The following is a 144,179-nucleotide window of genomic DNA, read 5'->3' on the forward strand; positions in this document are numbered from 1 at the left end:
GTGTTGCAGTTTTATATATATGTTAAAGGCATCTTTCATTTATTAATATTTACATTCACATTAATGAGTTTTCAATTGTTTCCTTCTGTTGGACAATTCTCACATGATTCCAATTTTTAATTGCTAAAAGATAGATAATCAAATTATTAGTTTAGTCTTAAAAAGAAAAGCTTGTACAATTTTTTTTTTTGCAGTGGGGCAGCACTCCTGAACTGAGGAGAGAAAATCCAAGTAATTGAATTTTCAGTGAAACAAAAACAGTTCACTTTTGTTCTGACAAACCAAAAACATTCACTTAACATTGCCTGGTGAAAGTGTCTATAGAAATATGTGTAAGCAGTCTTCTGTATGGGATCATGGCAAGACCATGTAGCAGTAAGTTCCAGATACAGATGGGGGTGTTGCCAGGATGAGAGGGCATATGAGCAATTAATATACCTAGCTTGTATGTATTTGGAAGGTATAAAATGTAAACAGTGGCAGTGCAATTTGACAGTATTAAACTGGCAACAGCCTACAGACATATTTTTATGGAAACCATATGGAGAAATGACGTAGCTGAATTTTACCCCAGCCCATTACAGCCTTGTGTGGTAGAAAACAGTAGTTATGCTGAATGGATTTCACAATGAGCATTTCACTTCATTGTGGTAGTGCAGAGGAAATGCTAAACTAGGGCACTGGTTTGATCTTTTAAACATATTGCCTTATCCATCCTATGCAGTTGCCTGGTTTAGGCATAAATGCCTCAGTAGACCTGTTTTACACCAGTTTACAGTTCAATATTTAAAGTGGTGGCTTACTGTATATATCATAATGTTTTTGATTGGTCCCTACGTGAATAATAATAGCAATCTGTCTTTTCTGTATTCATCTGTTGGGAATGGTAATATTATTGTGATAATTAACAATGCAATAGGAAATTCTGTTGGCATGGATTATAACTAGTCCTATAGGAAAGTGTTATGTCGAGGAAGAACTAAGTATTGTTAATTTACTTACCCCTGCCCTCTTCCTGGGCCTGTTATTGGTGGTTCAATAATGAGAAAACAGCTAGTATGCACCTAATTGATTTTTGTATAATCAATTATCTCTAATAACAATATAAATTTATGTTTGCTATTTAAATAACATATATTAAGTCAATTCTGTACATTTACATAAATAAACTGATAAACAGTTGAACATAGTCTTGCTTGCATTTTGGCATGGATTCACAGTCTTGCTTGCATTTTGACATGGATTCAATGTCCGGCAATAATTGTCTGTAGAAGCAGATTCAATTTTTCATTCCTTGTTCATTTGGATTACAGCAGGGAAATACCCTTGAGAAATTATTGTCCACTCTCTTGAAATATAAACTTTACAAAAGAAAATAAATTATGACTTCTTGCAATGGTCTATTTCCCCTTTTTGTCATTAGATTTTATACTTTGACAAACAGAATTTGGTCCCCTTATCTAGAAAGATCTTAGTCCTTTTTTCTAATGGAAACAGTAAATTGGAACATTAGATATGAACACACCCCCACTAGGCTTCCTTTCTTCCTAGACAATCTGTTGTTTTTTTATTTTGTCTAGTTGAATTTTCCTTATTGTAGGATGGGAAAAACAGCCATCCATATTCCCTTTTACAAAATAGCTTTCCAAAGCTTTGGGACATCCAGCTAGGCTGATAGTTGGAATTTACTCTTCTTCTTCTTCTGTTTTTTGAGCATCTGCGGTTCTCACATACCCATAAATATATGTTTGGTAACTACTGTCATTTATTTTTGCTACAGTTTAATCCTAAACATTTTCCAAAATGTTAGAATATGTTTAACATCCTTGGTAGGATGTTGTCTACCTTTCCTGCCATCAGTATGCAGTCATCAGCAAATAAGCTAAACAAGTTCTGCTGTTCCTTCTTAAAAGCTTATATCTTTCCTGGCTTTTAAATCAAGGCCTTTAACTGCTAGCATAACAAATGCAGGTGACCATACCAATAATTATACTTTCATTCACATTGTTATTGATTGACTGATTAATTAATTAATTAATTAATTAATTAATTAATTAATTAAATTAACTGGTCCTTGTACATTGCTTTTAACCAGCCAAGAAAACCATCTCAAGCTTTACATCTTTGAGAACTTCAAACATGTTCAAACAGGAATTCTTAATTGACTGTCAGATCCTTTTCTGATATGAAGCAAAATAATGCCTGTGTGACTATTATCAATTAACCATTTCCCATTGCCAAAAAAAGCTAGAGACCACCATTTGTCTGAACCTTGTCTATACTCTCAAATAGCCAGATGTAAATCACGATATTCCTTCTTGAATCAGTTTGGATAAGATTGCATCTGCTTACTAGCGAACAGTTTTTCAGGAATTGCGGTATCTGTATTTAATTATAAAATCAGCACAATGTTTGCTTCAGTGTTGTTTTTATCTTCTGGAACATAACTTAGTCTAGCCATTTTCGCTGTATCTGCAACTAATTTGATGGCCTGTAATCATATTAAACAGATTGGTTATTAAGTCATATAGATGTTAGTCTCTTCCTTTATAGAATTAAGTAGAAAGCCATCTGAGCCCTCTTGTTTTATTAATTTGTATTCATTTAACTGCTATTTTTACTTCTACTGGAGTAATGTCAGACTGTAAACATCTAATGGCTTCTTGGATAAACTTATCTAAACAATTCCAGTACCATTTTAAACATCTAGAACCTCTGCACTAGTACAAAGTTTGCCAGAATGTGAAATCTTGTTTAAGTTATTGTTCTAAGAACAAATTCACGTACTCCTAGACCTAAAAATGGTATTGGCGTACTGTTCTTCTTTTCTTTGCAGCTACATGATAAATAATTTGCATCATTTATCCCTATGTTCACCAATAATCACTTTCAGTTAAGCAACTGCTTCTTTTTCTGTTAGCATTAGTTTATATATTTGAGGCTTGGTTATTTGTTATTTTTGTAATAGATCATAATTTAAGTGAATAGTATCAGCTAATGTTCCTTATATATTTTGCAGTTCAGGCTGTAGTTTTTTAAATGTTTAATTCTTCTTCTTCTTTTACCTTCCTCAACTATTATTTTTATTCTCATCATTGGCTTTATTACAGCCCAGTAACTCAGAGCTGAATATTCAAAGACTTTAATGTTTCTTTGATAAGTTGCTTGAAAAAAATCTCCAAACAATTTTGTTCTCCTCATCATCTATTTGTAACCAACCTACATTCAATGGTTATTATTTTTTATTTGATGAGTTGCAGTTCAACCTTAACTGAACAGTAGGATGATTTGAATTGGATCTTTCCTTTATTTAACATTTAACATGTTTAACTGGACTATTTTGAACATGATTTTTTTAATCATATGGCTTTTTAATCACATGGCTTTTTCTAAACCTGTAACTGTTCGATCATGTGACTTTGAAATAGTATATAAAGTGGGTTATGAAATTCATCTTTTATTTGACTGATGAAGCCCACTGGGTGAAAGTATATTTCACACTTGCATTTGTATTTTAAGTTCTGTTGCATTTGGACCTTGAATTTTGTTCTTTGCGTGTATTTTTGATTGAACTGCATCTGAACTCTGAGCTTCTAGGATCTGTATATACTTTTACTGAACTGTTTTTAGCGTTCAGATATAATTTTGCAAAGCACCTCTAGTGAAAAGATTTTAGCAACTTGGTGGATAACAAATTAAACATACTTTTTAATTGTTCATGGTTGCTGGTACATTTTTCCTACTATTTTGAATTAAAAAAAAGACAAGAAGAAAAAACTGTTGCAAAACACAAAAATGTCAAGCAGGAACTGGAGGAAGAACCACTCCACAGTAAATAAATATACCTATTCAGGCCAAATTTAATAAGAACAATACTGAAGTTTATTGAAGAGAATAAAACAAATGATAAAGAGCTTTCATCCTGACCACTTCAGAACTTCATCAGATAATTAATATAATCACACAATCACTTTATATAGTACAGAAAAACTGGGTAAAAAAAATCATTAAACAATTAATACATTATTTAAACTGACACACCTCCTTGATCTCTCTCTCTCTTAAAACCCTGCAACCGCGTGGTTTTGGCATCTTTCCAGGCTTGATAGTTGTTGCTGAAGCACCTGCCAAGAGGAGAAAATGCTGAGAGAAGAAAGGAGCCACTTTTGAGATTTTAAGTATTTTCTTCTGATTTATTTCTTAGAAAAACTGCATTGCCGCCTACTTTTTGGCTTTTTCTTGCTTGCAAAAGTTGATATCTGTGTTAGAAATAGTATTCAGAACATACTTAGAGCCTGTTTATTGCATTTTCTGTGTTGCACTTAATTTAAAATCCTTTTTCTTAAAATTACATTTTACCTGCCTCTGACCTAGCACACATGTTGGGGTCATTCATTGCACTGTTTTGACTAGTTTGCTACTTATGTGTCTCTGCTATCTTTAAACAAAAACAAAAAAACAAAAAACATTTTGCTATTTTCCCACTTTCTATAATTTAAAAAAAGTTCAGTTACAGAGTTGCTGTTCTGAACTGTTTGTAAGTTTTTTGGAAGCCAGTGCTTACTTGGGCTAAAGGGAAGCCTCTGTGTTCACCAGTGGCAGTGGTTAACACTGAGCAGCCTGCCTGTCCCTGTAGGAGTGGTTACTGCCTAGAAACTGTAGTTTTATTGGCCATTTTGGGTCAATTCCAAACTCCTTGATCTCTCTCTCTTAAAACCCTGCAACCACGTGGTTTTGGCATCTTTCCAGGTTTTATAGTTGTTGCTGAAGCACCTACCAAGAGTAGAAAATGCTGAGAGAAGAAAGGAGCCACTTTTGAGATTTTAAGTATTTTCTTCTGATTTATTTCTTAGAAAAACTGCATTGCCGCCTACCTTTCGGCGTTTTCTTGCTTGCAAAAGTTGATATCTGTGTTAGAAACAGTATTTAGAACATACCTAGAGCCTGTTTATTGCATTTTCTGTGTTGCACTTAATTTAAAATAGTTTTTTCTTAAAATTGTATTTTACCTGCCTCTGACCTAGCACACACGTGTTGGGGTCATTTATTGCACTGTTCTGACTAGTTTGCTACTTGTGTGTCTCTGCTATCCTTAAACAAAAACAAAAAAACAAAAAAATCTTGCTATTTTCTCACTTTCTATAATTTAAAAAAAGTTCAGCTACAGAGTTGCTGTTCTGAACTGTTTGTAAGTTTCTTGGAGGCCAGTGCTTACTTGGGCTATAGGGAAGTCTCTGTGTTCACCAGTGGCAGTGGTTAACACTGAGCAGCCTGCCTGTCCCTGTAGGAGTGGTTACTGCCTAGAAACTGTAGTTTTATTGGCCATTTTGGGTCAATTCCAAACTCCTTGATCTCTCTCTCTTAAAACTCTGCAACTCTCTTTTTGCACAGTCATGCGCACAGAGCAGCGTCAGGCAGCACCGGTTAGCTGGGGTATACTATTCCTGGCTCCACAAAGTCTGTGCTGCAAATTTTCCCTTAGAACTAGGCAAGCCTCAACTCAAGTGCTTCAGATCAACTGCTCTTATTGCAGCACTTGCATAATCCAAATCAGCACTTGTCCAAATCTCCTAGACAGCACTATCATTTTCCAAATCTCCTAGACAGCACTATTATAATACAGCATAAGACCCTCGACTGTCCGCAAGACAAGTGAAACTCACTTTTCCAAGCATGTCCAGAAGTCAGCTTCAAGTGTACTCTCCAGTTCATCTGGTGGAATTGGGAATCCTGAGGCAATGCCACAACTGCCTCATGTATACAGACAACCCTCTCTTCTTACCTTTAGACACAAACACTTGTGAGAGATGCAAATACACAGCCAGACTGGAGGCTAAGCACTCTCAACCCATGACTATAACAGACAGTCAAGAGGAGAAGAGACACACTAGCATCACACCACCAGTCACACATGGATCTACAAAACAAGCACCGGCAAAACATACACATAAATACACAAAAACATATTCGGAGGCACTAGGTACCAATCTGAAAAAGAAACAGTGCCCTCCAAAGCAGACAAGCAAGCAACCTGCACCTCCAAACACAAGCCAGAAAACACATAATTCAGCAGTGTGCCTCACGACAGCCCCTAAGGCAAAACACCATACCCAACACACTAGTAATAGGAGACTCTATAGTAAGGCACACAGATGTTCCACTCACCAGGCTGAACAAGGAGAAGGTAACTGTCAGGTGCTAGGATCCGCCACATAACACAGGCACTTAGGTCACTCCAGAACAAGTACAAGTATGACGCTGTCATTGTACATGTTGGTGTGAATGATCTAAGATGTACCTCCCTGATCATGTAGCCCAAGCTGGTATGACCCTGACCTTGAGTAGCATACTACCTTCACCTAGAATGATACCACAATACAAAGACAAAATGATCAATTTCAACAATTGGCTAAGCTTCTGGTGTCATTCTAAGGGGATCCAGTGTCTGTCTGCCTAGGATGACATGATAGACAAGCCTCACTGTTTCACCAGAGATGGTTTGCACCTGTCACCCCTAGGCTTTTGAATACTGGCCAAGGCTCTTGCCATCCCCATAGTGCCTTTTTTAGGCAAGGCTCAAAGGACAAACCAACCACCGTAACCAGCACAGGTAACCAAAAACTAAGGGTAATGCTACTCAACACCAGAAGTCTCAACCTCAAAATGCATGCACTTGAGGCATTCCTCAGTATGGAGAAAATTGATGTTTGTGCAGTGGTGGAAACCTGGTTCAAGGCTCCAGAGAGCACCCCAGCACTACCAGGTTACAATTCATATCATACCTTCCGGCCTCAGTTACCGGATTGCAGTACAAAGGGCGGAGGTGTATCCATATTCATCAAGGATACCCACATCTCCAGGTTAGTGGTGCAGCATGATGCCCCAGAGATCATCCATGCGCAACTATCAGCAGGCAAAACCACATTTCAAGCCGTAGCCTGTCATAGATTGCCCACCATGTCCCAAGATGCTCACTCAGCAGTCCTTGACGCATTGGAAAATATAAAGGTCCTGCCCAACACTATAATTTTGGGTGATTTCAACTACCCTGGTATAGACTGGGCGAACTACCAAAGTTCTAACTCCTATGCCCACCGGTTCATAGAATTTATAAAGTCAAATGCCCTTGAACAACTGGTATGTTCTCCCACTAGAGGGGACAACATATTGGATTTAGTCATCACAAATATGGACGCCTGTTGTACCACACCCATTATCACTCCCTCTCTGGTCAGATCAGTCCACAAACTGATAAACCCTGGACGTCCTCACCCCTCCACCTCCCCCATTTAAAGAAACCATCGTAAAAAAACCTTTCCAAAGCAAACTTCAAACTACTTGCGTCAGAAGTGGAAAGCTTCACTATTCCCTTGCAGAAGGATAATGATATCCAGGATGTAGAATCCTACACCAAGGCACTTTATATACATCCTCAGGATTGCATGGACCATGCTATCCCAAATAAAATCAATACTCCTTCCATAAGCAAGAAGAAACCAGTCTGGTGGACCCTGGCCATAAGCAAACTATACAATAAAAGGAGGAGACTTATACAAAAAAAGGCCAAATCTCAAGCAGAAAAATCATCCCTGATCAGCATTAGTAAGAAATTGAAGGCCCTCATCAAGTCAACTAAAGCCAATTTAGAAAAGAAGGTTGCCAAGGATGCCAAGGATAACCATAAGGCCTTCTATGGTTACGTCAAAAACCTAAATGGCAATGCTCAGGTCTGTTCTGAGCTAGTACAAAATGGAACAAAATACACTGACCCCACTGACATTGCCAACATCTTGGCTGATAGGTTCAGTGCAAATCCCCCCCCCCCCCCACCTACAGAGCCTATTACTATTCCAGTGGATTGTGTAACTCCAATTATTACTGATACATCGGTTAATAAGGCTCTATCTAAAGCTAAAAACACTGCCTTCATGGGACCAGATGGTGTCCCGGGCTGTGTCATACGCGAGCTCCAAAATGAATTAACCTTGCATCTGAATACCCTGTTCAGTCTCAGCCTCTCGACAGGATATGTGCCCATAGAATGGCACACAGCAACGGTGGTTCCACTGCACAAGGGTGGGCCCACAATCGACCCTGGTAACTACTGACCAATAAGCCTGACCATTCTGATCTGTAAGGCAATGGAGCGAATCATTATTGAACTCATAAATGGAGAGATTGGGAACCTCCAAACACTTGACCCCACACAGTTCAGCTTCGTCAAAGGCAGATCATGCCTCCTGAACCTGGTGAACTTCTTTGAGACAGTTACTCAGGCTATAGATAAGGGAAAGGAGGTACACATGGCTTACCTTGACCTTGCTAAAGCATTTGACACCATTCCCCATTCAGGTATTATTGATAAACTCACCAACCTGGGCATAAACCCTTACGTCACAAGATGGATCACAAACTGGCTCTCAGACAGATCCCACAAAGTAAGAGTAGCGGGATCTATGTCTGAATCCAGACCAGTAACGAGCGGTGTGCCTCAGGGCTCTGTCCTGGGGCCCCTCCTGTTTGGCATATACTTCTCAAAAGTACAGGCAAGCACTGAAGGGCTGTGGCTGACCAAGTTTGCGGACGACTGCAAACTGGGTGCTATAATAGAGTCTCTGGCCAACATGGATATCCTCCAGAAGGGCCTTAATGAGACTGATGCATGGTGTCAAAGCCATGGTCTCAAGCTAAATGCTAAAAAATGCGTAGTAATCTCCTTTGGAAAAAACAGAGTACCCGCGAACTACCACATAGGAAGTAACCCCCTGAAATCTGAAGAAGTAATAAGGGATCTAGGGACCCAAGTAGATAGTCAGCTTTCCTTTGATAACCATGTTGCCAAGGTGGTTAGAAAATCCTTCTATGTGACCCATCTGATCACGAAAGGGTTCACATCAAGATCTAAGGATGTAGTGGTGCCCCTCTACACTTCCCTCATCAGACCCATTATTGAGTACAATGCACCAATTGGAATGTACCTGGCTATGCATCTCCAGCAGCTGGAGAGACCACAGAGGTACTTCACTAAGAGGATTACTGGCCTCAAACAGTTGCCCTATGCAGCATGATTGAAAAAACTAAGGCTTTTCTCTGTTGCATACCACCTTCTCAGAGGTGATCTCTGTCTAACATACAGAGCTATGTCCAACCCAGAACTGTTGTACAAGTTCCATCTTAGCAAAACAAAATTTACTCGAGCTACACGCTCTAGGGATATAAACCTCAGCACAACAATGAATAGAACATGCTGGAGGGAAAGATTCCCTTCGCAAAGACTTCCCTTGCTGTGGAACAAGGTCCCAATCTACATAAGACAGAGCCCCTCACTATCACTCTTCAAGAGGAACCTTGATGAGTGGATGGGTAACAGAAAGTTCACACCAGGGATCATACCAACAGCTCTACTAGATAGGGGCCAAGGGTACTAGCTGCTAGATCAAGGGCCTAGGGAACTAACCAAAGGGGCGGTGAATACCGCACAACATGGCTGGGCTAATATATGCCTTCGGGCAGATAGCCCAGTACCTACCTATGAACCTATAAAGGAAAAGACATGTAAAAGACTGTATTATATATGTAACATATAAAATCTGTATAAGATGAAATAAATGGATGGTAAAAAACTCTCATTCTAGTATAAAAACATAGATAAAACGGTGTTTAAAAATACATAAATAATGAATAAAAAATTATTTAAAACAGTGTTATCTTTTTAAGGCTTTTAATTTTAAAACAGAGCTGATAAAAATGTGTTAATTTAAGCCTGGCCAACTAGATGCATTAAGACGCAGTTGCCAGTAAAGCCCCCTCTTTTCTAGTAAGAGAGACCAACCAAGCTCCACCTCGAGGTTCTGTTTTTAATATTATCAATGACCCTTAAATGAACACATTTCTTGTTTCATTGTATTAAATAATAGATATTAATACTCTATGTAATAATTCATGTTATTGAAGTGCATAGTTGGCATGAAGTTTTTACACTTACACACCAAAATTACATGTTCAATGCATTGCAAAAAATGTTTTTATTGATTGTATTTAGTGACTATGTTTTTAAAAGTGGGAGGGAAATGGCTCAATGATGCTCTTTTTCTACTGGTTATATGCACATTGCTGGCTATATTTAAACAACTATTCAAGCATTGCTATTTGTTCTGACAAAGCCTGACAGTGGTTAGGTGAAAGTGCTTAACCTTTACTGATTTTTTATACTGTGTTGGGTCGTATTGACCAGTCCTGTATTAAAGTTTCTGCTGCTGCTAGCTGTGGAGTCTTGGTGTTTCTAAGTTATTTTTTTGGAGTTTTTTTACTAGTGGAGATAGTACTACATTTAAAAATAATCTTTCTGCTATACTGGAATGCTGAAGTGCCATTGTGTACTATTGTTGACAGCACAATGCTACTCATGACAGTGCAATGCTGTTGATAATGGCACAATACTACTGATTACAGCAACGTGCTATTAATGACAGTACAATGCTACTCATGACAGTACAATACTATTAATAATGGCACAATACTACTGATTACAGCACAGTGCTATTAATGACAGCACAATGCTACTCATGACAGTACAATGCTGTTGATAACAGCACAATACTACTGATTACAGCACAGTTGTATTGTTGACAGCAAAATGCTACTCATGATAGCACAATACTATTAATAATGGCACAATACTACTGATTACAGCACAGTGCTATTAATGATAGCACAACGCTACTCATGACAGTACAATGCTATTAATAACAGTGCAATACTACTGATTACAGCATAGTACTATTAATGACAGCACAATAATACTCATGACAGTACAATGCTATTAATAATGACACAATACTACAGCACAGTGCTATTAATGACAACATAAGGCTACTCATGACAGTACAATGCTGTTGATAACAGCACAATACTACTGATTAAAGCACAGTGCTATTAATGACAGCACAATGCTACTCATGACAGCACAATGCTGTTGATAATGGCACAATACTACTGATTACAGCATAGTTGTATTGCTGACAGCTAGCACTCATGATAGCACAATGCTATTAATAATGGCACAATACTACTTATTACAGCACAGTGCTATTAATGAGAGCACAATGCTACTGATGACAACAGAGCACTATTAATGGCAGCACAATGTTACTGATGACAGCACAGGGCTACTGATGACAGTGCAATGTTGTTGATGACAGCACAGTGCTGCTGATGACAATACAGTGCTATTTATGTGAGTGCAATACTACTGATGACAGCACAGTGCTTATTGTACACTACTGATGATAACACAGTGTTATTGTACACTATGGCTGACAGAACAATGCTGTTGATTACAACACATCACTATTGTACACTATTGCTGACAACACAGTACTTCTGATGACAGCACAGTGCTGCTGATGACAACACAGTGGTATTTATGACAGCACATTGCTATTGTACACTATTTATGTACTTATTTATTTATTTTTTATTTTGTTTTATATTTTATTTTATATTTGTTTACCAGGGAAGTCTGAGTGGGTTAGTAGCCCTTTTTCAGTGAATGCCTGGGGAGAAAAGCTGCACATATATAAAAAACAATACACAAAAGAGAAAAAAAATTGAAAATACATATTTACATAGATATGACATAAATTTACATAATTTGGTATAGTTAGAGAATGAGATGGAATTACAAAAGGTGCAGCGTAATGCAAAGAGAAATCAGCTAGTTAACACGGTGCCAACCAAAACATTCTTAACACTGTATTCAATAATTTTTTTCTCAGAAGTCAGGATTGTTATACAAAGTTTGAAGGGGAGAAAATACAGATATACAATGAACAAGATGAAATTTGTTTAGTGTCCCTAGGACTGTACCATTCTAAAGAATGTTACAAGATTTTGTTTCAGACATTGAAAATGTTCCATGTGTTGTCACATAGAAATTTGGAGAACACTGTGGAAATTTGAGGAGGTATAACATCAGGAGAACATAAAGAGTTATGGTAGTGGGAAAGAGGTTGGATGGGTGAAGACAGAAAGAACAAGAAGTGCAGAAAGAAAGAAAGGTGTCAGAGGATGGAGGAGACAGATAATAGCAATGTTGCAGCAGCTCATACTGGGGTTGAGCAGGAGGATAGCCAGTTATTGTTTAAATGTTTGTAAAACGTAAAACCAAAGCCAATAAACCAATGAAAGAAACAGTAAGCAATGTCTTTTTAACTGATGGTATTCTTTGATTAATTTCATGTTTTTACTGGTTAATTGAATTGTTATAAGTAGGGAGAGGCATATTTAAGTCACTCTGTTGAGTAGTTTTATGGTTTATTCTGATGAAGTCTTGTTGAGACGAAAGTGTTGAATAAAACTTTTTTATATGCTAAGTATTTCACTTTTCAGTCTTTATTGACTATCAGTACCATTGCTTACTGTTTCTATTATTTAAATGTGTTTGAGCATATTTTTGAATGTGGCAGGGCAGCTAGTGTTGATAATGTGTTTAGGAATGGAATTCCATGATTTTGAGATTTGGTATGCATAAAGAGAGTCCCTGAAGCTGTTATTGGATTTAGAGACTTTTAGGTGGAATTTATCTGATGATCTTAGGAATCTGTTATTTGAGTGAGTTTGTATCAGGTTTAGTAAGGCTGGGCATTTTTCAGGTTGGTATACAACAGAGTGAGTTATTGTAAAGTGGTTGTATGATAAAAGATTGGATAGTTCTAGCCATTTTAGTTGGTGGAGAGCAATATAGGTTCTGTGAGGAAGGTTTGCAGCGAATTTGGCAATTTTGTGGTAACATACCTCTGGTTTGTTTAGGTCAGATGTTCTCAGGTTAGTTAATAAAGGGAAAGTGTACAGTAATGTAGGCAATAGATAGGTCCTGGCAATTGTTTGTCTGGAGGTGTTGGTGAGGTGGGTCTTTACAGCAGGAACACAATTTTATGTGTTTTTTTAACAGTAAGTGAGACATGTTTGTCAAATCTCAGATTACTGTCTATAGTGGCCCCTAGCAGGTTGGTATGTGAGACTGGTTCGGTCAATGTGTTTTTGGAGGAGGTGATCTTAAAGGAATGACTGTCATTATTGGATTTATTATAGTTACTGTGGAAGAGCATTCATTTGGTTTTATTGTGGTTTAGAATAAGTTGAAAGTTGAGAGGATAGGATTCAATGGCCATAAAGGATTCTTGGGCAACCTCTTGAAGTTGAGACAAGAAGGGTACAGCACAGATGAGAGTGTAGTTATCTGTGTACTGGATGACAGTAGCAAGGCTTGTAGAGGTATGGAGTTTGTTTGTGAATATAAAAAAGAGGAGTGGGCCTAGAATTGACCCTTGTGGGACACCAAGTGTAATGGGAAGCAGTGAGGAGATCTCATTTTGCCACTTCACAGCTTGTTGTTGGTCAGATCGATAGTTGTGGAACCAGGAGAGTGTTTGTACTGATGTGTTAAGGGATGCAAGCTCATTTAAGAGCTTCTGGTGGGATACTGTGTCAAATGCCTTTGACATATCTAGAAAAATAGAAGAGACAAGTTGCCTATCATTTCTGAGTTGGTTGACAGTGTTTGTGAAACTTAAGAGGGCAGTTGTGGAGCTGTGTTTGGGACAAGAACCTTGTTAGGTGTTGGATATGAGGTTATTTGTTACTAGATGGTGCAGTAGTTGTGAATGGCTACATTCTTTCCAAAATTTTTGACAGGGGTGATCGAATAAATATATATCTATAATTGGAAAGTTCTGTAGAAGAGCTCACCCTTGTGTAATGGGGGTCATGTAAGAAATTTTTCATTGCTTTGTTCAGAGATAGAGCTATTGATTAAGATTGATACAGGGTAACAGATGGCATCAGCTGCTAGCTTGAGGTATTCATTTTGTAGCTGATTGGTAGCTTTAGGTCTTTGTTTAATATTTTTTTTATTTTACTTGTTTGGACAGGTTGATATAACAGAGTCTTGGTGGTAGCATTGGATCCAGGTGGAATGGCTAGTGGGGCATTGCTGTTGGTTTTTAAGAGTGAAAGTATGGAATTGGTGAAGAAGGAGTTCTATTGTGTAGTGATACAGTAGAATTAGTGGTAGAGAGTTGGGGGTAGAGGACTGGCCTGGTTGTAGATGTTGTTTAATAGTACCCCAGAATTTTTGTGGATTATTTTGGTGATTATGTTGGATAGTGGTATAATAAGAGTTTTCTTAGCATTTTTTATTTCTTTTTTGGATGTATTTCTTATCTGCCTAAGTTATCAAAAGAGGCTTGGCATCTGTTGGCCTAGTATTGGGGCCATAGGTTGTCTGTTTGTTTAAGTACTTGTATGGTTTCTTTAGATAGCCAAGGACTATAGTTGGATCTAGTCCTGACCTTTTGGATGGGGGCAATGTTATTTAGGATATCCAGGAATTTATTGTTAAAATACTGAACTGCTGAGTCTAAATTGAGATATTTTAGTGAGGACCAGATACAATTATGGAGGAGCAAGTTAAAAGTATTTAGTGGGAAATTTTTTTTTTGTTGTGTACTTTTTTGTATATCACATTCTTAGAGGGACAGTCACAGTACCTAGATGGGTAGGTGGCCACTTAGGCTGTCTGCGAGACAGCCTGAGTGGTAAATAAGTGATGGTTTATTGGTAAGTGTCCAGTCAAGAATTGACTGTTTGTTATTATGTTTGTCTATCCTTGTAGTTGAGCGTATTATCTGGGTAAAATGGTGTAAGTGTATGTAATTGGAGGGATTTTCAGAGGAACAGGTATGTCAGTCTATACTGAAGTCCCCTGTTATTAAGATTTCTTGGCTAAATGTGGTAGACATCCAAGAGAGAAGGTTTTTAATTATGGATAAATTGTTGCTGGGGGTGTGTATACTGTTATTATGATACTGTGTTTATTGTGGTTGATTTTTTAGGCAGGAGGCTATTATTTTAGTGTTAATTAGGTCTGGTGGGTCTACTTGTAGCTGCTCTAGATAGAGTGCAACGTTATATATGATTGCTACTCCTGTACCCTACTTTTGTGTTCTATCCTTTCCTGTGGATGTTGTAGCCAGGGGACAACATTTCATTGTTTTCTATGTGGGGTTTGAGCCAGGTTTCAGTTAGGACTGCTATGTCAGGGGTGTACAGTGAGAGGGAGGTATGTAACGTGTGCATTTTGTTTAATAGATTCACGTTGATTAGCAGAATATCAGAGCCGTTTTGAGGTATGTTGGTGAAGGGGGGAGTTTGAGGTGTTTGTTGTTTGTGTTGTTTGTTGTGTGCTGAATGGAATTTGTTGTATAGATTTGGGGCCTGTGTTAGGTTGTATGTCACCATTTAATTGTAACTGTATTTGTTTGTGAAAAAATGGGTGTAAGAGTTTGGGAGAATGTGTAGTGTATTTATGGACTACACGTAGTGGCACTGTTGTGTGGATGTAATTATATGAGAATAGTTCTGTTGGAGAGCTGTTGAAGAGATGTGCTGCTTGACAGATGCTAGTATAAGAGTTTTGAGTTGGAGGGGGTGAAAGGATAGGTGGGAGAGGGCATGTAGATAATTGCAAGATTGTGAAGAGTGGTGAGGTGGAAGGCAGTTATGAGTAGGATGAAGGTGGATAAGTGATAGAGTTACATTGTTGTGGTTAGGGTATAGATCTAACTGAAGTACACAAAATCTCTTAGATTGAGAGAGTATATATGGTGTGGGGGTATGGTTATGGACTGGTTATGGTAGTGGTTAAATTAGTTAATTAGGGGAGTTGGCTAGTAATTGGGTAGATGGTGGATATGGCTGTGGTGAGGTTAAAATAAATGTAGGTGTAGTGGGGGTGGGCGGGAATTGGGGGTAGGGTAGGCTATTGCAATGCACCCAAGCATAGTGAGGGTGAACGGAGCAGGGCAAGACCCTAGCGTTGGAACTGCAGCAGAAAAAAAAAAAACAATCAGTCAGATGAGAATACCTCTTGCTGTTTACTGTTTACAAACTATGCTGTGTAATGGTAATTTATCTTTTAAAATAAAAACAGAGTTGCACTTTTAAGCTGTAACTCCTTAGTCTGGTTGGAAATTAAAAGCCTGTAATGCTGTAATGCTGATTGTAAATACTGGGAGGGGGAACTTTAAAGAAATTAAGTAGGGGGTAGCCAGCTGTCTCCTGTTGTGGAGTGCATACAGGTTAACAATTAAAAAAAAATAGGAAGTCCACATTATTGTTAAAATCTAAATGTTTAGTTCTACATGGTGTGCACATTTCTTCTGAAAAAAGAACACCTACTATAACAACTTTTCAGTCTCTGCTATTGATCGTTGTGTCAAAGAGAGTCAGTTTAACTTTTTATATGCTGCAGTGTTGTAGGAGGAGGGGCTAGTAGGAGCAGGGTGCAGTGAATAAGGCAGTTAACACCAGGAGAGGGGCAGCTGCTTTGAGGAACATTGTTTTGAGGAACATAGTTATTGCTAACAACACATTGCTATTCATAACATCATAGTGTGATTGTACATTGTTGCTGATAATGCTGATGACAGCACAGTGCTATAGTACACTGTTGATGATAGCATAGTGCTATTGAGCACTATTGCTGATGGCAGAATGCTGCTGATGACAGTACAGTGCTATTTATGACAGCACAATGTTGGTGATGACAGTATAACAGTACTGATGACAACATAATGTTACTGATGACAACATTATTTCTGAAAGCAATCATCTATGCAGAAAATTCCCTGCATTTCCCAGTACTATAACTAAAGTAATTTGACAGAACTTGGTCCTGTTTACACTGCATATAATAGTACTTAAAATAATCTCCATTATTGCAGTGTACCAAAGCTCCATCACTGACAGCAGAGCATTTGAAAATAATCTTTCAAAGTGCAAACTTGTGCCTTCTGTTCCTCCAATATAAAAAAATAATTATACAGGGAATAAATATTAAATTCTAATATCTCACTGCACTACATTATCAATATACATCATATCTGACTTTAATTTTGTTTGGTTTTCAGTATAACATATGAGATATTTCAGTCTATGTATGCTATCATTACCTTTGATTTCATGACAGGTATTTTATTTAAATGCTATAATATACCAAGTACTATATATTTAAAGTTAAATCTCACGCACCCATGGGAGATCTACCTCTTCTGATGCATTCTAAGTAAACCATACATTGTTTCCTCTGTAGGTTACTAGGCTTGTATTTGCTTCATGTTTGACTATATGGTGCCTCCAGGGAGATATGGAAGACCTCCTTCCAGCTGTTATGTTGCTTTTTGAGGAGTACTTTGTATGCAGCTCTGTGGCATTGGTGAAGACAAAATGTACCAGATAAGCTAACTTCCGCATGTAGCTGTTGGTGAAGGGGGGAGTTTGAGGCGTTTGTTGTTTGTGTTGTTTGTTGTGTGCTGAATGGAATTTGTTGTATAGATTTGGGGCCTGTGTTAGGTTGTATGTCACCATTTAATTGTAACTATATTTGTTTGTGAAAAAATGGGTGTAAGAGTTTGGGAGAATGTGTAGTGTATTTATGGACTACACGTAGTGGCACTGTTGTGTGGATGTATTTATATGAGAATAGTTCTGTTGGAGAGCTGTTGAAGAGATGTGCTGCTTGACAGATGCTAGTATAAGAGTTTTGAGTTGGAGGGGGTGAAAGGATAGGTGGGAGAGGGCATGTAGATAATTGCAAGATTGTGAAGAGTGGTGAGGTGGAAGGCAGTTATGAGTAGGATGAAGGTGGATAAGTGATAGAGTTACATTGTTGTGGTTAGGGTATAGATCTAACTGAAGTACACAAAATCTCTTAGATTGAGAGAGTATATATGGTGTGGGGGTATGGTTATGGACTGGTTATGGTAGTGGTTAAATTAGTTAATTAGGGGAGTTGGCTAGTAATTGGGTAGATGGTGGATATGGCTGTGGTGAGGTTAAAATAAATGTAGGTGTAGTGGGGGTGGGTGGGAATTGGGGGTAGGGTAGGGTATTGCAATGCACCCAAGCATAGTGAGGGTGAACGGAGCAGGGCAAGACCCTAGCCTTGGAACTGCAGCAGAAAAAAAAAAACAATCAGTCAGATGAGAATACCTCTTGCTGTTTACTGTTTACAAACTATGCGGTGTAATGGTAATTTATCTTTTAAAATAAAAACAGAGTTGCACTTTTAAGCTGTAACTCCTTAGTCTGGTTGGAAATTAAAAGCCTGTAATGCTGTAATGCTGATTGTAAATACTGGGAGGGGGAACTTTAAAGAAATGAAGTAGGGGGTAGCCAGCTGTTTCCTATTGTGGAGTGCATACAGGTTAACAATTAAAAAAAAATAGGAAGTCCACATTATTGTTAAAATCTAAATGTTTAGTTCTACATGGTGTGCACATTTCTTCTGAAAAAAGAACACCTACTATAACAACTTTTCAGTCTCTGCTATTGATCGTTGTGTCAAAGAGAGTCAGTTTAACGTTTTATATGCTGCAGTGTTGTAGGAGGAGGGGCTAGTAGGAGCAGGGTGCAGTGAATAAGGCAGTTAACACCAGGAGAGGGGCAACTGCTTTGAGGAACATTGTTTTGAGGAACATAGTTATTGCTAACAACACATTGCTATTCATAACATCATAGTGTGATTGTACATTGTTGCTGATAATGCAATGCTACTGATGACAGCACAGTGCTATAGTACACTGTTGATGATAGCATAGTGCTATTGAGCACTATTGCTGATGGCACAATGCTGCTGATGACAGTACAGTGCTATTTATGACAGCACAATGTTGGTGATGACAGTATAACAGTACTGATGACAACATAATGTTAATGATGACAACATTATTTCTGAAAGCAATCATCTATGCAGAAAATCCCCTGCATTTCCCAATACTATAACTAAAGTAATTTGACAGAACTTGGTCCTGTTTACACTGCATATAATAGTACTTAAAATAATCTCCATTATTGCAGTGTACCAAAGCTCCATCACTGACAGCAGAGCATTTGAAAATAATATTTCAAAGTGCAAACTTGTGCCTTCTGTTCCTCCAATATAAAAAAATAATTATACAGGGAATAAATATTAAATTCTAACATCTCACTGCACTACATTATCAATATATATCATATCTGACTTTAATTTTGTTTGGTTTTCAGTATAACATATGAGATATTTCAGTCTATGTATGCTATCATTACCTTTGATTTCATGACAGGTATTTTATTTAAATGCTATAATATACCAAGTACTATATATTTAAAGTTAAATCTCACGCATCCATGGGAGATCTACCTCTTCTGACGTCTGGATGCATTCTAAGTAAACCATACATTGTTTCCTCTGTAGGTTACTAGGCTTGTATTTGCTTCATGTTTGACTATATGGTGCCTCCAGGGAGATACGGAAGACCTCCTTCCAGCTGTTATGTTGCTTTTTGAGGAGTACTTTGTATGCAGCTCTGTGGCATTGGTGAAGACAAAATGTACCAGATAAGCTAACTTCCGCATGTAGCTACAATCGGTTTCTATCTCTGAAAACTTTATTAGTGCTCTCTAAAGACATGACAGATGTACTGCTTTGTATAATGTAGATATGGGACAACGCATCCATTCTGACCAAGAAGTGTTGATGAAATTCATTCTAGACTGGGACAAAATTTTGTGCAAGTTATTTATCTTCCTCAAAGTTTAAATAGAAAAAAAGGTGCAACTTTCATCCTTTATCCACTTAGAATGTGTTTAGAAATTAATAGTCTGAAATGCATATAGATATAAATACACATTGCAATTCTAACTTTCCCTTTGACATCTGTGAATGTTACAATTTTCTCATGTAATTTCAGTAGATGGCCATGCTCGGCTGTACTCAGCAGCATATTAAAGTGCAATTTTATTTTTAGGGCTTGGAATACTGCAAACCCAGTCCACCCTTTTAATTCTAAGAAGGTTATTGTATATTATGCCTGTGTTCAAACTACAAATTCCTAACCAATGTGGGTAGATTGTACTGAGAGATTTTACCTGAATTTTAAGAAATATTTGAGGTTCAACCCAAACCGTGATTTAGCCAGCCTTATAATAAAAAAAGGAAAAGATGCAATATTACATTTTTACTTACTTTTTAATAAGGTAAGTACACTGGTCCTTTTCATTTATGACCTGGGTCATAAAGGCAAAAGTAAAACAGAGACTAAAAGAGAAACAGACAAATGTAGGTTTTGTAAAACAGAATTGGAAACAGTTGCACACCTCGCTGGTGGCTACGACATACTAATGGCAGAAGGACTGTATACTAAAAGGCATAATAATGTGGCAAGACTGTTGCACTGGGGGTTGTGCAAACATTATTGTATTGAAGTGGCAGAAAAACACTGGAAACATGAGCCACAAAGCATCATAGAAAATGATGAAGTCTACATCACATGGGATCACCCATTACCAACAGTTCAAAAGATAGATGCTAGAAAACCAGATATAGTAGTCCATGAAAAGAAAACAAAAGTAGCATTGATCATTGAAATCACCACACCCAGTGACTACAGTGTCCTGTGTACAGAAAGACACAAAGTAATAAAATATCAGGATTTGCAAGCAGAAACGAGAGCAATGTGGAAGAAAGATACCCAGATAGTTCCAATAGCAGCAGGAGCAATGGGTCTTATAAAAAATAATCTACAATTGCATTTAGATATTGTTACCAATATATATAACTCCATATAAATTGCAGAAGGAGTAATTACTGGGCACACTGCTGGTGCTCCGTAGAGCACTTCTGGGTGACATCCAAGATTTGAAACAATACTAATTTCACGAACTTTAATCATACTTTGATTTAGGAATGGGGTCCATTCCCGTCATGATATTAGAAACCCAAAGGATTTGCAGAAATTAAAAGGCAAAAGTAAATTAATTTTATATGGACATTTTTAGATCAACCGTACAAGCATCATCATCTTTTTTTGGGGGGAACAAACTCTGAGTGCACAGAGCAGGGAAAATAGAAGCAACATGCAAACTACACACAGACAGTGATCTGTTGTCAGACCTGAATTTGAAACAGTGAAGTGGGAGGGTACATAAACTTTAATCACTGAGCTACCACACTGCTCGAATTAAAGAATTAAAAAAAAAAAAAACGTAAAGATGATTAAGAATATTTGACTGCAAACAAGGCACTATAACTGATGGAAAGCAGTAAGTCATGACTTGTATACATAGTGTGTGAGAGTTCATCTGGACTGCTGCTTACTGTGCTTCACATAAATGACAATTAAGAACAGCACTTCAGCTGTCCCCCTTCTTTTGGCTTCCTGAGAAAGAGATACCCACCAAAACACTGGAGTTGGTTCAGGCTGTATGGATCTTGTATATTTCCATGGCTAAGATTTCTATCTGTAATAAACTGATATGCAGCTTTAATGATGACATTTAGTATACTGTAGGGTAAAAAGTTAACGGACTTAGAAAGGAATATCATCAAGGTCTACAGACATAATTACTCCCTTGTATTCTAAATTGCTTCAGACAATTATTGAGTACAATGCCCATTTGGGACATATCTCACAAAACAGATAAAACAATTAGAAAGATCACAAAAGTTCCTAAACAAAAAAAATCATAAGCCTAAAGTTTCTAAACTACCATGAGAAGGTGGAAGGTCTAAATCTTTTTTTAGTGTCTTACAGACTTTAGCGGGGAGATCTCTGTCTCACTTACTGCACCATTTGAAACCCGATTGCCCTGGACCTCCTGTTTCCCCACAAGTCTAATATCTCCACCAATACTTGAACCAAGGTAGTAAATCTTCACGAAAACAGAGAAATAAAACACAGTGGAGTGACAGATTTATATTGCAGTGTCTCCAAAAAGTCTGGAATAAACTTTCCCTGCATGCTAAGCGGTGTAACTCACTTTCTTCCTTTAAACGTAAACTAGATGAATTGTTGGATATACAGAAATGTACTCTGGTATTGATTGGTATAGGCCTCCTGGACAAAGGAGGTGTAGCCGGTGGGGGAGGGGGGTACTGTCAAGGCATGAACAGTCATAAGATTCAGTGATCTTGGACTAGCTATGAATATATAAAAAGGACATTTGCATATTGAGGTAATATGATCATGTGCCCTTTCTGGGTACTACCTACATCTGCTGCTCTTATTTCCAGCAAGAATTTAGGGCCTGTTCTCCAGAATGACAATGCAGAGACAGTTCATAAACAATCAACAAAACACGTGCAGTGCATACATCAGATGACATGAGGAAAAAAAGAGACACAGATTAATAAAACCCACACTAAACCTACTGTTAAGAAAAGAAAAGGTACAGGCTTGTAGAAATGTTTAAGTACCTCACTGGAAAAACTTGAGTTCAAGATGGCACTATGTCTCAGAAAGAAATATGTACATACAATAAAATACATTTCAAACATAGGAATACATAGCTTTTTTGGAGTATAGCACTAGGAGATGTCCTAATAGTGCAGCTGAGGGGTCTTATAGCAACTTGTATGAGATTGGATATGCACAGTAATTTTACAATATTTGATCTCCATTAAATCCCGACGAGAAGAAATAATGTCACTACAACTGTTGTTTTGTTGAGCTTCCTGTCTTACTCTGTATTCTCTTAGTAACAAATTTGCATCCCTTTCACCACTGCATTTGTGGCTTTAGCTGCTGAAGTCTGATATTTGTAGATTTTGGCTTTAGTTTCTGAAGTCTGATATTTGTTATAGTTAGCGACACTAGATAAAACAAATTTAATTTATTGTAGGCAATTTCAAAGTTGGCTTGAGGGCCTAATATTCAGGGAAATGTACTTGGAAACGTACTTTCCTGTGCTGCAGTAATGACGTACCCTATGCAGTACTTTTATCCACGCATCGCTACACATAGGTTATTCCAGACACAGAATTTCATACTCTGCAACTCTGTAAAATTCAGTATAAAACAAATGTGTTATATACACAACTGCACTTTGGTGCATAGCCAAGGACATAAAACCTTAAATAGTTTTACTTTTTTTATTCTAACGTTGTGCTGCTACCTTTCTACCATTTAGTCCAGGATTGGCATTTAACTATCACAGTTAGATTATAGCACTTCATTACACCTTGAGATCCACAATGAATTTCATATTAAGAAGACGTGTATGAATTATTAACACACTCTAACCTGAATTTTGTAGCATGCTTCAGTTGTTGTGGCTTCAAATAATAATTGACACAGGCTAAAAGAACTCTGTTGCAGCAGACAAGCACACATCTTTATGTTGTTATAAGTAGTCTAAATTCAGTCTCAGACTTTGCATCAAATACGATATTCTTTACTAAAGCAAAATATATAGGCAGAGGCGTTTTTGGTTGGTCAGTTAAAATGTACTTAGTAAATTACTCATGAATCACAGATCTCATTTAAATTTTACAATTTCACAAAACCATGAAGCAGAGAGAAAACATACTGGAAGTGCACATTACCTGCAAGGGTGTTGTGGGCTTCTCCATTTCATAAATCACACTTTGAACCTGCAAGTTAAATGTTATGAACTAAGGAGAATGCATAAAAACTTCAGAAGATAAGCTTCAGAATTACAAGATATTTTGTTCATGCTGTCAATTTAGAAATTTCAGATGAATCCATTCAATGAGTAATTATGAATAAATATATCACAGACTTTACTGTCTTGATGGTATTTATCATTCAGAGGTAATTTGCTAGATTTCTGTATTAGGCAAATGAGCAAATCAACTTTTGCACCGTGTGTTTCTATTTTTATTTTATTTTTTACCTGTTTTGTTTAGATTCTTAGATTCATCTTTTAATATTCAGGTAAAATTGATGCAATGCGACCAATGAAAGTTCCAAGATGCTGTGCATACATTGTATTTGCAGCTAAAGTTTGTCTTTTGCAGGATGCATAGACAACATTTTCATATAACCTCATAGGCTTGAATTTCTCTGTCATTCATAGTTCTGAATGTGATCCAGAATGTCTGATTCAGCAAAAGCCGTGACTGGCAACAAGATGCTAAAATAAATGGCCTTGGTATACTTGAATGGCGTAATTTATTTTCCTAAATGAGTGGAATGATATAGCAGTTTCTGCATAATCCTTAATGACCAAAGATTTATTAATCAGTAAAATGGCATCTACCCCAAAGTATCACAGAGCCGAACAGAACCTTTGTTTTATCTACTGCCTTTTTTAGAATTACACTTTTGACTTTTGCTGACTTTATTGGCATATTTAGAAATGATGAAATGAAAACAAGTTCAGTGAGGAAGCAGCTGTTTCATTTTGATCCAGCAGTGCATATTCTTTCTGATGCTTTTGTTCATCGAGGAACCTTCCCTTGACAAAGCACTGCTTCTTTCAGTTGTTCTAAGCGCTGGTGTAAACAACTGCTCTCAGTTTGTAGCACAGATTATTGAAAAGAGATGCTAAAATCCTGCTGAAGTCTAAATATTTGGTTTACACATTAGCATGCAACATTCTCATTAGGTCATTAAAGTTTTTTTTTGACCCTGCCCATAAATTGACCATCAGCTGCTGTGAAGGGCCACTCTTCATCCATCGTGTCTACTGGGAGATAAGGGTTGGCATGATGGCTAAGGTGCTTACCTTGCAGACACAAGGTGCAGGGTTTGATTCTCAAATGGGATAATTGGATAGGCTTTAAGAAATGTCCCACAACGGCAGTTAGTCTAGTACTAAACTATGAACAAGCTTCTACTGGAATTTCTCTAACCCATGTACAGGGCTAGTGAGGAGACTGAGGCACCTCAGGGGACTGTCACACTCCTGCTGAGAAGAGGTTTTTGATGTGCCCTAGCTTACACCCCCTTGCACACACTTGTTCACATCTAGGAACTGATGTGTAAAGAGCATGCTGGCATATCATCCTGCGTCAGGACAACTCAGCCAATACCCTGTTTCACTGATGACAATGCCCCCTTGTACATCCTCAGAATTCACTGGAGATTGACTTCAAAGTGTGTCTGAGTGCACGCCCTTTCCTTCAGAATGACAATCCTGTCCTTCCCTGCCACAAAGCTGATAATGGAACCAAGGTGGGTTGCACCATAGTCAGAGCTTTGTGCCTCTCTGCCAGGGTACTGGCAGGTCATTAAACCTTTTGATGAGATTCATAGATATTTACTTGGCATATGGGCCAGAAAACCATTGCTGGTTAAATGGCTTACTCAGAGACACACACTAGGCAAATAGCCGCTGAGGCAATCAAACCCTGGAGTGTATGAAGTAGCTCATTAACAGCACATAGCCTCCTCAATCCTCTGTTCCTACTGCCAGAACCTGATGAATCATTGATATGCTAAATACAGTGTATTACAGTGGCACAAAAAGACTGAAAGACAAATTATGAGAAAACAAAGGTTAGTTTTATTCATATTTTAGAAGCTGTGTCTTTAAATCTTTAGTACTATAGGTCTTTCACTCTGACTTTGTAAATGACTCGGACTGTTCAGTGACATTCACACTTGGCAGCTTTTGTTTATCATTGTCCAGATGTTTGCTGTATGAAACGGAACATTTAATGTTTCCACACATCTGCTTTTTCTTTCTGAGTTTTTTTTTTCCATTAAAGGTCTCCAGAACCATTACAGCTGTCGACTGCAGTAGTTTCTGCCAACAGTTATAACAATTTAACACTGGCTCTGAGACATGGTCTTGAAATTTTCTTGCATCAGCTTTCAAGACTGCCTCCTGAGGTGACTTCATATATGAATATGTTAGTAGGACTGGTAGTAGGACTGGTGAGAAGGCCAGTAAGGCTATTCAAGGATATGATCATGTATCAAGACAAGAATGAAGGGTGCACAGCCCAGATTCCATGCAGGGATACACTGGTTAGGTTAAGTGGTTCTCCTGGAATTTAATACCTTCCTAGTATAAATAAATTTAGACACATACAAGCAAAGAGAGTGAAGCTTCATTATGAAGAAGCAGAAAAAAGAGAAGAAATGACATGCAAGTCCACTAACGGAAAACACTGGACCACTAGGGTAGTGGGATACCTGTGCATTGGCCATTATAGGTTGTTCAGCGGCCTATACTTGTCCAGTGAAAAGGTATCACCTTACCTCTACATTCCAGTCTTTCACAAATAGACACTCTTTCTTCTCTTTTTTCTGTGAAGTGATCTGAACTCAGTTTTTGTTTTCAGCTTGAAATCCAAATGATTCTGAAGATTCTAATTTCTACTATGTAATTGTTCTTTGTCAATAACCCGTCTGTTTTCTTACTGTTTGCAGCACAGCCTTCGAGTATTCTGTGTCTACTTCATCCAGCTTCAGTTTTTATTCCTGTCGCATGACCTTATAATATAGCAAGGAAGTAAGGGTGAAATGTATCGTCCTTGCTATATTATAAGGTTATGTTTGACAAGTTATTTATTTGACTCGATTTCATTTCCTTGCCTGCAATACTCTTATATAGTGTATTTAAATACATATTTCTAGAAAACATTTTAATATTAATTTTTTACATTCTTAACTCTTATAACCTTACTTAGTTCACATGACCTCATCTTCATGCTTGGTTCAGGAAAACCTGTGTGTTAAATTGCACAGTGATATTTGATACTATTTTACAATGATATTTTGATGCATTTTTCATTCTTGTATTTTCAAATTCCGTATTCATGTACGTGCAGTTTGCATTTTTGTATGTTTTTTTTTTTTTGTAATTTTCTGGAGCTCCCTAGGGCTCTTCAGAAGATTTTTTTTTGCCTAGTCATACTTTCTTGGTTAAAAATAATGCAAAAAATAAATAACTGTTGTAGTTAAGGAAAGACTGTAGTGAGTCACTAGGATACCATTCAACGCACGTCTCACAGTGGTTCACTAAGATTACATTCCAAAAGCATGGATCTACTAGAACTGTAATCCTTACTGCTTTTTCACTGAGGGATTCTGGGACATAGATAAAAACATGCCACCAGTTCTACATAGACACAGTTTATTAGTGGCAGGTCTCCATTCAAGTACACATACACCCTGGAAAATACAACACAGGAATGACAAACAGAAAAAAGTCTGAATTCTGTTTTAATAAATGCTGTACAATGAAGCACTTTTCATTTGCTTCCAAAGCAAACTTCTTCAGATTACAAATACACCTTGCAAAACACATTTAAATAAGGACAGGTGATACTTTTTACCTATCACAACAAACCTTTGCAACATATATTCCTTAAAGAAACACTCTGCCATTAAAAACTACTGCTCATTACTCCAAAATCAATGAGAAACAGTAGTAACAACTAGACAATATTAACTTACATAAATTCTAAAAATTAATCTAATATAAACTATTTAACTGAAAATCTTGCCATTTTAAATACCACATGAATCTACACCAAGTTATAAAATTACATTCTGCAACTGGATATAAAAAGTGCTCATTACTTGGAAACTATAGCACTCATAAATAAAACACTCCAAATTACATATATATAATAAAAGACATTTTCATCTTTGTATACTTTTCAGTTTCAAAATACAGCTGATAGAACAAGCTTAATTTATACCAGGATAGTTATAAGCATTCAATTTAATTTGCCACAACAATTCTAATTCTTCTAACCGTAGGGTGAAAGGTCCTCCTCTAATATCTAAAGATACCTGGTCTATAGCCATAAATCTAAATGTGTGGTCTTTGTACAACTGTATGTGTTTTGCTAGTGCATTATTAGTTTTCCTTTAGATATTGCATACTGATGTTCGTAGACTCTGTCTTGGAGTCTACGTTCTGTTTTTCCAATATAGAATGCAGAACAGTATTGGCATCTAGCTAAATACACCAAATTTCTGGAATTACAGTTGAACCTCTGTTTTAATTTGAATTGTGTGTTATTAATACTAAAATTATTGGTAACATCAATAAATTTACAAAAATTACAGGATTCACATTTGCCCATACCTGTTATTTTAGGAATAATTCTATGTTGTTGTTCCAAGTTCTTTATATTTTTGCCTCTTCTAAATACCACTTTGGGATAGTCTCCCAACTTTCTAAATAATGATGGGTTCATTCTAAAAAGTTCCCAGTTCTTCTGAATAATCCTCAAAATAACTTGGCTCTCCACCATAAACATAGTGGTAAAACTTAGGTGGAAATCTATTTTACTTATTGTCTCCTCACTGTTAATGCTACTTGTATCTACTAAATTACTTACATTTCCGCTAACAGTTTGAATATTAACTGACTGCTTAACACTAAGTATAGGATTGTATATCTTATCAGATCTCTTGAATTTTACTTCTTCTATTAATGAATCCAATAAAGTTTAAGGATAGTTACACCTCAGAAACATGTTTTTCAGAAAATAGCATTCATCTAGAAATTCATTGTCCTGGCTCACTATACGTGCAGCCCTCACAAGTTGGCCTTTAACCACCAACCGCTTCTGGTGGTGGTGGGAGGGCAACTTGAGAAGTGCAGGAAGGCGTTAGAATATGTGCTCTTCCTGTAGATCTTAGCCTCAAAACATTTTTGTGCCCTATTCTTTGAGAGCCATATATCTAGATATGGTATCTCCTCAGTGTTAAACGTTGATGTAAATTGTAAAAACTGGGTAGACTTATTGAAATAATCCAATAATTTATTACTAGCTTCAAGATCACCTTTAAATAAAATCAAGATGTCATCCAGGTATTGTGTGTAATAAACCATAGAATTGTTTACATTTTCCATCTTAAACACAAATTCTGTCTCCCAGTATGCCATAACTAAATTTGCTATGCTGGCTCCACATAGGGAGCCCATAGCTACTCCTGCTTTTTGCAGATACACCCTGCTTATGACAGGGCATGTAAGAAACTGATGGACAGAACTTCCTGTGTCTAGCAATCACTATGCTTATTAGCTTTCTATTTGGGTACAGTGGTTTTATATGAAGGTGTTAGTACAGATCCCAACAGGCCGCTTTCCTCAGAGACATTTTTTTTTCTGAGATTGTTTTCCCACAAATGACTGGCAAGAAGAGAAGAATGGCCTTGAACATACACTCATATTTATCTACTTTATACTATGCAACATGTGGTTAGTATGGAGTTCTTATGTTTCACACGCAGAAGTAACCAGTGACTCATTTTAGGAAACCACATAAATGTATGGGGTTAGGTAAAGCATGTCCCATGAATATTTTTGCCCCAAAATGGGTCTACATTTAAAACCCGAAAGCTCACTTATCCGACTTTCAAAAGACTGAGATGAAAAAACTGAAACTCCAGTAGACCAATCGCTTGGAACACCGACATTTTAATACAGGTAAGCAACCTGGTAAACAAACTAAATCAGAAGCAAAGAAAACCCACCCATGTGGGGGGCTCCCCACCCAACTAAATATACCGACCCAGAGATCACACTACCATGGAAGTAAGAAACAAAGGTCAACATTCTGGCCAAGCAGTTACTTACCTGTATTGAAATGTCATTGTTCTGAGTGGCTGGTCTTCTGGAGTTTTGTTTTTTTCATCTTGGTCTTTTGAAAGTCGGGTAAGTGAGCTTTCAGGTTTTAGGAGGGGACTCCCAAAAATACAGGACTGTGCTTTACAAATAAGCCTACCTTCCATTAAATGTTACTCCCCCCACCCACACAATGATCTATAACTGCTACTGAAACTATTTAGTATTTCTAACAGGAGAGCTGCTTTCTTTCATCAAGAGATTGGTATTACTATAGTAAAGTGCAATGTAGTGATATTACTATAGGATAATATAATATAATGTAATGTAATGACCTCTATGTTATGCTGTTTATGTAATACCGCAGTGCTCCATTTTCCCTTATGTTTGTTAAGGGGAATAGTGTACTCTGAACCAACACAAAACGCTTTTATTTCTTGGTACTACTGTACAAGGGAGTTCGGAATGTTAAGGAGGATACTAGCCCAATATTACAAAACATAATAAAAAAACAGAATGACGTCATCATATGGAAGACATTGTGGTGCAGTTGTGAATCATGTAGTATATTTAAAACACATTTACACATGTCTACCAAGCCATCATATTGACTAGACTTTACTTTTGCCAGGTGTTCTACTTACTGCAGATTGCTGAACAGTTAGCCCAGTGTGCAGAGCATTCTCAGAATTTGTACTTCAGTGGACCAAGCCCAAGCCCAGACTGCTTGGGGATTAACCAGATGTGGTGCAGCCTGTAAATGCCTGAAGTGTGTTGGGGTGACGTGCTACAGTCACATGATCATTTACCCCTTAGAAAAGATATTAGGTGTGGAGGAGTACAGTATATATTGGAGTGGTGTGTACATGGACTCATAGAAATGCTTGTGATATGTGAGTGAATTTGGATGCACTTTGGTGGATTCGCTACATGAGTGCGTCCTGTGTGGAGCCCCTCTAGCTGCACCTGTCAGCTGTATGATACCTTCCTGACCTCTAACCCTACCTGCCCCTGTCCATACATGGGATATGGGTGTTAGTAGTAATCTTGTGTGACACCCAACTGGGATGGTGAGCTTGAGTAGAAGGTGCCAGAAGTAAGGGTATGATTCAGGACTGAGACGGTGAGTAGAACTTTATTGTCTCAAGACCATTGTTAGCTAGAATGGGTGGGTGATTGGGTATTAAAATAGTTGAAAAGAATTTGTAACTTAGTATTTTTCACCCTCTGTGCAATCTGATTAACTATGTTGCAAATGCATATGGTCACTTATCCAGCCTTACTAACATGTAGAATCAGGAAATGTACATCTTACTTATTTACATGATTCATCACTGTGCACTGTAATTAAGAGAGTTTCCTTACCTGTAAGTATGACTGCTGACTTACTGAGTTCCTCTGCTCTTTGCTACCATCTGCATCAGAAGCATAGCAAGAGTAGGGTGAAGGGGGCAGCTACCCCAAGAGCAAGGTGTTAAGGGGTGTGGTTGGGAAGTGCAATTCCTGCATTCTTTTTGTGTACCAGCACTTTGAATGCCGGTACAGAAATGAAGTACAGCATTTTAGTGATTTGTGTGTGTTAAGCTATAACAAGCAAATTGGATTCCTTTTTTTTTTTTTTTATATATTCTTCAGTTGAAGAGCTGAGGGTGAAAGGTGATTGTAGCTGACTCAGAGACTGGCACTGGATGCTAGGTGAGCCAGCTTTGGCACTGATCTGCAGCAATGGCACTGAACAAAACATAATTCTCTAAGAGGCCAGGCACAGCTGGATTCACATCAGGATCACAAAATGCATTTTTTTTAATTTGACAGAGATCACTCAGGGGCAGAGATCTGCTGGAGATGAGGTATGATCACATTGCCTCATGTTCACTGAATGCTGGAAACAAAGTTGCCAACATCAAAACAGTTGAATGTCACCATGTGTTCAATGATTACTTAGTGGGGGGGTGGGGGATAGAGTAAGAGATTACACATACCACCTCATTTCTAGCTAATGGAGAAAGAGACAAAGGAGATCACTGGTACTAGGGACACTGATTTTATTCATACGTGGTGGGACCACATATAGAAATGCATGCCTTTTTCACTCTTGGTTGAAGTCTGTAAGGTAAGAGATGTAGTAGCATGAAGAACATTTATATCTAAGGTGTATGCTTCAATGAGGTAGTAGATCCCCCTCCCGCATTGACTTGTGCATTGTTCTGTTATTTGCACTTGATGCCTTAGGGCAGTGTACCCATTTGCATGAAATGTCTGTTGGGATTTGATACATTGTGCATTTCTTTCTAAACTGAATAAGGTGTAGTTGACCTAGAATGGCATAAGATGCACTTTACTTACCTTTTATACAAGTGGATTAATAATGTTATGGTTAACTGTTTTAAAATGGACCTGATGATCTGCATTTAATTTAGAGTTTTGAAGGTATTAAGGGATACAAATCCAGTAGTGTTATTATAGTTTCCAACTTAAAATTCTAATCACATTTTAAGCACTGTATGCTTAATATATTATCAACTCTGTCTGCCTGTAGAGATAAAGCCCTGACTATCACCTGGATAACCTAAATTTGATTAGCACTTCAGGCATCTGTTGGGGGCAGTGTGGGGGTCTGCTTGAGTCTCCTCAAGGTAGGAATGGGGAGCATCTGTCTAGGCATAAGCTCTGGTGTGGTATCTCCATTGCAGACAATGGAGGGAGGCAGCATCTAGGTTGTACTGTGTCAAGGTGGCAGGATTAATTGAATACATCACGTGGATGAATGGATATGCTTTGCAGAGGACAGTTGCACATAAATCCTTGGATACTATGGGCATGCATGGAGATCTTTGAAGCTAAAGTAAAAAAAAAAAAAATCCCAGCATGTAGATAATGGGAACACATTCCAGACTCACTTGACTCACCTCAGGGGAGCAAAGAGGTCAAAGGGCTCTCAAACCAGAGGACAAATGATTCTTTTTAGTAGTCAAGATTGTGGGCTTAATGGTCAGTAGAAGTGACCAGTGAAAGAAACAGAAAAAACATTGAGATTTGCAATTTTCCTATTCATGTGTTATACAGCTATAAATATGATATACCATCCTCTGTTCATTTTTAGTATGTGCTCTTTTGATCTCACTTAAAGACATTCACACACCTTAACATACACAGGCACAGAGAGACAGACAGACAGACTCACACACACATGAAACACATAGAGACACATATGTGCACATACACACGCACACACACACACACACACACACACACACACACACACACACACACACACACACACACACACACACACACATTAACATTTATTTAGTAGGGAATTAAATGAATTTATAACTTTTTCTACATTATTTAAAGCTACTTTATATTCGATTCCCAATCCCTACTCTGCCATTACAGTTTCATTCAGGTTGCCCTACTCCATATCCCAGAGGTGGAAGGTGATCCATTCTGCAAACACCAACATGGGGGAAAGTTTTTTTTTGAATTCCTTTTCTGCATAATTTCTGTCTTCTTTTAGTCACATTTTTTTCATCAACTCTCAGTAAGCTAACTAATTTTATTTATTTAGTCTTTCTAAAGTTTTAAGACTCAAACCAAATGCATAATGTGACACCCGTGCCCTGGCACATCTCCACCAGCTGGCTCCTTGTCAGCTTTCTATACTCCTCTGCTGACATGCTAACAAAAGAAATAAAACAATTGTGATCTGAACTCTGCGTGTTCACTGCATGGCTGATTTAGAGTACAAAACACCTTCAAAGCTCACTGTACCCAAGCTACAGGAATTCACTCTACCCACACCACTACAAGCCAATTAGTATTTACCAACCAATTAATATGTGGTGTGGATATCCCACCTCTGCCAAACAATTAATATGTGGTGTGGATATCCCACCACTGCCAACCAATTAATATGTGATGCCCGTGCCCTGGCCCAGCAATCAAGGAGCCTCAATCCTCACCACTAACACCAGAGAGGGCATCTCATATATGAAGGCAAGGATAACAAATACACACAGTAAAGTGCAATTTCCCTTAAGAGCACACAGAGATCACAGTCAGTCCGGGGCTGGTTGCTCCCTTGCTCTCCAGGTCCCCAATAAGACTCCCCACTGGCACAGCTATAGGGTCCAGATCTCAGCCTAGCTAGGCAAGCTAAAACCTCCAGCACCCTCTCTGTCCAACCAGTGCTTCGTGCCCCTGCCCAAGTAGCTGACACACACACACTTTGAGATAAAAGTTTATACAACCACACAGACACTCCTGGGAAAGGCTGGCACAGGTTCTCCAGCTGTGCCCCTATTACCCAGACAATACGGTAATACCGCCTGCCACCACTCAGCTAATATTTATCAGCTACTCAAAGGCCCTTAAAAGGGTGTCCAATTATTACTGTGCAATATTATTATCCAATTGGTAGTATAACTAAACATTCAAGGCTTATTAGAGTGACTTGGTATGGTAATCACTATAAATATGCAATGTACTCTAGAGCTTAAATTCTCTCTACACAAAACAGCACAGTTGAAAGGTTTAAAAATATTTAATAATAAATACTAAAATCACAAGACAATACTTCTTACTACACAATGGTAGTCAAGAGTTCAGAGATCAGCGAGAAATACTTAAAATAATTCAGTAGTACAGTTCTGACATCACAGAAAAACACTTAGTCTAATCTTTTTAGTTCCTAGCTATTTCTAAAAGAATACACAAGTCTAAGATAAACTTACTTATAGAGCAAGACAGTGCTGTGAGTTGGATGGTCAAGACAAAAATGCTTAATAATCTCTGGTTCTCTCTGTTTAAATTGAAATTGCAGTTCTGATTCACATTACATAATTCTTCACACTTTCCTGGGGTTCCCAGGCTTCACATTACATCATTCTTCACACTTCCCTGGGTTTCCAGGCAAACAGAAACTGCATTTATATTCTTAACATCTCCTTGTGTTATCTTGCAGCTGGTCAGGAAGCAGAGCAATAAAAATACATTTGCATGTTTAAATCTAGCAATTTAACTCTTGGTTAAAACAATAGAAAGAATGTCTTCATCTAGATGGGCTGGAGCTGAATTTAGATCAAAGGGTCACAAAGGGTCACAACATGCTTTTACTTGGTCAGTAGAGTGTACTGTTGTCACATTTTTTTCACTTCCACAGGTAACACTATTTCTTTACATTTAAGACAACAAGCCTGTAGTTTACATTCATATTTACAAATGACAGAATTATCTGCAAAATTCTATCTGGCTAGGCTGGCAGCCTTCACACATAACTAAACATTGTCTTTGATGATGTGAAAGATTCAGTTTGACTACATACTGTAGTAAAACGTATATGGTATGGAGGTGGTGGTTTTGAGAATGGAACCCAGAGATGCAGAACATAGCTTAGTAGGATTATGATATCAGCCACTGCATCACTCTGTCATTCCTTTGGAACAATTATTTCCTTCTCCAGCACTGCTGTTTTTTTTGATATTTGACATTTGTCAAAAACATGAAATGTTACACTCAGATACATAACTTAGTAAAGCAAATCTAATAATTTGCTACTGCCACATTCAAATGAAGCCGAGTTAGTAGTTCCTAGCTTATAGCAATCCCTTAGCCTTATTTAACTTCAGACCTCTTTAGGCATGTGAGCTGGGATGAGATTACATTTGTTTCTCAGAAATAAAAGCAAACATTCACCAGTTCACTAAAAGAATCTCTTACATTAACTGTTTTCTCACAATTACAATGGCAGGAGTTGATAAACTCCAGATATTATAACTACATATGCAGGAAACTCCATATCAGAGTTTCATAATTTATAAAAATGAACTAATTCTACCAGGGCTGGCGAGACTGTTTGTACTGGGGGCAGCAGTATAACTTCAATGGGCTGGATTGAATGTTCTCTAACAAACTATAATTAAAGACAATGCATTTATCTCCGATTAGTAGAACAATCCTACAAGCAATATGTACATTGCATTATGAACTAAGAAAACAGACAATATTTAACAAGACAAGAAAATAATCAATAGAATACAACAGACAAATGCATGTTGTTAGCATAATAATAATAATAATAATAATAATAATAACACATTATTTGCATATGTCTGTTACATGGCTATGTGATAAAAGCCAGCAGAAAAAAATTACATCAAATGTGGAGTGCCAGAAATACTGTTCATCACTTGAGGATGGCTTACTAATAGAAAGCACAATTCTGGTAACCAGACAACACTGATGTTTGCCTAATTTTTGGGAGTCAGTAGTGGGGCAGAATGGGATGGTATATCCCAACAAAAACAGTTCTGCTTCTAAATAATTACTTTTTATGAACTTTATTTGCTGTTGTGCCTGCTGACCATCAATGACCTGTAACTGACATTGGGTCCATTCATTCTCCCTTTGGACAAGAGATGACCAGAGCACCTGTCATCCAGGCAGCCATGAAAGGCCTTTGTTCACCAACACTAATGATGGGGAGGGAGTTTATTTTTAATGATTTCCCTAAATGCACTGTAAGTGAGAGCATTCAGTGCCCGGGGCAAGGGTGTTCAATACTGACTTTTGACTCTTGCACACATGCACATGCACCACCCTCTGACTACAGTGCTTGCACTGCTGGCTGTCTTAGATGCACATGTCTTGACTTGATTTTTTTGTGCACTTGATCTCTACTACTGCTAGAGGTCAGCATTGTAATAGAACAAACTGCCTCCCTTCCCATGAGATGGCCGAGCCAAAAATGTTCCAGTTTCCATCTTTAACTATAACAGCACTGAGACTGGTACATAGTCTTGTGTTGTCTGGGTAACAGTTAAGGCTTTTATCCAGCTATGCTACGGGGCTGACCTGTTCTCATATTACCTTAATAATAGCTAGATAGAAAAAGAGATGGATAAATAGATATATAGATAGACAGGCACACAGTTAGATAGACAGACTTTCAGTTGTCCTAAAAAGTTAATACAAAAATGAAATAATCACAGCCTTTAACTCTCCTGTCTCTAATTTTATCAGAAGGCAGCAGACTTACTGTATGATCCACAATCATTTTCATGATATACTGAATGAACCATTTCCTCAAGAAACAGACTATCAGTGAAAACAAGACGGGGAAAATACCTGATTATTCTAAGACACTCTGTACTAATAAACATATTTAAATGTGATATGTAGCTAAGAGCATAGACTGAGGCAAAAATGTAACTATTTCAGGAGCTGTATAACTTAAGTGAATGTTTACTTCTAGTCCAAGTAGAATAGATGAAATATAGGAAAAGAAGTTTTATAACAACAGGTACTTATCTTTTAGACTGTACTGATCATGCCAAGCAATGAGTTATGCTTTTTGCAGTATTTTTCTCCTCTCATTTTTGTTGGCTGGAGTCCACTGATTGTCCTTGGTAGGGAGGGTTACTTTCATTAATTTGTGGATGGGTAGTTGTGAATGTCTCTTTAAAAATACAAAGCTGATAAACTTATTATTTAAAATAAATTGTTTTAACTTGTCTTATGCATTGTCTTACAACCTAGACTTGTAATGCAGGGCACTCCAGCCTGAGTTTCGAAATCTGTATATCAAAGCTTGAGACATGAGTTTTGTAAACAGCTGCAGGGATACAGACTTCAAATGACTGGTAATTTAATACCACATTCCAATGTTATTGTACCCATGGCAGGTTCAAAGCTTCTGGTATACAGACACACACACACACACACACACACACATACACACACACACACACACACACACACACACACACACACACACACACACACACACACACACACACGCACGGACACGCTCACGCACACATGCATGGACGCGCTCACGCACACACACAAAAACACACACAGTTATACAAATAGATGAGATGCAAATAATCTTAACTAAAACATCTAACACAGCTTATAAATTCCTGGCCCACAATGTCCTATTTGGATGCAGGACAACATTATTCTTTTGGGAAAACTTGGCTAGGCTTAGAAAGGCCCCTTGGGACATTAGTCTAGTGACATTCTATGGATCTATGACTAAGACATAGATCTAAGCAAGCAAATGTATTATAACATAAAAAACTACTAATGTCATCAATAATTTTTGCAGTCATGATTATTACAGTAAGGTGAACTAATTGGATAACATTTTTGGGCAATCCTAATCTACAGCAGAAAGAAAAAAAAGCCCTTCTAGGTCTCACTGCACATAATGCTTCAGGTCCTCTTGTTGATGAATCTATATCACATACAATGCTCAAAGTACTTACAGAAATATGGTTTGTTTTTTCCAGTTTTGCCTACTTCTGGCCATCTAGTTACTGCTGTTCTTACACACATTACAATCCATTGCTTAAATTCAGTTTCAAAAGCCTTCCTGCCAGATACCCACTACATAATTTTCTTGTTCATAACTTTTCCTTAGAAAAGCATCTGCCTTTACTGCCCACCCACTGTCCACTCTCTCTCCTTCCTACATCATGGCCTGAGTACATGCTGAGGCTAAGAGTAAGTCTTTGTATTCTTAGACAGAGTTTCAAGTTCCAGATTGCAGTGAGCTTGTGTATGTGATTCCTGGTACCCATCCAACAGCTTGTGAACGAGACCCTTGTCCATCAAGGTTAGTTGTAGCATACCTAGATGTTATGGGTTAACTTATTCATCAGGCCATTAATTCTTTCTTGAGTTTTAAAGTATTTCCATCTCTTTCAAAAGCGTTATTCATCATTACAGTCATCAAGCAATCTTGCTTAGATCCCGGTAATCTGATAATGTCTGCCCCATCTCAGACTTGAAATGTGTAGGAAAAGTTGTTCAGAAGGCAGTTTATGCACATCACAGATCTCATTTAACAACTCTCAAGCTTGAGGACCTAAATTAGTCCAATTGTCATACATATAATAACACTGACATTCCATGTGCCGGTGACACATGTCTTCTAACTCCATTATGACCTCCCTAGCCTCACTTAGTGGTCAGCAATGTCCTTGTCATGGAGGTGATGGTATGTTAGGTGTTGACAGGCCCATTGGTGTTGTGCAGAGTGACAATGTACAACACTATGGGCACAGGGTTGCCAGACATCCCTATTTGAGTGGGACTGCCCCGAGATCAGCAGCCAGATCCCAAGTCCCACACTGCCAGATATAATCCCAATGAAACAGCCTCTGGTTTGCTTTTTTTGATTGACCCATATGCTGGTATATTAGCCAATCAATGCAGACTGCCTGATGTTCCACATTGAACAGAAGTAGTTCCATTTTGATTTTTTTGGTTGGTTCGTATACCGGCATACGGGCCAATCAAAAATCTCAAAAATCGCCAAACACGGAGCTACTTGTTTTTAATGCAGAACTAAAGGTGTTCTGCATTAAAGACTTTTTTTTTTTGGTCTTTACTGAAGGCCCCTACCTGCCTGATAAGAAATCTGTCATCCCTGGCACCACCAATGAAAGGCAGCCTTCTAACACCTGTTGTTCAGCATTAGCTGCTGCTATTGGTAACAGTGTATCTCTTGTCTAAGTCCTGTACACCAAAGGTTCTTTTCACACAGAACAGATGAACACTGCTACACATAGTACCACATTTTGATGGCTGTACTCTTATTATATCTCTGTTAATAAATATTTCAGTCCATACTTCTAGAAATTGCACTTATTATTATTTAAATAGTCACTTTTAATTTTCCTTGCTCCCCAACTCAGCAATACTATAATTCTAAAATGCATTAATTCCAACTATGTTGTATCATCCTCATTTTAACCATCTCCCTCTGTAACCTTACTTTGTCATTTGTAAGTATTTCTTCTTAAACTGGAAAACATCTCTCAGTATTCACTATTTATACATAATACTCCTATATTATTTGTGTAAGCTAATAAGCAGCCAAGACCTGCACTAGTAAAGATGCAAACATATCAGCAGAAAGTGTTGATCCTGACAAAACTGTGGCAGAAGGGTAAAGTGTTAGAAGTGTTAAAAGTTAGAGGCAGTAGACTGTTTGTGGAAAATGATTATTCATTGTACACCAGGCAGAGGTGAAGCAAGTTTATTCCAGCAATCAGGGAATGTAGAGTGGCAGATGTGAGACTCAAGATGCTGTATTCAGCTGTCTTCAGAATATTTTTTGTACAGTAAAAGACAGATCCTGTCTATATTAGGTACTTCTGCAAACACCTTTTTGACCACATGACTATTGTAACCTCTCAACAAAAATCTTTTATCCATGTGATCTGCCTGTAATTTAAATTTATCCCCACCACTACAAAGACATCTAAAACCATGGATTTTGGGCATTAGGAATGTTTTTTCAGGCTATGTTTAGGATAGCAACTTTATTCCAATAATAAGACAGTTTTTGTGAATGGTTTCATACACAGTGTGGTAGAAACTGATCTATCAATTCTTTTTTTACTGACATTTCCAAGAATTCAGTGGTGAATAAGTTATATTTTAAAAGAAGTGTTAACCCAAAGGCATTAGAATTCAGAAGTGTTGCAAAATAAATCAACAAATTGAGATTATAATCCCATATAAGACATTAGTCATTTAGGTATCTCTGCCGTATGATTGTATGGTGGAAACTGAATTCCTTTTCCACAAAACCCATGAAAATGTTTAAATATATGAGGACAAAAGTTCCACCCATAGCAGTACCTTTCATTTTTAAGTAGCATTTTCTAGTTTTGAGAATAATTTTGCCATAATACCAACCATGTTTCATGCCTTCTAAATAGCATAAAACATGACCTGTCAGGGCCTCTGGAATTACTATTTAACTGTAGCCTCCAAACGGGCTTTGTGCCTCATGAATGGGGAACAGCAACAGTCATCCCTCTGCACAAAGGTGGGCCGTCTACAGACCCATAAGTCTCACTAGTCTTATATGTAAAGCCATGGAAAGAATTATCATGGAAATGATCACTAGTGATATAATAAACTTCCAGACACTGGACCCAACTCAGTTTGGTTTCGTCAAGGGCAGATCATGCCTACTCAACCTGGCAGACTTCTTTGAGAAGGTCACCAAAGCAATGGATGAGGTCAAAATGGATCACCCTGCCTACCTTAACCTGGCCAAGGCATTTGACACAATACCCCACTCAGTGGATAGCCAACTGGCTCACAGACAGGACCCAGGAAGTTAGAATTGGGAAGTCCACCTCTACAAACAGGCCAGTCACAAGTGGAGTCCATCAGGGATCGGTCCTGGGACCGCTCCTTTTTGGCATTTACTTCTCTGAAGTCAAGGCCAATGTCAGTGGTCTCTGGCTGACTAAATCTGCAGATGACTGCAAATTAGGAGCTGATCATTTAATCCCACACTGACACAAATGTTCTCCAGAAGGGAGTGACACAGACAAACAACTGGTGTCAGAGCCATGGACTAAACTAAATGCCAAGAAATGCATAATAGTATCCTTCAGGAAGTCATCATCCATCCTGGGGAACTATCATATTGACAACACACCCCTTAGAGCTGACCCAGTAGTTAGGGACTTAGGGACACACATAGATAATTATCTAGCCTTTGACCATCATGTGTCTATAGTACTGATGAAATCATTCTATGTTGCAAAACTTATAAACAAAGGTATGGCATCTAAGTCCAAGGAATTCATTGTTCCACTGTATTCAGCATTCATCAGACTTATCATTGAGTAAAATGCCCCCTTTGGTAAGTTCCTAACCAGGCATATCCAACAATTGAAACATCCCCAGAGGGTCCTCACTAAAAGAATACAGGGCTTAAGTAAAATGTCCTATGCATACCGCCTCAAGGCTCTATCCCTATATTCTGCCTCCTACAGGCTTTTGAGGGGAGATCTATGCTTGACATACAAGGCATTGTCAGGCCCCACTCTGATGGACCTCTTGCATATCTGCAAAACAAACATCATCAGAATTACCCATTCTAAAGACTTAAACCTTGCCTGTGATATGAATAGGACCTGCTGGATAGACAGGTATGTATCCCAGAGATTGCCCCTTATCTGGAACAGGCTCCCCATCCATGTGAAGTAGAGTTCTTCCCTAACCCAGTTCAAATGCAAACTGGACAATTGGATGGGGAACAGGAATTCATCCCTGGTTTGGCACCTATGTCTCTAATGGACGCAGGCAACCTGTAAATGGTTCATCTCCTAGGCCCCAGCTTGTAAATGGTTCATCTCCTAATCCCCTGCTTATACTTATCAAAGGTATCAGAACTTGAAAAAAATTTGGGATGCATGGCTAGGCTTAAAAAGGCCCTTGTGGTCATTAGCCTAGTAAACACCCATGAACCTGTGAACCTATGAACCTATATTCAACAGCTGTAAAAGAAAATCTCAGTATTCCTTTGAATACAATTTAGATTCTATAAGTCAAAATTCCATCAGTTATAATCCAAATTTCTGAAGTATATTGGTATACAGTGATTGTACAGCTAATATCCATCGGTATGAATTGCTGCTTATATGTATGTTGTCCATTAGCTTAAGTAACTTAGTAGCATCTCTGATTTGAGAGCTTATGAGTGTCAATAATGGTTTTAGTTTTGCTTCTAGAAACAGAGGCAGTGATTATATAAGAGAGCTCTGAGCCAAAACAGTCAATCTTCCTGGTGGGTCTGATTCTGATTTGTAAATCTGTGGCAGCATATAGAATTTTTTGTGATTTAGATACTTCCACTGTTAGTTGTTTTAAAATAATATGTAATAAAATCCTTATTTTTAGCAGTTTGCAAAATATAATCTATATATTTTTAAAATGTAGCTTTAAATATCGTGTTTTATTTCATTGCCTTTTAATGTTTTCGCTATATTTTTTAAAACACAGTATTACCTCAGCTCTAGTCTTGTCTATAAGATTGACACTGTTGTTGTATTATTCCCGGCTAATTTGTCTAGTCTAGCCCAGTTATTGTACCTTGGGGAATAATGTGTAAATTCTGTCCAAATTCATAGATATCTTCAGAAATGTACCCTTTTTTGTTATATTGTCCCTTCTAGAAGCATTTACACTATTGAAAATCAAATTCCAGTCCCCACATCTAAATAATATTCCCTGCTGAAAGCCGATTATTTCTCCCAAAATTTTCTTAAGCTCCACAATAACATTTTTCAGAAGAATATAAATACACGCCATTGTAATCCACCTCCCTTGCCAATAGCCCTAACTCTACAAATATGCCATTTTTGTTTTCTTTTCCACTCATCTATCACTATTGGAGCCCCTTCTAGTAATTCATAGATTCATAGGTGTATATTATTCCAACGACCACTAGGGCCCTTAAAAGCCTAGCTGTCCAACTCAAATGTGAGCCACCACAAATTTGATTTATAGGGAGTGATTTACTGACTGTCTCTGTCCATCACTCATCCATAGGTCCAAGTTGCTCTTAAATTGGGATAAGGGGGAACTCTGCTTCACATGGATGGGGGAGTCTATCCCAGAGAATGGAAATTCTCTGAGAAACATATGTGTCTCTCTGCAACATGTCCTATTGCAAGCAAAATGTAGGTATTTTAATCTAGTAGTTCTGATGCTGTTTGTTTTGTGGATGTGCATAAGATTCATCAAAACAGGGTCCAAGGATTCCTTGTACGCCAGACAAAGATAACAGAAGTCTGTATGATACTGAGTAAAGAGATAGGGCTTAGAGGTGAACAACATAGAACATTGGGTTTACTCTCTGTATTCTTTTTGTAAGGAGAATTTGTGGATGTTCCATTTGTTGCATGTGTTTGGTCAGTCACATACCAAAAGGGGCATTATACTCTATGATGGGCCTGCTGAGGGCTGAGTAAAGTGGTATGATGACTTCTCTGGTCCTAGATGCCATGCCCTTGCTTATAAGTTGAGCAGCATAGGTACTATAATGCATTTTTTTGGTACTGAGCTTTAATCCATGGCTTTGGCACCTAGCATTTGTCTGTAATAGACTTTTCTGAAGGGTATTCTCATCTTTGTGGAGACTGTTTCCAGTTTGCAATCATCTGAAAACTTGTTTAGCCAGAGGCCTCTGACATTGAGTTTGACATCCTAGAAGTAGATGCCAAAGAGGAGTAAGCCTAACACAGAGCTCTGGAGGACTCTACTGGTGACTGACCTCTTTGTGGAAGTGGCCTCATCAATTCTATCCTCCTGGGTTCTGTCAGTGAGCTATCTAGATATCCAGTGTGTTATAAAGGATTTATACCTAGTTCTTTAAGTTTGTTGACAATGCCTGGGTGGATTATTGTATCAAATGCCTTAGCCAGATTTATGTAGTCAGTAAGCGCAATTTTCTCCTCGCCCATTGACTTAGTGACCTTTTTGAAGAAGTCCACCAGATTCAGTAACATGACCTTCCTTTGACAAAGCCAAACTGGGATAGGTCCAGTGTCTGGAGGTATTCTATATCCTTGTTGATAATTTCCATGATAATTCTTTCCATGGCTTTGCAAATAAGACTAGTCAGACTAATGGGTCTGTAGTTTCCATGATCTGTTGAAGGTCCTCCCTTATGAAGGGGGATGACCATTGCAGTTCTCCATTCATGTGGTGCAAAGCCTGTTTTAAGACTATAGTTAAAAATGACTCTAGGGGTCCAGATAAGTCATATTTTAGACTATTCAAGAGGCATCCTGGGATGTTATTAGGGCCCATTGAGGATGTGTTTTTGGCTTTAATGAGTGAAGCCAATACAAGCTCCCTACTTATAGTTGGAGGGTTATGTGTGAGGGTATTATTGGGTGTTGGTTGGGAGTGAGGGGGGGTAAAGCTGGAACTGAATTGTCCACTAACAGGTTCACTATATTGCCGGGCTTGTGCCGGGCTCACTGAATATGGCATCATTAACCACCAGTTCAGTACACTGTTGTGTGCTGCCCTTGGGGTTTCTGACACAGCTGTAAAAGGCTTTATGGTTATCTTTCAATGGGATTATATCTTAACCTCAAACTTGACCTTGCTTGACCTAATTAGCTATCTTAGCTGTTATTTACGTTGATGAAAGAATTTTTTTATCTTTAGGGGAATTACCCTTTCTGATTGTTGCAATTTTTTTCCTTTTGTTGTATATCTTGTTTAATTTGGGATACCACCATGGTGGTTTGTTTCTAGCTCTAGTTCTGGGTTTACTTCTGGTAGGTACATCAGCCTCTGTGCAGCCATTGACATGGTTGTACAGAGTTTCTGATAGCAATCTGGCATAGATTGGTGTTTTCTCAGGGTAAGGAGGGGCATTGAATTTAGGCAAACCATCACTTGATAACAGGTAACTTGCCTTGGAATAGTTCCTAACTGTTACTGGTTAATGGGATTATGGAGTTGATTTTGATTTCAAGGGAGACAGCTTTATGGATGGAACTTACCAAGAAGTATCATAAATTGGAGGGTTTGCAAGTATTCTTCCATATCTTTGAGCACAAGGTCTAGTATGTTGAAGCCTCTAGTGGGTGTCTACACTATATGGCCAAGGTTGTTTGTATTTACAAAGTCCAGGAATCTCTGTGTCTGTACATTTGAGGTTGTGTAGGATTCCAGATCTATAGACAGGTAATTAAAGTCTCCCATGAGCAAAATGTTAGGTTGGATGGTAAATGTCTTCATTATATCCAAGTATGTCTTGTGAGCTTTTTGGAAGATGGACGGTGATATATAGCTGGCTAGGATATGCTATAGGATTTTGTCAGTGGTGATCTGCATGTGGAAAACTCCAGCATGTCATCCTGTTTGACCACCATGGAGGTATGCTTATTATTGATATATATTCAGACACCTCTACCTTTAGCCCTTGTCTGTGCAGCTACTGGTCTAAAAGTGTGGAAGGTGCTGAAACCTTGCACTGCTGGGGTACTCTGCCTCTTTAAACCATGTCTCAGTAACTGCACAGATATCTATATTTTCAAGTGTGAGGTGGGCTTGTAGGGAGTGTAGTATTTTATTTCAGTTCCTGATATTGAGTAGTAACACCGCAAAGTTCCATTGAGTTGATTTTGCTATGTCGGTAGGTTTGTGAATTTGGCATTGCCTAAAAAAGGCACTTTGGGATTGGACAAAGCTTTAGGTACATTTCAAAAGCCTAGAGGGGGAAGGTGCAGACAGTCCTTAGCAAAGCAACATGGTATGCTGATCATGTCCTCCCAAGTTGACAATATTGGATCCTCTTAGAATGATAACAGAAAGAGCCAGTTGTAGAAATTAGTCATTTTTTGCTCATATTGTGTCATCATCCTTAGTGATAGTAATATGCTGCTCAGTGCCAAGCTCATACCAGCCTATGACACATAGTCTACAAGTTCCATAATGTTTCTTGTCATACAGTCCAGGGAGGTACATCGCAGGTCCTTTACACCTACATGGACTATGATGAAACCATACTGGTACCTGTGGAGTTATGATTTGAGCGTGTGTGATTTGGTGGATCCTGGCTCTAGATAAGCAACTAACATTTATGTTCTCCTTTTTCAGCCTAAATAGAAGGGCATCAGTATATCACACAATGCAGTCCCTTATGATGAAAGTCCTGGGAAGTGTGTTTGCTTGCCTTAGGGGCTTAGTGTTTGAGGCTCCACTGAGAGTGACAGTATGTGTGGTGTTAAGTGTTGTTTTTACTGAGTGCCTTTGGGCTTGCTGAAGCCTAGCTTTGACAGCTAGTGGTCTAAGTGATTTCTGTTGCTTAGAAAGATTGCTTTTAAGTGTCTCAGCATATGTTAGCCTATGTGTGTCTTTTGTACTACATGAGCTGGGTGTTGTGTGTGTGTAGTTTTGACAGCCTGATGTGGACTTGTATGCAATAGTTTAGCCTCCAGTGTCATTGTGTAATTATAGCTCTCACATACTGTGTCTGATTCTTTAAGGATAAAGTGGTTGACAGTAAACATGAGACAATTGCTACATTGTCTCAAGATGCCCATATCCAACAAGATAGCTACAGAGAAGTTAGAAATTTGGAAATCCGTAATGTCCAGTCTTTTGATTTGTGACCTAAAAGGAGTGGCGCATTGTGGTTAGAAAGGGTGCTTTGTTTGAGCAGACTAATAAGTGTGCTTTATGAAGCACATTAAGCAAAACAGTATGAAATTCTACTAACTTTAATGTTTACACAAAATTGAATTCTACCAAATCTGTAGGTATTGCCACTTGAGGCCCAAATAGCTGCTGTAAGCTTGATAGCACACAAGGCATTTGTGTTATTTTGCTGCTTTACAGGTTACAGTTTTATGAATCGTTCTACAGAAAAAAAATGCTTTCTAGGTGTTTGCTACTGTACAAGGGCACTACTAATCCATGCAAACATGCAAAAGTTATAGCAGCACAGAAAAAAACTAAAACTAAATAATGATCTCTTCGGCAATAAAATGACTACACTATGAGTCTTTTTGTGTATTTCCCAACTCAAATAGATCAGACAAACACCTCCCACAAAATGAATAAATCCAGTCCGCTTGATGTAAAAACACATGAGAGGAGACCCTCAAGTGTAATGGAAATGCTAACACAAGCCACTTAAATAACTAGTTGGAAATCCCTTGCAGTAACAGTGAGAGGAAAAACATTTTTTTACAAAACAAGCAAACAAACAAAAACAAAACAAAATCAGTAAAATGCATACATAAAAGCAGGAAACACAAGTGATCACTGAAAATAACAAGTGATATTTAGCAGTAAAAGTACTTTACTTTCCCCAGATATAACTGGATACAAGTAAAACACTTCTGGAATGTAGGCTAGGACTCTAAGCTTTGCTAAGCTCCAGGAAAATGAGCAGGAGACTGTATGTAGTACAGGAGGGTTACTCAAGAACAATACTGATTTGCTTGGTGTGCACTCTGTATTATGGATCTATGGAAAACAATGGAAGGAGGAGTACTTAAATAGCTTATATAACAGTCTTTAGCAATGAAAGAGGGTAGGGAGGGACTTTGGAAATCAGGTAATCATAAGAGATGGAGGGCAGAGATGCAGCCTTATGAAAGCAGTGGAAGAGATGGGAAATAGGAGCTAGCTAGAGAGCTATTCAATCAAATAAAGGCAATATTGGAGCCCTTTCTGAAACTTTAGTGTAACGTGTTATGGAGGGATGGGGCAGACACAGAAATCAAGCAGCTAAATGATAAGCAGAATATAAAAGCACTGAAGCACAAACTGTAGCTGAGGCAATTCTCTCACTATTTAACTTTTTACTGCAGTTTAACTCACCAGACAATGCAGAAGTTTACCAGTAACACTGTTTATGGAAAAAAATGCAGTAATAAATGATTAAAGCACAAATCTGATAGTAGGAGTACGTTTTTGGCCACAACTGTGAGTTAAACTACAAGACTTTGGCCCAACAGGGTTTAAAAATACAGGTAGCTTTTGCAAATAATTATACTTCTGGAAACAGAAGTGCAGAATAACTAAGGTCCCTGAACAAACTAAAAAATGCGATTGGATGGAACAGAGCAGAAAAGTGCAAAATAGTATCACCACACAGGTCACTATAAGTGCACTTAAATATTTTAGCAGAATTGAAATAATTTAAATAATTTAGTTCTCATTCCTTTTTTGAAAAGCTAGTCACACATATTTCCACACTTCTCCAAATCATATATAATTACCCCCTTTTCCTTTGTTCCAGATATTCTGCTGAATATCCATTCTGAAATCCTCTCTGTCAGATTCACATGCTCTTTTCTTTCCATTGCTATTTGTACCTGCATTTCCTAATATAATTCAGTGCTCTTTCCTTTTTAGCTATACATGTAAGGCCATTTATATTCCAGGATAAATGGATAGCATAGCCATCATGATAAAAAGCTATTGTTTCCACCTATTATACGACAGGTATTTTGAATTTGTATTTCCAGCTTTTATATTACATACATATGCCAATGTTTGGCAGGCTGATCTTTTGTACAGTTGTTTCTTCTCATTTCCATTTGAACATATGTCACATGTTTTAAGAGTTTTGTTTTAATGAAAACCCTCAAACAAAAAACTAAATACAAAACACCCCATTCCCCTATTAACTTAGAACAAACACACAGAACTATTTACATCTTCCAAACATGAAGTTTAACCCTCCAAAAGGGAATAATTGTCCCAACTTGATGGCTACACCTACAGGCATTACCTAACATAAAATTAAGGTTACCCATGCTAAAGCCCATGCTTCAGCCTGTGCTCCCACTTACACTGATTGCTGTCTGTTCTTTTCTTATATCACTTCCTCTCCCAGATAAGAAAACAGCCTGCATGCTTTCAGAAAACATTAACTTTTACCCCTAAAAAATACAGTGTCTACCATTAAATAAAACAAAATGGTATACTATTCTATTAACTGCAATGAAGTATTAGGACTGATAGGGAGGTTATCACCTCTTATTTACTTCCTATAATTTCAAACCTAATGTTTTCACTGAACTGCTTGCCATTGTACCTTTACATTTTGCATTTCCCTCAGCAAAAAGTACTCAGAAATTTCAAGATTAACTGTTTGTTCCCGCTGACAGCGTGTCTACATGGAAATGTACTCAGCAATGAGTATTTGTAAATTTCGCTCAGTGAAGAATACACAGCATCATTCAGCTGCAGACATTTCAACTCCACTAAACACTACCAGTGGAAAACAAACAAGCTAATATCTTTGCAGTTGTAAGCAGCTTTGTATTTTCATGGCTTTCATCATTTTGTCTGATTTTTAAAGCCTACATGCTTACAGATTCACTTGTTTACAGATGAAGCCAAAGGTACTAATCTAGACATTCACCCTTGTGAAATAAAAAGAGAAAATATCCCAGTTCTGCATATAATATAATTAGTGCACTTCTACACCACATTCCCATCCCAGCAACCAAGATCACAGCACATGAACATTAAACTTGCTTTTGTCTCACCTTTTTCTCTTTTTATATTGTAAAACCATTTATATTTCATACAGCCAAAAAGGTACTTGTTTACTTTAATATATTTTTTCACATACCACAGTCACTGAAAAGACTCCCCCACATTTAAAATAGCCCTGAGTACAAGCTACACAAAACTGTTTTACTGTATATAACATGCAGTTTATATCATGAAATGTTTTAAACAAATAATAAGAACAAAAATTGTTTTACTTACATTTAGTTTTCCTTCTTTTACTGTCCTTCTAAACATTATTGATATAAAGTGGGGTATTATGCTTTACAGTCTACCCACAAATTTTAAAAAGTCAACAAATGTCTAGTGTTTTTCAAACACTTTTTCTTGAAAGGTCACATTTCACAAATGTGATAAGATGCTTTATAGTCTTCCTTTTATTTAGTAATTTCAGAGTTGCTGGTCTGCTTACAGTTCATCTCTGTGTCCCAACATCAGATTCTGGTTCAAGTCCAAGGTACTGCTGATTCTTTTAGTCAACTCCTGCACTTCCTTCTGTCTCCCAAGCATTTGTCTTTGGAACATTGGGAAAGATGTCACTGGAAAAGTCTCTCTATGAACCTTACTTACAAAAGAATGAAAAGCATACTCCCCTTCTGCTTGCTGACTCACTTTTTGTTAGATAAACTTTTTTATTTCCTCCTTAGCCTGTTATGTGTCAAAAATGACTTTGATCCCCCAGGAAAAACACTTTGAAGACAACTGGATGCAGCTGTATGAATCTGTCACCTGCTTCTCAACATGCCATGACTGCGGGGATAAATTTGCTTCTCTGGTGTACAGTGAATAATCATTTTCTAAAAACTCTCTACTTCTCCAGTTTTTCATACTTCATCCTTCTACCCACAATTTTGTTAGGACCAACTCTTTCTGGTAGTATGATTGAAGCTTTGCTAATATGGGTCTTAAATGTTTTCTCATGGCCAGGTTTGGAGCATGCATTTGGTGTACCCTTTCAATTAACAAATTTTGCTGTGGAACACCAGTCCAGTTGCTTATTTGTGCTTTCATAAAATTAATACTGTCTATTCCATCCAGTTTCTCTGATACAACAAAAAATATAATATTTTCTCTGCACTCTCTGACATTTTTTAAACAAGTCTTCTTGAGAAACATCATATTCAGCTAGCATTTTCTTCATGTCAACTGCTGATGTTTGCAGTTTTTTCAGTTCATCTGAATAGATAGTTGGAGCTTTTTCTATATTTTCCCGCCTTTTGTTGTTTGAATTAATGTGTTCCTTCAGTGTTCCATTTATTGTAATCAACTCTGAGCTAATTTAATTTATTTTTTCCTCTAAATTACTGGAAGCCTTCTCTTGAACCAAAGGTGATGCTTGAACTGCTTTTTGCTGAACAGCTGCAGAATCCTTCCCAGACAGTCTTTTCTCTTCAACTTTTCTGGTTGATTTTCATAGGTTTGTACTAGGCTATTGGCCCTAGGGCCTATATAAGCCTAGCCATAACAATTCCCTGGCTATTTCTTCCCACCCTATTTACTTCCCTGGACTCCTGTCTAGCAGGGTGACTGACATAATCCCCGGGGTGAATTTCCTTTCTCCCATCCAATCATCAAGGTTCCTTTTGAGGACAGCCAAAGAAGCGCTCTACTTGACATGTATGGGCAGTCTATTCCAGAGTCTGGGAAGTCTCTGGGTCAGGAACCTATCCCTCCAGCATGTTTTGTTTATTGTGATAACAAGGTTTAGATCCCTAGAGCATGTGTCTCTGAGGGATTGGGATTTCTTTAAGTGTAGCATGTCCAACAGCTGTGAGTTTGACATGGCCTTGTATGTTAAGCAGAGAACACCTCTGAGTAGACGATATGCAACAGAGTATAGCTGGAGTTTTTTAAGGTGGTCAGCATAGGGCATCTGCTTTAGGCCTGTGATTCTTTTAGTGAGTTATTTTTGTGACCTTTCCAGTTGTTGCAGATGTCTTGAAAGGTACATACCAAATAGGGTGTTGTATTCTATAATGGGTCTAATGAGGGGTGAGTACAGTGGGACAATGACCTCCTTTTTTCTGGCTGAAAAGCCCCTAGTGATGGTGTGTGCCACATAGAAGGATTTCCTGACTGTTGTGGTGATGTGGTTATCGAAGGTGAGACCACTGTCTACCTGTGTCCCTACGTCTCTTATCACACTTTCGGTGTTTAGTGTACTGCCACCTATGTGGCAATTCATGGGTACATGTTTTTTCCCAAAGGGGATAACTACACATTTCTTGGCATTGAGCTTGAGCCCATGGCTCTGGCACCAAGCATCTGTTTCCTGTAAGGCCCTTTTATAGAGTGTCCACATCATTTGGGGATTCAATAATGGCTCCCAGTTTGCAGTCATCTGCAAACGTTGTTAGCCAGAGTCCCTTAGTGTTGGCCTGTACTTCAGAGAAGTAGATGCCAAACAAGAGCAGTCCCAGGACTGAACCCTGAGGTACACTACTTGTCACTTGTCTGGAGCTGGATTTGGAGTCGGCTACTTTTACAGTGTGGGTTCTGTAAGTAAGCAAGTTGGCAATCCATCGAGAGACATAGGGATTAATGCCCAGCTTAGTAAGTCTATCTATGATTCCAGAGTGGAGGATGGTGTCAAAGGCCTTGGTGAGGTCCAGATAGGCTGTGTGGACCACCTTACCTCGATCCATGGCTCTGGAAACTGATTCAAAGAAGTCCATCAGGTTCAGGAGACAAGATTGGCCCTTCACAAACTCAAACTGGGTGGGGTCCAGTGTTTGAAGGTTGCCAATGTCTTTGTTTATAAGTTCCATGATAATACGTTCCATGGCCTTGCAGATCAGGCTCATCAGACTGATGGGGCGGTAGTTCCCGGGATCCAAGGTGGATCCCCCCTCATGGAGTGGGATAACTGTAGCTCTGTGCCACTCAGTGGGCATGAAGCCTGAGGTGAGGCTATGATTAAAAATGACACTTAAGTAAGGTGCCAGTTCATTTTGTAGTTCATGTAATACACAGCCCGGGATGTCATCTGGTCCCATGGATGTTGTATTCTTAGCTTTGGAGAGTGCATTTTTTACCTGTGTGGCCATTATTACCAGAATTTTGCAATCTTCTGGTATTGAGATGGGCCATTTTGGGGGTGAGAGGGGGTGAAGTTGGCACTGAATTGATCTGCCAGGATATTGGCAATATCCTTGGGATCAGTATATTTAATGCCATTCTGTTGTAGCTCAGAGCAGATCTGAGCATTGCCATTTAGATTCTTGACATAGTTATAGAATGCCTTGTGGTTGTCTTTGGAATCTTTGGCAATTTTATTTTCATAACTAGCTTTGGAGGATTTTATGAGGGATCTCAGCTTCTTACTGAGGCTGGTAAGGGAGTTTTTTTCCATCCTGGGATTTTCCTCCTTTCTGCAACAGTTTCTTCTTTTTGTTGTAAAGTTTGTTTATGTAATGTTTGTTTATTTTTTTTCTTTCAGGTTTCCCAAATTTCTTTTTTGCTGGCATCCAGGCAGTACATTTCCTAGCCAGTAACTGTAGTTTACCCCAAAAATTTTCAATGGCACACCTTTTTCTCAGTTTCTGTTTTCACACTAGGAGGGCTGAAGTTATGAAGTTGCTTTAATATTCAGTTCAAGCAGTCATGTCCGGTCGTGGTAAAGGTGGTAAGGGTCTTGGAAAAGGTGGCACTAAAAGGCATTGTAAGGTTTTGCGTGATAATATTCAAGGTATTACCAAGCCCGGTATTCGCTGTTTGGCTCATCGAGGCAGCATGAAGTATATTTCAGGGCTTATTTATGAGGAAACCCGCTGTGTTTTGAAGGTGTTTTTAGAGAATGTGATCCGTGATGCTGTTACCTACACTGAGCATCAGTGTGCAGTCATCTCTGAAGTCACTGCTAATAAAAATTTGATCAGAATCTGGCAGGGGGATTGACCAGCTGCACTCACAGTCTAAAACATAGCCAGTTGTTCAGCTAGTATCAGAAAAAAGATTAAACCTGCAAGCTGCCAGCAAAGCTTCATTCTTAAGTAATTATTCTGATTCACTGCCACCTAGGTTTGGATTATGTTATATGCCTGTGTTTCACCACTTCACAATACAGGAGTTTTCTGGATCAGGTCCTATTGGGTTTAACTGTTCCTTTTGCACCAATAGCATTATTGTTAATATTTTTTTAATTGTCACCGAGCTGGTGTCCTCAGTCATTTACCTCTTCTTGTTGCACAAATATGTATGTCGCATACATTTTCCACCTAGATGTGGAGTCATGCAGACATATACTGAATTATTCTTACTGTATACATCAGGTAATGTCACAATTAAAAGTTTTTTTAGAACCTACACAGGATCTAAGAGCTTTCTAAGAGGAAAGTGTTCTGGTATCTGTTTTACAATATGAGTAGTAACATATATTAAATTCAAGAAAACATTTCTGCACATCATAGTTTGATGTCTATAAATGAATTTAGTACCTCATATATTTGCTTCAGTAAACTCAACAAATAGCTTTGCAGTGGCCATGCTGATGTTCATGAGGTGTTGCTCCTTAAACAACAAATATTGAGGGCATTCCAGAGGGAAAGACATTACTGAATTTCAGAACTTAGACCCTTCTCAGATCATTCACTGATATGTTTCTCTTCTCAGATCATTCACTGATATGTTTTAAAAGTACTGTGTAACATAATCCTTATTCTTAGTCTAATTAGAGACTGAATCCATACATTTTATGGATTGATGGTTGTGGAACAAGTAATATCAATAATTCACTAGTTATTTGGGTGACATCAAGATTACACAATTCTATTTGATATTAAATGGGCTAACTTAATATCAAAATTAAGAGGTTTTATAGCCAGCAAAGCATTATGTATTAAATGCTGCAGATTAAAGCAAATTATTATTTTGGAAGACTGTATTTTGGAATTATGCAAAGAATTTCAACTAAAATTTGATTCAGCTAAATATATAAGTGTTCAACATAAACATAAGTTAAACTTGTAGCTGGATGAATCTAAAATCCAAGTTAAGTATGCAGAATGGGCTTTAACTGCATTTAAGCTTTTGCTTAGTCTACTAAAATTAAATTATGATTCAAACAATTTCAAATTGGTGTTATTTAGTTTTTATTCATTATATACTTCTGAAAATATTCTTAAGGCATTCCATTGCACATAAAATAAAACAAGTGATTCCACTAATTCATATATACATCAAATCACATTGATATTTTTCTTGTTTTTTTCCTGAGTGCAGTTTCAGAATGTCACATTTCAAAATAATTTTAGATTTTTTTTCATTAAAGGAAAATTAAGCAACTATCTCATAACTTAAAACTGGTAAGATTCTAAGGTTTGATGTTTTCTATACTAGTGATTATAGAAAAGTCAAATGGCATGTAGCCTCAGTTCTGCTGAAATTTTATACTTGTATTAAATATGATATATGTGATATATGAATCAAAAACAATTGTATTTTTAAACTATATTCAAATTCGCTTTTGATGAAAATGAATACCCTATATTTCTTATTAACCTTAATGTGAAAATGTATTCAGTGATGCTTGTCAAAATTGTTTTTATACAAATCAGATTATTTCAAAATTTCAGTCAGAATTTGAAGAATCAAGGCAGCTCAAGATATGATATTATGTGTGAATTAATTCTATATCATAAAACTTGAACAAATAATCAACAAGGAATATTCAAACTAGATACAAAAAAATTGATTGAGTTTATGCATCTTTTTATTTCAAGTTCTAAAAATAATTTCCTGAAAATTATACTCAAGTAAGAAAAGTTATATGTGAATTTGACTTAGACTCTACTTGTTTTACAATTCAATGGTTAGAACTCAATACACACACACACACACACACACACACACACACACACACACACACACACACACACACACACACACACACACACACACACACACACACACACACACACACACACACACACACACACACACACACACACACACACACACACACACACACACATACATTTCTACAGGTGCCAGGCATGTATGCCCTATCTCATTCTGGGTTGTCATTCTGTTTTTCCAGACTTTATTTTCTAGTGTTTTAGAAAATCCTTTTGATAACAGGGAACAACTTTTTAATTCATATATCAATACAAAACCATGTACTGCAAAAATTCATTTATATTTTCAAAACCCATTTAAATTGATCCCCTAGTTATTATAGGTGTTAGAAAATTGCAGCAAACCTTCAAATTATTAGCTGAAAATTGACAGAACATCCTTTTCCCTTTAAGTATTACAAAATAGATCCTTAATTTTTGTTTTTCAAGTAGTAGCAATGGTTTACTTAAAGAACAAAATATATTGGGGCTAAATTTAAATTTGACATACATACATTTATTTAGATGAACCATAACGTGGCTTTACAACATTAAGGCTGACTTTGAAACCTGGCTTAATTTCAGATTCAACGTACTTGCAAGAGTATATATGTCAACAAAGTGAACACTTTTTCTGAGTATTTAGTTTTTGAAGCAAAACTGTTTCATGTATTTCAAATAAACTTTTCAAATCTATTAACAAAGTAATTAAAATTTTAGTGGAATAAAATTTAAGTAATGTATCAGACTCAAAGCAGAAATGTGATCTTAAATTTACACACTTTTTTTCACTTTTCCATGCTTTTACAAGATTGGTCAAACTTTTTACCATGTCAGTTAATATTGCATCTGGTACTATTAATACCTCAATATTATAATTAAGTCAGTTTTTAATAAACATAGGGCTACTCTTAAATCCTTACCCTTCATCATGAAAAAAGGAAGTGGTTTCCCATACTCCCTTTATTTATTAGATTGTTAATAGTGAATGTTCAAAACTGGATGAAAAATATGGAAGATAATGCAAACATCATCAAACACAATATATCACATAATCCTTTTAATCTTCTAATGGCTAAAGATAAGGGCTTGTATCAACTGTTTGGTAGAAAGTAATTTAGTACTATAAAATTAACACTTCTCTAAGGCAGGACAGCTGCATTTATGGAACCAGTGCATTGCCACTGCAGAACTCAATAATTGTAGTTGCAAAATACCTCACAGTTTCTGGATTTGATAACAATATGTTTAAGTTAATATCTTCTTGGCTGGGGTATCCTCAAAGGAAACAGCATCTTTCTTTTCTGTATGAGCCTATGTTAAATTTACAGTAATTTTAGGAGACAGACTTGTCATGTTATTGGTAATGAGGTAAATAATTTGGGTCTATATCACATTATTGGATGATGAAAAGAGCGAATGCTCTTTCATCGATCTGATAATGTTGAAAGGAGATAAAAGCGAAGTCACGGAAACTCGATTTTTTTTCCCAGGGAAAAACAATTAGTGAGCTGTCTTTGGGACTTTGCCATTTCCTCCACTATGGTGCAATCTTGGAGTTGGTATATTTAAGTAGGCAGCGTGGGGGGCATAGCCCCCACATTGAGGGGTGTGGGGGGCAAAGACCCCCACATCATTTTCTGTTTAAACTTTTTTTTGCGGAGCAGCAAATTTTTTTCCTGGGAAAAAATTTGCTGCTCCGTGTGTTTGCTTTTTTGTTATTTCGATATTATTGGCTCGATGAAAGAGCGTTCACTCTTTTCATTGTACGATAATATTATATAGATGCAATAATTTGAGCCAAAAACTTGTAGATGAGAAGCATTTTTGAATAAATCAAAATGATGTAGAAAAAGCTTTCCTTTCTGATAAAATAGGAAAGAGTAGTGGATCTGATAACATTTGTGGATGAGTGTTAAAAACTTGTGCTAGGGAATTAAGTTCTATATTTCATCATATTTTTGAGAAGTCATTACAGATGCAACATGTACCTGTATTATGGAAACATGCTGTAATAGTTCTAATTCCTAAATCTAAGTGCCTGAATATTCTGAATGACTTTAAATGAGCAGACCTACTTCAGTTCTTATAAAAGTTTTTGAAATATAGGTAAAAGTAGAGATTTTAAAGAAGATTGAACATATGCTTGATCCTATGTAGTTTGCATATAGGACCCATAGAGGTGTAGAAGATGTGACAACCACTTTACTTAGTTTGATTGTTAAACATTTGGAAAGACTTTTGTTTGTCAATTTTGCATCTGCCCTTAATACTATTCAACCACATGTATTAATGCATAGGTTTCAAGAACAGTTCAACCTCGGTAATAATCTTATGGGTTGGATTTTTTAATTAATAGAATGCAGAGAGTAAGGGTAACTAAAACCTTACCAGATCAGGTTTATTCTTCAACTGGAGTATGACAAGGGTGTATGTTATCTGCCCCTTTGTTTATTTTGTATACAAACACATGTAGAAGTATATATGAGCAAAGGATCATTTTTAAATATACAGATGATACTGTCATAGTAAGTCAGCTCAAAAATGATGAGTTGAGCATGGTCCAGTTATTAAAGATTTTGTTGAGTGGTGTGAAGATTCTTACCTTCAGATAAACATTTCAAAGACTAAAAATATGGTAATAGACTTTAGGAAAGATGTTTGTGGCTTTTATGCAACAATTATTAAAAATCAGATGGTAGAATGTGTGCAATCTTAGACGTATTTAGGAACTATTATTGATTCAAAGTTGAATTTTGATGAAAATTGAATAATGGTATATAAGAAAGGATGCCAATGGCTGTTTTGTTTGCAAAACTTTCACAGTTACATATAGACAAAAATATTATAGTTTTGTTTTACCGTGCTTTTACTGAATTGATTTAGTCTTTTTCTCTGTTAGACTGGTATGGAAATGTGTCTATGAAAAATAGGAATTCCTTGAATCAGATTGTAAAGTGATCCAGTAAACTGACTGGCAAACAACAAATATGCCTTACATCTTTATATTTAAAATGGTTAGAAAGAATAACTAATTCCATGGTAAAAGATGTGTCATATCCATTATGTTGTGAATTTCAGCTACTTTCATTGGGAAAGATGTATAGGTTTCCAAGATGTAAAACAAAAAATATAAGAATAAACGTATAAGAATTGTTTTATTCCAGCAGCAATTACATATATGAATAATAAGAATATTACATCTTAAGAGATGTTTTAAAACAAAAAGATATAAGAATAGTTTTGTTCGAGCAGCAATTACACATATGAATTACAAGAATATTACATCTTAAGAGATGCTTTAAAAATTTCATTTAACTTTAACTTTAGCACCTTGGTTCTTTTGTACGTTTTGGTTTAAATCGAGTGCAATACTGTCTGAGTAGAAAAATGGTAGAATGTTGAAGAATGTGCACAATATATCGGAGACCGATTTTTCTTCTTTTCTTCCTTTTATTGCATGTACGTTAAATGGTTATATTATGTTTTTCTTTATTATTGTATTTATGTGAATGATGAATATGATGTCTGGACCAACGCTAATCTTGTGACTACAAAAATAATTTACCTACAGGTATGAATAAATGGAATTGAATTTAATTGAATTGCCTTTACTAAAATAAATGTTTATCTAGATTAGGAAATATTTTGAAGCAATGCTTAAAAAGTTAAATTTTTTCCAAAATGTATAAGATAACACATTTTCCTACTCCACAGCTGCTATGGGTAAAATTGACTCATAAAACTATAATATTTGTTTTGACAACTCCATTATTGATGGCTTTCATATTCTGTAGTCATATCATATTCATTTATTTAACTAATTTGTTCTTTTCTGTTAAAAAAGATATATCACTGCACAATAAATGCGAATGTTATAATTTTCTTCTTCTTATCTGTATACCAAACGTCAGAGAGAAGATAATACTGTGATAAGTTTAATCACCTCATAGATGAAATTCTTTTTGGTTAAACAGTGGACTAAAAGAGAAAATGTCTCACTGAAAGAATGGAACTCTTATATAAACCCTAAATTGTATTTATGGCAATGCTCATGGAAATCTGTACATATCACTGGTACATTTCTTCAGCTGTACTCTAAACACAAAAACTGTAGCCACTGCCTTGATTCTGCTGACTCTTTTGTAAGCTGCTCCTATCCTAACAAACTTAAACAATACTCATAGAAAGAAACTTGCCTTCTGCTACAATAAATTAGTTAAATTTGCCACCAATCTCCTTAATAGGAACCACCATTGTCATAGCTCAAAGTAATTAAACTGGCTTGAACTGCACAACTACCTAACTTATTCACAACTATCTATAGCACACAGGCTCATTCAATATGTAGAAAAATGCCCTACACTAAAAACATATTACTGCCCTACTATACAGCAAGGGACCTGCATTCTAATAACAAATTCTTACTACTCAGAAATAAGTCAAATAATGTTGTAGGAGACTCGTTCTACTCCCAGTATATTGCTAAACTTTGGAATAGTGTTCCTACACAAGTAAAACTCTTCAACAAACTCAGTAGTTTTAAACTATTGCTTAAACAACATCTTAATCAGTCCTGGTCCTGCACATGCTCATCACCAGATTAAAATTTTGTGCCCATCATATGATACTCTCCAAATACTTTCCTTAAACAGAATACTCTCAAACTCTCACTGAAAGGACAAAACGATGTTCATACATAACTGCTGTCTATACAATCCACTAAGTTGCATGTGGGCTTTCTCTTTACTAACTTCTACCTTTGTAGAATCTTAGAATGTATAAATGTAACTACAATATGTGTATAAATGCAACTAGAAATGTAACTACTCTGTGTTTAACTGGAACTAAGTATAATGCAATGTAAACTAATGGAGCATTTCTCCCCAGGCCTCCTCTGAAAATGGGTATTACCCAGTCAGACTTTCCCAGTAAGCAAAGATAGATAAATAAATAAATAAATAAATTCTTAATTTGAATACTGAAGTTTTATAATTCTTCCATAATAACATTTCTGGATGTCACTGCCTGTGATGCTATTTCTTCTTATCTCCACCATGGTAGATTTTGGACTTTTTGTACCAGTACTGAATGTTGTCTCAATACTTATGGAGTAGAACCTGTGGTCCATTTGTTATAAGACACCTTTTCCAATACTGTTAATTGCTAATGGTTGTACTTTAAAATAACTTTCTGAAGGTCGACATTTTTCAAAAGAATAAAAAAAAAAATCCAAAAGGGTAAAAACTCTTTTTTTCTGCTTTGGGGGAGCCTCAACTTACATATACCAACTCTACAGTGGCAACAACTTTGAAGAAGGGAGAAATTTCCCTAAAGAAGTTAATCATTATTGGTGTACAATTAATATTCATACCAGCAATGATTTACTATGGGGAAAAATGTACAACATTATGCCATTCACTTTTTTTTCTGCATGCTGCTGATACTTGAGCATGTCTAGGGAAGCCTATACTACCATATGTATAGTTTTCAGTTGTTTCCATTTTAAGATATTTTGGCTTTTGTCAAATTTGTGCATTGTTTTATATAAAAATGTTAAATAAATTGTGGTTATTAAACCATAACAAATACATGTAAAAGCACGGTTATACTTCCTTTCTTATTGGTTTCTTTGTGTGAAGTACAGATTTTTTATTTGCCTTTCTGTTCTCCTCCAGTAAACATAGCTACACATTTCTTTGTCATCTTTTTTTAATTCTGCTCTCAAACATGCATTTACCTTCTTTTGAAAACCTTTAGTCAGACTACTGCTTTTAGAGAAGCACTGTATTTTCATGTTATTCTCACTTTTCCTCCTTAGCTACTTTTTGTGGTATTCATAAATGGGATATACAGGGTAAACAATTTGAACCTAGCAATGGCAAAGACCTCTGTGCAAACCTTTTTTGGGAAGTAGTGAACAATGATATGAAATTGAATGAAAAAGTTTGATCAAATTTGTTACTTAAATATTAAAAATAAATCTTGGTTCCAACCTCTGTTAATTTTATGTGAATAGAAATTACGAAACATTGTCCTACTGCTAGAGGAAGTTTCAAATCTTAAGAGTCAGTTGCCTGATGCTCAGTTTCCCAAACTTCTGAAAATCATTTTTGGTGAGATGTGACAGTGATGTCTTTTTGGAGATAATTTCTACTATCATCAAGTTGGTGTGACCATGGATTTTATATATATATATATATATATATATATATTTACATTAAGCGGTATATGATGCTTGCCTTCCCCACATTGAAAGATGTATGGGGGCTTGTCTTCTTGCAAAACATTTTAAGATTTCTTTGTTCTGTTACTGTTTTTTGTGGATTAGACTTCAGAGATTCTGATTGCTGGGGTTTTTATCTTCAACAACTAGGAATCCTTTTGAATAACATGGAAAATTGTAAGTTTAACTCTTCTTTTCACTAATGATCCTTATCCTGGCAATATATTTCTGCATCTGTGTCTTTTTGCAATATTTTATTTTTGCCTTAATCTCCCTACTCATATCTGCATTTTAAATGCCTGCCTATATAGTTTCATGAAACTGTGACTCTTTTCTTTAGAAATCACCTAGGTATTTATTTTATTTTTTATTTATTTAATATTTCTTTACTGGGAAAGTCCAATTGGGACAAAGTCCATTTTCAGCAGAGGCCTGGGAAAAATGCTCCAGATGCATGTATTTGGAATGTGGGAGGAAACCGGAGTACCCAGAGGAAACCCATACAAAAACACAGGAAAGACATGCAGACTCTGCACAGAAGGCACCCCAGCCAAGAATTGAACCAGAAAACTTCTTGCTGTGAGGCAACAATGCTAACCACTGCACCACTGTGCCACCCTACAAAAAGCTACTCATCTTATTTTCAGACTTAATCTAATGCTTAGTGACACTCCTTAAAAATAACAGATGATAGAGTATTTGGTACTAAAATTTACAAACTAGAAAAAACAAACAAACAAACAATCAAAAACAAATTGGGTTGCTGTTTATTCTGAGTTACTTTTGTTTGTTTTGTTTCTTGCCACCCTGATTTTTTTTGTAATAGATTGTCTCATTACTACATTCTTGGTCTGTGACTCAGCATCTGGTATCGCCACATCATAGCTTTTTCTAAAATGGTTGAAATTACACATTTAGCACAACAGTCCTTTCATATTAAGTTGCAGTCTTCATGGAATATAAAAACTTTCATTTAGTTCTCAAAATTTAAGACTATGTTAAATAACAATAACACAATAGCTAATTACTGTAGCTGAATATATTCTCTCTTGTTATTTTAAACACCTTGCAAGCCAGAAGATTTCATAAACAAAATGTTTATTAAATAAATGAAATGAAAACTAATCATAAGTGCGTATTTATTAATCCTCATACTGGCATTATAATGAGTAGATATTGACAGAGTCTGATCAAATTAAAAACCCTTTTACCATTGTTACTATCCCCTTTTCCTCACAAAGCCCATCCATGCTACTTAGTTGGTTATTGGCAAGTCATGCTCAGTTGTAAGATACCCTCTCAGTCTCACAGCTGTGTTTCCCTGGCAACTTGTAAAGCTTGTGTAACAAATTGTTCCTCTTTGTTTCTGTTTTAAGATTACTAAATGTTAAGTACATTGATAAGCTCATTCTCAAAACTGTCATCTGCATTTCAGATGTGTCAGACCAATAATTACTTTACATACATAATGCAAGCTAATGCACTATTACTTGCCCTTGACAATTAAGGAAGAGCCAATGTCATATTATTTAAAGCAAGAGCTTAACACATTGAAAAAATGTAGTTCTTTCAGTACTAAAAGAAGTGCTGTTACAAACTAGCAAATTATTCAGTGAAAGGTTATTTGGTGTTAAAGATAACTATTAATAGAACATAAACATGTAACTGGTCTCTGCTTTCTTGGAAAACCATAAGGAGAATGATGAATGGTTGAATATAAGGTCAAATATTCATTGCTGTAGCACAGATGTAAAATGTTGACCCCCAACCATATGGGCTGGCTATATGCTCCAGTGGTATGTTTACTTCTATTCACAATTCTGCTTACTCATAATTATATTTCAGTGCTTGTTATCCAAAATTAATTATTTAAGGATTATTAGAAATCTCTGACATTTATAGTAACTATTAAGCTAGCATGTTTTACAGACACAGACATTTCATTTACAAAAAGAAAAACACTAGTTAACAAACAAAAGCAAGTAAAACTGTTCATTCTCTGATTACCCAGTTAATCCAGTTCAGGGTCACAGAGGAGATGGAGTCTGCCCTGTCACTTATTGGGCACAACGCGGAGAAATTAATCATGAATAAATTACCAATCTTTTGTAGGAAGCACACCCACACTAACACACACCTATGTGCTCTTCAGAACATAAAAAGTATACCTTTGGGATATGGGATAAACAGGAACACCTGGTAAAATCCATGCAAACATAGAGCGGAAACACTGAATGAATCCCAGATGAGAACTGAACTGGAAAACAAATTACTGAAGCAGGAATATCATCTGCTGTGATCCCGTGCCAACCTATTTCTTTTAACTTACTGGATCACTTTATGACATAGAAGGATGCATAACTTATTGTGTTGTTTTCTAGTCTGGAGAGTTTTAGAGCTCAAACAATTTAAGTTTTCCTTAAAATTATTTAGATTAATTCTTTAATATTGCATAATAATAGAACATTATTCCTTATGACATATGATTCTAAGCAGTCTGAAAGTTAATATTATTTTTATCTGTGCTGTGCTAAGTTAAGAAGATATATACAAATATTTATAAGTTTAATGTAAATTTGAAGAAACATTTGATATCCTGTTCTCTGTGCTGGGATACTGTGTGACAAATGAGTCAGTTAAGCATCATATGGTTTAATTAATTTAGTATTTTCATATGTAATATTAAAATCTTCAGAATGTTAATATAAGCAAAATTTAAACACTTATGAAAGATTCTTTTCAAATGCATAGTCTCCTCTTGTATGAAAAAATACAATGGTGATAGTTACAACTTAAAGGAACAATGTGGATCCAAACAGTATGAAGAATGAACAGAAATGCTAAAGTGTTTATTCATTACAGAAGCTTTGATTTATTAATTTATTTGTTTGTTTTAGTGTGCTGAATCAGAGTGAACCCCGTACAGAAGTGACCAGGGATACAACGAAATAGGGAGAATAGACATACTTAAGGAGAAGTATAACTAGCATGCATGTACATCAGTGAAGCAAATTATTATACATAATGTTGTAACACCACATTACAAAAACAGCCAGGTCCATTGGCTTACAGGACAAACCCTGATTATGAACATAATTGAAGTAGTAGCTCTGGTACTTCCTGGAAATGGCATGGAAAAAGGGGAATGAGGAGACTGACAGACCTAGTGGAAACCAGATAACAGAATGTTACTCTAGCTATATAGATAGCACTGAGAGGCACTCTTGCCTTTGGAGTGAGGGGGAGGAATACTCATAGACCACAGTGCATGGCATGCAGTAGCCTATAAAATGGCATGCCATAGTGCAAGGGAGAAGGGCCTTAAGTAACTGAGTCTAGGAGTTTGTGCCCACCTTGATACCTTGCTTCTAACTGCAGTTGGGATATGGTAACATGATAGAAATACACATAATGAGGAAGAATACATATGCCTACTATACATACATAGATGTACAGACACATACACACACACACACACACATATATATATATATATATATATATATATATATATATATTTATGTGTGTGGGTGTGTGTATGTGTGTGCACATGCACACGTGCATGCATATACACTCATACACATATATTCTTGGATTCTGTCTCATTCTCTATCTCTGTATATCTATTTATATATCTATATAGATAGATAGATATAGCCACCACATACACATAGACACACACACATACACATGCACATACATGCGCATATATGTCTTTATCTAAAACTATTATTTTTATATATATATATATATATATATATATATATATATATATATATATATATGGGTCTACTGCTTAACATCGAAAATACACTTCTCCGAAATTAAGCAGTAGACCCTACTAGGTCTGATGGGAACAATGGAAGAGGTCAGGTAGCCTATCAGGTTAGAAAGGAAGAGCCTAATAGGAAACTTAGTTTTATTACCACCTACAATTTGGATGCAGATGGAATTGTCGAAATACTCAGGTGTAATTGAGAAATGTTGTCATATGACCAACGTATTGTGCAAAAAGTAGGATTTGCTCCTGTGATTGTCTATAGTAGGGAAAGATCATTTAAAAATATGTTAGAATCCAAAGGAAATGAAGGAGTGGTTATTTCTAGTAGAAAATGGGGGAATTTTAAATGTGGAATGGGGAATTGCTTTATGAATATAGGAGAGACCCCAGAGTATTTGAGGCTAAATGGACTGTATATACACATTGCAGGACACTTTAACTGTTGCAGTAAGAATGTGGTATATGTGGCTAGATGCCAGTCATGCCCTGCTTTTTATGTGGGCAAACCCTGTAGATGATTTAAGGACAGATTTAAGGAGCATTTATTGGATATAAGAAACAACAAAATGACTAACTCCCTGAGCAGGCATATATCAGAGAATAAGGACCACATTTTTAAGTTTTCTGTATTGCAACAGGTGGTTAAGGACCCACAGGGTAGAATACTGGATGTACATTTAGATATATGTGAGTTAAGGTGGCAGTTAAGGCTGAATGCCACCCAGACACCTGGTATTAATGAAAATGGGAATATTGCATGTCTTTTGAAGTTAAAAAACATTTTAGGGTAATACAATACGTTTTAGACATTTGTGTAAATATTTTTTTAAAGTTTTATAGGGAATGTTAATTTATTTGATATGTAATTGCCATGTAATGTTGAACTGTTTTTCACATATATTTGCTATATGCATCTTGTTTTTTATGTTTTTGTAGTTTTCCTATATAATTGTTTAGCATAATTAATTGGTTAATTGTTTTTTACATAAAAGGGCTGGGTTGTAAAACTGAAATTGTTCTGATGAAGTACCTTCAGTAGGGAAGAAAGCGGTCTTGGTGTGTGGTACAATAAAGCTGTTTGGATTTTACCAGTTGCTGTGAAGGTTTTTTCAGTGGTTCCAGTTGTGGTTTGGAGTTGGAGGTATTGTTATTTGGTTTATCCTTTACAACATGCGAGGAATGGAAGGATCCACAGCTAACAATGACATTATGGAGCTGCTGCAACAAATCAATCAGCAGCTAGCAACGCACACTACTCAAATAAAAATCACTGATTGATAAGCAGAGTGGTACCTCTAGTATTTTTGGTAGCTTGAGTTTGCCTCTAACAAACAATAAAGCTGTTTGGATTTTACCAGTTGCTGTGAAGGTTTTTTCAGTGGTTCCAGTTGTGGTTTGGAGTTGGAGGTATTGTTATTTGGTTTATCCTTTACAACATGCGAGGAATGGAAGGATCCACAGCTAACAATGACATTATGGAGCTGCTGCAACAAATCAATCAGCAGCTAGCAACGCACACTACTCAAATAAAAATCACTGATTGATAAGCAGAGTGGTACCTCTAGTATTTTTGGTAGCTTGAGTTTGCCTCTAACAAACGCTACTAGGGGCTCGCAGGTTACCCAGCACAGAGAAATGGACAATTCTGGTGGTTTAAGAGTGGATGATTCCAGAGGAGCAGGAGTGGTTCTTGCAGAGTGGAAAACTAATGGGTTTAATTTTCTTGAGGATTCGGTCCCTAATATTGCTGGACAGCAAAAACATTTATCTATGGTAGATCAGCTTGGATTATTTGAAAAAGACCTGATTTCTTTCAAGAGATTGCAGATGGAGAATTCATATCTTGAAAGAAACATCGAGCTACAACAGGTTCCATGTAGACTGAGAATGTGGAAATATCCTTATGGGTCTGAAAATAACTCAGACATGCTTAAAGAACTGCATGAATTTTTTGATAAGGTTAGAATTGAATTGATGAAAATTATGGTAAAATACAACACACGAGCCCTAGACAGTTTAACAAAAGCTTTGGATGAGAATAATGAATTTATTCAAAAGGATTCATTATTTGATAGGTTTTTAACAAATTATAACAATATATTTAGTAAAGTGGACACTTTTTGTTCAGAAACATATCTTAGAAAATGCAATAAATTAAAAAGAGATCTGAACGACTATGTAAGAGGGTGGGTTTATCCATTTTCCCCTGGAAACTATGGTAACAGCAATGTTAGACCCAATCAGATGGATTGGAGAGAACAGGAAGTGATGTCATCACCGAGAGTACATCATGATCAGTAAGTAAGGCAGTATTCACCAAACGAAGGTGAATTATGATGGTCTGAACACCTGCGAGGAAGGGAACAGCAACAAAACCATTTTTTTGGAGCTGGACAGAGGGAATACAATCACCAAGGGGCGAGACCAAAGACCCAAAGGGGTCGGAACTTCTACAAACAGAATTAACGCAACCCGTGGACTCTGACTGCTCAGAAGTAAGTCTTTTCAAAAACTTTGATGTAAATCAGCAGGAGGGTAGTTTATTGCTATCCAAAATGACTATTGAGACTTTTGAAACTGATGGGGAAGGGTTTTATGGAATAAAAGATTGTAATGTGTTATTTGATGTGGAAAATGACCATAACGGAGAATGTGATGCATTACATGGCAATATTAATAGTAATGAGTGTAATCTGCAATTTTTTGATGGCAAACAGCAAAATTTTACTGTAGAAATAATGTGTGATGCCTCTTGTGGGTGGCAACATGAACCTTTGGTCTCAGGAAATTATAGTAGTGAATTAACTGTTGATTTTAGTATGCCAAATGACAATATGATGCCTGAATGTTTAGATACAGCTTCCAGTTTAACTGAACAACATTTGAATGAAGCTATTATGTATTGTATTAATGAACAAGAATACACTGATGTTATAATAGCTTTGCTAAATAAAAAATGTTTAGTACCAGATGTCATTATAAATAATAGTGGTGATTTTAAGATTTATAATTATTCCAGTAGGCCTTTAACCTGTGAGTATGCTAATTTGTTATCTAAAGGTTTAACCTTTGTTCCGAGTAGGAGAGGTAATGTGGCACAAGTACTTATTGACCTCAAATTATTTGTATGAAAATTAAATTGCAAAATGTGGTTTACTAATACACAAACCCAAGAAGAAGTTAGAAATTTAAGGAAGCCAAGTACATTTATCCCACCAACAAATAACTTTATAGGTATATATGAAAATGTTTGTCTAAATGAAGTAAGACAGTTAATGAAAGAAAAGAATGTATTTGACTATAATTTCACTAAAGAAGAACATCAATTTCTAATGGAAATAGTTAAAGACCCCAGCATCCGTGTCATGAAGCTGGATAAGGGTAGTGGCTTGGTGATAATGGATTCTGGGGATTATTCTAATGCTATGAATGCCTTATTAATGGAAGAGGTATATGAGGAAAGTTCAATTAATGAAATCAGTATTATGTAAAGAACTGTTGATTTGAGGTTGGAATATATGGTGCTGGAAGGGCAGCTAGATGAAAAACAGTATAATTATGTAAGAAATGACCACCCTATGGTGTCTAATATTTTTGGTATCCCCAAAATTCATAAAGGGTTGATTAATTCAAAGTTTAAACCCATAGTGGATGGAAAGTGGGGAAAGACCTGCTTTATTAGTTAATTTTTTGATCACACTGTTACGTAAAGGATTGGAATGTTTTGATTATATTTGTAGGGATTCTTGGCATTTTTTAGAAAAGTTAAACAGTATCTGTACATGTAAAGACATAACACTGGTTACAATTGATGTATGTAATTTGTTTACTGTCATTCCACATGAGACGTTCCTCCATTGGCTGGAACAACAGTTAGTAAAAACAGGCAAATACGACCAGGACACCATTAACATATTGCTTGCTCTGATGGAAATTGTACTGAAAAACAATTATATCCATTTTGAGGGACAGTACTTTAAGCAGTCTACAGGTGTAGCTATGGTGGCAGCTTCTGACCCCATTTTTGCAAATTACGTGATGTCATTCTGGGAGCAAGAATATATCTTCAAGAGTGAATTTAGAGAGTATATTATGTGTTATACTCGTTTTTTGAACGACATATTTCTTGTATGGAAAGGTAGTATAGGGTTACTGAAAACCTTTTTTGATTACATTAATGCCAGTGTGGAATTCTTAAAGTTTACCTATGACTATAGTGTGGAAGGTATAACATATTTAGATGTGTGTTTAAAGATTGATAAGGAAACTGCAAAACTAACCTTGGGCATCTATCGTAAACCTACTTTCTCCAATTCATATTTCTATTTTGATAGTTGGCATCCCTATGTACAAAAAAAGTCCATCATTACGGGGCAGCTCATGAGGGCTGCTAGAATGGTGAGTTAAGATGCCTCATTTAAGGAAGAAGTGAAGTTTATATCAGAAATGTTTTTGAAGAGGGGATATCCTAGTGGTTTAGTGTCAGTGGTGTCCAAAGAGGTGATTAAAAAGAGAGCGGATGGCATTTACCAACCCATTTTGAGCAGGCCTGATGGGAATAATGGAAGAGGTCAGGTTGCCAGTCAGGTTAGAAAGGAAGAGCCTAATAGGAAACTTAGTTTTATTACCACCTACAATTTGGATGCAGATGGAATTGTCGAAATACTCAGGCGTAATTGGGAAATTTTGTCATATGACCAACGTATTGTGCAAAAAGTAGGATTTGCTCCTGTGATTGTCTATAGGAGGGACAGATCATTTAAAATCTGTTAGAATCCAAAGGAAAATAAGGAGTGTTTATTTCTAGTAGAAAATGGGGGGATTTTAAATGTGGAATGGAGAATTGCTGTATGAATATAGCAGAGACCCCAGAGTATTTGAGGCTAAATGGACTGTATATACACACTACAGGACACTTTAACTGTTGCAGTAAGAATGTGGTATATGTGGTTAGATGCCAGTCATGCCCTGCTTTTTGTATGGGCAAAACCTGTAGAGGATTTAAGGACAGATTTAAGGAGCATTTATTGGATATAAGAAATAACAAAATGACTAACACCCTGAGTAGGCATATGTCTGAGAATAAGGGCCACATTTTTTAAGTTTTCTGTATTGCAACAATTGGTTAAGGACCCTCAGGGTAGAATACTGAATGTACATTTAGATATATGTGTGTTAAGGTGGTAGTTAAGGCTGAATGCCACCCAGACACCTGGTATTAATGGAAATGTGAATATTGCATGTCTTTTGAAGTTAAAAACATTTTAGGGTAATACAATACATTTTAGACATTTGTGTAAATATTTTTAAAGTTTTATAGGGAATGTTAACTTATTTGATATGCAATTGCAATGTAACGTTGAACTGTTTTACACATATATTTGCTATATGCATCTTGTTTTTTATGTTTTTGTAGTTTTCTTATGTAATTGTTTAGCATAATTAATTGGTTAATTGTTTTTTTTACATAAATGGCTGGGTTGTAAAACTGAAATTGTTCTGATGAAGTCCCTTCAGTAGGGAAGAAAGCACTCAACCGGTGTGTAGTTCCAGTTGTGGTTTGGAGTTGGCGGTATTGTTGTATGCATACTCTTACCAATGGCCAATTTACAGTGTCCAATCCACCTATTACATGTCTTTGGAATGTCGGAGGAAACCAGAGCAGCTGGAGAAAACCTGCATGAACATGGGGAGGACATGTAGGCTCCATGCAGAAGGCACCCCAGCCAGGAATCGAACCAGAAGACCTCTTGCTGTGAGGTGACTACACTATCCACTGTGGCACCCCACACAGATATAGATAGATAGATAGACAGATAGATAGATAGATAGGTAGATAGATAGACAGATAGATAGATAGATAGATAGATAGATAGATAGATAGATAGATAGATAGATATGCACCATATGTATGCCATAGTATGTGAGAGAGTGTGTGTGTGTGTGTGTGTGTGTGTGTGTGTGTGTGTGTGTGTGTGTGTGTGTGTGTGTGTGTGTGTATTCGTGATAGTAATTTGATTTATTGTTTGGATGAATGAAGTTGGAACCTAGGTTTTTAGGTCAAATTCATGCTTCATTGATTATTTTTAAGGTTTTCCATTAAAGATTGGGGTTTATAATTGTGGATTATGTTGTGGTCATTGGGGGAGTAGTGTTGTTTTGGAAGGTGGTGGTTGTATATTACTGTTTTGGTATTTTGAATGTTTGTTGCATGAGTGTTGGTATATGTAATCACACAAAAGTGCGGGAAAGGGTGATTTATCCTTTCTTGTACTGATGTGCAGTCTAGTAGTTTGTATATTTAAGTGACTGGGGTTGTGAGATCTAAGGTTTGATTCTGACCTTCGACTAATACCTGCATGGAGTATGCATGTTCTCCTTGGATTTCTGTGGTGTTCCTCCCACCTCCCAAAAAGCATGCTGAGTGCTTCCACCTCAAACTCTCCCAAGAATGGAGCTGTGGTCAACAGCACAGACTCTAAATGGTGCCCTACAGGGGGGAAAGAGTTGCACAGACCAACCGCTTTGGGTATTAACTGTGGAGTGGAGTATCCTCAAGATACGGGAAAACAGATCACAAACTGCATGCCATGTCAGCATTAGCCAATTGGTTGACTGGGCTAGTCTAACTGGATACATGTCCATTTTCAGTAGAGGCCCAGGGAGATAAGCTCCATGGATCAAAAGCATAACATCTCATATTCAAAACAAAATCAAATATACAAAAGTTCATATGTACAAAGTGTGTTACAGTATAGAGATAATTAAAGAGGGCAGACGTTCATAACATAGTGCAAAAGAATTGCAGGTACAATACAATAAACAGGTTAATACATAATGTAAGAATAAGGTAGGTTATAATATAATGAAGAAAATATAAATATAAATATAAATATAAATGTGTTAGCAATAAGCGGTTGTTATAATAATGCTTCCAGAGGATACAATTAAAAGTATATAGTAGGACAAGGTTATGTTGTAAATTAAGGAAAGTAGATTTTGATTAATGAGAAGAAGATGATAGGCAGAAGCGAGATTAGGAGAGAAATAAAGTGCCTGAGATGGGTAGTAGGATGTACACCGAGGAACAGGTGAAGAAATGAGGACATAAGAGCAGAAGGTGAAGTGGAACAGGTTGTAGAGAAGGTCAAAGAGGACAGATTACCATGGTTCAGGCGTATGTGCAGAAAAGCAGACAACAATCTGGTGAAAAAAATTGGGACAGGTAGGAAGAAGGCAAGAGAAAATAAGGGCATCCAGCAAAGATGTGAGTGAAGAGCTGTGACAGTGAGACATGAGTGCTGAAGAAGATAAGAGAGTGACATACCTGTGACAGTGAGACATGAGTGCTGAAGAAGGTAGGAGAGTGACATTGAATCGAGAGAGATAGTGACAGCTGAAACAACACCCCAACCCCATAGAGAAAATGGTAAAAAGGGGGCTGCTGCTGCTGAGGATGATGGGGGCATGAGGGTGCAGGGGAGACCCCCCCACTAAAAACAAAACAATTATTGATTATTCTGATAGATCATGGGTATTTTTTTAAATGCATTGGCACCCAATCTTTTTGCCTTTCACTTTTAAGATATAAACATACCAATGCTTCAGAGAAGAACAAGTTTATATAATGTGTCAATCTGTAATATTAAAACAATGCATAGACACCCAGTGTAACTATATATTATATACATAGTGAAAATATATATAAGCACCAAGGAGGTGAAAGCATACATGAGAATATTTCAAAGAGAACTGTAACACTTTTCATTGAATTCAGATGTTGTACTTACTATAAGAGGAAAGGTGAGAGATTACAGAAGGAAGAGATATCTGGTTTGGTGCTGCCTGCAATTAAAGGAGCATTTGTCATTAAAGTAGTACAGGAGGAAGGATCTGAAATGCTTAATGTCATGCAATAATGCACATGAATACACAACTAGATTTCTGAAAACAGGACATGAAGATAATGTGTTGATTCTGAAGATCTGTATTTGATAATGTGAAATCAGTCAATCATTCCAGCTTCAGTTAAACATAAAAATCAAGTTATTTTCTGAGTTTGTGAGTTTTTTGTTCATGAAGGAAGCATGAAGAAGAATCCGTATAATAAAGTTTGAATAATAGGTTGTATAGCATGAAGTCATCGTGTTCAGCAACATGAAAATAGTTTTCCATTTGCAGGGTTAGGCAGAGTTATCCTTCCTCTTAGGTGTTTGTAACATGAATATAAATTCTTACTTGACCAGTTAGCTATAACATCTAGCTTGAGGAAGAAGCAACCAAAAACAGCAGGAAACTGCCATCTAGGGCTTCACATGTGTTATAGAAAATGTGGATGTAATTAAAACAACACCAGAATGCAATTAAAAATATGTTTGCTGTATAAATGACTTAAGCTAACTGTAATCCAGTGCATTCCTACAGCCAAACTCCATAATAAAACCACCCTACAACCTTTACAGCCTCTTCCAATTAACTCCCTCATTCCAGATACCCTAAACCAAACTACACTGTACCGACCATTGCTTCTTCACTCTGACAATCCCTTCCCCCTCACCTAAAACAAATCTCCACTTTCTCCACTTTGTGTGCCAGCTCAGAAGAAACCTCCATCACAAATCTGACTGCAAATGATTTTCCACTATACACATCCCCTAACTCCCTCCTTACCTGCATAACTTGTACTTCAACCCTCTATTCTCACATGCTGATTCTCTGCCATATTTACTACTAATATTAACTCAGATTTACTTTTCTTCTGTGTTAATAATATTTATATATTGTTTCAGTTGTCTATGGGATTCTCTATCATCTGTGATTTCTCCATGTTTGTGAATTTGTTCTATATTTTGTGAATGTCTTCACTAAGACTGTGCCTGCAAATGGTCTGCTATGATCAGTGTACTAGCCTGGTAAACAAACTAAATAAATAAATAACATTAGAGGGTATAACATCTTAAAATGTCTTGCTATAACGGTAAATGAGTAACAAATTGAAAATTCCATCCCTGCAATATATCCTGTAGGTAATCAACAAATGCTGCCGGACATCTGATAATTAACATTTTATCTTCTTCTTTCGGCTTTTCCTGGTTAGGGGTCGCCACAGCAGAACCCAGGTCTACTAATGATTGGCAGTAGATTTTTATGGTGCAGAGGTACCAGCTCAATGCCCAACCTTCAACGAAGGCACACCCATTCACGCATGTCTTTTGAATGCCACTCGACCGTGGGGAGGACATGCAGACTCCACACAGAAGGCGCTCCAGCCGAGAATCAAATGGGAGAAAGTCTTGCTGTGAGGCAACAACGCTACCACTGCACCACTGCGGCTGATAAATAACATTTTATAATATCTCCCCTATAGAGCACATCATGGGAAGTTTCTCACCTGAACATTTATTGTTGTTTCATTAATTCTATTGTGCCTTAATCCATAATAATTGTCATTTAAGTTTAAACAAGTTTAGGTAATAATATTATCAAGAATATCTTTTATTTGTGCTGTTTAGTATCGAATGAATTATCTTCTAGCCTTTTCAAACATTATAAAATGATGGATTTTATAATGGTTTGAAAAGGCCAGAAGATAATTCAGTATCTAAACAGCACGAATAAAAGATATTCTTGATAATATTACCTAAACTTGCTTAAACTTGAATGGCAATTATTATGGATTAAGGCACAACAGAATTAATGAAACAACAATACATGTTCAGGTGAGAAACTTCCCATGATGTGCTCTATAGGGTAGATACTCTCCTCGATTGTTCCATGTGCAGAGGTCAGATTAACATGTAAAAGTATTTTTTTAAATAAGAGTTGGGGAATGATGAAAGGCTGTGGAGAGAGGTATTATTTGTACTGCTAAAAATGTCAAGCAGAATGGAAGCAGAAACGTAGTACTGGACTTGAAGTAGACAGTTTAATGGCTGTAAATAATTCCAAGATAGTGCAGTGTGAACAATATTCTGAAAGACCCAAAGCTAAGAAAAATTATCATAATGGGAGTGTAAATGTCGAAGCTGATTTGGTAGAAGTAAAAGTGACCTTGTTTTGTAATGAAATCAAGACTGTCAGTATGAAGATTGCAGACTACATTGCAGTGGCTGATAAACATGAGGCAGGCATGATAGAGGCTAAGAACTCTTATGCTGATTTAACTGAGGAATTGTAAAAGTAAAACTTAGATTTGAGAGCAACATGTGGTTACCCACTGACTGATATGGAGACTCTGAGGGATAAACAAGCAAGAAAACATATTCATATAACTGCAGTTCCACAGAATGAGAAAGGTCTGGATTGTGTGGCCTATATTCAACAGTAGTTGATAAAATGGACTAGGCTCCATTTGATGCTGATTTGAGTAGAAAGAGCTCATGGAATTTACATGCCAACATGGGGGAGAATTTCTACCCAAGCTCCAATGCTTTTGCTTCTTCCAGAAATAATTCTCTTTTTCCTGTGTCTTATCCCTAGGTATGCGATGAAGTATGCAGCAAATATTACTAAACTTATCATAAAGATCTCTTTAATTGGGCAGATAGCAATGACAAAAACATACATCATTGTGATGGCTTTTACTTACTTTGTTGTCTCACTCGAACCATTTTTGTTCCATTTGCACATTTGAAAATTGTACTTATATTTCTTTGACTAGTTGAAAATGTTGCCCCCAAGAAATACATTTTACACCATACCTTACATATTTTAAACCTGCTTAAACCCATGAGGCTATCTCTAGCTATTGTCTGGAGGTATCCCCCTCACATCATTTAAAAAAATTAGCTATAATCACTTACACTTTCATTGCATCTTCTTGACAGTCTCCTTACTGTATATACTGGATTAGATAGACTTGCTTCCATGGTTTTGTTCTGAGCAGCAGTTTCACAATAGATCAGACTACAAATGACCTTCAATAAAAGTGCTCAGCGAGTGCTGTCTGGTCACATGTCACATGCACTCAGTTCTGCCATCAGCAGTTGTCAAATGGAACCCTTACATGGTGAGAAATATACATGAAGAGTGAAACTGCAACTGTGATTCATTTTATGTGTAGTAAATTAAACCATTTTATTCATTGATTTAAAAAACAGGCACTAATTTCATTTTGATCAATTGTGATGATAAACTGTTTGCTTTACTGTTGCCCCCCCAAAAAAATTATTTGCCAGAAGTAAGACTTCACTGTCTGTGTTAAAAGTAATCCTTTCAGAAAATAGTGGTCACATAAAAGGAAAAATGCAAGGCACAAGACTCATTTTATTTTTCACTTTCCTATTTAAACAGCTCATTTAATTTTGCATTTCGGACTTCTTTACTTATGGCTGAGTAATTACCTTTTTCAGTGTGCCAGAATGTTATGTAACAGAATTATCAGAGCCATAGCTAGGTCATTTGGCACCCTGGGCAGTCTCCACACTGATGTTCCCTCAACCCAAAGCCGAGGATCCCCAAAAAGGTCTTCCAAAGATGAAAACAAAAAATATATATATTTTCAAACTTCTGAACTATATCAAGGAGCTTATAGAACTTCCATTATACGGTTAAGCTCTAAACATATTCATTTCAGCATTTATAGTATCAACCGTGGTCACTCATACGAATGCTAGCACTTTGTTCATTTCCAAGTGGTAGTTCTTCAGTACTGCCAATCACTCCGCTAACAGTTTGCTCCTGGGACAGCTGACCCCTTTGCCTCACTCTAGTTACAGCACTGAGAATTATCATCCAAGCTCAGAGTACAGGAGTTAATTGCTGGTACAGTGCATTTCATTTCATATTTGTGAATACCTGCGAATGAATATTACTTCCAGAAAGTAGTATTTAAATAGTCTGCTACAGGCAATTTTTATTAGCAAACTTAACAAATGTTTATAGGTATACATTACTATAGCAATATAATGTGCAGTCTTTCAGAGTAGTTAAAGTCCATAATAATAACAGTGATTTGAACAATGCTTGCACATTTGCAAAAACAAGAAGCTCCTTATATCTAGCTTTAGAAACAAAAGGAAATCGAAGACACACAAAGAAGTACATATCTGTGTTAGTAATGATTATACATAATGTAAGATACCAGAGTTATTTTGGCTAGTTAAGAATGAGACCAAATACAAACAGATCTTCAAACTCTTCAGGGTGACATTATAGTACATGCAACACTGATATTATGTCCCAAAATCAGGAAAAAAGACTTGTCAAACACCTTTCAGAAGCCCCTAGTACTTAGAAGTGCTTAGCGGTGCTTAACAAAAGCTTGTTAAGTGCACCTAATTGCTGTTAAAATCAGGTCTTGTGTTAGGGACTAACAATGGACAGGGACTGGTAAAAAAAACAGTGACAAAAGGTCTCAAGCTGAATTTCTTGGTATATATATCTTGAAAATATAATAAGTTGTTTATGATCATTGATATAAAATAACTGCTATATGTTAAATACATAATTAAAACATACTTTGTTATTAGAAAATACTGAAATGTCCACCAGGAACAAAACTGATTTTAAATTGGTCATTTTACTGGGCTGTATCTTTAATGGCTAATTAAACTTTTTTAGGGTTGCATTTAGTGTTCTGAAAGTTTATAGTATAGGTATTTTTAGTCTTCATTTATTTGATTTTTTTTGCATGGCTGAAGAGCATTCTGAAGTTTAAGAGATATTCTGGTGTTTTATATTTTTGCCATTCTTTCCCCACTTTTTCTCTATCCTACATTAGTATTCTACTCTTTTTGGATGCCCAAATTGTATTATTTATTTTAGTTTCTTTCTTTTAGGGGATGTAAGTCTATTTAGGATATTTAGGAAAGTTCTACTGAATTCATTTACAGCATCATCTGGGGGGATTTTAGGGTGTTCCAGTTAATAGATGATAGGGTAACAATGAATATTTCTGAGTTAAACTTGGACAGGTTGAGTGTTGTTTTATAAACATGCTGTCAGAGTGGATGTGTGAAATGTCTGGTTGTATAAATTGGGAGATTGTCACTGAGAAAATTTAACATTGTACCTGTGGTGGTGAATTTGCTAGGGTCTGATACTAAGATCCAGTCTAATAAGGAATTTGATGTCTTGCTATAATCTGTGGTGCTAATAATTAGTTTTGTGAACATGTATACATTCTTGCTAGATGTAGAGAGGTTAGAAGTTATGTCCAACCAATTGATATTGACATCACCTAGTAGTATTTTGTTCTTGTGGAATTGTTATAGATGTGCGGTGTAGCTGCACTGTCACCAGGAGGTATGCAAAGGGCAATACTGAATATTTGTTTATTTAAGGAAAGTAATAAGAAGCTCTGCTTAATTGATTTTTTTATATTGGTTTGTTGTAAAAGTAAATGTGGTAGTTGTTGGGAAATATGAGGGTAATAACACCGCCTTTCCCCTTTTTACGGTCATTGCTGATGATATTATAGCCAGGGATATAATTTTGGAGTTGTTTATGAAGGGTTTAAGCTAAGTTTTATTTATACCAAGAACATCTAGCTTATGCTGAGTAATCTAGGCATGCAGTTTAGCAGTTTTATTTCTTATGCTTCTTATATTTATGGTGGCAAAAGTTAGATTATCAGAGTGAGGGGTGACCGTTGTGGGGTTAGAGTAGTATGTGGAAGAGAATTGTCTTGCTGTTGGTTAAGATAGGTGGAGCCAAGATTAGGGTGACTGTCTCTTTCTAGTAGGATTTTAGTATACGGGGGAATTATTAAGTCTTGTTTTTGGAGAGTATTTTCCACTTAATTTTAGTTTAATTTGAATTGAAATAGAGTTAATCAGTCTATGTTTGGGTTAAAGGTGAGGGGCATCATTAAACAGATTTACGGAGATGTGAGGAGAGTTTAGGGAGGAAGTATGGATGGGTGGTTGTGATAGAGTTGGAGATATATTGAGAGCTATTATTGAGTCATGGTAGGATGAGAGAAGGTCTCAGTAGGAGGAGGAAGAGAAGAATAGAAGATAAGTTTAGAAGTAACATGATTAAGTAAAGGGATCTCTAGTTTATCAATGGCAGACAGTAGGAAAACAGGAATCAAGAAGGAAGCAAGAAGTCACAGTACTGCAGGATGTTTAGTTGTAGCCTGGTCGAAGGTAGGTAGAAAGGAAATATTTTCTATGAAGAAAGAGAGGTTGTCTTGGTATCTTCTCTTTAAGTTTATGAAACATAAGGAATAGAAGTGTTTGAAAAGATAGAGTATCAGGATGTAGTTAAGATGGGAAGTAGTGAAGGTTTATTTAGAGAAAGTAGAAGCTGAAATGTAGAATAATAGATAGGTACTGTTGGGGAGGGGTCTGAGCATGAATGGATGCATTGCAATGCAGTATGAGAGGGGAAAATGGTTGTTGGAAATTATACTAAATGTTAGATGGAAATTGGGAAATAGGAAAATAGAAACATGAGTATTTGTTTGATAGTTTTAAAGCTATCTGGAGAGGATTAGAGAATGGGTGTCACAAGTGAAATGAGTATACGAGAAGTATAATTGTAGAGTAAGGTATTGTACGTGGGAATTGGGGGTAAGTTAGAGGAGTGAAGTGAAGCCAAAAGTACAGAAGCTGAAAGCTTTCTGCCCTCAAGTCAATTATTACAAAGAGCAGTCACGGAGGCACAGCTCACAACAGATTTTCTTTTATTTACTGAATGCAGAAACCAGGAAACTAGGGAGGCAAAGTAATTAGCATATACAGTGTAATCTGTTGATCAAAGGAAAGGCCAATGGCCTACTTATAAAGTCTTCCTTAGAGTGCAAGGACTACTCCTTTGGAGGGAATATTACAGCTGCTTTCCAGCACAGGGCAATTGTGTATTTGACTAGATACAGTCAATAAGCAGAAATGCTCTTCATGTTAAACTTGTTTTATTTGCACAATAATGATATTTTTCAGGGAAAACATTCAAGATATGGGCCTTGTGGCAGAGCTCCTATAGTATCGGAGTCAGGGATTCATGAAGTAACCGCAGGGTATTACACAATAACAATACTCCCAGTGAAACCATTCAAGACTTGGGCCTTGTAGCAGTGATTCTGCAGTATTAGAGTCAGGACTAGGTGAAGTGACCAAAGGATATTGCACAATGACATTATCAGTGGAAACATTCAAGAGTTGGACCCTGTAGCAGAGTTCCTGCAGTATAAGAGCCTGTAGTGAATGAAGTGACTACAGGCTATTGCACAAATGACAATATTCTCGGTAAAAACATTCGAAGGTTGGACCTTGTGGTAGAGTTTCTGGCATATTCAAGTCAGGGGTGGATGAAGTTAGTGCTTTCTTTGTACCATGAAAGAAGATGGTAACTGAGTGGAAGTAGATACCAAAGTGAGGGGAGATTTAGCAATACTTTCTGCTATAATGACCCTTCAACCCTTCCTCTGATTCCTAGGATTTTCAATTGTTATAATTGTGATGATGTGGGGTGTTGCCATCTGTGCCAGGGAGAATGGAGCAGTGCATGTGTGGCATGTGCCAGCCTAGTGTGCTTGACTTTTGTGGATGACTTTGTGTCATTTCACTATCATGCTGACTTGTACAGATGCTTGTGTCAAAAATGTAACAACAGTGTTATTATAACTGATCAAATTTATTTATTTAATTTATTTATTGACATTTGTTAACTGGGTTAGTCCAACTGAGCCAGGGGCCCATTTTCAGGGGAGAACCGAGGGGAAAAGCTACAGAAGTATTACATATTTTTACAATTATAATCAAATCAAAAATAAAAATAACAGCAAAAAATTAAAACCACCATGAAACATAAGAAAATCAACAGTTAGAGAATATCTGTACATAGAGTAGGTTAAATAACAATTGACAGATCTAGAGAATGTCACACATGAAGTACATACAAATAGATAAATCATCCAATCAAAATGTTTTTAAATAAAGATATACATGAATATTTATGCTATGGAAGTGAGGGGAGAGGGAGATATAAAGGTATATCAGGCAAGTACAGGGAAGTAAAGAGTAGAATATGGAAAAGGAGTTAAAGGAGAAGAGACTAGATTCAGTGAGGGTTAGACAAGGGCAGGACCATGTACTCTGAAGAAAAATTTTAAGTTCTTTTTTGAACAGGTGTTTTTGAAGAATGCTTCTTATGTTTTGAGGGAGTGACTTCCAAGCATGTGCAACACAGTATTTGTAGAGGGACTTTCCTATATTTTTATTGGGTTTATATATGTCAAGGAGGTGTTTGCTGGAAGTACGAGGGTGACAATGGGGGTTGTAGTAGGAGACTAGTTTGGAGATAGAAGGGCAGGAAGAGGGGTCATTCAAGATAGAGTGTGTAATGTGAAGTTGGGGGAGAAGTAGTTGTTTAGAGAATTCTGGCCATTGGAGTGATTTAAGGGTGAGACAGTATACATACATGCATACAAATATTTCAAGCACGGGCATTAATTCCCTTCTAGCTTGCTAATATACCAAAACACTTGTTCCCGTAATAAATATTCAGGCTGCTCTTAAAAATATCCAAAATAGTACTTGCTTTATTGTAATTTGGTAGTTTGTTCCTTGCATCAGCTACTCTGTCAGAGAACAAATTAGTACACTTATCATTCCTATAGAATCTTCAGCTTAGGTTGTCTGATGATTCTGTAGTAATTTTTGTTAACCCCAAACATTCCCAGAGGTAGTTGTCATTAAATGCCCTATATACCTGAACACGATCTCCTCTTAGATATCTGTAAGAAACACTGTACAAGTTTAGATATTTTAGTCTTTCATGATAACTTAAATTTTCACATTCATGGATAGCCCTGGTATATTTCTGTTGTACTCTTTCTAGCTTACTCGTGCTTGTTTTCTTATAGAGTTTCCATATTGTTACTCCATACTCATGTCTGGGTCTAATGTAACTAACAAACAAAGACTTCATTATTTTTGATTTCCTAGACTTTATAAATCTTTTTATACAACATATAGTTCTATAACTATCATCAGCCAATTGGCTGATATGACCAGAAAAACTCATGGCTGAATCTACACATATTCCTAGGTCCTTAAATGAGCCCACAGTCTCAATACTGTGTGCTGTATTAAATATTCACCTTTCAATTTATGCCTACCAAATCTCACATGCTTAGTTTCTGATGTATTTATCAGCATATTTTACTCCTGTCCCCAAATAGTCAATTTAGTCAAATTATTTTGCAGACATGCCTTATCTGTAACACATGTAATCAGTTTACCCAATTTCAGGTCATCTGCATATAGACTGTATATCACTTCAGATGAAAAAGTTAGGTCTGAAAGATCCAATCTAAATAAGTAAGGGCCTAGGAAAGAGCCCTGTGGGACACCCTAACTGTAACTAAGGATTTTGCATGTCCAGTTGCTGTACGATACTTGCCATGTCCATTTGTAAGCCATGCAGCTATCCATCTTATCAAGAGTACATCAATACCTAGTTGTACTAATTTATTGGTCAGTGTTATGTGTATGACCATGTCAAATGCTGAAGTTAAATCTAAATAAATTATATCACAGCACAATTTTTCATTCATAGCTGTTATTATATTGTTATAGAACATCATGTTACAGGTTGTAATTGATCTGTTTTCAACATATGCATGCTGATATATAGTTTCAAGTCCCATACATATCCTGTTCTGACAATAACTTATTCAGTATTACCTTCTCCATTATTTTTCCACAACATGAACGTAGACTTAAGGTCTTTATGACTCTGGGTTTGTCTTACTCCCCTTTCCCTTAAAAACAGGTTTAATAAGTGCATGTCTCCAATCTTGAGGAATCTCCCCATATTTATATGACATAGTGAATAATAAATATAATTGTACTGTAAGTTCTTGCTGAAGTGTTCTCAGGTCATTGTTACTAATTCCATATCCCCCATGTGCTTTGCTTGGATCCAGTTTGCACAATTCTTTTTCAATATAATCTAATTTGATTCTAGTATTTAGGGTTACCTGGATGTCACTAGGACAACTTACCACCTCTTTTGTGGAGACAAACTGTTTTGCATAAAGATTTTGTAACTATATCTATAATCTGTTGTGTCTGAGAATACATTTTAGAATCTGCACGCATTTTATCAATTTGTCTCGTTACTATTTCCACATCTTATGTATCTATAAGAAGGTTTCCTATTATGCCCAATATCTTTATATAAATTTTCTTCAAATTTTTCTTGATCTTGTCTCACACCATGCTTAACCTGTTTGTCCAGCTTATTTACTTCAGTTTTTCAAAGTTGTAGTTCGACCTCTCTTCCATTTCTTATATTTTTTGTCTCTCACCTTAATCAGATATCTTGTTTTTATGAAAACATATCCACCTGATGTTTGCCTGGAGCCTGATGTTAAACATTTTTTTTTATTTTTTTTGCACTCAAACAATGTCTCTTTTAATACCATCCACATTCCATCTGCAGTTTTTCCACTGAACACCTCACTCCAGTTAGTTTTACATAGTGACTGTTTTTCTTCCATATAAACTGTAATTAACCTTCTGTGAATTGGCTTAGATTTCAGTTTGGCAGAATTATCTAGCAACAAATTAACCTTTATAACCCCATGATCACTGCACATCAATGGTGGTAAAACTTGACTTGAAGTTACAGTACTTTCTTTGAGAATACAAACAATGGGCCGGATTCATGAAGGCTTGCACAAAGTCTAAGAGTAGTGTAAGACTCCAGACAGCCAATATGTCTGCTGAGCGATCCAGGAACAGCCGGCAGGGGCGTGCAGAAGAGCTCCTAAAACGACTCTTGCACGGACAGTGTTAGGTTATGCAAATTACCTCATTTGCTGCTGAAAGCTATGTAAATGAGGTAAATTTGCGATCCAGGAAACACTAAACTGTCCAAGTAAGAGTAGTGTTATTTGCAGAAATGTACTCGGTTGGTAACTGAATACCGTTTTGCAAATAGCAAAACGGAGCAATGACAGCTCCAAATAAAGGATGCATCCAGTTGAGGAAGCATGCCAATGGCCAAATATAAAGCCATTGGCATTTATATGTGTCGCAAAATAATAAAAAAAAATAAATGTTTTCCCCGATCTCCGATGTTTGAGCATAGCTCAGGGTCGCGCAAACGTGCTGCGCTCTAAAAACCCCCCCCAAAAAAATAAAAGCCAAAAATAGGCATTTTATCACAAATATCCATCTGCCATTCAAGTGAATGGCAGGCTGAAGACAACATGGCTACTGAGCAGTGGTTGCTAAGGGGGGAAGCTCAGTGTGAGAGATGTAACCAAGCATTAGTAGGCAATCCTATGCAAATGAGTATAAGGATAGTGAATCCCAGTTTTCCCTGCCATGTGAACCATGTCCCTAGAGTGTAAGAGTAGGATTAGGGCAGTAACAGAGAAGTAGATAGCTGGCATCATGAGGGGGCCATGTATCAAAGACTGTAAGCTTATTGGAGCAGAGTGGCATGTGTTTGCTGTGAGTTACACAGGACTGGAAGAGGTGTGTCTACAGTTGTCTGAACTGAAACGAAGAAACCGAAGGCGTGTCGCTATGGCTACCACCAAAGTTTCTTGCAAAGACGCTTACACTGTGTGCGCACGTGTGCGCGCCTGTACACCCGTCTAAGCCTGTGTGCACGTGTGTGCACCTGTGTAAGCCTGTGTATGTGGATGTGCACCCGCCTAAGCCTGTGTAAGCCTGTGTAAGGCTGTGTGTGTGTGTCTGTGTGTGTCTGTGCGTGTGTGTATGTGTGTGTGTGTGTGTGTGTGTGTGTGTGTGTGTGCGTGCTCATGTGTGCGTGTTTGCGCTTGTTTGCGTGACACCACCCCCTGTGGAAACAAAAAAGGGAAAAGGAAGGAAAAGTAGTAGTAGGAAGTTGACCAAGGAGAACTAGCAGAGCTGCCAGGTGAAATCAATCAGAATCAGCCAATTACACAGGCAATACATTAGCCCAGCCCTGCCCAGCACTTAAAACTCTGCAAACAACATTCCCTCATGTTTTACTCAGAAACACTGCAACACTGCAGTATACAAAGAGAAGTGAAAACTTAAAAAAGCTTAACTGAGAAAAAAAAATGTTAGGGGCTGCCATTGCTATTATAAGGCAACATGTGCAAGATGCTGAGGGTGGTGCCATTGCAGATGTTGCTGAGCAACCCACAGTGAGGAGACGGAGAAGAGTGTACAGACCCAGGGTAACCTACCAGGGGCTACATGAGCTGGAGATTGTGGAGTGCTATAGAGTGAACAGAGAGCTACTACAGCAAATTGTTGAGCTGTGCAGGCCACGCCTCACACACAGAACCAACAGAGGGGAACCCATCCCAGTGGAAACCAAGGTATGTGTTGGCCTAAGAATACTAGCAACAGGTATCGTCCAGAGACCAACTGGTGATATGATGGGGATTTCACAGGCATCAGCATCCAGGGTACTGCACCAGTTCCTGAATGCCATGTCAGCACATGTCGGTGATCATGTATATTTCCCCAATTCCCGTGAGGTATTGGCCAGCAATATGCATCTCTTCCAGCAAATAGTGGAATACCCTGAGGTAGTGGGTGCAATTGACTGCACGCACATACACATCAAAGCACCAGCCGGTGAGCGGGGTAGGGCCTACATCAACCGCAAGGGCTTCCATTCCATCAACTGCCAGGTCATGTGCGATGCCCAGGGCATAATACTGAATGTGTGTGCTGGCTGCCCTGGAAGCTACCACGATTCCTATATCTGGTATCTGATGCAGCTGTACCAGACATTTGCCAATGGGGACATCCCTGATGGTCACCTAGTGGGGGATGCTGGATACTCACTGGAGCCATGGCTGATGACACCCATCAGAAATGCACACAAACCTGAACAAGAACTACATTGAGGCACATGCACAAACATGAAATGTAATTGAGCGTGCGTTTGGGCTGCTCAAGTGATGGTTCCAGTGCCTGGACACATCTGGTGAAGCCTTGTAGTACTCACCAACTACATGTACCCAAATTGTCATGTTATGTGCCATGCTACACAATATGATCCTGCGGAAACAGCTGCAGCAGGAACAGCATGGGGCAGGGCCAAACAGCCCCCCACCATTGCCAAGGCCTGCACAGGCACAGCGTGACTTGGAGGAGGAATAACCTGAGCCTGCCCCAGTAGGCAGAAGGAGGCATGCCCAGTATACCTTGGCCTTGACAAAGAGGCAACGCATAGCACATACACTGGCTCAGTAGGAACCCTGAAAATGATACCTTTCTCTGACTCACACATAAAATAAAAGGGATGCCTAACTTGACACTACCTGTTTCCAAACATGTATAGGGAGTGTAGTATGTGCATCCGATGTAGGCAGCCCTGCGGCACCACCGGAGGCATGATTGCCATGTTTTATGCAATATAAAGCAGTGCTAAGCAGCATTTACCAATATTTAGTATATGTAAACAAAATTGCCCGTGTTAACTAGCGCAATGTTGGGCAACGTTGGGGAATGTTGGCCAAGGTTGGGCAAAGTCGTGCAAAGTTGAGCAAAGTCAGGTAAACATGCTCATATTTGCTTTACTGTTCCTTAAGCAGTCTGCTCTGCCCAGCATGAAAATAAAAAGCAGTGACAGGGCTCGAACCCAGGATACTGTGCACTATAGTCACAGTACTGAACCACTAAGCCATGATAGCATTTCAGTGGCACAGACACAACAGGACAATTGTACAGTAATGCAAACACAAAGAAATGCTGTATCATGTCCCTAAAGAGGCATATGGGTAACCTCCCCTACAGGCCTATGCAGACGGAGAACATCAGGCCAGGTGGTGTGATGTGGGTAGAGTAGGCTATGAAGTTGTAATCTAATAAACGTGACATTGGACACTAGGATCTATAGCACAGTAGTATGCCTCAAGCCAGTATGATAGGCAACAGTACAGACTGAAATGGTGTATGGTACATAGCAGTGCAGGCATAGCAAATGTGTATAAGTGTCAAGTGAAACCCTCATCCTATGTACACCCACAGTAACAATCAAGTGTGCCCCTGGGTAGAAATGTACAAAGAATAGCTGTCCCCCCTGTATGTAGTAATGTTGATAAGTCTGTGCAGAGTGTCTCATGGAAGCCCTGCAGGCACAGCATGATCCCTGTTGATCTATGACACAAAGGTGAGCCCTGCTGTAAAGATACAGCTTGACTTTCCATACACATGTAGTATAAATGTCTACACTGGGCGTGCTCACACACTCCAACAAATGTAGTGGATTTCATTCAGCATCACACTGAAAGGTCATACTGGGCATGCTCACACACTTATGCCAAATACGGAGGTGATAATAAGGGATCTATGGACAAATGTGGATAGACATCTCTACTTCCAGAAACACATTCACAAAGTTGTCAGAAAATAATGCTATGTGTTCACATAAACTGCCAAGGTCTGTGCATGTAGGTCAAAGGAGGTTCCCAGTACTCATTAGTCATCAGTCATCAGACCCGTCAGAGAGTACCACAACACACTTGCGATGAATCAGACTAGGCACGTTCAACAGCCAGAAAGACCACTGAAGTATCCTAACAAGAGGATTATTGGCCTCAAACAGTTGCCCCATGCAACAAGACTGAATGTAACCCAATCTGTACTCTGTTGCATACTGTCTACTCAGGAGATCTCTGCCCAACAGACAGGTCCATGTCATGGCTACACTCAGATCTGTACTGAGTTACAGCTCAATGGCACTAAATATACAGACCCAACTGATATTGCCAACATCCTGGCAGATAGGATCACTGTTAACTGTACCCCCCTCTCACCCATGAAAGAGCACACCTTTATAATGGAAGACTGCAAAGTTGCTGTCATCACGGCTGGTAAAAAACACTCTCCGAAGCCAGTATCACAGCAGCCATGGGACCAAATAACTTCACAGGCTGTGTTCCACACAAACCACAGAACTAACAGGCACCACACTGACGTACCATGTGCAGTCATAGCCTCACCTCAAGCTTTGTGCCTGTTGAATGGTGCACAGTGACGGTTATCCCACTACACAAGGGTGGAGACACCACGGACCCCAGGAGCTAGCGCCCCATCAGCCTGATGAGCCCGCTCTTCAAGGCCATGGAATGTATCATCATACAACATATAAACAATTACATTTGTAATCCCCAAACCCTGGACCACAACCATGTTGGGTTTGTAAAATGCAGATCATGTCACCTAAACCTGATAGATGACATTGAAACAGTCAACAGAACCGTCGACAATGGTAAGGTGGTTCACACAGCCTATGTTGATCCTGCCACAGTTTACAACACCACCCCACACTCTGGAAATATAGATAAACCCACTAAACTAGGTATAAATTGCTATGTCACAAGATGGGTTGCCAACAGGCTTACTGACAGAACACACTGTGAAAGTAGCAGACTCCAAGTATGACTTTGGACCAGTGATGAGTGCAGTACCACAAGGTACAGTCCTGTGTCTTGTCCTGTTTAGTATCTACTTCCCCAAAGTAAACTTTAACATGGAAGGTCTGTCGCTACAGAAGTTACCAGAGGACTGCAAACTAGGAGCCATAATTGTAAACACTAAAGATGTGGACATCCTACAAAAGGGCCTCACTGAGACAGATGGCTGTTGTCAAAGCCATGGGCTCTAGCTCAATGGCAAAAGATGCATTGTCATCCTCTTTGATAAAACCTCTGTAGCCAAGAACTACAACATAGGCGGTAGTATACATAACACTGAAAGTGTGACAAGGGACCTTGGGTCACTGGTGTACACTGGACACAAGTGTGATAATCACATCCCCACAGTAATCAGGAAACCCTGCTATGTGGCACACCACATCACAAAATGTGTTTCATGCAGGATAGAAGAGGACATTGTTCCCCACTACCCATCACTCACTAGAACTATAATAGAGTACAACACCACTTTTGCAATGTACCTCACAAGACAACTACAACAATTGTAAAGCCTGCAGCAATACCTCACAAAGAGCATTAGTGGCCAGAAATACATGCCATACACAGACCATCTCAAAATGCTCCATCTGTACTCCGTTGCATATCACCTACTCAGATGTGTTAACTGCCTAACATAGAAAGATATGTCAAACGCAGAGTTGTTGGATATGCTCCATGTAAAACACTCACAATTCCTTTGACCTTCGGACCCCAAACCACGAGTGAAATACAAAAGGAAGGGGTGCACCCATTTACCGTATGGATACCCACACATTCAGGTTAGTGGCACAGCATGAGGCCTTGGAGACCATGCAAGCGCAACTAACATTGGGCAAAGCTGCTCATCAGATTGTAGCCTGCTACAGATCACCTACCTTGTCACAGGAACTTCACTCAGTATTCCTGAGAACAGTGGAAAATATAGAGGTCCTATCAAACACCATTATATGAGGTGATTACTGCTACCCAAACAGTGAGTGGGAGAATTACTTGTGTACAACATCCTTTGCCCAATGTTTCCTAGAGATTAAAAGCTCTAACACCCTGGAACAGCTGGTCATCATGCCGACTAAAGGTGACACCATACTGGACATGATCATCACCAACATGTGGTACCAGTGTTCCACAACAGAGATAAAGCCCTCGCTGGTAATATCAGATCATAAAGTAATCACACTGGACATCCACATCCCGCCCCCTCACCCAGTCAATGAAACCACCGTGAAGACATTTTCAAAAGCAAACTGCACACGTCCCAAGACAAAAGTGGAAAGTTCAAAAGACCTCTTGCTGTAGGATAACGATATACAATCTGCCGAATCAGTTACAAGTGAATCCTATGAGCATCTACAGGGATGCATGGATTGAGATATCACAAATAAAACCAAGATGCACTTCTCCAAAAATAAGAAAACAATCTGGTGGTCGTTGCCCATAAATAAGCTAGACAACAGAAGGAGAAAACTAACACCTGATAGAGCCAACTTCACTAAAGGAAAGGCATCACTGATCATTATAAGGAAGAAGCAATGATCGCTCATAAAATAATTTAAGGACACTTTCAAAAGACAAATTGCTAAGGACTGTTAGAATGACAACCACAAAGCCTGCGGTAGCTATACCACACATGTAGGTGTCAACTTCCAAATATGCTGTCAGCTACTGACAAATGGCAAGGAATACACTGAACCAACTTTCATTGCCCACATCCTGGGGGACAAGTTCAGTGCAAATTTCCCCCCATCACCCCCAAAAGGGCCTGTGTCCATCACAGAAGGATGCAGAGCCCCAGGCATCATGGACATGCAGGTAAGGACAGCCCTCTCCAAAGCCAAGAACACAGCATCAATGGGACTGGATGGTGTCCCAGGCTGCGTCTCACACTAGGCCCAAAAGGAACCACACCCTCACCTACATTCACTGGCCAGACTCAATCGTACCACAGGGTATGTACCCAAAGAATGTCATACACCAACAGTCATCCAGCCCCACAAAGGGGGTGCCAAAACAGAACCTGGAAACCATTGCCGTATATGTCTACTCAGCCTGGTCTACAAAACTATTGAGCAAATTGTCATGGAACCCATAAACAGTGACATTGGGGACCTCCAGACACTGGACTCTACACAACCCCGCCTTATTAAAGGCAGACCCTGCCTCCTAAACATAGTTGACTTACTACAAACAGTTACCAAGGACATAGATGGAGGTGAAAGTAGTCCACACAGCCCACCTGGACCTCACTAAGGACTTTTTACACCATTCCCCACTCTGTCATCATGGACACGTTTACCAGCCTGAACATCAACAGCTATGTCACAGGATGTGTGGCTAAGTAGCTCACAGATCAAACACACATGTTCAGAGTTGCAGGTGCCATGTCCGACTCTAAGACAGTCACAAATGGCATCCCACAGGTCCTGGCCCTGGGACCACACCTGTTTAGTAGACACTGCTCAGAGGTACAGGCAAGCATTGGAGGAGTATGCCTGAACAGGTTTGTAGATGACTGCTAACTGTGGTCCATAATCGACTCTATGGCTGACACACACATCCTCAAGAAGGGGCTTACAGAGACAGATACCTGGTGTCCAAACAATGCCCCAAGAAGAATGGCAAAGAATGCATAGTCATCCCCTTTGGCTAAAACAAAGTGCAAACAGATTACCACATAGGTGATACTCCAGTATGTATGGAGAAAGTCATGAAGGCCCTGAGGACACAGTTAGATAGTACACTGTTCTTTGATGATCACATGGCCAAAGTGTTTAGACATTCCTTCTATGTAGCCCACCCAATGTCACCTAATGTAACCCACTTTGTCTAGTCTGATGATGTCACCAACCTACAAATATACCTGTGGAATGTAGAATTCACAGTAATGTGTATAGTGTGTCGTGTAAATGCATACTCCTGTAGTATCATAAACCAGTTAGGTAGGGGTTTGAATCCTGCACTTGACAAGTGTGTGTGTGTCTGTCTGTGTGTGATCCTCTTGGAGAGGAGCAACCTTTTTTGAGAGTACTCATACACCTTAAAAGTGGTATTCTATTCTTTGTCAGGTCTGATGATGTCACCATCCTTCAAATATACCTGTGGAAAAGCAAACTCACAGTAATGTGTATAGTGCGTTGTGTGAATGCGTACTCCTGTAGTATCATAAACCAGTTAGGTAGGGGTTTGAATCCTGCATTTGACAAGTGTGTATTTGTGTGTAATAACCTTAGAGAGGAGAAAACTTTTTGTAGAGTAGTAGAACACCTTACAAGTGGTATACTTATCTTTGTCAAGTCTGATGTCACCATCTTACAAATATACCTGTGGAAAAGAGACATCCCAGTAATGTGTACTGCTCTAGTATCACAAAGTAGTTAGGTAGGTGTTTGAATCCTACACTCGGTGAGTGTGTGTGACACTGTTGGTCAATGTGTAGTGGGTTTTGCTTTTACCACTGTATGACATGTCAGTATGCATTGCACATGTGAGGTAGCTGTGTGGCAAATACATATACGTACATGTTACCTCAATTATTGCATGTGTGTGAACCCTGCTTTCTCCAAGGACACCTGTCATCTTTATAAAAAATAATAAATAAAAAATCCAGGTCAGGAATACAGGTGAAGAGTATTTGGTAGAGAGTAGGATTGATAGTAAGACTTATCAGTTCCTGAGACAAATTAATCCTATTATTCCCAAATCTTTTGGAGTTCCCAAGGTACATAAATCCATAACAGAACCGCCATTTAGACCTATAATATCTGCTAGAAATTCAAAAACTCATCCTCTAGCAGTTTATGTTGATTATTGTACTAAGGAGATTTTAGTTAAAACAGAACATCTTATTAAGGATTCTTGGGAATTTTTGAGCAAATTGACCAAAGACATATGGAGTGAGGACTGCAGTTTCCTCACTATTGATGTTAAAGATCTTTTCACCTGTATTCCTCAATGTACAGGATATGAATAATTCAGTGATAGTATCAATAAATATTCTTCTTTACCCAAGGATCACATTTCATTAATTCTGGAACTTTTGGAGGTTGTTCTTGACTACAACTATATAAGTTTTCAGGGAGAATACTTCCAACAGGTTAGTGGGGTAGCTATGGGGGCAGCATGTGCCCCCATCTATGCTAATTTAATGATGTTAGAATGGGAGAATAGGTATGTGTTCGACAGTCCTTTCCAAGAAAATATAAAGTTATATCTTAGATTTCTTGACAATATTTTTATATTATGGGAAGTGACTAATGAAACTCTTGTATTGTTCATGCAATATTTGAACACAAGTACCAACTTTCTCTCTTTCACACACATGGCATAATGATAGTATCAACTATCTTGATATAACCCTTTCTAAAATTAATAAAGGGTTTAAATCTAAAATTTACCATAAAGATACTGGTGTAACAGCTTTTTGCACTATGAGAGTCACCATCCTGTATTCCAAAAAAGAAGTCTTATAAAAGGACAAGCAGTTAGAATAGTGAGGATGACCTCAGATTTCAGTGATTTAAAGAGAGAATTTATGTTTTTAGGAAAAAAATTTTAGAAAGGGGATATCCTTTAAATTTGGTATGTGAAATACTTGGAGGAGTCTATGAGGAATGGGGGAAGAAATATAAGCCTTTTTTGGGTCAACCTTTTACCAGTACAGAGACACAAAGTAGAGAGGTAAAGAATTTTCAGGGGGCATGTATAACGGAGTTTTCTACGTTTTCCAACATGTTCACCAAAATTATCAGTACTAACTGGAGTATGCTAAAAACTAATAAAGATCTTTATGAAGCAGTAGGACCAAAACCTACATTCATATATAGGACAGGAAAAAATTTCAAGAGAATGTTTGAACAGATAGATAGTAATGTTCGAACAATAAATAAAGCTACTACATCATGTGAAAGCTGTAGTCAATGTCCATATATTATTAAGGAAGCATACATACGCTTGAATAATGGGCTGAATAGTTTTGTAAAATTCTGCAAAGGCAATTGTAGAACTAAGATGTTGGTATACCTGGCCATATGTGTGAGATGCTCTGCATTTTATATAGGAAAAACTGAGAGAGCATTTAAAGATAGAATATATGAACATACTTACGACATACGGACAGGTAAAGATACTAGCGCATTGTTCAAGCATTCAGAGTTATGTCCATCCTTTTGTGGTTTTAAATTTGGCATTATTGATGTAATCAGAAATAATGTCAGAGGGGGCGATATTAAAAATATTTTGTTAAATAGAGAACTGAAGTGGCAGCTTAGGCTGAAGGCTAATATTCCACCTGGTCTCAACAAATATGTGAGCATTAAGCCAGTTATGATAGCTAAAGCAGTCAGAGTTTAAGTACCATTCATTCATGGATGTGCACAACATTGTAATACATTTCTTTAAAAAAATGTTTTTGTGTTTTGTTACCATTTAGTATGCATGGGTATGGCAGATACAAGTTATCTATCATGCACAATATTTTTTCAGTATAATATATTTTAAATGTCAGTGTTTCTTTAAACCTTAATTGAGTGTATTTGTGAAGAGCTTTATAAGAATTGTGTAGCACCTGTGTCATTGTATCTGAAGAAGTCTTTTAATTAGATGAAAGCGCTTATGCATCTTATGCATAACGTTTTTTACTCCTTCACTTATGGCCTGGATTTTTTATTTTTTATTTATTATTTTTTATTCAGTGACTTAGTTTTGTTCTATTGGTGTGCTTTGGAGTTTTACACCTGTCATCTTTGCCAGACTGTGCTGCTGCTTCCCAGACCTTAGGTCACATCTGTATGCTTGTGACAAGGCCAGCCACTGCAGTGATCCCTGGCCTAGGTCATCCGTGTCACACACACTCATTACAGTTTCTATTGAATTGTGTGAGTGAGGGTTTATGGCCGAGGTATATGTTAGACTGGTTGTAACGCAGCAAAGTCTGTCAGTGATGACTATTCATTATAGGTGTACAACAACCTTTGTGGATATGCATGCAAACCCCTTATTGCTTATGTGATCCACCGAGGTATTTCAAAATACCTTAGGAAATGTGATTATCAAAGGAGAGATGACGTAACACTTGGTTGCATGTACACATCGGTACCTGTTCATCATGTTGGTGGCTACTACCTATGTGGTACTGTGGGGATACTACGTTCTGTAAAGGTGGATGACTATGCTTAGTTTGGATAATAGCTTTACAGCATGGGTTTGACAACAGTTATCTGTCTGTATGGTACCCTTGTGGAGGATGTGTGTGTCATCTGGAGAATGCATTATAGGCCACGTTATGCATTACCAGATGTGGATGGACATATCCCTACTGTGATTGCTTGTACCTAAGAGAGCTATATGCCAAACAGGAGTGGTCTCAGTAATGGGTGCAGGTGAATACCACTGGTTACTGGCATAGTATAGTACCTGAAGGATGCAAATTTTGCTGTGTGTCCTACAGCTGTGTATCAGTCGCGAAGACATCATTTAACGATTGGTTATGGTCAGGCTGTTGAAGTTATGTATACTACCAGAATGCAGAACAATGACAGATAGTAACAGTATCACCCACAGCACAGTGTCAAACCATGTCATACACACATGTGTAGTCAGGTTCTGAAATGTGTGTAGTACAATGCATACTGGCCACCAATAGAAACTATGTAGTGTTACTGTGTAATACAGGGCATGTCACCTTGCCCATGTGCCCACTATGCATGTACATGCAGACAGTGCACCTCCACCATGTTCACAGATGTACACCTGCAAATCTGTGCTACACACATCCCACACATACTGTCCACTCTCTAACACATGCTGCTAATACTACACACATCAGCCAAGTGGCACGTGGGCGGTCAATACACTATTTTAACTAACACTGCTGTATACAATACTACAATGAGAATCATAGCTTTAATGCATCATGCCTGCTCAGCTACACCTTCAAGCATATCATTACACTCTACTGCTGACAACATGGTAACATTGCTGTACTGCTATAAAGTCACCCTGTGCATCAGCACCATGGTAGCCTGTTCCTGCATCGATGTTACAGATGACAGGAGGTGGCACAGGTTTCATCATATGCACAGGGTGTGTTGTTGGTTTGCCAGAGACCTACAGTGAGCCATCCAATCGACATGTATGTGTGTGTGTGTGTGTGTGTGTGTGTGTGTGTGTGTGTGTGTGTGTGTGTGTGTGTGTGTGTGTGTGAGGGCAAGAGTACTGCTATGGGCCAATGTTGATGTAATGTGTGTGGGTATGTGTTAGCCCTAGCTGTCTGGTTCCTGTGTGTGTGTGTTTGCATGCACACAGTTCCACCATGTGGCTGCCATATACGGGTATTTGTGGGACAGCCACAGACTGTACCTGCCAGGCTTTACAGATCACTGTCTCTGGCCACGGATACGGTACCTGTGCCTGGCAGGGGTGCTACTGACACTATCAGGTACTAAGCCAGACTGGGTACTATCCCCAGAGGTAGATGGATGTACACTGGACCCAGGTCCCTGCTGGGACTGTCCAGAGCCACGTGCATGTGGTCTTCTAGGACGTTCTATCAACAGCCCACCTCCAACATTGCTGGGGCTGGTACTGGCACTACGGGAGTGGCTGTAACTTGGGGGATGCCCGTGGCAACTGCCAGCTGCTGATGTTGCTGGCATACGTCCACATCGATGACTCAACCATCCCGCACTGTTCTGACACATGGACATGACATTGCTGAGGACATCTAATGTCTCTCCCCAACATCTATCTGTGACCTCAGTGTAATGACGGATGGCACCTGCTAGGTCATGGATACTGTCAATTACGGTGGTGTTATGTGCCCTCTGTGCCCTTAGTCCCTGTCTGGTGTACTGTTCCATATGTGCCTGTGCCTCCATGACAGCCTGGAACATGAGTAACGTTGTCAGATCTGTGGCACGTCTGCCAGTGGCATGATGAGCAGCAGTGCTTCGGCAAGAACCCCTGGACATCTGCCTATGTGGTACCCTTCCAGACATCTGGGTATGGCTGCTGTGTTGGGATGCATGTGCCATGGATACCACACTGTCCTGGCCAATGCTGACTGTATGCTGTCCCTCAGCTAAGGGCATTGGTGATGGATGTATTGGCAGTATGACTGTGTGCATGGATGGGGTGGACACTTGCGTACAGTCGATTGGCGGCCCAACGACAGACCCTGGCAAACATGCCTGTGCCTCAACACACCTATCATCATCATCACTATTTTGCTCAATGACATTGGTTTCCCTGCTGCATTGAACCAGCCCAAAGTCAGCACCTGTGAGAGGAAGACAGGAAACACAGTTTATGACCTGTACATGATGTCGGCACACATGCACACATGAACACATGCACACATGAACACATGAACACATGAACACATGCACACATGAACACATGCCCACATGCACACATGCACACATGCCCACATGAACACATGAACACATGCACACATGCACACATGAACACATGAACACATGCACACATGAACACATGCACACATGCACACATGAACACATGCACACATGAACACATGCACACATGCACACATGAACACATGAACACATGCACACATGAACACCTGAGCACATGCACACATGAACACATGCACACATGCACACATGAACACATAAACACATGAACACATGCACACATGAACACATGCACATATGCAGACATGCACACATGAATACATGCACACATGCACACATGAACACATGCACACATGCACACATGAACACATGAACACATGAACACATGCACACATGAACACATGAACACGTGCACACATGAACACATGCACACATGCACACGTGAACACATGAACACATGCACACATGAACACATGCACACATGCACACATGAACACATGCACACATGCACACATGCACACATGAACACATGCACACATGAACACATGCACACATAAACACATGAACACATGCACACATGCACACATGTACACATGCACACATGCACACATGAACACATGCACACTTGCACACAAATGCACTCCTCACTAAAACACACACACACACACACACACACACACACACACACACACACACACACACACACACACACACACACACACACACACACACACACACACACACACACACACACACACACCACCAGCAATACAGAACATACACAATAGCGGGTGATGGTGGGGTACAGTATTACAATGCAATCAGTTATATCACACGTGTCAGCATGCAGGATGTGTGTTGCTCAACAGCATGCAGTGCAGGTGTAGACAGCCCTTGCTAATAACAGTATACATGGCTTTGATGCATGTGTGTTGTTGTTCAGTGATCGGCCTCACCCTGGAACGCAATGTGTACATGGACACAACATTGTTGTGCAAGTATTAAAATCTCTGCAATGTCTTGTGCACCATCACTCACAGGTATACGTACCATGGGTGGATGTGTAACTGTGTGTCACATAGATATCCATTTCTGATTAGTGCGTCTGTGTCTTTAGCAGATGATTGTGGACACAGGTGTAGCACATGCATGCTATGTATACACACAGGATGAGTGGTGCCTGTATACCTGATGGAATACCATTGCTCAACATAGCCATTGTACAGTGATTATGGTGAGTGTAGGACATATTGTGGACATGCCAGTGCCAACCATGACATGGCATGCTACAACACAACTGCAACGTTAAACTTCACACATACACAGTGTGTGTCATGTGACCTATATACTCAATAGCATTACATGACATATATGTGTCACTTTGTAAAAATGGTGATTGCTATGCATAATGTGCATCAGTGCATATGTTTGCACACACACAACATTGAGGTGCATAGCAGTTAATGCTATGTGTGGCACTGTGGTCACTGTAACTGGATGGGGTGTAGTACCATGAGCCATCATCATGCAGCATCATGTGGTCACTCAAGGCTACTAATGTGTGCCAGACTGGCACATACCATGCTGTACTGGAACTGCAGTACCATGGCTACATTCACCATTTCACAGCCAGTTGTTACATGGGTTTGTATGGTGCCCAATAGGGGGCATTGCCTAACATGAATGTGTTATGTGTTGAATAGTGTCGCACAGCCACATGAGAGGCATCTACCTCTCAGGTATATCATGTGTGCTGTGTGGATGACATTTGGGATACTGGAGTGTGACCTTACAGCGGGTGTCTGAATACACCATGTGTAACATGTTAACGTGTACTGTGTATGACAATGTTGTGTATGTTGTGTGCATGTGTATCGACTCTGCCTATCCAACGTCCACTACAGTGTTGCCACAACTGTATGGGATGCTCTGTGTATTGTATGTGTTTTAGGCAGCTACCCACATTACTGGGATGTGCATAGTCTCACAGCAAACATGCACAGCATGCATTATGCGTAGGTGTGATACATGTACATGGTCTACACCTCACCTATGACATGCACATATAATTAGCAATTTTAAATGTAGAACACACTCACCAGCATGGGTCTGCTGCCTTGATGTCACACCAGAGGGACCTACAAGGATATGAGTCAGTTTGTCAGTGGCAACAACTGTGGCATTGCTACTGTGTGTTTGCAATGTTACAGTAGTACAATGGTTGACAGTCACAGGCATACAGATCATATTCCTAATTATTAGTATTGCACAACACTAGGCATCCCATCTTCTAACTATACAGTACACATCTCACATAAGCATGCTATAACAATAGAGGTAACAGTAGTCTACAGCTATGCCATGTTACCTGCATGCTCCATGTCAACTTGCTGTGTGGCTCTGGCCTCCATGATGATACATGTTAGTTGTTGGCCAGGAGCCACATGGCTCAGGAGCAGAGGGGGGAATGGGTGGCTACCCCACCACCAGTGGCAAGCTGTTGCCCATGGATATCAGACGCATGCTGCCGGACATGTCTAATTAAATCACTGCAGTGATGGCGTACCTGCTCATATGTTCGGTTATGCATGCCTATGTCATTTACCCTACAGACAAGATCTTGCCACAGTGCAGTCCGCTCATGTTGGTCCTGGCTGGTTCTGGAGAACAGCAGGGCATAGTACTGCACCAGGCTTGTTGTTATTATTTCCTCCTCTGCCGGGCTATAGCTGGGGTTATGATGGTGGGACATGGCCCTGGAAGACAATGAAACAATATGTGTGAGCAAGTCATGTGGCACACTTAACATTCTAAAGTACAGATGTCAATAAACTGCCATATATAGCAACCTATTGGCTGTCACAGGATACACACTTTCAATACCACATATCAGTGCTCAGCCCACAACTGCCTGACAGTGCCTGGCACACCCTATATATATCGAACCATGTTTTGCACAGCAACAAAGATAAACCAGTATGTAAGACTATAAACAGTACATGGCACACTGTATGCGACACAATGCACCACCTAGACACAGGAGGTATATATCAAGCTAATGCATCAAGAAATATGTAATCCATTGCAGTGATCGTACAGTCCAGTTACAGTATTACCAGTATACCACACTAGTTGTTGATGGCAAACCCCGGCCTAACAAATGTGCACATTCATTAATATAGGTGGCATACTGCTGTACTACACTATACATGTTGCTAGAGACACACCTATATCCTGTAACACACATATGAATGAGGCCATGGTACAGGCATACCCACACTCACATCAGACATACATACCAGACCCAAAGGTATGGCAACCCAGATGACCTTTACCTGTGTACCATACAGTACTGTGTGTCAGTAGTTACGAAAACTTATGCCGGAGGTATGTAATCTGTGAGGACTACAGGGAACACACATAACAGTAGTTCCAAGAAATGTGGATATACACCATACTGTGCTGTTTAGGCATACAGCTTCAGGTAGTACTACAGTTCATACAGGAGTTGTATTCGCCAGCAGTAACACTCAATAAGCATACATGTACTGCTTTAGCCTACAATGGGACACCCCAGTCGACACCAAGGGACTACGACAGACTGTATGGCATACTGCCTTTTCCGCCTAGCAATTGCATACACATCTTTTGCTGGGATCACAGCTAGGACACATAATACCATGACAGAAACAGTTTCCCATTAAGCTATCACACATATACAGAACACTGACACATTCACCAACACATTCACCATCACATTCAGTCAACCTCACATAGCAATTATTGCAACAAGTACATGTGGGTGTGTATCGCTTCATATGTAGGTAATAGGCTATTGGCCCTAGGGCCTATAGAGGTCTAGCCATGTGCTACCCTGGCCTTTGAAACACAGGTAATTACGTTTCATGTGGCCCTGACAAGCAGAGGCACAGAGGTGATTCCAGGGGTGTATTTCCTATCTCCCATGCAATCAACAGGATTATTTCTGATGACTGCTATTTAGGAGCTTTGTTTGCTATTGATAGGTGGTTTGTTCTAGAGTATGGGATGTCTTTGAGATGGGAATCTATCCCTCCAACATGTGCTGTTTATTGAAGTCACAAGGTTTAAGTCCCCTAGAGCATGTAGCTCGTAGGGATTGTGATCTGTTTACGTGGAGCATGTCCAACAACTGTGGGTTTGACATAGCTTAGTATGTTAGGCAGAGGTCACCTCTGGGTAGGTGGTATGCGACACAGTCTAGCTGTGTGTTTGTGAGACGGTCTGCATAGGGCATCTGTTTGAGACCAATATTATTCTTTGTGAGGTATGTCTGTGTTGTTTCCAGTTGCTATAGATGTCTTGTGAGGTACATACCACATGGGGCATTGTACTCTATAATGGGCTTTATGTGTGATGAGTAGCGGGGAACACTGACCTATATTTCCCTGGATGACACACCTTTTGTGATGACATGTGCCACGTAGACAGATGACATGACTAGTGTGGCACTGTGATTATCAGAGGGGAGACTACTGTCCACCTATGTCCCATGGTCTCTCATCACACCTTCGGTGTTTAGTAGACTACCACCTATGTGTTAGTTAATGGGTACAGAGTTTTTTCAAGAAGGGATGCCAATGCAGTGTCAACATTGAACTTGAGTCCATGGCTTTGTTACCAGGCATCTGTTGCAGTAAATATGTCCCTGTCTCCCCCCCTCCACTCTCTCTCTCTCTCTATATATATATATATATATATATATATATATATATATATATATATATATATATATATATATATATATATATATATATATATATATATATATATATATATATATATATATATATATATATATATATATATATATATATATATATATATATATATATATATATATATATATATATATATATATATATATATATATATATATATATATATATATATATATATATATATATATATATATATATATATATATATATATATATATATATATATATATATATATATATATATATATATATATATATATATATATATATATATATATATATATATATATATATGTATACACACACACACATACATACAAACATCCATTGGTGTACATATAGATATACATATAGGCACATATACAGTCCACCTTTCATGGTGGGGATATCACTTATGTGAAGGTTGTGAGGTATACAGTTATGTCATAATATTGCACAGTGTTGTGCGGAATGCATTGAAGGTGTTCTCAGCCCATGTAGCTTTAGCAGGCCTCACTGGCTGCAACCCTGCAAACCTGACAAATCATACCACAGTGTTTAACCACCACATATCATATACCAGCACTGTATGCTGTCTTGTTTGCCACACACTACAAACTACATAGAAATATGCACATAACAACCTTCAACAACATATATATATGCCCACTCTTCACAAACAGTTGCCGTATGTCCCTTGTTCTATGCACATGTACAGATGCTAATATATCTGACACAGACAGATCTCTCCATATGTGTGTGCCATACACACACAAGGTCCACACTGTTGTAAGTTAGTGTACCTCACGGCTGACCTGTTGGTCCTTGCTGCAACATGAACAGGTGTCACACGTGAGCACACAGTAATATTAGAGGGTGTATATATAGTTGCAAATGCTAGATTAGCATACTAGCCTGATACAGCTGTTGCCAATGCTAAGCTACACAATATGGCTATCATGCATTTGTTACTCTGTCACATCCATGTTTATGTAACCGTATGTGCTACACCCCCAAACAGACATTGTACACACTACTGTACAGAACACAGATAACATGGATCAGATGTTTGACATTTAATGCTGAACTACATATGTCACAGTCATATCCCACTGCACACAGCTACACACTGATTTCTCCATGCCAGTAGTTATGCAGGGCATCTGTGCATAGATACGTACTGCTGCCACATATGGATGATTCAAACTATGTAGAGTACTCTTCATAAACATCTACTATATGCCAGTAAATACATAGCTGTTACATACCTTTCCTTTGTATGTGTTCGTATCTTTCATTTCCATGTGTTTACTGATAGATGTTTGTAATATATCTCAGTAATGTTTTTAGATATAGTTCTCTTTTTTCAGTAAAGATTTTTTTTTCAATATATTACTTATTTTTCAATATATAATTTTTTTTTACAATATATTTTTTTCAATATATTTTTTTCTTCATATATATTTTTTTCAATATATTTCTTATTTTCAATATATTTGTTAGTTTTCTATATATATATATATATTTTCAAATATATTATTTTTCAATATATTTCTTTTTGTCTGTATATATTTTTTCAATATATTCTTTTCTTCTTTCTTTTTTTCTTTCAATATATGACTTCTTCTTTCGATATATATATATATTTTTATTCTGCAGCTGCTGTCTGCATCTGTGTGTCTTTCTCTCTCTCTTGCTCTCTCTCTCTCTCTCTCTCCCTCCGTAGCTGCAATGAAATGATTGCATGTGTGGAGAGCAAGTACAGCCTGCTTTTATGGGTATCTGCACATGTGCATGTGATGGCCTCTACACCAATTGGTGGCCGCCATTTGGCAATTGCATGCAGCCTGCTGTGTGGTACTTGCAGTACTCAGTGTCATAGCAACCCAATGCTATAAATTGCTAAGTCAGGTAGGCGTAGCCCTTTCAGCTTTCTGAAGTGGGGACCATGCTTGCTTGCTGTGGACACCGTTGTGTAAGTCAGAAGGTTGGTATAGTTCTTATGACTGATGCTATGGGTGTAGCCAGTGATTTGAATGTTGTACTTAGACCTGAATGTTGCCACTTCCAGTACACAGTTGACAGTGTAGATTTGTACTCACCCCTACAAATGCTAACACAAGATACATGGGAGTATGTAGTTTCTTTTCTACTTATACAATCTGCTGCCATACATACGTAGTTATTGAGATGTTTTCATTTGGCACATGAACTGTTTGTGACCTGCTATACTGTGGATATTAATGTACTCACTTCTGCACAGTTTGTGTTTTTTTTTGTTGACATTAGCACAGGATGCTCATGAAAACTGGACAAGTCCAGTACTGATTATGCCTACCTACATCCTTGCTGGACCTTGAACACACAGGTATTTTGTATATTTGGGTGGGGATTGTTCTGCTATTATACTGTATGGGGGTTGTAAAGTGCTGCTGTAACATTATTTACTGCTAGAATGTCTGGTTCTGTTATCATAGTCATGTAATGCAATTCCACAACAACTGCTGGTAAAGTTCCACAGAACAGGTTTTGTGTTATGGCATTCCTATCTTTCCTTTACATTCACTCATTCTGATGCATGATATATATATTTCAGCAACAACCTGCTGTATATCTACTGTGGCTTAGTGGTACTTCATGCAGTCTAGTGTGTCTAAGGTCCGGGGTTCGAGACTGACAGAGGTATTTTATTTTGCTGCTGAGCAGAACAAGGGCCCAGACATACAGAGTGACTAAGGCACTTTTAAGCAGTTGTAAGTGGGTTTGCGCGACGCTTAGCAATACTTAGCTAAGTGCACACAAGCGCACACTCGCGCAAACCCGCTAACTACTGCTTAAAAGTGCTTACTCCGGCTAACCCCCGCGCTCATTTCTTTGAAAGAAAAGAAAATGGGGAGATAGGAAAGTGGTGAAAAAGGGGCACAAAGAGGGATAGACAGTAGGGAAAAAACAGCTGGGGATGTGCAAGACGGGTGTAGGGAAGGTCCATAGCTGCCCATTTCTTTAACAGCAACAGCTGTGCATATACTAATAATTTGGATGGAAATTTGAAACCTTCCAGCTCTGAGAGAGGGGTGAGGACAACAAAGTATGTTGTACTGCCAATTAAATTTCAGTATATGTGTCCAGCGGAAATGTGTGCAAAATGGGCAGCTATGTATGGGGCGTAATTTTTTTGTGGGAGCAGATTGCCCATTTTTTTTTTCAGGTGAGAGTGGAATGTGGGGAATGGGAAGTAGGTATATTTGGGGAGGTAGGTTGGGGAGGTAAACAGACAAGACAAACAAGATGCATACAGGGGCAGAATATGACACATGGAGTGGGTGAACATCATTGATGGGGAAGGGTGTTTGGAAATCACAAGCCCATGAGCCCACAGATGGCAACAGTGGAACTAAGATCCCCACCCATGGGCATTCACAGCCCAGAGGGTGGCTGTGCTTGGGGCTACATAGGCGGGGCAGGCTCACCAGTGAGTCACGCTACTCTTGCCTCGAGCTGGCATAGAGGATTAGTGACTGAACGCTCAATCTCCCTACGCACCACAGTCTGGACCGCTCAGAGGGAGATAGGTGGCCCTCCTCTGGCCATGCTTGCACGGGGGGAAGAGCCCCATCCCCTGCAGCGCTTCCACCCGAAGGTGGCACAGGACCAATGGAGGAGGAGGTCCCGGGCTGGGCACCGGACCTGCTGGTGCCAGGTGCCATCGCCAGCTGAGGTGGGACAGGTGGGTCCGCTGGGACCGGCCTTCCCATACGTTCTATGTTTAGGAGTATTTAATGACAATATGGTTAAGTAACAGCCAACAGCATTCCAATTTAGTTGTAACAGCATACAGTAGTATTCCCATTAACCCAACACACCAGAGTTCCAACAGTTGAACAGCAAGCATAACACATGCATATATAGAACAACAGTGGACATTCCAACAGCATGCAGGATTGATTGTTGGCAACAGGCCACCAAGATTGTGGTATGTGAATAGGGCACATGCATCAAAGTAAATGCAGATATTTATAAACCAATAGGACATGTGCCCCAACAAATGTTATAAGATTAGACATTCCCATTGAGGTGTGGAATTGCATTGTTTAGGCACATACAGTAGGGTGTAAAAAGATACCTCCATTAACAACTTATATATACTTGTAGTTTACACTACATTCATACTGACTGCAGTTATATATCCCCTACATGTATTATTACACTGGGCAATGTCTGTTAAATTGTAAAATGGGTTTTGCTAGTTCTTGATATACCTGACCTGCATCTGACATACAAACTGTCCTGGATGCAGATGTTACTGCTGCATATTTATATATTTCATTTATATTTAAATATCTACATGTCTGTATGTGTTCAGGTGACATTATCAGGTATATGTTGACAGCCCCCTACATTTATAGCAGCACAATGACATTTCTGGGGAACAGAATAACAAGCTACTCATGTGCCATATTAACCTGTACATGCCGGCCATGAACCGACAGTTGAGGACTGTATATATGCTTAACAGCTACTGGCACTCCCTTCATCCACTTTATATGGGCCTACCCATGTGTGGATTGACTGCGCTTACTACAACAGTATTATTTCTATAATGCAAGGGTACAACAACGTATCGAAGAAAGTGACATGGACACACTCCAGGAATTATAGCTTTATTTATTACATTACACACTTTTCTAGTGGCTCTCTCATTTATTTGATATATCAGTGCATGCAGAGGTCTTTTATTCAAGACATATTATACCTTTATTAATGGGTTACAACACCTTTTCATGCTGTCTTATTTTATATAACAGTACATGCAGAGAAGTTAATCAACACTCATTATACCTTTATTAATGGGTTACAACACTCTTTTTCAGGCTCTCTCACTTCTTTTATATGACAACACATGCAGAATAATTACTAACCTGCCTGGTGGCACAGCCTGAGCAGGCAATCTGCATAGGCTTGCTGATTCGCAGCACGGACACCTGCAGCTGTGAAATAAATGAAGGGATATTGAGACATACTTATCCATAACATGGACTACTATAGCAATTCTTACATACTTCATTCCATGGCTACATACTCAGTAGTGGGGCATTTTCCATTTGATGGGCCTCCTGTATCCACTGGTTTAGTCAGTCCTCCTTGCATCTCTTCAGGTCTGAGAAGTGGTGTCTGACCTTCTCACCAGTCTGAGGGACGCCTGTGGCACTGGTGAGATCATGTGCTAGACGGTTCCAGGCTTCCGCTTTGTATTCAGTGCCCTGAAACTGACCCTGCAGGAGTCTTGCATCATGATGATGGACGAGGAGCCAAACCATTACTTTTGACTCCTCATTGCCCCACCGTTGCGCTCGAAAATGAGAGCCCTCTCCAACACCGGCCATACTGTCTGCAGATGGGAGCTACAACCAGTTATGGCAATTATTGCCACCTATGGAGCTTAAATAAGCCTCATTTCCCGCACTTATTTGTGATTGGCCGGTTTTGAAAATTCTCAGCTAAGAGCAGACCTGCTTAGCAATGGGTAAACTTCCATTTATATATATGAGTGTGTTGGAAATGCATCCATATTTAAAGCTGTCATGGCATAATGGTTTAGTACTTTGATTATGGTGCACAGTATCCCGGGTTTGAGGGCTGCCATTGCTTTTTATTTTACTACTGGCCAGACCGGCTTGGAGGTGTGGCTATGTTTAGCTGACTTTGCTCAACTTTGCCCAATGTTGCTCGATGTTGCTCTACGCTGCCCAACGTTGCCCAATGTTGCGCTAGTTAGCGCGGTGCACAGCTCCACGCGAACATGTTTTGTTTGCTCTAGATGGTGCGATGCGCAGATCCACGCAAAACTATTGTGCTAGTTAAAGCTGTGCTCAGCTATGAGCAATTGAACTTAACTGTGCTTAATACTAGTAAACTTTGCTTAGTAGTGCTTCACATTGCTTAAGATACGTTACTTATGCATTTATCAGTATGCATGACCATTCCACATTCTTATATAGATATTAAATATTGTTCACTACCATATAGTCCATTTCAATGCATTTTACTGAGATTTAAAAGGTAAATGTCAGGAATTCTATTTATGGACACATTTCTGACAAAAAATAGGTAGGGGAGTGGCGGGACTCGAACTGGGAATGCCTCTTCTTTGTGCGAGGGCTCTACCACTATGCTATTGCTATTTTGCTTAATTTGCATATAAATAGTTTATTATCCTCTTCGATGTCTACACTGCTAACTGTAGCTAAGCAATGGGCAAACCCGCGCATACACGCGCAAATACGGGCAGCTATATCGTGAATAATAATAAAAAAAAAAAAGGAACCTTTACATTTTAAACTTCTACAGGGATTTAGAATGTGAGGGAGTGTAGTGTTGGGTATGTGGACATTTGAGCGGACTCGCTCATTTCAGTTGACATTTGCAGTTTAGGCACTCTCAGGGGCGTGGATATTTGGACTGCTCGGCAGTCTGACATGCCCCCTGCAGTCGTGCATGCTCCGTGTAAGTCTTAGAGTTGAGTCAGCGCACCCTCATGAATATGCATGATGCGCTGACATCATACCCTTACACTGCAGTTTCCGTGTAAGACTTAGTCTTACACGGAGGATTAGTGAATCCCGGCCATTGACTAGTATGTTCTGTACCCTGGTAGTTTTTTTTTATAATCTGAAGCAATTGTTATTCCTGAATATACTCTGTGAATAACTTCCTTACTAACATTGTAGAATCAATATTATTTCAGTCTGTTTCTGGTAAATTTAAGTCCCAGCTTATATTATTCTTCCCTCCTGTGTTTCATGTAAAAGAAATATGAATTCCTCTAGGTCATCTGCACTTGACTTAGGTGGTCTATACACTCCAACAATTGTTATATGTTCCAGGGTTGTCTTTAATGTCACAGTTACACAGTCTATAGTATTACTGTTATCACTGAACATGTAATAATCACAGGTCTCATAGCTATCTTTAATCCTGATCATAACACCTCCACCTGATTTTTTATTAAAATGTCTGTTAAAGTAAAAACATTTATACCCTGACAGAACTGGTCATTGTTCTTTAACCATGTTTCACAAACAATAACAACATCAATCTTGTGGGAACGTAGCAAATTTTCCAATAAAAAGACTTTATTTTTAATGCTTCTAGCATTAACAACCATCAGAGATGCATCAAACATTGCTATCTGTGGGCTGTTAAATTTTTGACATGGCAAAAATCATGCCTAGTGTTTGTTAAATATTGCAAAATATCTGCTGCAAAAATTCTAAGCCGCGGTTGTACAGCAGTAGCATTGTTGCCACACAGCAAGAGGTTCTCCTGTTCGATTCTCGGCTGGAGTGCCTTCTGTGTGGAGTCTGCATGTCCTCCCCACGGTCGAGTGGCCTCCGAAAAACATGCGTGAATGGGTGTACCTTCGCTGAAGGTTGGGCATTGGGCTGGCAACTCGGCACCATAAAAATCTACTGCCAATCATTAGCAGACTGGAGTTCCACTGTGGCGACCCCTAACCAGGTAAAGCCGAAAAGACAAACATCTGCTGCAAAAATTCTCTTCCCTGATCTAGACAAATGCACACCATCCTGTCTGAACACGTGCCCAGAACAAGGCTTGGGTGCTCTACACATTTCCATTTTTTAAAACAGGACATTTTTCCATGTAGGTATTTACCCAAAAAATTTTTTCATTCATAGTGACCTGACTATCCTTTCTATAGGTGATTTGTGAAAAATACGTTCTAACACCAGTACAAGCAATAGTATCTAAGAGGGCTGTCAGTTCCCTAATAACAGTCAGAGAATCCTTGCGGGTGACATCATTTGTACCAACATGAATAAAACAGATCCATACTTCTTTACATTAAGGTGTTCCAAGGCTTGTCTTACATCTTCTATTTTCACTTCTGGCAAGCCTAACACTATTTGATGTTCATTATCATCTCTGCAAATATATGTATCAGTTCCTCTAATAATTGAATCTCCAATTACAAGAATATCTTTGCTGACCAGATCTAAAGAATCTTCAGCTTCTAATACAGTAATATCTGCTCTATCAATTGTTACGAAGGATAGAGCTTCATCACTATTAGTCTTATTAATCATACTGTTTTCATTGTGTATTAAATTCTCATCCAGCTGCTATTGTAAATCCACAGCTTGAGTTATGTAGTCAACATTTGTCTTTCTCCTCATTTTTCTTACAGTAATATTCTTCAGTCCTTCCATGTTCAATTTTGATTTCTTCCTTTTAACCTTCCCCCTGCCTCTTTTTTCTACCTTCTCCATTGGAACGATGATGCTTTTCTGTAGACTGAAGGTTTTCCTGATATAAAAATATCATCATTTCCTGTAACCTGTGTGTTACATAACAAAGTAGTGTCCTTTTTACTACGTATTCTCTTTCCTTTACAGTCATTAGTCAGTTTCTTTTTCTTCCTTGTAATTTGTTGTGAACGTCTTTCTTTCTTTTTTGTTTCCTTCTAAACAAACTGGATTCTCAGATTGCTGAATACTTGCATCCAGGATTCCAGAGTTGTCAGAGGCATCATCTTGTTTCATAGGGGTTGAAAGATCTTTGCAGAAAATAGACGCATCATTTCCTAAATGTGTTCTATTTGTTCTATGCCTAACATTATTTAGTTCATCAGTCCAGTCATTAATATATGAAACAATAGTTCTCCAAGCCATGCCAATTGCACAAGTGCAGTCATCATTAAGTCTAGATTTACTTCTAACAATGGTAAGCAAATCATCCAACTTTTGACATGAGGAGCACAGATTTCCAGTGTTATCAGTGGTTACCTTTATATATGCATAGCATTTATTACATTATACAATATATTTGTGCATTAGCAAATCGTTAATTGCATACTCATTTAATGAAGCCATATTCAGCTTCAAATGAATACAATATTACAAATGAAAAGATCAAAATTAGTAACCAGAGAATTCAAAGAGAACTTATAGGGGAGATAAGAAACAAACCTAGCTATTTTGTGATAGGTTTGCTCAAGTTTAGTGCTAAGTGAAGTTTGAACATTAATAAGGACAGGGGCAGCATAGAGAAGACAGGGTAGAAGAAGGGACTGAGTGAGGGAAGGTTTGAAAGAGGGTGACAGAAATTTCTGGTTGCGATAGAGAAGTCTAAGTTTCTGGTTTCTTTTTTATACATTGTTGGATATGAATATCGAATTTTAGTTCATCATCAATAATTACTCCAAGTAGTTCAGTATGGGGTTCGGGTTTGATGATGGTGTTATTAAGAGAAGTGATGGCAAAACAATGTTTATGCTGTACAAGTGTTTTAGGGAAGAAGAGAAGGAGTTTAGTTTTGTTTGGATTTAGTATTAATTGGTTATCAGAGAGCCAGGTTTCAACAGAGGTGAAGGTTTGTTGAGTGAGAGCTAGGAGTTCATGGATGTTGTGGTCAGAGGTGATAAGGGTAGAGTCATCGGTATATTGTAGTAGTGTATAGAGGTTAGTAGCAGAGTGAAGTTTGTTAGTGAATATGTTGAACAGAAGGGGGCCTAGAATAGATCCTTGGGAAACTCCAGTATTTACAGGGAGGAATGGAAAGAGGACAGTTTGCCAACGGATAAAGAGGTAGCTAGAGAACCAGTTGATGGAGGAGGAAGAGAGATATAGATCAGAAAGTTTAGTAAGGTTTAGTAAAGCCATGTTGGGTAGGAGTAATGAGATTGCTGTTAAGAAGGTGTTTGATTAACTGAGAATGGATGCACTTTTCTAAAATTTTAGAAAGGGGGTACAGGATAGCAATGGGTCTAAAGTTAGAGGAATCAGTAGAGTTTCCGCCTTTGTGAAGCGGGATTATATAAAAGGATTTCCAGATATCTGGACAAGGGCCTCGGAGATGGAATGATTAATAAGTATATTGACAGGGTAGGTGATGGATTGTGCAGCTGTTTTTAGGAAGTGGGAGGGTAGTTCATCAGAAGAGGGGGAGCAAGGCTTAAGTTTATTTAGAAGAGATTTAATAGTGGTAATTGGGACTGGTTGGAAAGAAAATGTATTGGGAAGAGTTTTGTTAAGAGGTGATAGAGGGGTTGGGTGAGATGTACTGTTTTGTTTGAGCCTTTGGATAGTTTATATGAAATAGTTGTTGAGGAGAGTGGCAGTTTCAATGGCAGTGTTGTGCAGAAAGGGGTTGGGAGTAGTGGGTTTACCTGGGTGGAGCAGGTTGTTGATGGAGGCCCAGAATTGTTTGGGATTTTTCTGAGGGCTGAGTTGGTTAAAGGAAAAATAAGCTCTCTTATCTTTGATTACTAGGTTTTTGGTATGATTTCTGAGCTCTTTGTATGTCTGAAGTAAGGGAGGGGATTTATTTTTAACCCAGGATTTCAAGGTGCTATCTCTTTTGTGAATGATCATTCGGGTTTGTTTTGTAAGCCAGGGGGCATAGTTGGATTTAATTCTGATTTTTCTAGAACAGGCATTAGAATCAAACGTGTCAAGGAAATTCTTATTGAAGGACTTTACAGCCTCATTGAGAGGGAGGTCGTATAGGAAGGACCAATTGATGCCAGCTAGTTTAGAGTTAAAAGTGTCTAGGTCAAAGTGAGTGAGGTTCCAGCATATTCTGTAAGTATGGTCTTTAGGAAAATGTTGGGTGAATCTATGAATAAAGGTTGGGGAGTGATTACTTAAAGAGTTTGGAAGTATGCCTGGGTTATGGTAATGGTTGGGAGCTGAGGTAAGACTCCAGTCAAGGATAGGTCCATAAGGGGAGTTTTTGTTAGTTTTAGTGGGGGTAGAAATGTGTTGGGGAAATCCATGGAGGTTGAGACTATGGGTAGGAGATGAGGGGGGAAGTTTAGACCAGTCTGTGTTAACATCTCCAAGCATAATGGTTTCATAGGGGACATGTTGTGTGAGCCAGGAGAGAATGTTCTCTAGGTTTGGAATATTATTGCCATGGGAAATGTATATAGAGAGTATGGCAAATTTTTTGTGTGAGTTTAGGTGACAGTTAATAATAAGGATTTCTGCATGTGAGAAAGATGGAACAGAGATGGAGAGAGGGGACAGGTTTAGTAGTTCAGAGGAGATGATAGTCACCCCCTCTCCTTGCTTATTGGTTCTATCTGAGTGAAAGATATTGTAGCCTGGAGGTAAAATTTCTGGGTTGAAGATGTGTGGTTTAATCCAGGTTTCCAATAGAGTTAAGATGTGGGATGTGTTAGAAATCCGAGACTGCAGTTCTGTTATTTTACTTACAATGCTTTGAATATTTAGTGAGAAGATTTTTAGTGATTTAGGTGGGGTGCATTGTTAGGAGGGGGTAGGTGGGTGGGAGAGGTTAGTGTTGAAGTATTGTGCAAGCAAGGGGTTAGAGGTCCTGAGTTGGGGTGGATGTCCCCATCCAAGAGAAGTTTGCCAAAGAACATGAGACTATAGAAGCATAGGTTCATAGTAGAAGGATATTTAGGTTTCTGACTAGTGTGGAGAGATGAGCTAGAAAAAGTGGTAACTTTGAAGAGGTCAGATGGTGAGATGGGGAAGAGTGATGGCGAGACTAAATATGGGTGACAGAGTAGGTGTTGAGAGTATGAGGGAGAGTGGCAGAGAGGGGTTAAAGGCAAAGTGAAGCATGGTAGGAGGATGTTAGTGATAGGAAGAAGAAAAAGGTGATGGAGAGATGGAGTTGACACATGATAGGAGATAGAGTAGAGAGAGGGAATGAGTAGTAGATATGGCTGATATGTAGTGGTATAGGGTATGAGAGAGGGAGGGAGGGAATGGTCCAAGATGAGAGTAGGAGTATGTGGTAGGGAAAGGATGGTACTAGGAAAGGGATGGAGTAGGTAATGAGGGTATAGGGGAGAAAAGTGTAGAAGGAGTGGTTGTCAAGAAGAAAAGGTGTTAATTAATTAGATTGGCTGATTGGGTGGAGGAAAAAGAAAGGGTGTGGTGCACAGAGTATAAATGTAATGAAATAGGGGTGGGTGAGAATGGGGGTAGGGTAGGGGAGTGGAATGAATCTGAGCATAATGAGGGTGAATGGAGTGGGTTAGCCCAGAATAGGTGGGTGAATCATTAAAAAAAGAAAACAAAAAACAATCAGGTAGACTGAAATGATGGTAGTTTGCAGGTAAGTTATATGCTGCCTTACTGGTATCACAGGTTTTTGAGGGAGAATATGTACATTACAAACAGCATACACTTTTAGTCCAGAGCTTATATTAGTTTTCTTTTGCACCAGATAATAGCTTTTAGTAAACTGAGATACATTAGGAGTGCCAAAGGTATCTTAAGGGAGAATTATGTTAGGAGAACAAGAGAAGGGGGGAAGGCTATGAACCAGGACTCAGAAAAAGCTGTGAAATGAGAAGAACAATCAACCAGTTAGCCAGGTCAATACTTAAAGGCGTCTGTTTATCTTTGTGAACTCAAAAGCAGATTTTATAAAGTATCAGGGAAGTAGAATATAAAATAAATGCAAAGCTTTGGGAAACTGTGTATATTTGTTACTATAAATGGAAGAAGAAAATACAAGACTATAAAATAAATGTAATATATAAGATACATAAAATATAAGAATATAAAATAAATGCAAAGCTTTGGAAAACTGTATATATTTCTTACAATAAACAGGAGGAAAATGGGGGGAGGGGTCCAGTAGTGTGCACATGCAGAAGAATCAGTAGGAGTATCACAGAGAGAAGATTATAATAGACCTACACTGCTCACAGTATGTTGATAAAATTAGGACTTGCAGTAGCTTTTACTGGTTTGTACGGGGTTCCGCTCAATGTGTTCTTGTATGCAGGCAGTTGCTTCAGTTTTTTTGTTGTTTTTGTTGGACTTCTGAATGTGGTTAAGGGACTGTAAGGTTTGAGAGAGAGAGACAGAGAGAGGTAAATATGAAGCCAGAAAAGGGGGTTGGTGAAGTAAAAAAGTGGGAATAGGAGACAGACAAGAAAATACCATAATTTAAGTAGTTTAGCTAAGCAGTACTTAATCAAATAAATTAGTTAAGGAACAAGCAATGGTAATTAATAAGAAAGTGACCCTGTTTGGTAATGTGAAATTCAGTCTATTGCCACCTTAATTTCACAGAATGCAGAGTAATTCATTGCCAGTAAACTTTTCCAGCTATTTGTTGCTACTTAGTAATGCATGCCAACAGAACTGAGCAATATGGTGGCAGGACATAAAATTACAGTGGAATCACTCACTTTCCACATAATACAGTAACAAAATAGGCACTCAAATAAGCTAAGTAGTAAAATCTAACTAACACAAGTTGAAGCAGCACAGTGTTTATGTTTAAACAAAGAATTCTGGAAGGGAAAGGTAGAATTTTTTTTAATTATTCTATAGGTTTCAGACACTGCAACAGACCTTAGCAAAGCTCTGAGTCTGTATTGTGCCAGTGTCAGGTGATCAAATGTGATGTCATTCTATAACCAGCACTGAGAGGATGAAACTCTCAAAGCAGCTTATTATGTTTTCTTTGGAACCTAATATAAGAGATCTATGTCAGTTATCACAGTCAGTTGAGTTAGTTCAGTTCAGTTTTAGTTAGAAGCTCATCACTTTGCCTTGTGGAAGTAAGCATCTCAGCATCTAATCTTGCCTTGCCGTATTAATTAAGCTAGCTAGGGAACAGTTATTCCTTAGACAGTCAGGAAATACAGTGAGATTTGTTAAGTACTGTTTTTCTGCATCTGTTTGAATCTGTCCAAGACTGTTATTTTTATTTCTCCTGTGACTGAAATTCTGGTGTTTATTGTACTTAAATATTTAGTACTCTAATGTTTTCTATTTTATTATTTATTATTAAATATTTTTATACCTTTCATTATGGCTATTCTTTTAGAGAATACTTGTAACATCTTGAGTGTACTTGTACTTATTTTAGTGATACCTTGGCCACTCCGAAAAGCCTTGTTGCTTTGGTTACAACTCTACCATTTATATTAATATTATTTTACTTGGTATAATTGGATATCCTTGTAAGAGCCTTAGAGTGGTTGACTTGTGGCAGTGTGGTTACCTTATAGTTTGGGCAGAGGGGATACAGCTAGTAAATCTGTGCCAGCTTTTCCAAGGAGTGTGTGTGTGTGTGTGTGTGTGTGTGTGTGTGTGTGTATGTGTAAACATCAGATACCCATATGTGGGTGTGTCAGCTACTTGGAACTGGGACTCAGTGTTCCAAAGTTAGCCTTGTTTGGGATCTGTTGAGACACAGAGTCCAGTCTCAGGTCTGGAGCATGTTCCCTGTGTGCTCTTGGGGGAAACTGTGCTTAATGCAGAGAGCTGCATTTCAAAATACTGTGTAAATCAATTCCTTTTTTTAGTGACCATCTCTCACTGGTGTCAGTGGTGATGATTGCAGTTCCTTGTTTACTGGCCTGGGGTAGAGAGTCCGTCACATATATGACTATTTTTTTTATATATTTCTTATGATCTGTTTAAATCAGCCAATAAAATAATTTTGAAATTCCCCTAGGATAAACATATCCCTTACACACACACACACACACACACATATATATATATATATATATACACACATATATATATATATATATACACACATATATATATATATATATATATATATATATATATATATACACACATATATACATATACATATATATATACATGTATTGTTTTTTTTAAGAACAGTCATGTCCTAAATGTAACATTCTCTTTCCCCATAGCATGTTTCCCTTCATATAGTGCAATAGTAATATCCATATATTCACATATTAAAAAAAATCATGACATACCAATTTTTAACACTCTGTACCATTTCTATTCTAGTTGGGTGCCTTGATGTACACTGTGCTGGGGCTGAATTCAATGTCATTATACTTTCATTAGAAAATTGTCCTCCTTACTGCTGCATCATTTTACTTATCACATTTGAAAATACTTTGCAAATGAAAACAAACAAACAAGGTGCTTGTATCTACTTTGTGCTATTTTACACATGAAGTTATAAAGTTATTCAGCCTCAAAATTCATATGTGCTTGACTCTATGGTTAACATATACAACTGTATTCTTCCATTTTCTTTCCTGGGCCTGTATCCTATTAAGTCTTTTATAATCAGAAGGTGAAGAAACCTGATAACCACTGAAAGCAACTTCACTAATTAGTTAAGCTTTTTAAGCTGGAAAATATGCTGCACTGGTTAATTTATGAAGGCAGACAGGACATGAAACTCACAAATTATTGCCTTAAAAAAAGGTTCAGTTATCTCCTTATCTTTCTGTTGTAAGAACCTTTCCCAGATGGTATAACACATATGTAAGAAATGCATATCTAAGAATTACTGGAAAAAAATCTGTACATATTCTCAAACTTGAGAATGTTTCTAACTGCTTTCATTCTAAGTGAATGTGACTGTGATATCATAATACAGAATAGTGTATTGTATTCTATCGCAATGCATTATGACCAAAAAGTAACTTTGCAAGAAAATAAAATCATATCAAAGTGTCTGCCTCATTAGGATATTCAGTGTTCAGAGACAATTAGTGGTAAGTACTTATTGTGGTACTGGCAAGTGTAGATTGGGAACAAATTCAAGGCAAGATAAAAAATATATACTTTTTTCAGTGTCTTCCCATAGTGCTCCTTTAATGATTTTTCAGATCTCAAAAACAAAGATGGTTTCAACATTTGAAATCTGTAGCTGTACTACAATGAGTCGAGGTCAGATAACCTGATTAGTACCTCTGGTCTCTTCAGAACAAATACAATTTATAAATCTTTCTGGATAATGAAAGTAAATAACTAATAAATTATTCAGGATTTGCTTCTAATCAGTTCCTTTCACTGAAAAAAAAAAATAATCAGAAATATTTCCAGAACTCACCATTTTATTACACTTCTAATTAAGGACATTCATAATCTCCTGTTAATCCTTAGCCTGTTAAAATAATTTGTGTTAAATCCTCCACTTCTTGATAACCCTATCATTCTAATATACCCTTAAATGACTTTCAATTCTCAGTGCTAAAGAATTTTTGCTTATACTGCCTGTTTGAGAAGAGTTGACTTTAATCAACTGCAAATAACTCAGACTATGCTGGAAAACTGGGAAACATGTTACTGCACTTAAATATAATAAAATGTACTATTTCTGGTCACATTGACCTTAGTGTCTGTTGTATCTCAGCCCCTTCCCAGCCTGTCAGACCATTTTATCTCAATCAGGGTATACATTTTTCATATTCCAAATTATTATACCAGCAATTTATACTGCTCCACAATGCCTCCTTTGTTCACATAATTCAGCATGGGGTAAAAACACTTCCTCCATTTTGTTTTAAATGCTAAGATAATTCAATTGTTAATATGTTTTTGTGTATCTAATATGATCTTTCTTGATTAATAATTAAAAAAAAACATAGTGTCATTGTAGGCAAAACTGACTGTAGATGGAATAATTGTTTACTGGGTATTCCAATTTCATTCATTTGAGGATTATTAATTTGTTTTTACCTCTGCTTAGATTACATTTTTTTTGCCAGAAAACACCATTTGAATAAAGAACAGTTAAAATGCTCAAAGTATTTCATCTTGAAAATTTTCACAAAAGTTTCCATGACTTCAAAGAAATATTCTAACTTGCAATACTGCCTTAGTAAGCTCCCTCCCTTAAATTACTAAAAATGTCCATTTAAAGTTAGTTGCAGAAATCTTGCATCTATATATATATATATATATATATATATATATATATATATATATATATATATATATATCATAATATTTTTCTCTTTTGAGTTCCTTTGCTGTAATTATACCATTAAATGCATGCACTGTTGTGAATTTGCTACTGATCCCCATTTGTTGTCACCTATATATCAAGTATATTTCATGTACTTTTTGACTATGTGAATGATGGCAATTACAATTGTCATGTGTGAGATTAAACTATTTATTATCTGTTAATTCAAAAAAATGTTATTTAATAAAATATAATTATTAACAAAATTCATTATACAGATATAGGACTCCTTCAGAGAAGAGAAGAAGTGCTTGGGCATTGAAATACAATGCATTATTGAACTGCTCCATAAGTACATGATATAATAAATTCCCTGCTATATGCATTTTCCTCCAAGCAAGTTTTGCTGTTGGCCTCAGAGGGTACAATAGATGGGGCTACTATCCATTGCAATTTATCAAACAAGGTGCAATGCTTAATATTTTTACTCACATATAAACAACAGTTAATATGTACTTTCTTTTTTTCTTTTTTGAACATACATTTATTCAAATCTCACTGTACATATATAGAGAAAGACAAACATATGTCAAAAAGACAATACATTTAAAAAGTATGTATTAGGAAGAAAAAAATAGTAAGGTTTCCCCATGAATAAATATAGTGGCTATAGAAAAATTAGTTGAGAGAAATACTGGCACTAGTATATTAGTTTCTATTTTCTTCTTTAGCATGCAATTCTTTTAATTTTACTTGTAATGTTTTCTATTTTTATTTAGCACTCAGGTAACAGTGACTGTTACTTTGCTCTGTATCTATCAGTTTATCTCACTTATGGAGCCCTCTTTCATTACAATATTACCTTTTCTTTTTTATACTATTCATATTTTATATGGTAAGTGAACTAGTGATTCATGTATCCATTTCAACCATGACCACTTGACAAGAGTGGGGATAAATACGTATATCTAGATAATTTAGTGTAGTCAGTCAACCAGCATGTTTATTATAAAGTGGGAGGAAAAAAAAAAACCTGGAAAAAAACTTCACATTTACAAGAACATGTAAAACGCCTCGCAAATAATGACCGGAGGTCAGGATTGAACCTCAGACACTAGAGCTGTGAGACAGAGATCTTAAAAATGAAAAAAAAAAGTAGTTGAAAACTACAACTGAAGAACTTTATTAAAATAAAATACCCAAGCTTTTTTTAAACCATATTTGTTTTCCAATGTGTAACAAAATATCATAAAACAGGTTTAAAGACTTAGTAAGACCACATACCACACCCATGTTAAAGGTACTACATACTGCAAATTTACATAAAATGTAGCATAATGTAGCAGAGTAAAATGTCACATATAAAATGCTTATACTATGACCTTGCACAACCATTTAGTGTCGTAAAATCCAAGCCTTCAGTACTGGTTTCAAAGGAAGTGAATCATTAAGTCAGTGTGAGGTAGTGGCATTCAGTAATGTTACTCATATATGCTCACTAAATTCAATTCTTTTAGCATACTAGGAGGTCTTATATACCTGCTCAAGGACATGCATTATTCAACTATATATTGCACGTCTTTCTCTAAGGCATTCCAAATACATCAATAGCTTATATGTGAAGTATATATTTTCTAAGCCCATCCTGTAGTTTCATGTTTGTTTTGCCTGCATAGAAACATGTACCATACTTGCAGATAGCAAGCAAAATCACATTTATGTTATCGCCCTCTGCATAAAAAATAAAGATGAAACATTTTCCTTTCACAGAATGCTAGTATGAGTCTATTGTATATACATATTTATAATTAACACATTATACACAAAGATAGGTACCTTGTATATTACTGAAATGCTCATCTATAACTGATGCATAGCAACAACAAAGTTGCTGCATGAGATTCTTCTTATTTTTAAATAGAGAATTATATTATTGTCCCAGTGTCCTTATTATTTCAGTGATGTAGAAATGCTCATCTATAACTGATGCATAGCAACAACAAAGTTGCTGCATGAGATTCTTCTTATTTTTAAATAGAGAATTATATTATTGTCCCAGTGTCCTTATTATTTCAGTGATGTAGTCAAAATATTTCTATTCTTTCTTAGTTGTGCCACATAACGTATTAATTCTTCTTAAACTGTACAGCATATTCTGGGCTGACCTATATAATATTATAATCCTTAGCAAAATAAGATTTAATGAAGTCAGATTTTTTTGTACTGCAATGCCAGCTGTAGATTCACTGATCACATTCACCAATATCCAGCCTTAATAAAATCATTAGTGATATTGAAGAATTTATTCTCACATTTACTGCAATTAATGCTAAGTCTGAAAATCTGACACATCTGACCATGTTTCATCCTAAATGGCTATCTGGCAAGAATATTTGGATAGAATACTATTTAATTTAAAAATACTTATTTAATAAAAATAAAAATCAGCTTTGTGCTATACCCATATTCATAGACTCTCAGCTGACATCTGCAAGTGCTTTCACTTTTGATTCAGGCAGCCTCAGGTACCAGTCACGCGATGCAGCCTGAAGCAATGGGAACTACTATTCACTACTTTACCTAGCAGCCCAAATTACCTCCAGAGACACACTGTTTCCACCACTTTCTTAATAGCAAGAGGACTTGTAATAATGCAAAATTGCCTTATTCTCTGTGAGGGCATGCACAAGTTTTAAAAATATCCCAGCTAAATCACCTGACTTGTTTTCCTTTACAGAAATTGCAACCACACACATGTATGCATGCAGTGAACTTTGAATCCTGAAAAAGGGAATTTTGATTATTTTAAAGAAAAATAATCAAATTAATACACATGAAAGCTGCTTCTTTTTTCTTGGGAAGGCTGCAGCTCAGTAGTTCAGGAGCGCTGTTCGTGGTGATCTGTATTTTGGTTGTTGTCCAGATTTGTCCTTTATGTCTAAGCTGCTTTTGATGAGACACAGATCTTACCACTGAGACATAATGCTTCTCTTTCATGATTGTGATACCCTTATCTTTTATTGACTGCTGCTCTTCTTGTACCCCTAAAGTGCCATTGACCAGATTTTTAGCACTGAGAGATAGGGCTGAATGAGGAATTTACACCCCCTGGCCAGTATACTTCTTTTACTTTTATATGTGGAAATACCCAAATCCAAATTTGGCAACTGCTGCCCTTGTTTTACATACGTGAAATATGATTTATGTGAAGGTACAGTTGCAAATCATTGTGGGAAGCCTCAGTAGTAAACTTTACAATTGCTGCATATCTGTGTGATGTATTTCACCTGCACCACGATCTCATGCTCAGCTCAGCTATATCTCCATGACTATCTTCCATTTTGGCCTTAAGCTCTTCTATGTGCCTAACATCTTTTCCTGTGCGATATCACATGGATGGTTCCAGTGCATTCTGTCCAGCATAACATACCTCTGCCAAAGTAACAAAGCAGTTATTCTGAAATAGCTATGTCACTGCTTTCGAAATTAGTATGAACAGTTTGTGCTGTTTGCCTGACTTATTCAGTTTGTTTTTTCAAGATTTTGACTTTTTTTTAGTTCATGAAAATCTACATATTTCTCCTTGAGTCTCTTGACACTCACTGTATTTTAAGAATTAGTGTAAAGTGCATGTTGTATATTCATCCTCTTTGATCTAGACTTTTATTATGCTCATTGTATAGTTTACTGAATATGGTGATGGACTAGCTATTATGTAGGTGGTTAACTGAGGATGATATACCAGCATATAGAATTGCCATCATAATATTATACACAGGCACATAAAAGCAATTAGACAAGCGGAGACACAGACACACACACACACACACACACACATATATATATATATATATATATATATATATATATATATATATATATATATATATACATATACTTCTGTCTCTCTCTCTCTCTCTATATATATATATATATATATATATAAAATCTATATCTATATATATCTATATATCTATCTATATATATATATATATATATATATATATATATATATATATATATATATATATATACATACAACTGTATTTAGGCACATTATATATGTTGACCATGGCTTTCAGTATAGCTCTTCAACTGTTAGCAGTGGAAAATCTTTCCTCTCTGTCTTTGTTTGCTCAGCATGATGCTTGCCTTGACAGCTGAAGAGCTGCTCTTGATTATACTAAAGAGCTTATAGATTCTACATTTACATCTGTTATGCTGTATCATTATTGATCTTTGGTTCTTCATTATAATTTAATGTTATCCCTCGCTGTTGCTCATTTTGTAGACAATGCAGCAATTATTTCACTGAACTTTCAGAATGAGTCTTGTTTTCCTGCTAACTGTACAAGTGCCCTTGAATGAAAGAAACATTTTAAAAAATATTAATGGTGCCATTATCTCTTACACAGATAGGGAAAAAAGAAGAGTCACAGGCATCCACATATACCAACTACACCAAGGAAATACAATGAATTTAACAAGATGTTTAACTTTCTTAGCAATATTTGTGTGTGTCCATGTGTGTGTGTGTGTGTGTGTGTGTGTGTGTGTGTGTGTGTGTGTGTGTGCGCGTGTGTGCATGTGTGCGTGTGTGTGTGTATCTGTGATTGTATAAACACATAGAGAAATAGACAGATAGATATAAACAATTTTCTCTTCTGTTCCCATTAACTTTAAGCTCAGGGCTGCAGGGTAAAAATGTATATTAGCAAATTGTGCTTGTAAGGCAGGAAGTAAGACTTGATGGGACATCTGCCCATCAGAGACCACATACATTTACATATTGCATGGACACACACACACACACACACACACACACACACACACACACACACACACACACACACACACACACACACACACACACTTGCATCTATCTGTCTATTTATTCACCTACCTAACTTTCTGTATATGCAGTCATTTCTTTCTCTCTTTTTCTGTCTAAATGTGTATGCATGCATGTATTTTGTATCTGTACTTGTGTGTGTGTGTGTGTGTGTTCATGTTTGTTTGAATATATACTTTAATGCATTACTTAGCCATTTGACAGTGTCACAGCAGTTAGCATCGCTACTGCACTGCACTTGGTCTTCCAATTTCTTTTTGCCTGGGGTGCTTTCTTTTGTGGAGTTTTTACCTCTTCCTTGTGTACATGTAGGGTTTTGTCAGGTGATCCATTTTCTTTCTACATCTCACAGATGTGTATTAATGAACTGTCCTTTTAAAATGACAATAGGCATGTGTGATTATCGTGCGTCCAGTGATGGGTTGACATCCCATCCTGAATCACATTCTCAACCATGTAGTGCTTCATTGGGTAGTGGTTCCTCAGTGACCCTTAACTGGATTAAATCGGTTACTGAAGAATGGCTGAATTAATGTGATCCAGATCCTATTTACTTGATGAAGTATCATTTTAGATTGCTTGGTAAAGCCATGCATAGTTTGACGTTGTGTGGCACTGTCACTGATACTTTTTCCTTGGGTTCATTCATTCATATTAATTTTTGCCATTATTCTGCATATGCTGAGAAGGCTAAGTCCTGTGGTGGAGAAGCAGAGTATGAATATACTGATGTTAGGTCTTCCTTTCAAAATTCCACAAACACCAAGTGGGGGAGTATATTCTTTGATCATTATGAAGAACAGTGAGGACAAACATTAGCAAATCATCACATTATTTAAATGAAGAAGAAATCTGTTATATAAAGGGCATTAGGACATACTAAGAAATATAGGCTTAACCCTTACATCTTCTTCTTCTTTCGGCTGCTACCATTAGCGGTCGCCACAGGGGATCAGCTGTTTCCATTTCTTCCTGTCCTCTGCATCTTGGTCTGTCACACCAACCACCTGCATGTCCTCTCTCACCACATCCATAAACCTTATCTTAGGCCTTCCTCTTTTCCTGTTACCTGGCAGCTTCATCCTTAGCATCTTTTTCCCAATATACTTTGCATCCCTCCTCAGCACATGTCCAAACCAACGTAATCTTGCCACTCTGGCTTTGTCTTCAAACCTTTCAACCTGGGCTGACCCTCTAATATACTTATTCCTAATCCTGTCCATCCTCGTCACACCCAGTGCAAATCTTAACATCTTCAGCTCTGACAAGTCAAGCTCTGACTCCTGCCTTTTTTTCAATGCCACTGTCTCCAACCCATATAACATAGCTGGTCTCACTAACCTCTTGTAGACCTTCCCTTTCACTCTTACTGGTACACGTCTGTCACAAATCACTCCTGACACTCTTCTCCATCCACTCCATCCTGCCTGTACTCTCTTCTTCACATCTCTTCCACACTCACCATTACTCTGAACTGTTGATCCCAAGTACTTAAACTCATCCACCTTCGCCACCTCTACTGCCTGCATCCTCACCATTCCTCTATCCTCCCTCTCATTCACACACATATATTCTGTCTTAGTGCTGCTGACCTTCATTCCTCTTCTCTCTAGAGCATATCTCCACCTCTCCAGGGTCTCCTCCACCTGTTCCCTACTCTCACTACAGATCACAATGTCATCTGCAAACATCATAGTCCACGGGGACTCCTGTCTGATCTCATCTGTCAACCTGTCCATCACCATTGCAAATAAGAAAGGGCTCAGAGCTGATCTTTGATGTAATCCCACCTCCACCTTAAATGCATCCATCACTCCTACCGCAGACCTCACCGCTGTAACACTACCCTCGTACATATCCTGTACCACACTTACATACTTCTCATACACTCCCGACTTCCTCATACAATATCACAACTCCTCTCTAAGCACCCTGTCATATGCTTTCTCTAAGTCCACAAAGACAAAATACAACTCCTTCTGACCTTCTCTGTACTTCTCCATCAACACTCTCAGAGCAAACATCGCATCTGTAGTGCTCTTTCCTGGCATGAAACCATACTGCTGATCACTAATCATGACCTCCCTTCTTAACCTAGCTTCCACTTCTCTTTCCCATAATTTTATGCTGTGACTGATCAATTTAATCCCTCTGTAGTTACTACAGCTCTGCACATCACCCTCATTCTTAAAAATCGGTACCAAAGCACTTTTTTTCCATTCCTCAGGCATCCTCTCACGTTCCAAGATTTCATTAAACAATCTAGTTAAAAACTCCACTGCCGTTTCACTCAAATACCTCCATGCTTCAACAGGTATGTTATCTGGACCAAATAGCCTTTCCATTCTTCATTCTCTTCATAGCTCTCCTTACTTCCTCCTTGCTAATCCACTGCACTTCATGATTCACTATCTGTACATCATCCAACCTTCTCTCCTTCTCATTCTCTTCATTCATCAACCCCTCAAAGTACTCTTTCCATCTGCTCAACACACTCTCCTCACTTGTGAGTACATTTCCCTCATTATCCTTTATCACCCTTGCCTGCTGCACATCTTTACTAGCTCGGTCCCTCTGTCTAGCCAATCGGTACAGGTCCTTTTCTCCCTCCTTAGTGTCCAACCTTTCATACAACTCTTCATGCACCTTATCCTTAGCCTTCGCCACATCTCTCTTTGCCATGCACCTCATCTCCTTATACTCTTGTCTACTTTCTTCATCTCTCTGACAATCCCACTTCTTCTTTGCCAACTTCTTTCTCTGTATACTCTCCTGTACTTCTTCATTCCACCACCAGGTCTCCTTGTCCTCCTTCCTCTTTCCAGATGTCACACCAAGCACCTTTCTAGCCATCTCTCTTACTAGCTCTGCTATAGTTACCCAGCTATTTGGTAACTCTTCCCTGAACTCCACCTCACAATTACCCTTTTTCAATTTCCACCATTTGATCCTTGGTGCTGTCCTCACACTCATCCTCCTCTTCTTCATCACCATTGTCATCCTACAAACCACCATCCTATACTGCCTAACTACACTTTCCCCTGCCACCACTTTACAGTCTCCAATCTCCTTCAGACTAGCCCTTCTACATAAGATATAATCCACCTGTGTGAATCTTCCTCCACTGTTGTATGTCACCCTATGCTCCTCCCTTTTGTTAAAATACGTATTCACCACAGCCATGTCCATCCTTTTCGCAAAATACACTACCATCTGACCTTCTGCATTCCTTTGTTTAACACCATACCTACCCATCACTTCCTCATCCCCTCTGTTCCCTTCACCAACATGGCCATTGAAATCTGCTCCGATCACCAGTCTCTCACCCTTGGGTATAGTCATCACCACTTCATCCAACTCACTCCAAAATTTTTCTTTCTCATCCATCACACACCCAACTTGTAGAGCATATGCGCTAACAACATTCATCATTACACCATCAATTTCCAGCTTCATAAACATCACTCTATCCAGCACTCTTTTCACCTTCAAAACACTCTTAGCATACTGTTCCTTCAGGATAACCCCTATGCCATTTCTCTTCCCATCCACACCATGATAAAGCAATTTGAACCTGCCTCCGATACACCTAGCCTTACTCCCGTTTCATCTGGTCTCTTGAACACACAATATACCAACCTTCCTTCGGTCCATCATATCAGCTAGCTCTCTCACTATAACAGTCATACTGCCAACATTCAAAGTTCCGACCCTCACTATCACAGTCCTAGCCTTTACCTGCCTTCGGGCATGCCTTACTCCTCTTCTCCTCCTTCGGCCAACAGTAGCCCAATTTCTGCCAGCACCCTGTTGGCCAACAGTACTGGTGGCAGTCTTTGTTAACCTGGGCCTCGACCAATCTGGTATGTATATCTGTACTGTTGTCCGCATGTATAATTTGGCAAAATTTTATGCCGGATGCCCTTCCTGAAGCAACCCACCCCATTTATCCGGGCTTGGGAATGGCACAAAGAAATGCACTGGCTTGTGCATCCCCAGTGGCTGGTATACATGCAAATACACACACACACACACACACACACACACACACACACACACACACACACACATGCACAAAACTTGCTTTACTTAAGCAGGACTTTTCCACTTTCTTTTCCTTCCCAGAAAATGCTTATGAAGATTAAACATATTTGTCAGACATTTTTCCCTTTTAAGCTATGCTAAAAATAGCAGTGTCCCTATGTTTCAAAATAAATTTAATGCACCATAAAGACAGGGTGCTCACACTAGATGGGTGAATTGTAATACTGTGAAACAAATGAATACTGGAATCAAGACTGTAAGATGAAAATAAATATCTACAAATAGCAGAGGCTATTTGTGGCCACAAAATGTTATTTTAAAATGCTGAGTCACAATTCTCTCACAGCCCTTTCCCCAAATAAAGTAGGTGAACCCATTTTAACCTCTGCTGAATAGTAACTCAGTTCATTAGCATTTTTAGATGAAAGTCAGATAAAGGTAATGTTGAGCATAGTGCATTTTAATTATTTTACTTACATCTTTTTCTTTTTTTGATTGATTATGGTTTGCTGGTTTGGTTATGTATTCATTTGAATATATGCATTAATTTGAACTTTGCACACATAAAATTATTCTGAAGTTTATTTTAATACTTTTTTCTGAAGATGTAAAACTGCTGAATCTGTTGAAAGTGAAAGATATTTCTTTCATTATCATGAAGCCATAAAAATAGCACTCGGATCAATGATTAAATACTACGGTAAATGTTTGTGCTTTGTAACATACTCAGCATAATCCACTTTATCCACTAATGTTTTACCAAACCATTGTGCGTGTTTTATTGTACTATGGCCCTGATTCGTATTTGAGAGTAATGATATAATTACAATATTAGTTTTATACAGTGCTCATTTATTTGGTCTACGTTGTTAGCATATACTTTCTAAGAGATAGTAATAAGCAAAAGGATGAGATGAAATAGTTGCCATCCTATAAAAGCTATATTTCCAGAGAGAGAGAGAGAGAGAGAGAGACAGAGACAGAGAGAGAGAGAGAGAGAGAGAGAAAAAGAGAGAGAGAGAGAAGTTGACAAACACTTTTTGTGGGCTCGATCCATACGGAGCTAGAGGAAAGGGAAAACGTGCAGACAAAATGAAGTACTTAAGTCAAAATGAAGGCAGTTTGCTTCTATGGCTCTTTTTTGCTGATACTTCTTGTCATTTTAAGCAAACAAATAACTCAGTATTGGACTGGCGTAACTATGGATGTGTAATGTTATCATGTTATAAATCATAACACAGTAGTTAACAAAAATAAATTGCCATAAGTATTCTAATTTGTTGCATATGTAATGCTGGTTACATGTGTAATGTGAGGGTTTTATGGCTTCTTTTTGACATTTAGCTTTAAAGACTATTTCTTGCTGTCTCTTATGTGGCACCTGGGCTCTCTGCTGCTGCCTGGTGTTATTAATCAGTCTCTGGTCTTCAGTCCCAGTACTGGCAGGGCAGGGTAGGTTTTTGATCTAGTTTGGGGAGATATAGAGGCGTGTCTTTCTGGCTGCAAAGTCATTAACACTACCACATGACTTTTTTCAAACTAAGCCATAATACACTATTTAGGGGCTGGGCAGGTGATAACATGTTGTGTAGTTTTATGCACGTCACCATGAATGTAGCATATGACACCTGCATGGTTTATCCTGGGAATGTCATTTCACTTTGCAATTTCTCTGCCTGGTTTTACTACCAGGGAGTGGTTCTGCTGCAAATGAAATGCCTCCCTCACAGGAGTATGCTAGCTGGCTATCAGCCACTCAAGCATGCCCCTGCTGCTAGTCCAATAGCTTCCCAGTTCACTAATTGACTCCAGCCCACCCCTTCAGTGCATGTAGATGTTGAACACTTGTGCCAACAAGCTGATAAATATTTTAAAGATTTTTGAGCACAAATATATTTTATATATATATATATATATATATATATATATATATATATATATATATATATATATATATATATATATATATTAGACACTTGCCTGAAATGATTTTTGAAGTGCTTGATACTTCAATGTTATATAGACACTCAGCAGATTATGACAAGAAAGGCCTGCTGTCATACCTCACAACTGTACAGATTTTCGCAGAATGTCCAGATATTTGCCTCATATTTTTGGTGTGTTCCTCCTAAAATCTGTACTTTCCTGGCAAATAGCTGAGGATTGAAGTCATTAAATAATGACAAACATTTGAGTTTAAGACCTTTCCTTCAGAAAATCCATGCTAATGCAAAATCTATTATTATATCAACTTTCTAAGTTTGTTAGAGCAATATTTAAAATCTGCCCCTATTTGTCTCCCCATCATTTTAGGGTTTGTCCAGATTTTTTGCTCTTTGAGAGGTATGCTGTTTTGTAACTTTCTGTTGTGCAACAATATGACAGTTAAAGCAAGTGCGATAGTGTGACATTGGTAATTAAGACATCCTTTGTTACAATGTTAACTAATACGATATTGATTTACAGTTTATTATTTATTTATCTATTTTTGGTGACTGCAAATTTTGCTTGGTAGAACCCATCCACATAGGAGATCATTATCATCATCATCTTTCAGTTGTTCCCATTAGGGGTCGCCACAGAAGATCATCTGTTTCCATTTCTTCCTGTCCTCTGCATCTTGCTCTGTCACACCAGCCACCTGCATATCGTCTCTCACCACATCCATAAACCTTATCTTAGGCCTTCCTCTTTTCCTCTTACCTGGTAGCTTCATCATTAGCATTTTTTTCCCAATATACTCAGCATCCCTCCACAGCACATATCCAAACCAACGTAATCTTGTCTCTCTGGCTTTGTCTCCAAACCTTCCAACTGGGGCTGACCCTCTAATATACTTATTTCTGATCCTGTCCACCCTTGTCACACCCAGTGCAAATCTTAACATCTTTAACTTTGCCACATCCAGCTCTAACTCCTGCCTTTTTGTCAATGCCACTGTCTCCAACCGATATAACAGCTGGTCTCATACCCTCTTGTAGACCTTCCCTTTCACTCTTACTGGTACTCGTCTGTCACAAATCACTCCTGGCACTCTTCTCCACCCACTCCATCCTGCCTGTACTCTCTTCTTCAACTCATTTCCACACTCACCATTACTCTGAACTGTTGATCCCAAGTATTTAAACTCATCCACCTTCATCACATCTACTCCTTGCACCCTCACCACTCCTCTATCCTTCCTCTCATTCACACACATATATTCTGTCTTAGTCCTGCTGACCTTCATTCCTCTTCTCTCTAGAGCATATCTCCATCTCTCCAGGGTCTCCTCCACCTGTTCCCTACTCTCACTACAGATCACAATTTCATCTGCAAACATCATAGTCCACGGGGACTCTTGTCTGATCTCGTCTGTCAACCTGTCCATCACCATTGCAAATAAAAAAGAGCTCAGAGCTGATCCTTGATGTAATCCCACCTCCACCTTAAATGCATCCGTCACTCCCACCACAGAACTCACCGCTGTCACACTACGATCGTACATATCCTGTACCACTCTTACATACTTCTCTGACACTCCCGACTTCCTCATACAATACCACAACTCCTCTCTAGGCACCTTGTCATATGCTTTCTCTAAGTCTACAAAAACACAATGCAACTCCCTCTGACCTTCTCTGTACTTCTCCATCAACACTCTCAGAGCAAACATTGCATCTGTAGTGCTCTTTCCCGGCATGAAACCATACTGCTGATCACTAATCATCACGTCCCTTCTTAACCTAGCTTCCACTACTCTTTCTCATAACTTCATGCTGTGACTGATCATTTTAATCCATCTGTAGTTACCACAGCTCTGCACATCACCCTTATTCTTAAAAATCAGTACCAAAACACTTTCTCCATTCCTCAGGCATCCTCTCACTTTCCAAAATTTCATTAAACAATCTGGTTAAAAACTCCACTGCCATTTCATATAAACACCTCCATGCTTCCACAGGTATGTCATCTGGACCAACAGCCTTTCCATTCTTCATCCTCTTCATAGCTATCCTTACTTCCTCCTTGCTAATCCATTGCACTTCATAATTCACTATCCCCACATCATCCAACCTTCTCTCCCTCTCATTCTCTTCATTCATCAACCCCACAAAGTACTCTTTCCATCTCTTCAACACACTCTCCTCGCTTGTGAGTATGTTTCCCTCATTATCCTTTATCACCCTTACCTGCTGCACATCTTTCCTAGCTCGGTCCCTCTGTCTAGCCAATCGGTACAGGTCCTTTTCTCCCTCCTTAGTGTCTAGCCTTTCATACAACTCTTCATACGCCTTATCCTTAGCCTTTGCCACCTCTCTCTTTGCCATGCACCTCATCTCCTTATACTCCTGTCTACTTTCTTCATCTCTCTGACAATCCCATTTCTTCTTTGCCAACCTCTTCCTCTGTATACTCTCCTGTACTTCCTCATTCCACCACCATGTCTCCTTGTCATCCTTCCTCCACTCTTGTATGTCACCCTATGCTCCTCCCTCTTGTTAAAATATGTATTCACCGCAGCCATGTCCATACTTTTGCAAAATCCACTACCATCTGACCTTCTGCAGTCCTTTGTTTAACTTTGTACCTACCCATCACTTCCTCATCCCCTCTGTTCCCTTCATCAACATGTCCATTGGAATCTGCTCCAATCACCATTCTCTCACCCTTGGGTACAATCAACTCGACTTCATCCAACTCACTCCAAAATTTTTCTTTCTCATCCATCGCATACCCAACTTGTGGAGCATATGCACTGAGTAATATTAAATATATAGTCTGACATTCTCTTCCCCCATTTATACACTTCTAACTGTTAAGCTCAAGGTTAGAAAAACATTTACATATCATGGACATGGAAAGTTGTTCATTTCTCTGGCAAGTTTTAAACAGATTTAGACTACAGCATGGTAGATAACAGCTATCCAACACAGCCCAAATTTCTTTGCTTATTGAGTAGTTAGTGTGTTAATAAGAAAAAGATAGAATGATAAGAAATTCAAAAGTTATAAAACAGTGGGAGGAAATCAGGTGCTAACAAGTATTTACTTGGGAAGGTTTTAAGCAGTGTACAGAAGAGGACAATTTGTGCCTGAATAGCAAGGAAATATATGCTTAAATTGAGTTTCCCCAAAATAATGGACTTTCTACAAGAAATGCACAAACTGTAATCACAAAATGCTGAATATATTTATTTTTTCCTCAGACCCTCCTCTGACCATCTAGCACCTCATCTACATCGCTCATAGCGGTGTGTCCTCTTCATTCCCCTCTAGCTTAAAGTAGGGAGCTGAAGTTGGTGCTATTATCCTTGGTGGTAATTGGGATATTCAGCTTTACCCTAGCATCCTGTGCCATAGCCATGGCATTCCATGCATGCTGTGCTCTGAGGATGCATGTGTGCTTCTACACATTACCATTGATTGCAGTACTTTATGCCTGTAATGCAAATGTGGGTCATGGCCACCCCCTCAGGCCAACTGCAGCCTTTACTGCCTTGTTGGAAGGAGGATCAGGGTTATTCTGTCTATTCCCACCTCCACAGGCCAATTTTCCAACTCTTGAGCTGTTAGACAAATTCATGTTATCTGCAGCAGTCAGAGCTTTACAGAAGATTATGCCCTGGTCCCTGCACTATCCCTTGCTTCCTTATATAAAAAAAACCTCTGGGTCACCATTACTCAGATAATACCTTGTTTCCTGCACAAAACAGAAGTGCTTGACTTTTTCCTTCAGTAAATGCAGAGAAATGCATGAGTGTCAGAACTGAATGGTTGCGGTTTGTAGACATGTTCTGTATGATCGAGGAAGACTTGTGCCACATTGCTATGACACATTGTTGCAGCATAATGTAACATGGATATCCAAATAATGAACAATCTTTGTGTGTCTGCAGCTAGCTGTGCTCTGACACTGAAATCCGAGCAATGCTGAGAAGCAATAAACCAACCAGAGTGGAGCATCGAAAGAAGTAGACTGTAAAGAGCATAGTAGCTATGCACCAGCTAGTGTAATAGTCAGGAGTATAGCTGGCAGCAGGTATCATGAGTCCCCACATGCAGAAGCATTGCTTTGGCAAATGCTGCATGGTAATTATCCGTAGCACAGTTTAAACATGTGTTATATGGTGTCCAGTCACCTGGACACATTGTTTTTTTGAAAGGGGAGCTAAAGGGAGTGTGGAGCATTATGAAATAGGGGAGCATAGCAAGCATAATCCCACACAAAAGGGAAAGATAATGGAAGGGAAAGTGGAAAGAAAGCAAAGTGGATTTGTTGTGGAGATAAGCAATCAATTTTATATATGTGGTGACACTAGCAACAATGAGAAAGGTGACAGCGAAATGGGAAGGAAAGGTGAGGAAGGGTAGGCAGCAAAAACACATAAACATAAAACAATCCAGACAAACAGAAGGGTGGATGTGCACAAATATACAAACAGGATGGACAAATGGTGATGGTGAGAAGTGGAGTATGCACAAGGAGTTAACTGGCAAAATACAATGGGACTACACTGGTCTGGAATACCTTAGGATTCAGACATCATGCTGTCTGCTGTCAAGTGCATCTGCTATAGACTGCAGGGTGGGCAAGATAATGGCTACTCATCATACTGTTTTACTCTCACCGTCCTCCCACACCATGTGCCACACTGACAGCGGGGCCTCAGTAGGTGATTGATGCAGGGCACTTGCCTGTGAGATTCTCTCCCCCAGTGGGACACTTCTATCACTCTCACCCACCACAGCTGCATCCACAGGGGGCAGGAATGGCAGCAGATGATGCATCTGCTGCTCACTGGCATCACCATATCCTGCAGCCAAGAGATACAGGGGGGCAGGATGACATAAGTGAATATGTTTTACAGATGGTGCAATTAATGTAGTAGAAGTGAGCAGGAAATGCACAAATGGGTCATACTGTGCTGAAGATCATAGCCACTTACCTCAGCAGCTAGCTCAGGTGGCCTCTTGCCCTGCCTGGTCTCAAAGATGAAAGGACAAAACACCTTCAAATACAGGTGTAGACAGCAACAGAAATCATTGCAAAACTACAATGTCAAATGTTTGTTCATGAGAGCAGAAGCCATGAAATCTGTCCACAGCTTTGCACCCTGTATATATATATATATATATATATATATATGTGTGTGTGTGTGTGTGTGTGTGTGTGTGTGTGTGTGTGTGTGTGTGTGTGTGTGTGTGTGTGTATGTGTGTGTGTGTCGCATGCACAAGGGAACAGAAGCAAAGAAATATGCCTACAGTCTCATAATTAAACCACATCTCTACATTTAAGTGCATGAGAGCAGAAGACTGAGATGATGTCCATAGTTTTACAACTGTACAGCCACATGCCAGCCACAGGATGCAGAGTCAGGATACAGAGACAAGCAATAGGCACAGCACAGCTACAGTCCTCCAGAGTCACTCACATGGTATGTCATAGTATTGATCAGAAGAAATTGCCTTTATTAGGAACTCTATTCTGAATGAACTGTCTAAGCTCTGCACCCATTGCCAGAAATCTTTGGGGGTGGTGGCAGTACAGATCATCATATCTGAAGCCTTAAATTTCTCTATGTATCCCTGTGGGCCTCTGTATGGCAATCACCCAAGTTGTATACATACACATGATCTCTCTCCATCACTGGTCAGGGGTGTCATTGCAGTTCCCCAGCTACTATGTTCCTGTCACTCTCCACACCTGTCATGTTGAGCTTCCTTTTGGCAACACACTTTAATTGGTAGCTTGCTATCCCCTGCAATCACTAGCCTACTGCTTTTTTTCCTGTTTCCATAAATGCCATCATGTCCTCAAGAATGGAAAAATGGCAGAAGTTGAACAACTTCACCCAAGCTGAGTATGTCATCTTGCTACAGGCATTCAGGACCAAAAGTTGCCTCTGTTAAATAGCCACTATGAAACCATGTCTGGGAGATATCTGTCCAAAATATCAATGCGGTTGGTAGTTGGAATCATGCAATACTGCAATGTCAGAGATGTGACACTGACTTGGTTAGGTGGACCTGAAAGAAAGCACACAGCATTATGGAAGAGTGATCAGCATGAGTGTTCACCATCTCTGTATTGAGAGGAATGCCTCCCACTGCCAACCTAACTGAAGACGTCTAGTTGCTAGTGCCCTTGAATGAAGATGACAAAGGCAAATGTACTGCACTTGGAGGAGTGCCTACAGCTTCCAGTAGAGGCCAACCTCATGTATCTCAGAATAAGATGCACTAGGTTATTAACCATACTGTAGGTATAAACAGAAACAGTGCACATAAAATCTGCATATACCAATGCATATATTTCCTGTAGGTACATCTTGCATACGGGCACACAGGAATGTCTTCAGAAGTATGTCTCTGTTCTGTATCTGCATAATCTTTATCACTATTTATTTTTATTTATTTATTTTACATTTGTTTACTGGGGGTGTCCAACCAAGTCAGTGGCTCTTTTTCAGTGGAGGCCTGGGGAGAAAAGCTCCATTACAAAGACACATTACAAACAATACAAGAAATCAATAACAATCAATAATGCATAATTTTGGTAAATATAGATAGTAAATAGTTTATACATAAACAATAAAAAATTAAGACAGTAATATAAAGCAGAAAGAAAGAAAGCTAACAGATAAACTAGCACTGAATAGCTTGTGTGATCATAGAGAAATGACTGATCAGTTGATCAATATCATGATCTGGGGGTAAATATTTATGAGATACAGGTATGGTATATGTACAAGAATATGGCTGATCATTGCTATGCTAGTGTTACTTGTACTAAATAGTGACAGCTAAGGCAATATTGAGGTGAAGTACAAGAAGGAGGGAATATGATGAAACTGCAGGTAACTTGAGACAGGTAGATAAAAATAGGAGCAGTACTGAGCTTGAGATAGGTGGAGAAAATTTGGAATTTTGTGAGAGAAGAGATAGTTTGGATGTTAGAATTTAGTAAGGGAAGAGATATTTTGGTTGTAAGAACAAGGAAGAACAGACTATTTGCATGCAAAGCACAGGCCCTCCAAAGTAACATGTGTTTTCCAGTTCACTTTGCTTTCTTTTGTATTGTATATTAACAGGCAAGGCCACTGTTGTGTTGACACCTGTGCATGCTGCTTCAGGACAACAGGCTATGTCAACACCTGTGCAAAGTTTAATGATTATGCTGAGACATGGACTGAGTAAGTCAAATGACACTCATGTACTGTCTGTCTCCTTGCTACGTGGTTGTCCACCAATTGTTCAGGGTCAATGCACCCACACCTAAGCAACATGCTGTACAGTATGAGTGCCCACCATAGCTGTAATGGAGGGGTTTCTTCATGGCTGAGAGCACTGGCACCATTCACATTGTGGTGGCAGCAGCAGTGGAGTCCATTGTATCCAATGTGGGTATATCCACTGTATGACAGTGTAGCAGGAATTCCTGACACCAACAGCAAGCTCTTTAAATGTGGGCATTGCAAGTGCTCAGTCATTAGATGTGCAGGCCTATAATTCATGCACAGTCTGGTTCTACTCATGCCAACACCATAGTGAGACCATAGAGACCAGGCACAATGTCATGCTAGGTCCCATGAGGACTATGGTAGCACATACTGCTGCTACATCCACCTTCATACAAAGAGGATAGCAATACCACTATCACTGTCCTATCCAGCAGTGTTGTCTGACATCAGAGGATGGCACATACATGGGTTGGTCTCATAGGAGGCCATTTACATGGTATACAGTCTGTTCCTGCAGAAGGAAGAGTACCTCACTTCACCACTCCATTTTGATTGCAGAAATGCCTGCCAGCTTCCTGGGGCAGGGCATTTTACTGCCAGCATACTCTCTACAGATTCTAGTCCTGCAGTAACACTGTATTCCTGTCATAAAGGACATCTTGTCTTGCCACATCAAAACAGCTCACTGATCCCAGATCACCCTTACCCAGTCATGGTTGTCTGTGACACAGACTATACCTTGCCACAAGACCCTCATTTCCACATATGGTCTCTTAATGCCACGCCTTTTCTGTTACTGGAGAATATTGTGTATGACAACGTACCTTTTGTCATCAGACATTTCCACCTCTGTTGACATGGCTGCCCACCCAGTTTGGGATATTAGCCACATGTCTTGGTACCTGTGGAAACAAAGCTGTAACATACTCCAACCTCCACCCTTTTTTCTGTGTAGAAATGTCTTCTGTATAGTGTGACTCGTCGTTGCATTGCTTCACATAATCTTTAATTAACACTACATGCATCATGTTTGTCATGTATGATACCACCCTACACTGTGTGCTCATAATGGGCCTATTGGGTTTGATTAGATACCACCATTTCACCTGCACTGCCATATACTGTCCACATCTCTACCTGGGGGTATTTAGTACCTACGTTGCTCACTGTTAGTTAAAGCATCATTGTCATCACTCTCTGAGGATGTTACGTTGGCTGTGACAGGGACTGTTGGAGCAGGTCTGATGGTTCTCATGATAGACAGCTGGCCTATATGCTTCCTAGTAATTATGTTATGCAATGCAGTCTATGTCAGAGGCATATTGCATTGCCCCCCACTTCCACCAGGTATAGCCACATCACCACACTGCATGGTTTGCTTAAATATGTCATCAATCAGGGCTCCAGTGGGTATCTGGCATCATCTGAAATACAAAACCACAAACAAAATAAAATAAATGAACTACTAAAACCAAATGTAAAAACCAAAAACTCCAAGAGACCACCACAGCTAAAAGCATATGTAGTTTATTAAAAATATGACAGGATAAGAGCTTTCTCACAAAGTGCTTTTTCAGATCCATGTAACAGACAAACATTGCATCCAAGTTTAAATATCTTAGCAATTATAGAACAACCAATAAAAGCTAATGAATAAAACAATTGTCACTGATGTGATCTATGTTTCTTAAGAACAGGTTTTAAAGGCATAGTAGCATTAATTCCTGGTGATTTATCTGCTTGCATTCTTGCTATCCACTGCATTTCAGCTAGCTGTACTCTACCAATAGCCCTAAAGGGCAGTTTTTAAGAATGTCTAGACTCCATACTGAAGACCAAGACTATCAGGGAGCATCTTTGGAGCTGAAAAATGAGCTAATACAGAGAGGATATAATCAAAATGACCTTGATTGATTCTGTGAAATGTTTTTTGAGAAATAATACTGACTATTCTTCTATGCATATTGAACTGTTAGGTATGTTGTTAGAACTGGTTTTGAAAAACAATTTATGTTTAAGGAGAGCATTTACATGCAGAATCTTAGAGTAGCTATGGGGATCCCCTTCTCGAACAGTTATGCCAACCTGGTGTTGGCAGACTGGGAGAGCAGGGTGGTCCTTTCACAGCACATATTTAGTCCATACTTGCTACATTACAAAATATTCGTGGATGATATCTTTGTTCTGTGGTGAGGTACACACGTGCAACTGCAACAGTTTGTAGAACATCTTGAACGAAGTAGTGACTGCTTCAGATTTACTTTGAATTTTTCTAGCAATTTTATTGATTTCTTAGATACTAAGGTTGCTTTGATGAATGGTAGGATTCATAGTTCTTTATTTAGGAAACATTGTAGAAAGAATGCATTGTTGCATCGCTCCAGTATACACCCTAAGCATGTTTTTAATACTATACCTAAAGGGCAGTTTTTAAGAATGTCTAGACTCCATACTGAAGACCAAGACTATCAGGGAGCATCTTTGGAGCTGAAAAATGAGCTAATAAAGAGAGGATATAATCAAAATGACCTAAGTAGAGTTGTTACAGGTTAAAGGCCTGCGTAATACAACAGGGAAGCCCTTTTTTCATAGGACAGCTCATGATTCTGATATAAGGGTGACACATGGGGGATTGAATAGGAATGTTTTAAGACTACCCCTCAACTATAGCAGTAACTTCTTTAAAGCATGTGAGATTATAAATAAATATTGGCCTATTTTGGCATGTAATGATCAGATAAAAGCTATAGTAGGTGATCGACCCTGTTATACATTTAAAAACAACCTTTCTTTGAAAAGGCAGCTCTGCTATACAACTAACAGCAGTACCAGGGTGATTTCTAATAGGCATGGTACATTTCCATGCAAAAATTGCAGGACCTGCTCATTTGTTTCAAGGAGAGATACCTTTGTGCATCCCTCTACCAATTGTATATTCACTATCAACTTGTATGCAGACTGTAGATCTAAGAATTTAGTTTATCTAACTAACTGTAGATCATGTGCCCCTTTCTATATTGGTAAGATGACCAGAATGCTTAAAGGACGTATTATGCAACATTTGGATGACATCAGGAAAATGAATCTCTTTAATTGTTTAGCTAAGCATATATCCATTAATGAGGGGTGCCTGTTTGAATTTACAGTACTGCAATTGATATCAGATAATAGGGGGGGGGGTGATATTAACAATAGAGTAGAGCTAGCTGAAATGCAGTGGATAGCAAGAATACAAACAGATAAATCACCAGGAATTAATGCTACTATGCCTTTAAAACATGTTCTTAAGAAATGTGGATCACATCAGTGACTTAATTGTTTTATTGATTAGCTTTTATTGGTTGTTCTATTATTGCTAAGATATATAAACTTGGATGCAATGTTCGTCTGTTACATGGATCTGAAGAAGCACTTTGTATGAAAGCGCTTATCCTGTCATATTTTTAATAAACTACGTATGCTTTTAGCTGTGGTGGTCGCTTTGAGTTTTTGGTTTTTACATTTGCAGGTTGTTCTCCTGGGTGACCTTTGGCTGCTGGTGGTTGCAATTTTTATTTTTGAACTACTAAAACCAAAAGAAATAAAGCAAATAGCAAGGAAAACACACAAAGTTAAATACAAAACTCACACAAATTTAATGTTAGCGCTTTTGTAAAGTACAATGCCAATACTTCATCAGACCTGATGGTTTTAGTAGATCATCTGAAATACAGTAGAAAAGTATGGGAGGGGTGAGACATTTGTGCACACTGTCTTTGGCTTTTTTATGTACAATTAGAAGAGCACCTGCAGTTACCAACTAGATGGCCCCAAGTTATTTCACTGTGCAGGAAGCAGAGATATAGGTGACTTGCACGCAATATGTGGGAATTATGGGTACAGTCAGGGTTATGTGCTGACACTTTGGTTATCAACTTCCATACTTTCCTTGCTGCTTGTCATTTGATAGGATGGTAGACCTTCCTACTGACGTATCAAAGTCCACAGACACCAGGTGGGACTTTTATTGCCATGTTTACAATATATAGCACACAGGGGATGAGTGATCATGAATGCCATGCAAGGTAATGTCTCTCTCCCCTGGTGACTTGCGAAAACAGATCATCATTATCATCATTATAATTAACCCCTTTCCCCCCATTTTCTCAATGGGGTCAGAGTGTTGTGTTTTTGTATGTTGCAGGGGGGGTATTCCTCCCCATGCACCCTCACACCCCTGCTCCTCCTCATCACCATCTTCATCAACCTCCTTTTTCTATTTTCTACATGGGGGGGGTCAGCATGTCATGCCAGCTTTCACCATCTCTCTCGATTCAATGCCACTATCATCTCCTTCAGCAATAATGTGTGACTGTCACAGGTCTTCTTTCATACAATCCATCCATCTCTTTGCTGGATGCTCTCATTTCCTCTTGCCTTCTTCCTGTCTGTCCCAAATCTTCTTCAACAGATTGTCTTCTGCTTTTCTGCATATGTGCCCAAACCACTGTAATCTGTTCTCTTTGACCTTATCTGCAGTTAGAGCTACTTTGGCTTCTGCTCTGATGTCTTCATTTCTTAATCTGTTCTACAGTGTGTATCCTACTACCTGTCTCAGGCATTTCATCTCCATCACCTCTAGCTTCTTCAACTGCTTTGCCTTTACTGTCCAGGTTTCTGTAACATACAGTAGTACTGGTCACACCACTGTTTTGTACACCTTACTTTTCAGCTTCTTTGACATTCTTCTGTCATACACTTCCCTTGACACTCTATGCCAGTTGGCTGCAACACGTCTAATTCTAGCTATGACCTCTTCATTCAGACCTCCCTCCTACTCAACCACCCCTCCCAGATATTTGAAGCTGTTAACCTGTTACACTATTGTCCCTTTGATCTCATTCCTCAGCTTCTTCTGATTTCCACCATTTGCTGCCATTATAATTGATTTATCTGTTCTCAGTTTCAATCCATGTGCCTTCAGTTTTGCATTCCATTCTCCTATCCTTTGCTGACATTCTTGCTCAGAATCTGCTTGTAATGCCACATCTTCTGTATATGTTCACCCATATGTGGAAGGAGCATATTGACTATTTTACAGACCAGTGTTTGTAATATGCTTAGTGAATCTCCTTTTTGTATCTGGAAGCTCCCTTTAGCTAATGTAGTGAAAGATACACATTCCTTGGTGTTCACTGCTATAGGAAGAAAGTCCACACACTCCTCCTGATCTAGTTCATATGTGATACATGGCAACTTCCTCCTGATCTTGTTCATGTGTGATACATGTCAACTAATGCCTGCATAATCACTATTTACTTGAAAATGGTCTATCATCTGCTGTTTGGTTAGCTTTTGATAGGTGATATGTTGCATTATCATTTTTCTTTGTTCCTGCTGCCACTCCATCATGCTACCAGGAGAGAGGTAGTGTAACTTAAATTGCTGCTGCATGGTCGGCGCTGTGGCATCTTTGCTTGTTTAAACAAATTCCCATCTGCTGAGCACTTATAGTGACAAGAAGCTGACTGAACATCTGTTGCTCCCTGTATCAACAAAATGGGATCTGTTTTCAGGAATATTCATGTGTACCTCATTATGCACTCGGATTGTGAAGATACATTTGCATTTCATTATATGATCACTTGCAGATGCCTATTGCCAGTCTGTTTTCCTCACTTCTCAGTAGCACTAGTTAGAACTAAGACTCACAACATGTCTGTGCATAGCTGCTTCCCATGCCAGAGCATGCAAGCTTTATACTGCACAGTTTGTGTATGAATACTGGGCAATGTCTGAATTAGTCTTACTTGAACACTTGTGTTTTAGCTGAAGCTATGAATTTCATTTAATCTATGGTATAGCAGTCGGTCACCTACCTCTTAACCTCTAATGCAAGAATTCTGGACAGATGCCAATAATAATGGGGGGACAAAGGCTCAAAATCAGCAGGGGCAGACATTAAATACTACTCTTAGAAACTTAGAAAGTTGCTATAATAAGAGATTTTGAATTAGCATGCATTTTCTGAAAAATATAAAGTCTGAAACTCAAATGTCTGTCCTTTTTAATGACTTCTATCCTAAATGATTTCCCTGAAAACAACAAATTTTATGAGGAACTGTCAAAGGAAAAATATACTTTAAAAATGATCAAAACACGGTAGGTTCAGGTTAAGGCACTTTAATCTTGCAGCAAGGAGACAAAAACGTGCTAATACAGAGTTTGTCTAACCAGAAACAGGAAATACTTTCATTTTTATACATTCTTAAACTGGTTATGTCCTAACATGCTGATGTAACAGATTACCACCTTTTTCATCATCATCTGCTGACCATCTTTCCCATGAATTTCTGCTGATTTATCAATTTTTATGTGAAACTTCCTGAGGAAAACAACTTGGCCTTGGTTACTCCCAGTTAGATACATGTTATGTTACATTCAAGATACTAGAGCTAAATCAAGCACAACGCTAGCAGTTCATTTCTCTAATAATCCTTTTTCTACTTTATCTCTAAATTACTACAGCTGCAGAGGTTCTGCTCCTCTGGACAGAGCTGTTTGTCTGAAATCATTACATTTCTAACATAAGGCATTGTTCATTCATTCACTTCTGACCTAGCAGATAAACACCTGCTTCTCAAGTACATTTTCACAAGGCATAAACAAGAATATTGCTGTGCTAGCAGTTACTAGGTCAGAGGGCAACTTGCAAGTTTCAGAAAGCATACTGCAGTTTTCAAAAAGCATCTTTTTCAGTCTCATATGAAACTCAATTTGTATAAAATACAATGCATGAAAAATAGAATGGAAAGCGTATTAAAATACTTGATTATTAATTTGGCATTAAGCATACACACATTAATACATATTTTTCTAACATTTCCCTCCTGTTAATACTTTTTTATTCTATTTTCAAAAAAAGAATAAACAATTTACTTCTTTTCCTAACCTCTTCCATTCAGGATTTGCAGTTAAGAAAGTCATTCAGTTTAAACTTTTATGAAAGTGTTTCGCATTCTAGCAGCTCTTTAAATTCAGTACTTTGATACATAGTCTCAGATACGGATATATCTATGAATTCTTTAACTAATCTCTTCATGCAGGGGATTCCACAACAAATACAAACTCCTATTAGGAGTAATCCTACCCCAATAGCAATCAATATGTTCATAAAAATGGAGCCCCACCCCCCAAAGGCATTCTGGAAAAGTCTGTCAGAGGGTTTGGGCCTGGCTTGGTCATGGCCGACACTTGCTGAATCACCTCGAGATGATTGTTAATCTCATGCTGATGGTTAGGAATAAACACACAGAATTCTTCTTTGATTAAAGTGCAAGTTCCGCCTCTCGCCACTAGGGTGAAGTCAAGAGCCATTCGGTTTTGGAGCACTACAGTTCTCATGGCATTCAGTTCATCAGTTATCAGTTCAAGAGCAGAAAAAGTCGCATTACTCATTACTTCGAGAAGTTTGGACAGTTTTCGCAGCTCCCATATTGATTTAACTGCACCATATGCAGGTAATATACCTGCCCAGGATATAACAGCATCACTCAAGTCCATGTGTGCAAGCTTGGCTCCTACATCACGATGGTCTTTCCAGCCCACTTTGATTCATCCCACTGGATTCTTGGGTTTCTTAACAGTCTTTTTGGTTATGTCTCGAGTATTTCGAATACTCCCTTGAGGCAAAACTGCAGTGTGTCGGATGGCCGGAACCAGGTACCCCAAAAAACAACTGCCAGACCAGTTCTCAGGTAACCATTTATATGCTTTTTTACCAC

This window comes from Protopterus annectens, chromosome 8.part0, assembly GCF_019279795.1.
Source record: "Protopterus annectens isolate FY-2018-M chromosome 8.part0, PAN1.0, whole genome shotgun sequence".
NCBI classification, from domain to species: Eukaryota; Metazoa; Chordata; order Ceratodontiformes; family Protopteridae; genus Protopterus; species Protopterus annectens.